Genomic DNA, 144179 nt, shown 5'->3' on the forward strand with positions numbered 1-144179 from the left:
ATGCATATATTAACGTGTTTGCTTCTGTGTGTGTGTTTGGGGGTGTGTGTGTGTGTATAGCTGTGAGTGTGTGACGGTTTGTATGTGAGTTTGTTCCGGGGGCTTTGTTCGGTTTTGATTGAATTGGATAGGCTTTTGATAGGCGCTTAACATAATTATGGGATTTTGTTGCACACGTTTCCTCGTTTTTCTCTCTCTGCTCGATTTTTTCCTGCTGTTCCTGCACAAATGCAATTATGTAGCTGTAATGTGCTTGATTCTGTATGAGCTGTGTATGGGTTTGGGGTTCGGGTTCGGGGTAGGGCTCGGGTTGGGGTGGAGCTGATTCCGCTATAATGATCTAGACATATGTCGTGGCGGGAACTGAAGCTCCCCTGCAGCGTTGCTTTTTGTGTGTGTTTTGTTTTTTACATTTTTTATGCAAATACATACTAGTATTAATACAGTTTTCTCATTAGTTTGTTTCCTTTGTTAATGCGCACATTGAATTCTTGTCATTATTTATATATTGATTTATATATATATATATATTTATATGTACATACACAACATTTAATCATTTAATTGTATTCCTTTAGCTTACACCGTAACTATGTATACATAATTAAATATAATTATGCTAGTATGTGTATATCATAGGGTATTACTGATTTTTTTTTCACTTTTCACTTCGTTTTCGTTTTCCATAATTGTTACCATAATTTTCCAACGTTTCCAACATATGTTCAGCTACAATTTATTTGATTTTTTTTTTCCATCGTACCGTCGTACATATTTTTTATTTTATACTTTTCATTTTTGTATGTAATCATATTTGTATGCATAGCTTGCTCTTGCACACAGTTTTCTTGTCTGCTCAAATAACATTTATGTATATATATATATATATATATATATATATAGTATATATATATATGGGTGTATATATATAGATTTGTATATATGTAAAGTGATGCATGCGCCGAAACACAGTTTGTCGTTGGCTCTCAAAAAACACCATTTCGCCAAGTTGAAAAAATAAATCAGTTTCCTTTTTGTCCGCAACATCTCGATGTGCTCTCTCTCATCACAACTTATAGAAATCAGACCCTACCATCCTATCCATCCAATTGAAAGTGTTCTAATTTTTTTCATTTATATTCTTCTATCATCTGAATCGTTTTCGTTTTCATTTTCATTTGGTTTTGGTTTCTTTGGTATGTAAAAAATAGTTTACAATTTGTATTCGTTTTGGGTTTTTTTCTTTTGTTGGTTTTTTGTTTTTTCATGACAAGCATGACAAGTTTTTTCATGCCTTTGTAAATACCATAAATAATTGTGTTTAGGTTTACATTTAGTGTATAGTTTTACAGTTACACTTACGATGATCCTTAACTAAACATTGACTATTTTGCTTTTGCTACACGTTTTCTTCTCTCGTATTTCTCTTTCTTTTTCTTTTTTTCTCTAAATATTTCGCTAGATTTGCCCTCTGACTGTCTCTGCCTTACAGTAGGTTTCTCTTAATACATTTACACGTTACACAAACACAGATACATTATGAATATCTCTTGTCTGAATACCTTATGAGTGTGTGTGTGTGTGTGTTTGTGTGTGTGTGCTGCTGTGTGGTAGCCTCTGTTCTATGGATATCATCGTTTAGGAGTATCTGTATATATTTATCTCTGCCTCTCAACCTCCTCTAAATGTCGTATGTATTCGGTGCAATTATACTACTCGATTTGTGGTGTGTGAGTGTGTGTGTGTGCTTAACTCAGTTACATATATCTTGATATTTTCCACTAGGTAATGCTGCTGGATAAACACTTATAATTTATGAATCAACTGATCGAAGCTAGTGGTGGCACATTCGACTTGCCCACCCCACCGCCTACATATACGACTACTTGCCTCAACCTTATGCTAGGCACATCAATCGGAATGATTTTCGGAACGAAATCAATATTGTGTGAGTAAAGTCATGGCAATAATCAGGAAACATTCAAGGTAGGACCAATATTCAAAAATTAATTTTCAGTCAACATAAGTCTGCTCTCAAAGATATCTCTGCGTTCTGCTCCTCCCTCTATAGACTATATGTGTTTTTCTTCAGCTTAAAGTACACTTAGATTGTAGGTATTCTGCCTTTTTTTTTGTTATTTGCATTTTGAAACGTAATTCATAGACAGCAAGCCTTTGGTAAATAATCATAACCACGTCTGTTATATATGTAGCACCCACTCTATTCTTACTCTGGTATATATGTACATACCTACATATGTACTTCTATGTGTTTCTTTCTATACCCTACTAAAATACATTTAGAGTTTGTTTTCTTTACTGGATGGGCCACTTTATCCACCCACCCACCCACCATTTTGCCGCGGATGGTTGGGTGGTAGCTCCATCAAAAATAGACACAAATAACACACATTCATAACTTTTTATTTTTTGGTTTTTGGTTTTCAGTTTTCGGTTTCTTTGATTAGATCAATTTTAATTATGACTATTGAACTTTCTGGCCGCCTGTCTTCTGTTCTTGCCTTTCTGAATGCTTAATCTATGCAGCCATCAACAATTTGGTTAGATTTTCTGTTTTTCGTTTTGGATTGCATTTGAATTATGTATTCTCATGGTTATATTTACGGCAATCTCTTTGGGACTAACATCAGCTATGAACAAAATTGCAATCTTTTCACACTTCTGGCAATCCATAGACTTGGGTCACTTGATTTATGCCCCCTCCTGCTGGTGGTTGTTGCTCGTTGTTCTGTACCTGCTGCTGCTGCTGTTGCTGCTGTTGTTGCACCCAGTGGGATGGATAATACAGTTGCGGGACATAGTGTGGCTGCTGCTGCTGGTGCTGCTGCTGCTGCTGGTGATGGTGGTTCTGTGGTGGTTGCAGTTGCAGTTGGTGGTGCTGCTGGTAATGTGGCTCCTTCACATATTCGCCGGACGTGGTCAACAGTGGCAGTTGCTGCTGCTGCTCTTGTGGCTGTTGCAACTGTTGCTGCTGTTGTTGCTGCTGTTGTTGCTGTTGCTGCTGCTGCTGCTGTTGTTGTTGCTGTTGTTGCTGTTGTGTGGGATACATGGCCACGCCTCATGGCAGCTACACGAGCAAACTAGGCGCCAGCCACTCGTCCTCCGCAAGCTGGAAGAGAGCCACAAGCACAATTCACAATCGTTAGCCATCATCTGGCCAGCAATGACCCACTCACCTGCGGACTGACCTGAAACTGTTGCATGGGATAGGCCACCACTCCGGTAGCCTGTGGCAGCCCATTGCCCACGCTCTGGGGGATCTGCGGTGCCGTGCCTGCAGCGGCACCCGCCAATTGCGGCTGTGCTGGGACACTCTGCCAGGTTCCCGGGAGCTGCACGCCCATTCTGGAAATAAAAATATTGGAAGAAAGGATTGGTTTACCCACTGCTTGGCACTCTCTATCTCTCCGCAGAATAGCAGTCAGTGCTCAGTGCTCACCCCATGTATCCGGCCTGCTGATAGCCGGCGAATTGACCGTAGGTGAAGCCCTGCATGCCCTGCAGGAACTGGCCCGGCTGCAGGGCGCTGGCCGGGGCCGCAGTGGGATATGTGGGTGCCGGTGGATACCAGTAGCCGGCCACCTGCTGCCCGTAGGCAGCCGCTGCAGCTGCTGCAGCCGCGGCGGAGCCAAATGGAAAGCCCTGGGCCAGGGCCTGGCCGGCAATGGCCGACATATGGTTGGGATCGCCGCTCTCCTTGCCCCACGCACACTTCACCGGCTGCTGGTTGATTTCCGTGTTGTTGACGGCCACAATGGCATGGGTGGCCGCCTCCTTGGTGGAAAAGCTGAAATCGGAATCAGAGTTGGAATTTGGAGTATATATTCACATAGTGGGGGTTATGGATAAGGATACGGATAAGGATAAGGTTGCAGTTAGCAGATTGGCCTGCTTTAATTTCCGTTTAACCCAGAAGCAGCAGAAAGTTGGTGTTTGGCAGAACAAAAGCAGCGTAAAAGTGGTACAAGCGTCTGTGGAATTGTTTTGTTGCTGGTTCCAGTGGTGGTTGCTGCTGCTGTTGCTGTTGCTGGATTGGTTATAATGATGCAGCAACTGCGACGGCAACTCTGATGCAGCTGCTGCTGTTGCTGCTGCTGCTGCTGCTGCCTGGGTCCACTTGTAGTCCCCGAGCTCATTATGTTACAAAATGCCAAACAATGCTTCTCCCCCTCTCTTTCACTCTCTCCCCCTAGCCATCTCTTTCGCCTACTTTCTCTGGTTTTTTGCATCACGTTTTGCAACACACAAATGAGTTTTGGAGCAGGGCACAAAAGGCGCCCATGGACATGGCCAGCCAGCAACTGCAATGCGTTCGCTCCCTTGACTGTTGCACCGCCCCCGTCCCTGCACTATCTTCTCTCCCCCTCTCTCTCCCTTGCTACCGCCAGCTCTCTTGTTGCGGTGGGTTGAACTCTGTTCGTCGTGGGCCAACGGCTGCCATTAAAACCCTATCAGCATTCGTGACGGCAGCTGCGATCTGCAGCCACCTCCCCGGCAGCAGTTTTTTTCTTTTTTTTGGCCCGCTCAATGCAGTTGCTATACCCTTTCAAAAGGTATTACCATGTGGACCAGAAGAATGCGTTTCAGAACTGCAAAGACGCCTGCCATTGGTAAAGACGAAACTACTAATCAAATGAAACTCATCAAATATATGTTTCATACGCAAATTGTCACCCAATTTGGTCCTTCAATGGAAACAAACAGAAGCTGACTCTCAGAATATGTTAGTCTGCGGACTGCAAAGGGTATGTCGGGGTTTTCTCTGGACCAAAGAAAGCTATCCGGCATTTTTTTCTCTTTTTTTTTGTGCCATCGTTGTCGCTGTTATTGCGGTTCATTGTTCTGTTTGCAACTTCAAATTTGCCTCGTCGTTGTTGCAGTTGTTGGGTGTAAAAGTGTTGTTGATTTATTAACGGCGGGTGGCTGGGATCGGGATTGGGTCTGCTGTTGGTGGTTGGGGTTTGGGTAAGGGCTGGGGCTGGGGCTGGGGCTGGGGCTGGGGCTGGGCTTGGGAGCTGCGCCACACATTGATATGGCGTGCACTCAGCGACGACGACAACGACAACGACAATGGGAATACGCGACGCTGACACCGCAGACCGCAATACACGCACACCGACAGAGGAGTCGGTTTAAGTTCGGATGGAGATGGATGGATGGAGGTAGCTGTAGAGGTAGAGGTAGAGAAATCAAAATGGTGGGTAACAATGAGTTAATGTAGTACACAATGGCCGCTGCTTCTTCGTTTTTATACCCTGGAAAAGGGAAGGATAGTTTCGAACAGAGATTTTGAACGTAGCAAACCTCAAAAACTTGAAAGTATTCTATTCTGCGCCAGCTCGAACAATATATGGGCATATATTTGGCAGAATGAATTCCGAAAAGCCTAAAGCTACTATAGAAACTATCTACTTTTAGTTGGTAATTGCTGTAAGGTGCTATGTACTCTGGGAAACGAGAAAGGGAGAGCGGGTGAATCGCTGAACGATTGCCTGATCATTAAGTCCTGCCCCTTAATGAGAATACTTACCGAACAAATGCATATCCTTTGTCCTTGAAGACGCGTATCTCCTGTATTGTGCCATAGGGCGAGAAAGTCTTCTGCAGTATATCCTCGTTGAGGAAGCCGGAGAGGGCGCCGTTGATGCCGCCACAGTAGACAGTGCAATTGGTGGGGCTGCTCTGGTTGTACACCTCGTCGAAGGTCAGCGGCTTGGCGTTCACTGCAAGAGGCACGAAAGCAAAGCGGATTGAGATGACAATGGGATGGGTTGGGATCGAGTGGGGTTCTTAAGGGGCTGCGATGATGAGCTGATGGACGGGTATACTCACTGTCTGCCTTGGTTGCCGGCGGCTTTCGTGTGGCCCAATTTGTGCGTATCGAGCGCGAGCCCAACCACTGCCCATTCATGGCAGTGATGGCGGTTTCCGCTTCCTGCAACGAGCCAAATTAAATGGAGAGCAATTAGCTAAAAGCACAACGCCATTTGCGGGGGTTTGTCTAGCCGCCTAAGCCGCTTACTTAAGTTTCTCTCTGCCAACTGTAGCAACCAGCAGCAGGAGGGAGTGCCGTGCCTCTGACGCTGACGCTGAGAGGCCAACCAAAAATGTATAAACAAACAGCTCAGAAAGTGTTAAGGAAAAGCAGCAGCCGGCATAGCAGCAGCAGCAGCAGCAACACAAAAAATGAATAAATAAAGAGAAGAGCGCAAAACAATTGCGACGATGGCGGAAAAGTTGCTCCTTGCGGGAAAGCAGGCGACATTGTTGCTGCTCGGTTGCCTTTTGATTTACTTGAAAGAAAGTACCAGCCACCGGGAGGAACGTTGATGGGAGTGCCTTTTCCTATACGTACCATTTACAAGGCCGTGCACAAATTATAATTTCAATTTCGCATAAAAGGTAATTCGTGCGTATCAAACGTGATTCATGCCAAAATGATTGCAACTGGCAGAAGGTCCTTGCATGCATGCACCGCCAGACCACTCTCTCTCTCTCTAGTCGAGTAAGCGGGGATGTCTGGAGAGTGCAGTATGGTGGGCGTTTCATAGCAATTTACTTGCGGCACACCATGAGACCTCAGACCTAGAACGCAACCCCCCGCCCCGCGCCCAAGTCTGAACCAGAACCGATGCTATAGCTATGCAATAATGGCATTTGCCGAGCTGCAGACGTTGCAGCTGCTCATTGCACGTTCTTTAAATGGCAACCGACTCGGCTACGGCATCGGCAACGGCAACGGAATCGGAGTCGGCGTCTGCGGTTGGCAGTAACTGTAACTAGGCACACACCGCCCAGCCACCCACCGCCCTGCCATCCAGCTACCTCGGGGTTTTCCGCCTTTTTTCTTTTCATTAATTTTCCTTCTGCTTTGTGCAGGGGTCTCTGGGTCTCTGGCTGTGCTACGTGCCACGCTTGAAATCAGCGTTGACGTGCAGCGGCTGAAAAAACGGTTATTCCCAAACCGGAAGTAGACTCTGGGAGAGGCAAACTTTTGAAGAGCTTACACAGGACTACGGATCTTGTTTGGCTAATGACTCTGTCTATGAGTGGAAAGTTTGAACATTGCCAATCCACCGTCGACTTAATGGATGCAGAAGAGGTTTTAAAAGTTCTATACATAACTGATATTTTATGGGGGTATTTTATAGACTCCCAAATAGGGATCTCCTATTTACACTGATCATATCTCTGCCGAGTCCGTTTGAATTGCTTCGTTTTGTATGTACTGGATTGCTGGATTACTGCTGCTTGGCTTGCACCTTTAATTTTTTAACCACTTGAGCAAAAGTCAACAATCGAGCGCCTGCCCCGTCAGCGATAAACCACGCAGCTGTCGCCCAACTTTGGCCATAATTTAATGTCTGAATGTGTGCGTGCGTGTGCGTGCGAGTGTGTGGCATGTGTGGGTACTCTCGAGTATGCCCGTTTGGGCCCAGGCAACGCGTTGCAACGTCGCTGTCGCTCAGTTTGCGTGCGTGCGCATTTTTATGCATTGCCAGTTGCATTTTTCATATTTGCATAAACTATAAATTTTACATTTTTTAAGCGATACGCATCGTTGATTGCAACACACACACTCTCACACACGCATATACACTTACAAACAGGGCCACAGCCCCCACTCAAGTGCCCCACCGCGGGGAGTCCCCCCCTGCGATTGCCTGTCGGGCACAAAATGCCATTTAAATACTATAACTTTAGCTTTAAGTAACCCGGTACTCATTTTATATTTGCTGCTGCTGAGACTGCTCGGTATTGTGGCTGTTGAATGGTTCGCAGCAGGACACATCATTCAGGACTTATTCAGGGACTGACGTCCAGTCAAGTGCAGCAGCTCCCCCGGATTCCTTGGCACAATTGCAATTGCAATTGCATGTGTCAATGAAAATTGTCTCAGCAAACGGTCAGCTTAGATGGGGCTCTGTTCCTGCTATCCCTTTCTCTCTTGCCCTTCGAGGGATGGACGGGTTTGTTGAGGGAACTTTTTTTCCCAGACAAAAACTTCTCTTCTTTTCTGCAATGGACATTTTTGGTCGAGCAGTTTTTGTTGCTTTGACAGTCTTTGAACCTGGCAAACTTTATCAATCATTTTGGTGGTAAATTGCTTCGAAAATAGACGGTTTAAAGGTAGTCTGCTGGAGCTTAAAGAACATTGAGCCACCGTAATGACTTGATTATATCACAATTGGGAGTTCAAGAACCTTTTGAGTCATTTGCCAATTCATCTTGCTCGAGTGGCAGTTTAAGGACCGCAATATGGCACCCACTACGACTTGGCAAACTATTTATGAAACACTCCCTCCACCCGAAAAACCCCACCAATTTGGGCCCAAAACTTGGCTCAGAGAATATGTAAGCTAATTGGAAATTTACTGGGGGAAAAGCATTGGGTCAAGCAGCGGCAGCCGCCAGACGACAATGGAAAGCAACCGTCTTGGGGTTTGACTACTACTTGTCCCTGTCCAATCGACAGTTGGTACGGCGAAAAGTTCTTTGTGTGTATGTGTGTGTGTGGCTTAACTGTTTGCAGTCGATTGTAGTTTGTGTGGGCGGAGGAGGGAAATTAATTAATGGTGAATGGCAAATTGGCAGCTAATAGCAGGAGCGGAGAACTTCAAGCATTTTCCGCTCTGTCGCTGTGACAACCAGCAAAACATCTGTAATAGCAGGAGCAGCACACGCCTAGTTCTACTCCTAGTTCCAGTTCCAGTTCCAGATCCAGTTGTTGCCAAATTAATTCCTCTTTGATTAAAAGTTCTCTGGCTGTGCTGTTCTGTTGGACAGTCAAAAGTTTTGTGTCGCGTCGCCTCCCGCGACACGCGACGAACAATTCATTTGAAAATTTTCTAAATGACAACTTCCGCTTTTGGGATAAGTTAATTAATTTTCATGGACATGGATGGCGGAAAAGTTTTGGCTTTCTGCAAAATTTAAGAACATTTTGCCGCACAGATTCAATTTGGCGGCCAAAAACTTCTGGTGCAATTCGGAGACTGGGCCCTTTGTAAATATTGATTACTTGATAAGGCGCAGAATCCTTTAATGCTTGATATAGTCCCTCCCATTCCCCATTCCTCGAAACGAGCCGTGGTCGAAGCGGAAATGAGTCGGTGGGTGGGTGTGGATGGGGGTGGGTCAGGGCCAAAGTTTTAAGCAACAAAACCAAAAAGGCGAAATACCTTCATTAAGCGAATGAAGAAAAGCAAAAGTAAGTTGAAGAATTTTTAAGTGGTTTAAAAGGGTTTTGTCATACTTTTCCATGTGGATCTCTTACTGGAATCGACCCAAGCCCAAGACCCGAAAATTTCGCTTGCCACAAAATGGGGGCAGAATGGTGTCCTGTGCTGTCCTGTGCTGCTTGTGGCTAACGTTTCGTGTGTATACAGCCGTAAGTCGAGAGCAAGACATTTTAAATGTTTATTAAAACAATAAGGAAATGGTTTTGTGCCTAAGCGAAAAAAGGCCAACCGGAATACGAAGAACTGTAGCCGAAAGAAGGTGCAAAAAAAGGGCAAACCCAAACACACACAGCCTCACCCACACCCACACCCACACCCACATACAAAAAGGGGATAATCCGACACATTTGGGGGGTGGGGAAAATAAGAATGTTCTTCCTTCTTTTCTTTTGAGGGGCCGTTTTGTTCCTTAAAAAGGTACACCAGACACCAAGTATTTAGTGTCCCTTTTCCCCCATTCGAGAGTAAAAGGTTTTTTCCTGGCCAACTCCTAAGCCGGTTTAGCTTTGTTCTTCGGTCAGATTCATTAACGTGGCTATTTAGATAAGCGTGAAAGTCGGTATCAGGAGGGTACGGCATCATCCCAGTCCCCCAGTTGAATATTAAAGAGAGATAGATTTCTTCCCGAGCGCAATTGTACGAGTTCTGATGATGATTTTTCGATATTTATAAAACAGCTCAAGTGGCAAATCGTTTGCACACTCGAAGAAATGTTGTCCCATTTGTCGCATTCCAAAGAGCAGGACATCCATCGATGGAGCCGATGATGATGTGGCCAAGCAGATACGGCAGCGAGAGTCCTTAGTCATCCAACTCCAGCTCCGACTCTGGTTTCTGGCTGCGATTGGGATTCTGTCTCTTTCGGGGAATCATGTCTGGGGCCCAGTCAACGGTAAAAACTGTTTTCATTTCGCTTAGGCCAAAACGATTTTCGATTTTTGACCATTCCTTGCCTGGTCACACATCAGAGCCACATCCAAAATATAGAGTACAGGACGGAGTGGCGGGCGGTTGTTGACCAACAAAAAATCAGTATTTCACGCTAGAACGCACTTTTGTCAAGAAATAATTCCATGGGATTTATTTATGTATGTCAGTTTTTGCCCTGCCCTTGTTTCCCATTCGGAATCACTCCATCCCCCCCCTTTGAATGGTTTTTTTTATAGCTGCTGCCTCTGGGGGCTGAGGGGTAGGGTTTTAGGGTTCAGGCTTATGCGTGTGTAGGCAGTTTGTCCCTATGGCCCTAGTCCTCAAATCACTAGTTTCTGAATTATTATGGAAAGCATAAAATGAATGTCCAGGCCATTTATATTTATAACCTTACCGAGTTCTGTACGCTTCACCAAATTTATAGCCGGAATGTTGAAAATAAATAAATTGAAAATCACGAACAGAATGGCCGACTCTTTAAAGGGCAGTTATAGGCAAAGATCTTTAAGGAAACTTTGTGTAACGATAAGAAAATAATTTCCTTTTGTGAAAATGGTATTTCGTCAAAAATATCGAAAAGCAACAATCGATTAAAAATGGAGAGTACTAGCACCGACCTGTAAAAGTACGAGTATCTTTCCGGAGCCATCCTTTCTTGTTAACTATTTATGATGCACTTTTTATCGACAAGGGGCGAACGGTGGCGGCTACCGACGACAGAAGGAGTGGCTACAATTTTTGAACTTTCTCGATTAGTTTCGATGCAAACCTCAAAAGAGGAAGAAAGAAGCGCACACACACAGACCAAATGGCAAACTCAAATATTTCAAATTAAGTTTCTCGACATGCGTTTTGCAAACACAAACACCCCCATCCACACCCACACCCGCACACAAACACACGCCTTTCCTAAGCCGATATGCCACGCCTCCTGGCCCCCCTCACCGCCCTGTCGCTTGCAGCTGATTTAATGCAAATTTTATTTATGCGAAAAGTTTTATTAAATTTTTGTGCAAAGTTGATATTTTCTGTGGTTTTGCGGAAATTGAAAAGTTATTTTTCGAATGGCTTACTGCACATACACAGAGAACGAGTGGGATATGGCATGTGTGTGTGTGTGTGTGTGTGTGTGCGTTTGTGTGCATTGGGATTGGTAGTAGAGCTGCAAGCGGAAAAGGAAGAAATACATAGTTCCTTTCATTTTGCACTTCCTCTCGCTGCCGGCGCGCTTATGGCATTTTTGCCAATCGCCAAGGCTTTCGCACAAAGCCAATTGCCAATGCCAAAAGCAGCTCAAGCCGTCACCGAAAAACCACAAAAAAATATTTAACGCAAACTGTTTGCAAACATGTTTTAAATAAACACTGCAGTGGGTGCCAAGAGTATCTGCTCTCAGCTCTCAGCTCTCCCCCCCCTATCCGTACGTACGTACGTTCCACCAACCGTTGACGACGCATACAAATTGCCATAATTTAATAACCATCAAGGCAAGCCTGAACTGAGCATTTGCATGAGGAGCGAAAGCAAGGGGCTGCCGGCGCGGCGTGTCATTAGCATCATAAATCACAGGAAAAAACAACGACAAGTGCGGACAAAAATTTACGCAAACATTAAACGCAATAAACATGTCGATGCCAGAGAAGAGACAGGAGGAGAAAGAGCAATGGTGCCAGCCAAGAAGCAATATCAGCAGGAGCAGGAACAAAAGCCACAGAAGACAGCAAAGGAAGGTGGGGAGCAGAATCTGGACTCAAAGAAGACGCAGCAACTGCAAAAGAAGGAACAGGAGCAACAACGGCAGGAACAGAAATGGTAGCAGGGAACGCTATCAGCGCCCCCTTCTTAAGCTCCTCCCAAAATGCTAATGTCCTGCCACACTCTCGACTCTCGATTCTCGACTGTCGGCGTCTGCTATTGTCACACATCCAACGAATATTAACATATTATTGCATGCCACATTCCATGTGCCCAACACACAGAAACAAGCCCAGGCTGTTCATGCATCTTGAGTGGTGGCGCCACCATGAATGCCGGCTTTCCTTGCGACACAAAACTGATTTGCCGGCATTATAGAGACAAAGGCAGGCTCAGGACCAGGACCAGGACCAAGAACAGGACCAGGACCAGGACCAGGGCCTGAGTTGCATTTAATCGCATTACTCTTCCGCTCTTCCGCTCTCTCTTCCCCTTTGCCCAGACATCACACTATTACTTATTTTTCGTTGTATAATGCACTTAAATTTATTTAAAAGTTGCCACAACGCAAGAAAAATAAAGAATGAAAACAGCAGGAACGACAACGAAAACGAATTGACAATGTGTGCAGCGAACAAGATATAATGTCGACTTGCCCCACAACCACCTTCAACCAGCAGCAGCAGCAGCAGCAAAAGCGGCAGTGGCAGCGGCACCAGTGGCATTGGCTCCGTACTGCTTACTGCAGACTGCATGCTGCATGCTGCATGCCTCATTCTTTTCATCATCTTCTTGTGCGGTTCATTGTTGCATTATTATCATTTGTTGTTATTGTTGCCGTTGCTGCCGCTGCTGTTGTCGCGGCACACACAATGCCGGTGGTTAACCCACACTCCTGCACTCTCCTGCCACTCGCCCGCACTTGCCTCGGATGTATCTTTTATGATTCTGGTGTTGTTGTTGTCTGTCTTTCTTCCCTGTCATGTGCATGTGCACTTAAATTAAAAAGCCTTCCGCACACATTGGCCTTAATATGCATCATGTTGCATCTTGCGGGTTTCCGAAAAAAGTCATTGAAATTGTCATGCAGCCACGGCGGAGTTTGATTAAAGATTGTCCAGTCTCTGGACAACACTTGATGGCAATCAATTAAATCAATCTCAAAAATACCACAGATAGGAAATCAAAAGATATATTTATATTTTCACAAGAAGTATATTTTTTGAAGGAATTTCGAATTTACAAATCGTTGAATTCTGTATTTCTAGAATATCCCGGTCTTCTACAGAATATTCAGAACATTCCGACTAGAATATTTTGAATGACAGTATCAGTAATTTGAGATTGACCAGGAGCTATTACCCCCACCTTAAAATCTTTATACATATGTCTTCCGTCTCTGCATGGAAAACATCTGAAGAAAATCATAATACCCTCTGCAAGTGTATAGCTATCTAGATGGAAACACATACATTAAGTATACGCACCATTGGACGGGGCCATAATTCCATCGAAAACAAGTCAGTTCCCAAACGGCTTTCACTTTGACTTTGGGCTTAAACATATATTTGAATGACAGCTGCCGGCGATGTGTGGGCATGGTAGTGGCACTGGCAGCCGCCAAGTGTCAGAGATTAAGTTGTATTTGCACACGACCTGTTCCGCAGGACCCCCACACCTCAATCCGCGCTCATCTGTGCCATCCCGTTTCAAGCATTGATCTGGAGCACAGTTTGCGGCATTAGCATGAAAATTTAATTAATAATTTTGAGCATTTGCCGCTTAATTGACTTGCCGGCACACCTTTGGCTTTTACGCCTTCTTGTCAGAGTAGTCTCAGGTCGCAGCCTTCTGCCTCTGCCTCTGCCACGGCCACTGACTGCAGTATTGATTTGGCTTAAGTATTTGGCTTTTCCCGCAAAGTATCTCTTCAATTTGGCCATGTATCTGTGTCTCAGGGTAGCTGTGTGTGGGTCTAAGCCTTAAGCTTGCGCATTTTTTCTGCTTGACTGACTGACACGCAATTCGCTTGGCACTGGCTCTGGAAGCTCTGTCTTTGATGCTGCCTCCCCCTTTCTCCCTGTCTGCGCTTTGTCGAATTTTCTACCTATTAAGCACATGAAATTCAATCACAAAACAAACACACACACACACATAGAGAAAGTCTTGCCAGAGGCCTGCTTTCCCCCCATTTGGACCCTTATCAGCTGCGGTTTAAACATATTGAATATGATGTGTAAATGTTTACAGGGTTCAAGGGTTGCTTCTGGCACCAGAGCCGTGGGATACGCTGCATCTGCGGCCATAAAAAAATCAGTTTCAGATGCGTGACTCCCCTAGAAAATGGCCGAAGGATCCATCCTTCGTTTAATATACGAGCGGGTCCATTGGGTAGAAAATAAAATCAAAATACTCGCCCGATGGCAGTGCAGGCTTAAATCTTTTACAAAGGTATGGGGAAAAAACAAAAGCCACAGGTGTCTTTTGATATGTTAAGTTGTGGGAGACCGGGGGCCAGAGGCTTGTCAACCTATGGCTGCTAGCCAAAGTTTCAGACTGTTTTAATTAAGATTTCATTTCATTGGAAAGACAGAAGCCAAAGCCAAAGCCGAAGCCGAAGCCGCAGCCCTAGTCCCAAGGATGTGAGCGGAGAGCAGCTGCTTTGTCTGGCTGATTACTTAGAAAATTAAACTTGTGCATGGGACTAATGCGAGTTTGATTGAAACATTTTCTAATTGCTGTTGAAATACGCTCGGTTTCGGGGATGCTTTTGATGTTGCAACATTTTGCGTTGGCTTACCGATTTCTTGACAAAGCTGACAAAGCCATATCCCTTTGATTTCAACGTCTGCGGATCACGCACCACTCTGCAGTCTCTGTGGGAAGATACAGAAAGTGAGAAATTCATTTTAATCTTGGGCAATTTGTTCATCTTAATGGTATGCCATGCAAAGAAAAATAATTAAAATTCAGCTTAGCATCGTTTATTAAAGCTATTTAAAATTATCTCCTAATGTTGATTGGACCGCCCAAGGATAATGGCCCAGAGAGAACCCCTTCAGCAAATTAAAAAAAAAAACCCAGAGTGGAGCGTTGGCCAAGTAAAAGTCAAGAGGCCAAGTCGATGTCGACATAGGAAATCCAATAGAATTACGTGTGAGGAAATATGAAGCGTGGAAGAAGGAAAAACCTACGTTCGAAAGGGATTTCCTACTCGTAATGGAAGTGCAGATAGTGGAGGCAGCGACAGCGGCAGCGGCAGCGCCTTCAAGGATGCCAGTGTGTATTTGGTGCGGTGCCGGGGCTGGGGCTGGGGCTGGTGGTTAAGGGGATTTACCCCTGCCACTACCCAACCACGTGTCGTGTCGTGGACGCTGCACACATTGCCTGCTAGCTGCTGGAGAATCGGGGCGTCAGCATTCGGCTTAAATATGTTTTCCCGTCCGGGCTAAGCCACGAAGAAATATTTTAGCCCTCTCCTCTGGCCCAGCTTTCCATGTATGCAACTGTGTGTGTGTGTGTGTGTTTGTTGGCCAACCGCAACAGCAACAACAAGCGAATGGAGAGTTGGTAGTGGCTAATGGGTAGGGAAACCAGGCCGAGTCGACGGGTTCGAGCCCAAGCTGGGCGGGAGCAGGCAACCCGCATGTCGACCACGGCATTTAAAAAAGGCCAACTTGATTGTAAATCACGATAAAAGTCAATTTTTAATATGAGTTTTAGTTTAGCCCGTGTCCCGAACTCCCCATCCTCGCCCCTTTGGCCGCTTTCATGTTAAGTGGTAGAAAAAAAAAACTGGAAACGTATTTTAATGGCCTTTGGCTCGTTCGGCTTTGGGTGGCGTCGCCTCAAGGTTGAAAAATTTATGGAGCCGCCACTATAGGGGGTTTGGTGGGGAGGGCTGACCAACTGCGAAATTGCATTGCGATTGCATTTGGTGGGGATTCGTGGGGACTGTGGGCCGAGTCCCTCAATCGATATGCCCATAAAATGTCGAGCAAAAAACATATTTAATTAAACTTTAATATTTATTAGCCACCAAAGGAATTGGGACTGCATTTGCTCGGGGCGGAAGGGCCGTATCAGATGGGGTTCGTCCTGATCTGGATTTGATAGGGATTGGGTGTGGGGCCGGGACTGGACATGTCTGGTCTGGACTGTCCTGGCCAGGTCTGGTCTGCCTCTGGTCTGGCTTGCACGCAAACAAACATACAAACACGGCATGCAAACACCAATACCAACACAAACACAGAGGCAAGCATACACAGATATTCCATACGAGTTGTACGAAAGATCCCTGTCAGCAGCGCCCGGCTGCCAATAGGATTGTGCTAACAAATTAAAGGCCATGCAACCATCTGTACCTCTGTGTGTGTGTCTTCCTTTGAGACTGGTGTAGCCAGTAGTCCCCCCGGATCCCCAGAGCATATCATATTTCACAATCGATAAACATCACAGTTCATATTTTCATAACGTTTTTGTTTGAATATTTTAACATGCAGACGGACAGGAGCAGGAGCTGGAGCACGAGAGGAAGTTGATTGGGGTGGGGGCGGAAGGGAAGGGAAGCACAATTTCCTGCTTGCATGTAAATACGAATTCGAGGATGTCTGCAAGTGCTCTCTCGCTCTCCCGCTCCTCTCGCTCTCTCTCCTGTCTATCCCCTGCATGTTGCAATAATATATTTGAACATTTAACAGAAAACAAATATAACCTTTGCCCCAAGCCACAGCCACTGCCGCAGTGGAGGCGGAGGCGGGAGCTTGAGTCAGAGCCTGCACTTTCCATCGATGGCTCTCAAACTGTGTGTTTCCACTCACATACGCACACACACACAGAGTTGTTATCATGCACGAGAAGCTTCCAAAAAAGCAGCAGCAGGAGGCGGTGAAGTGGCAGGGGGCGTGGCAGCTGTACCCAATGTTTGCCCAAAGAATTGAGCGACGATGTGGATGCGGCCAGAGCCCCGATGCATATGAGGCAGAGGCAAAAGAAAAGCGAAGCAAGAGAAGGGATTTTAAATATGGAATATCAAATGCTCTTACGGGATTAATGAAATAAAAGATAGCGTGAGGATCAAGCCAATAAAGATCCACCTCCCATCAGTGCCAATGAGTGTCCAAGCGACTCAAGACTCAGACTCCCTTCCTCGATCCTCAATCATTAACTCTTTTGAAACATTAAATTCTTAGTGAAAATACTAACATAATAAGAAGGATCTGCCCTTATGAATGGGTGTATGAATATACCCTTTTGGCCTCTCCTGCTCCTCTGTCCTCTGGCTCTTCCCCGCTCTCAGCTCAGGCCAATCAATATATTTCTTACAAACATTGGCAAAAGTTTTGCTTTTGGCTTAAGCTCTGTGCCTGATACTCGAAAATAAATTCAACTAGAGAGGAGAAGGAAAATATTTTGCTATCTTAAGTGCATAAAACTATAAACGTTAAACAAAATATTTCACACACACAGGAGGCACACACAAATGCGGTTATTTATACGTACGTACTCGTACGATATTTTTTGGCTTTATTCCCAAAGCCTTTGGCCCGGGACTCCGAGTAGCTTTTGGCCCGAAACTGATGATGGTTTCGATGCACGATGCACCAAGGAGTGGGTTTGCGGAGAGGAGACGAGACGAGTGGAATGTTTGCGGCGCGCGTTGAGCGCATTAGTTGTGGAGTCGCCACTAGTTCGGCTTCTGCAATTGGTTTATGCTAACAATGCACCCCCTCCACCACCACCTCCAGCACCATCTCCTCATCCACTGCATGCCCCTGCATTGGCCGGATGTATGGAAAATTCTTTTGTATTTGAATTAAAATTGCATAGATGATTTATAGCCGAATCGAAACTTGGGATATACTCGTAAACTTATGCATGAGATTTTTGTGAAATGCATTTGCGGCATGGCAGTGGGTATGGGAGTGCCAGGCAGCATTGATAAGTGTGGATAGATATGGGAAAAAGCAGAAAGCTGAAAGGATTTCGATTGAGTAAGCTTTTCCCCTATTGCTACTGAATGTATGCCCCGTTTCCTGTATTGCACGGGCAAATATAGACATTGGGAAAGCTAAACTATCATTTGAAATGCCAAAGAGCACATATTTATAGACGTGTAACCATGTCTTAACTAGCAATTTGCAATTTCCTGCGCACTTTAAGTGTCTCGCCTTATCTGCCCTCGAATCGCACTCTTGGGCCACATGTGCCCCCAACCAACCCCCCCCCCCCCCCCCCCCCCCCCCCCCCCCCCATGGACAGACGGACATACATATATAATTTACAGAATGGATCACTCCTTGCCTTGCCTGGCCAGGCCATGCCTTGCCGCATGCTAAACACATCAACAGCAATGGCAAACACAAATTACTCAGCAAAGCAAACAAATGTTAGGCGATAACATCGCGTACTACCAAAGGGAATTCCCTTGATATGTGAGTCAAAATCTATACCACTAAATCAATGAATTGCGGCGCTTGTCCTTCAATTTCCTTTGAGTAAGTGTGCCAATGCATTTGCTAGAGTCCGGAATCGGGTACCCGGAACCCGGAACCCGGAACAGAGCTCATCCAGCATTCATTCCATCATCATCCCATCATCATCATCGTCGTCATCATCCTTTGCCAGCCATTGACTGGCGTGTTTGAAATATTGAAATATTTCTGTTGGCCCTGTTTACACATTGGGTGGGGGCCATTGACTGCGCACAATTTTTTCCCATTTTTACAAACAAATTTTTTGGCCAGAATATTTATTCGATTTGTGTTTGTGGTGTGTCGTCTCCTCTTCGGGGCCTGGCATTTTATTGGCCTGCTCCAGCTCCTGCTGGAACGAAGATGATTTCCATTTCTAGTTCGCCGTTGAACGATTGCTGTCAGGGGGCTATAGAGAGGGGCGTGGCAGTGGCACTGTCGGTGGCGGTGGCAGCTACTTCGATCATCCCGTTCAAATACCAAATACAGTTGTAAATTCAAATGAAATGCAAGCGAGCGCATTGTTTGATTTGAGAGCCATGGAGGAAGGAAGAGGAGGAAGAGGAGGAGGAAGGACTTTGAAGGGAAATTCTGGCTTTCTGGTTAGCCAAATATTTAAAGTGGATTTCTTGAACATTTTATGAGCTTTTCACTGCGGTTGCGTTCTTTTATTTGATTTGATTTTCCGGCCAGTGGCATCTGGTTCGCCTTGGCCAAGAATTAAGTAATAAATTTTCGTTGGGGAAATATGCGGCTGGCGAATCGAAATGCCAGAAATGGGTTCAGGGAAGGAAGCAGCGGCAGAGGCAGAAGTAGAAGTAGAATGAATTGCTGTGAATTACAAATCCGTAAACGTCGCATCTTTGATGCTGCATGCACTCTACGAAATGGAGAAGGGAACTCTGAGGAGAAGAAGGAGGGCCAATGAAATGGGAAGGGAAGGCCAAAAGGAAAAGGAAAAGCCAAATCGGGGACTCATCACGTTCTCGTCCTTGCCCCTGTGCCTCGTGACGCCATCGCATCGTGACATTTATTTACACTAACATGCAAAACTCGCATTGAGACAATTTCATGCTCATCTGCATAAAATCAATTCCATTTTGGTAGACAATTTGAAGATTGGAATACAAATTTCGAATTATCAACATGGGACCCCCAAACAGAAGTGCTGCTCCATGGCAAAATGGCCAACGATCGCAATCAGCATTGAACCTCCTGCCACTCCAGAGAGGGCCATCTGTCTGCCTTTCTTGTGGCTGCTGCCGCTGCCGCTGCTTGACTTGTGCCGACGCGTCGTCTGTTCTGAGTCCATTTTTTTTCCGGCTTCACTCCTCCATCCACGCTCCTGTCCCCTGTCCAGGCAGCATTGCCACCATTCATGGATGCGACAGCGCTGGTCCACTTCCACCACCATGCATACGTAATGCGCCTGGGGATGCCGGCAGCGCAGCGCAGCGGGTCTACGACAGCCACACTAATTCCAGAGAAGCCATTACGCGTCGCCTGGCCTTTCTCCCTGTGTGTGAGTGAGCCTGGGCACACTGCAGCACACTGGGAAATTATGTGGTGTGTGATTTGCCCTGGAATCTTGTCCAAGAAGAGAGCGTTTTCCCCGCTTTGCGATTGAATTTTGCTCTTAGCCCAGGCAGAGGTGATATTTCAGGAGGGACAGAGAACAGAACCGAACAGAGAAGAAGAGAAACAAAAAGAAGGAACAGAAAATTTGCATGCAACTCGTTACGCCTCTGGCACTTGTGTGTTAAGCCCGCTCATCCTCCAGCCACCACACGGCTCTCCCCCTCGGCCCTTTTCCGGGAAAAAGAAGAAGCAGCAGGAGCACCACTCACACGTGGAAAAAACCATATCGATTTTGCAGTAAATAAAACATTCAAAGATTGAAGTTGCCGCTTTTGAGCTTAGCCGAATGGTGAGTGTGTTTCATGGTGGCCTCCTTTTTTTATGGAGTGAAGTGGAATGGAATGGAGTGGAGTGGAGTAGAGGGGCGTGTGCTGTCCCACCGCCAGCCACCAGTCGGTGGAGCGCTTCCTTTTATGACTTCCGTTTCTATAGCAGCTGCTGCTGCTGCTGCTGTGGTGCGGCTGCTAAAGGGGACGCCGCTCCTCTGCCAAATTGTAAATATTTTTGTCGGCCACGTAGCGGCGCAGGAGAAAATATTGCATTTCTCGCTTGGCATAATAAACGATGTGCCGACAAAAAAAAAAAATACCATCCAGAAAGGAAGAAAAATTGGACGTACCACCAAAAACCACGCAAAAATGCCAACAGCTGCACCGCACAAAGACCGCCGCATGGACACAATGGGCATCGTGCATCGAACAATGCAAGGATCTCCGTAATGGGTTAGGGGTAAACAATATGGAGGTCCCACAAAAAAGAACAAAATATGCATTGAAAATGGCTCTTAAAAAAGTGACAATTGGGAAATCGATCTCAGCGTGATTTGGTTTCCCGCAGCTAGCAAAAAATTACTAAACATCGTTCGAGACTATTAAACGGTTTACGTAAATGGCTGGCCATTGGAAATTCCCATTAAAAATGGTATAGGTACATACTATGTGTACCCAGAAAAATAAAAACAGAGAATTTTTAATATTTACCTTTAGATTTACAAATGGCTACTGGTAGAGCTCCGGGTACGGAAATTGTAAAAAGAATATATGAAAATATTGAAGTTCAATATATTTCATAATTAAATAAATATACTTCATATTTAAATTATATTTTTTCATTATAAAATTTAATATATTTCCAAAAAATGCAATCCTTTCAAATACATTTATGAATATTGGCTTTGGCTGATGTTCCTCACCTATCCATGAGCCTACCCTGCCATCAGCTGGGCTGCCCACATCCCACATTTATGTTTAAATCAAAGTGAATTTCAGGGAAATTCTTTAGGGAAAGTTCCTGGTTAATTCCTTTGGGTCTAGTTCTTAAAATGTTTTATTTAGCCACATGGACACGCCTGGTCATTCATTTCAACGTTAGTTCTTTTGCCCTTGGCCCAATCGAATGTTGTAAAATGTCTTGCCACAGATATTATACAATACTTTCCACATTTCGCCGCCTATATTTTGCGGGAGCTGCCTTCAACTGGCATATTTTTTGGCAATTCCTTTTACTCAATTGGTATTCGCTTTGTTTGGTTGGGATTCTCATCAGCTAAAATGCTTAAATGGTCAGCCCTGTCACATATGGCCAGAGCGACGCCAGAGCAACGGATAGACAAGCCATAACCGAAAAAAAGCTGGTAAAATCAAATTAAAATGGCGCCGTTGCCATACACGCAAATCCACCAACTTTTCTTTGTCCTCTGTGTGTGTGTGTGTGTAAATGTGTGTGCGTGAGAGTGTGTGTTGTCCAAAATGTTCAATAAATTATATAAGATATAGCATTACGCTCTTCCTTTCGGCATTGATTTGACATGAATTATTGCTTGCCGTGGACAAAAGCAATTCCTGAAATATTTCTCGCCCATTTCCCATTTGCCCATTGCCCATTGGCCATCTCTGCTGCTGCCGTAAACTTTAAGGCTTTGGAAATGTATAAATTCCATTAACTGATGCCAGCCGCAGGCTAAACGTTGAAGTGCATTTCCACCGACCGCCGGACTAAGCGAAGCGGGCGTTATTTATAACGCAACAGCCCCCATCCAACCCCCTCCTATCTGAGGCACTGCACCCCTCCTGCATCGCCATCTGAAGCGTCCAGCCCCATGTGACCACGCCCGGACACACGTCAATAAAACTGCTTCAAACTGTCCACATTGAAGTCGGTATACCCTGGCAGAGGGTATATATAATGTTCCAAGCGCAAATCTCCCGATGTCCTGGCAAATCAAAAAGAAGAGATGCAGATTGCAGTTTAATGTGTTTTGATATAGTGCACCATATCATACAGATGAGGGACTGCAAGGGTATGTAGGGGTTCGTTTCGTTTAATTTTTCTGCTGGTGTTGCTGCCATGGCTGCAGCTGGAGCTGGAGCTGGGAGCTGATGCCAGAGCGATAAGGCTACTTTAACGCTGTCCCCGATTCCTGCATTATGCCACACACACACGGTCGGCCCCTTTCGTGTTTGCCCCCAATAGTGGTTGATGGCCAGTGAATGGTGGGCATGTGGTGGGAGTGGGAACGGAGGGAATCGAGGGAATGGCGGTTTCAAACATGCAAATTGCTTGCGGTTCGCTTCGGTTTTCCTCCTCGCTTTTCCCCTCTCCATGCGCATTTTTTCGCTTTCATTGAGTGCTCCGCTTACAGTTAGCTCGACTCTGTACAAGTGTCCGTGTGTGAGTGTGTATATGTTTGCTTTATATATGCAACAACAAAAATCCATTTAGATTAATTAGTTTTAAAGAGAACCAAGCCGCACTTTTGGCCTCAGCTTAAAGCTGGTCTACACCGAGGCAGAGCCGTAAGGAACCATAGGAAGCAGGGAACCATAGTCGTTGTGCCACATAAAATGAAATCATAAAATGTTCGTCTTTGTAGCTTTATGTGGCTCGCTCGCCCCGTCTCTTTCTCTGCCTCTCAAATGGAGCATCGCCTTTCTGCCCGACTTCACCTGAGAGCTCTCTGCTGGGGCGAATCTCAGTGCCAGTTGCAGTCGGCAATGGCAATCGCCCCCCACAAAACGTCGCTTAATGATGCCAAAGATGAGCGACGACCCAACCCGCCGTGTCAATGGACTGGACGGGATCCACTTTCCACCTCCTCTCCTCTGGCGGACATCTACATAGAGCTAACTAAGCGTGCCGTGTTGGCATCTCCTTTGGTGTTAAACTTGTCGTACATGGACCACTCAAGCAAGCACAAAGCGCAGAAAAGAAAAAAATGGGAAAGTAGTGAACTAAAGTTTGCTCAAAAGTTTGTTTATTACACCGACAACGGACACTCACTCACACACACACAGGGAAATAGAGGCAAAAAATTCGAGTGGCTTTTGTCGGAAAAGATGGTGTAGGGTGTAGGGTGTAGGGTCTGCAGCTTTCACTCCGGCGCGGCGGCAACTTTATGTAGTCGGTCGTTGAAAATTCATCATCTTTTCAGCAGTTTATGCGCCAGTTTGCTGCCTACTGCTGGAAGGATATTCCTATCGTGTGGCATGGCTCTGGCTCTAGCTCTGGCTAAGTCTGTTCTGGCCTGGTCTGGCCGCCTTTTGTGTGCGAATCTAAAGTTTTTTGTTTTGCCATCGCCGTTTCCTGTTTTGCTCCATTAAAAACTTGTAACAACTTGGCTCGTTATCCATTTTTGGTATCAAACTCTCTCTCTCTCTCTGTCTGTCTCCCTTAAGTTTCGGCGCATAATTTCACATCGTTGGTTCATAGTTTTATTGATAGCCAAGCTCTGGTAGCAATTAAAAATGCGTTCAAAGAAGCCAAGACAAATGCCTCAAACATTTGCAGGAGATTCTTAGGTTCGATTGCTCTGAGGAAAATCCTGACCTATAGGAAAGTTTTCTCTCTTTAACTGTAAACTGTGACCGGTGCGAAAGATAAATTTACAGACAGAAAGAAGAGAAAACATTTTACAGCATCATTAAGGATAAGCATCGTAGCTGAGGCGATGAGGAATTTCTTTGCGGCCATTTCTGGGCTCTGTGCGATTCACTTCCTTGAGATAAGTTCCAGGGGACAATGGCTGACCAGCACTCTACTTAAATTTCTTGAATAATGTAAACTTAGATCTGGAATTCAGCACGAACCGGTTCATTAGACAGCGGCAGTCTCCCCCTGCAAACTGCCCAGCCAATTAAGAAATAATTTAGAGCGCCAACAAGTTAACAAGTGTGACCTTTCAATGCACTTGCCACCTCTGTGGCAGCAGCTAGCAGCTGCAGCCGTTGCATGTGAATGGCCCAAAGTTCGTAAATAAAACTTGAGATTCTAAGGCTGACCATCCAAGCGACTCCGAATCCGAATCCGAATCCCACCTCTGGCTCTGGCTCTGGCTCAGGCGCTGCCCCTGTGTCTGACTCCGGCCCCCTTCGGGCACAATGTGAATCCTTGCGAAATCCTTAGAAATGTTTTATTAGCCCTACGTACGCTTGAATAAGCTAGCTTAGCGGAAGCTATCGGATTTTATGCTTTTGACTTTTGCAACGCTGAGCGGTGTCTGGAGTGGAGTGGAATGGAATGGAGAGCTGACCTGGCCAGGGGATTGCCCTGAACTGCCATGGGGTCTGTCTGACTATTTGTCTGTCTGTCTGTCAGCCTGTCTGCCAGTCTTGGCCAAGTCCATCGCGGTTTAAGCTGTGTGCATTGCAGCAGCTTTTTCTGAATGCTTTTGTTTGCCTTTTTTTCTTTGCAATGGTATTGTTTTTGCAGAGTGGAATGGACCTTTGGGTGCTGATTATCTGCACGTGTCTGATGTTTTGGTTTTCTGTTGGCTGTTGCAGGTTTAACCCTCTCTTCCCAATAAGTTAGTGCCTTTAAGGACAGTATTCTTTAGCTCTAATACCTTTATTCGGCCTAAAAAAGTGGGAGACGGGGATCTCTTTTTGGTATTTCGTATTAAAGGAGGTTTCACTGCACCAGAGGGCCCGAACCATCGGCCCTTTGCAGACTGCAACATATGCTGTGGAATACACGCAACCTGGCAGGGCATCCTGCCACACAACGCGACGCAAAGAGCCTGTTAATCCTGCAGCAACAATGCCCATATGGCTTCTCAATGCAGCAGCTAGGCAACTCGGGGCTGTCTGCCCTGGCTTAGTGTTCCCATGCCTGCCGCTCTCACCGTCTGTCTGGTATGTATGTTGTCTAGTTTGTGTGTATTAGAAATATTGAAAATTTTTTATTGTACCAGGATATACTCGTATGGATCGCAGAGAATCGAAGGGAGCAGCAGGGAGCAGCAGGGACCTGCAAGGGAAATCCCATGGGTTGGATTGAGTAAAGAAAACAAAACGAAAAATCAAATTCCAAAGCGAAAGGCAACGGCAACAGCAAATCAAATTCCACAGCCCCTCGTATCTGTGCCTTGTCGGTGAAATATTCTATACCTTCTTTTTTTTCCAACAGATGTTCTTCGTTCGTAAACACATTTTTTAGAAATTGTCTCGCGCATTGATTTACATAATACTCGAATGAAGGAACGATGGAGCGATGAAAGAAGAAGTTCGTTTACGCGCCATTGAGATTGGAAGTGATTGCATTCCGTCATACGCTGTTTTTCCTACGATTTCATTAAATCTATTTCGAGAGCTTTGTGTATTGGTTCCGTTCCCCTGTGTTTTACATACGGCCGGGACGTCTCTGCGGAAGCTGCCATTGTCCTTGTCCGGGGACCAGGCTTTAATTATTGAATGGGAGTCCACCGCAGTAGCAGCAGCAGCAGACATTTGGCAAATCGGGATGTGGGATGTCTTCCCATGCTGCCTTCCATCCACAAATGTTGTTGGTTTTGTGGATGCCATAATGGAAAACAACATAAAGATACGATGTAGACAAAAATGTAACTTCCGGTTGCCATAATTGATGATGTGCTGTGCAGGACACGCACACAGATACGTGGGTGTACAGTGGGGCAGATACATCTATGAACCTTTCAAAACGCGTTTCGGGGTGTGTCTGGGAATCGTTAATGGAATTTCGGGGTAGCTTGAGGTTACTCTTCCATATAGGATTGTCCCACTGTCCAGCCACCCCTGACGATGGGGTGTCTGGGCAACAAAAACAGGAAGCAGCTACTCTATAGACATAAATATTCTGTAGCTAATAGCACACACAAAAGCATACACTTCCGCTTACCAGATGTAAACCTGGGGGGGAGGGGGGGGGGGGGGGGGGGGGGGGGGGGTGATATCTGGAAGGAGGTCTGCGATTCCTCCGTCGGAAGACATACAAACATAATCTCTATCATATTTATAAATTAAACGACATCGATACGCAGCCAGCCAGAGAGTGAGAGAGGGAGGGATGGGGGAGATGGGGTGAGATGGGACTTGCCAGAGCGAAATATAAAAATGAAATATTTATCATCCTAACGCTCTCAGCCTCCTCCCAGCCAATGCCCTCTCGATGGGAACGTGCGTTGGCATTTGCCGATTGCCGGCAATCGAATATGTTGACAAATATGTTGTTGGTTGAGAGCTGTGTCGTGCTACCAGACCCCATATCGATTCTGTGTGGGCTCTGCTCTCCCCTCAAATTTGTCATCATTTTGTCGCTCTATCAGTCTCGCATTTCGGGATTGTGTCACTTTTTGGCTGACTTTTACGGAAACGTGTGTACGGGTTTGGCTTAATTTCTTTTACGATTGCCTGCGATTTGTACAAAAACAATGCAACAAAAAAAGTTAAGGCCATCTAAAAGCCAACTCTCGATGGCCATTTAATTTCTGTAACTACAATCAGGCCGAACAAAGAATAAAATATTCCCCGCACAGAAAAAAAGGAGGAAAATCATTTAAAAAATTGAAAAGTTTAATGCACAACAAAACATTTTGCTGCAAAATGGCTGGAACTGAACTTTTTTATGGCAATCAATATTACAAAGCTCTCTGGATCGGGTAGGGCGGCGGGAGGGAGAGGGAGCGGAGTGATGTGAAGTGATGAAAAAAGGAACTTGTACCAATTTGGAGTTTTGTCATAAAAAATTGAAAATGTCAAAAACAACGTGGACGTCGGGGTCGCCCGTCCGCCAGTTTTGCTTCCAAAATACGAGCGTGTATGGGTGCGTATCCGCGTGTGTGTGTGGCACAAACATGGAGTGGTGTGTGCTTATGTGTATCTGTGTTGCTGTGCGGCTGTGTGGCCGGCATGTAGTTGACATCATTGATTGATTTAGCTGTCAATTGCATAATCACTCAAGCGTTATTGTTGGACCGCTCGCCCGGAGCCATGGCCGGAGCCCAGCCTCTCCGCCCTTGACTTCCCCCACCTGCCCACACAACTGCTGTTTGTCTGACTCTCGACAGGAGAGGAGGCAGGCTGGGTGGCTGCCACGTCCACGTGTGTGGCAAATAAACCAGCTGCCCAGTGTCAGGCAATTGTCAGCAAGCCGCTGCTATTCCTGCTCCTGTCTCTGGTTGTTGGTGCTGCACTCTTACAGAGGGTATTCCAGATTTTTAGCAGATGTCTGCCACGCAGAGATGAAAGCACTTTCCTACACTCTAGAGTATATATGTTATTCTGGATCAGCATCTATTCCCAAGACTTTTTCTCTCCGCCAGTGACCTGATGCAGACAGGTCAGACCCTCTAGCTAGCCCCTAGCTGTCAAAGGAAGGATCGGTTGAAAAGCAGAATTTGCGGTACAGCAGATAGTATCTACCGTATGAGCAGTAGCTCCGCCGAAAGGGTATCTATGGCAGCCGTTATCCTGTTTCTCTTTGCTCTTGTTGTAGTTTTTGTTGCTGTTGTTGTAATAGTTGTAGCTTCAAACCGCAACAGCGCCAGCTGTCGGTGAGATTGTTACACAGAAGCGTCTGAGTCCTGAGTCCTGAGAGCTGGCTCCGTCCGTGTGTTTGGGAGTGTGTGTGTCTGGTGGGGGGAACAATGCGTTCCGTGCTTGTGCATGCGCCTCGCATATTGGCAACAGCAATCGATGTGGCAACAAATTAACATGCCACAAATGGAAGTAATGGCCAAGTGTTAATTGTTGTGTGAGTGCCGCACATACACACACACACAGAAACAAGCAGATTTTAGTATGTACCACAAAGATGGCTTCCGTTTATTGCAATTTAATAATGATGTGATTCGAAATTGATTAATTTTTTGTCGGGGGGATAGCACATCCAAAATTGACCCACAAAACAGAAAATCAAGTCACAGGAAAATAATAAATTACCCCCAGTGAATGACCCGTTGTGAATGAATGTTGTTTGGCCAATGTCATTGTTATTCCTTTTGCTGGGAACCAACATAAGTCCGTGCAAATAGAAAAAGAAATGGAGGATCTGGGACCTTGGGTCTGGGTCTGGGCCTTGGTCAGAACCGTCCCGTCCACAGCCTGTCTAGGCTTGTAAAAAATGGATATGTCAACGTCCGGCATGTCAACAAGATAACAGTACAACGAAAGTGGACCATGCCCACTGCCGTTTGGCCCTCGTCAAAAAAAAAAAAAAAAAAAAACAGAAAAGAAAAAAATACGAAAACACCCAAAAAAGAAAAATGCTGAACAAAAGTTCAAATCAACAAAAGCCAAGCAACAATTGTGGGTGGGTTGCTGGCCTGGCTGATGTATTGCTTACCAAAAATCCAACTCAAAGTCAACCGAAAAGGCTGTTGAAAATATCTTCTTGGCTGCTGAATGGAGTCAAGATTAAGAAGCTTTTCGGAGGAAAAAGAGAGTTGAACCCATTTTGGATGAATGGTAGATGCCTGGGAGGATCTACCATTCTTTAGCTGCCACACAAGCCCGAGCACAAGCACAAGTGACGTGGCATGGCATGGCTCCATTGCCAAGTATCCATTTACGGTTTGGTTTATTTTGGTTTGGCTTGGTTCGCCTTGGCCATTGCATTTCGGCCAACTGCCTGCTTGCTGTTTGCTGCTTGCTGTTGGTCGTGTCATGCCGGATATCCGCTGGAGTTGCAAGTGCACCGCCAGGGCCATAAATCTTTAAGAAAAGAACAGCAAAAGACAAGTGGGACTGCAACAGCAGCTCCCGATCCAGTTGGTAGTGCTTTAATCATGTCACAGCACAGTGGCGGCCTGTCCCGAAACAACTTTTGCCCAAATTGCAGTGTCATAAAAGTAGTTTTCTCCTCTTCTTTTTTTTTGTTGTTGTTGTCCTGTTCATGGCCAAAAAATTTTATCGCCCGCTTTGACGGTTGATGGTCTCCTGTGAAGTCCCGGCGGAAGTGCCTAAGCAGCTCGCATTTCTCTGCTGCGCAATTTGGTGCTAAATTTTTCAAACATTTTGTTTCGTTTGGTTGTTTGTCTTTTTTTTTGCGTTTTCCAACATGCAAAATGATTTCGCGAAGAGAGAGGAGTGGCGAGGCCGATGTGAGCCAATGAGAGCTTGTTGCATTGAGAAACGCGTTGCAATTGCACGTCAGTGGCATGTTTGCACTTGACAATTCATTTCATTGTTTGTAGATTGCATTTGTCGCCCCCGTCCCCAGCCCCAGTCCCAGCCCCGGTCCCGGCCCTGGTCCCGGCGCCAGCCCTAGTTCCAGCCTTAGCCCCCCTTTTCGAATTGTTAACGCAGACGGGGGCGTGGCCTTGCAGCAGCAGCTCCGAAAATTGCATTCACAGCACGCGATGCGCGCATTTCACTTGTGGAACCCCATAGACCGACCGATCCTGCTTCTGCTTCTGCTTCTGGTCCTGGCCTATTCCCGACAAACACAAAATGCTCGAGTTTATTTCCCAGCTGCCTTTTACTTATTTTGCACTGTCGCCACTGTCGTAGTGGGAGCTGCCGCTACCTTTTTCATGTTTCTCCTCCCCAACCGCAGCCCAAACCTCCCGAAAACCGAAGGAAAATGCAATTTTCTTGGCATTTTTCGGCAGAGAACTTGAGAGTTTGTTGGGTTTGTGTTGGCTTGCAGTATGCACGTGGTCAACAGGTTATCCTGTCCGGGGTACTAGTGGTCCTTGGTCCTTGGCTGGCTGCCTGACTGCCGCCTGCAACGTTTATTTCCGCTTTTGTACCTTTTTGGCATTTTTGTTTTCCTTGGGCTTGGGATTGGGCTTGGGCTTGGGCTTCGGTCTTTCGTCCTTGGTGCCTTTGCCATTTTGTGCATTCTTTTTTTTTCCCTTTTTGGCTCTCTGTGTGGGTTTGTTGCCTGTGTTGCATTGTGGTTTTCTCATTTATTTTGTGCTGCACTGAACACCAAAACGGCCGCAACATATTGCTTCAGTAGTTGTTGTTGTTGCTGTTGTTGTTGTTGTTGTTGTAACAGGAAATGACTTCAATTTGCTGTTAACAAGTTTAAAATTTCGAAATTGCAACGGAAATACACAACATGATTTCCACCTGAGCAGGAGCATTGGCATTGGCGCACATAATTACTCAGCCGGAAAGGAGTTGAGTTTGAGGTGTGGCTGGGTCTTAATGCTCGCAGTTGTGACTTTATTCGCACAGATTGCTGTTGCAGGACACCTAAAACGAATCCTAATCCGAGGGCCTTATCTTCCCTTTTCATTCAGGTTGAATCAGCTTTCACACAGCTGCTGCCCTGCTCTTCTCGGCTCTGCTGAGGCGATGAAAGGACGTAGCAATCAGGTTCGTCTCAGTCTCAGTCTCAGGACTTAACATCTTGGCCAGCACCTGGGCACTCTTTCATCCGCCTTAGCGGACTCCGACTTTCCAGCTACTATCCTCTTACACGAAGCTCCAGAAGCTGTTACAAGATGCCAATGAACTTCTTTCCTACATTTGGCTGTGGGTTGAGGGTTGGCTTGGAAATAAATTCACGCCAGTTGGAAAAATCATGACTGCTTCATAAGTTGCACTCCAACACAAGGTTTATATACTATACCTACATATATATATGTATACTATATATATGTATGCATATTCATACTCTGGGTGTCTGGTTGTCCTCAGTTTGCGTAGGTGTAAGTGAGTGGTGTCCGTGATAAATCAACAGATTCATCACACCAGGACGACAGGCATCATCTGGTCCGGGCCCCCGGTCGAGACGACAGTGCTTGACTCGAGAATTATACAGTGAAACTTCTCTTCCATTATACACCATATGCTACTTCTACTCTTGAATATCTTGAGCATATTATAGATGGCTTTTTCTTTGTGTTTAGCTATTGAAAAATAATCAAACCAAAAAGGTATCTGTTCCGCATTATAACAGGCACTAGCTTAGCTAGAATATAAGGATTTCCTGGCATTATTTTCATCCCTTAATAATTACATGTCATATGCACTAAGTGGATTCCATGGTACAGATCCCAGACTGTTTATTCATTTTAAAAACTATATTAATTTCCCGGATTAATATGAAATTCCGGTTGTGCCTAGCGGTGTTCCGTATAACTCTTCGGCTTTGTACAGTTTTCCGAATAGGTTTTTCTCGGAAGGCAAACAATTAAATGGGGAATCAAATTAACATTTTTAATTTACCTTCATGGAAGTGCTGGTGTTGCTTTGGCTTCGGTTTCCCATTCTGGGAATTGGAGGTCTCCATCTCTTCTCGCATTATAAATTGCCAACGTTTTTATTTAATTTGTTGTGGCTTCGCGCTTCACTTTTTTCTATTTGCTTTAATTAATTTGAGCGCGACTCACGAGGCCGTTCTTCTGATGACAGCTAGACAACAGCACGGGCCACACACACACTCACACTCCTTGCCGTACATATCCCCCATCACAGGCCCGTCCACTCTTTTTCCACTCCCACATGCACATTTTTATTACCTATTTTAATCATAAAAAGCGCGTGGCCATGTGGCACAGACAAATTGGCATTATCATGACAAGGGAAGGGGGCCACACGCCCTATCCTGGCCATGTACTCACATAGACATACCCTTCCAGAAAAGGGAGGCTTAACGTGCAGCAAAGTTATTTTCATAATCATATCAGAGTCGATATGTTCTGTCTTTTTTGTGGATATCTGGCTTCAACTGTCGCTTGCGTCTTGATGTACATATATATAGGTGATATATATATTCCCAATACCATGGTTGGGCCCAGATTCTAGAAATTCTTGGCTTAATGTCGCCTTTAGGGTATATAAGGCTTCGACCTGGGAGGTTGTAATTACCTTCCTGTCATTTATATTTCAGTGCAGATGCGTAAGTTGATTATTAGCTGGTGTGTGAGAGTGGGTGAATTTCCAGGTAAGGGTGGATTGGGTTCAGAGTTGGGTGTGAGTGGGCGGGGCATGTTGTTGCTATAATTACGGCCGTACCCAGATCCTTAGAACCCAAAGAGCAGACTTTGCTCATGGTTCATGCCCAGTTAAATACAGACATTAGGCATGCATAGCTATTTAGCTGTACAAACACATCTCCGCAGTAGGCCCTACAGCCCCCTAGCTCCCATTAGGGGTACTCCTGCCCTCTGAGAGCCATTTGTAGCTGATGATTTCATTAGAGAGCTTGCGCTCGAGGATTTTGCTGTGGCTACGGCGGCATCGGCGGCAGCTAAATTATAATTCCGTTTCATGGCAAGCACCGGAATCGTAATGTCCTTCGTGCGGTGTGCAATAACAACAAAGAAATGAAATTAGCTCAAAGGACAAATTAAGCGTGTCTCTGTGTAAGGGTATCTGTGTGTGTGTGCATGTGTGTGTGTGTGTGTGTGCGTGCCAAGCGGATAATCTAACGCAATTAATCGACTCGTCACTGTTTCACCCCCCACCCCACCACGCGCCACACACCACACACCACACACATGTCACTCTCTCTCTCTGCTCCGCCATGACAGGCGTCTAATATGCAAATTAATGTAAAATTACAATGCATCGCATAGGAGGCAGGTACCACGGCTACGGCCCACCTTTGACCCCAACCCAACCTTTTGTCTAAGGAGGCAAAGGAGTGGTTTCTTTTCATACGATCTAATTAATTTTAATTGCGAAACGAACTGTGGCTTTGAGTGAAAAAGATTAATTTGAAATGCATTCAAAACGCAATTGTGTGCTTGGGGGCACGAGAGAGGGTGGGCCGTCGGCCCAATCAGACCGTACCCCCCCAATGTACCCCCAAAACCAAAATGCAAATCAAATAGACATTATGCAAATTGTGCCTGGCCCCAAAAATACACATTAAATTGATATCAATCTACGGGAAAATAATTTAAATATTAAAAATGTATGCCACGAGAGAATCTAAGAAGGCCGAAAAGACCAAAGGGAAACCCCCAGCTAAAGCCCAGACAAATTCAATCAATCAAACAAGGAACGGGCCGAAAGCAATGCCAATGCCGTTACGTTGCCGTAATGAAGTCCTGTCCAAATTTGCCTTTTTTTAAATTAGCACAAATGTTCTTTTTACGACGATGAGAGCGGACAGGACACGGACACAATGGCTTCTGGGTCCTGGCTCTATCTGTGGACCTGACTGTGGCCCCGACTGTATCTGTAGGTCCGACTTTATCTATGGCTCGCCCTCGTCCTCGCCTCTGTCCATGGCTCTGGCTCTGGCTCTGGCTCCTGCTCTGGCATTGTCTCTAATTTCTCATTAATTTGCAAGCGAAATCAGTGAGCACGGCGCTACCTACCTACCTACTGTCAGTGAAATGACAACGAGGAAAGCGTGCGGCGTACGGCGTTACAGCGGGGACAAAATGTAACGACAAAACGAAACGAGGCAACAGGGCGTATGAGCACTCAATGTAAACAGCGGCCGTGGATGGGGGCGAAACAGAGATATAGATAGATAAAGGGAGAGAGCGCGAGAGAGAAACACCAGGTGGAAGGCAGGTGGCATTCGACTGAATGCTCGTCAGGTGTTTGCGGTGGTTTTTCGAGTATTTTGCCAGAGACCAGACCAATGCCAACCAGAACGTCAGCCCCTGTCCTGCCAGCGCCACTGACAAAGTCAATAGGAGACGGCACGGCGTGGACGTGGCTTGAGGCTTGAGTCCCTAGTGGTTCTTCTCTCGCTCCTGCTCCTACAGCTGCTTCTGCTTCTGCTTCTGGCTCCACTTTCGACTTCATTGAAAGGCGTTTATTTGGCTTTAAAAACGTAAATCAAATTCATTTAATTCTCCCTCACTGTCTCTCTCCTCGGCGTACCTTTGTCCGGCAATTACATGCCACTCGACACCTGCCAGACTCGAGACTTCAGACAGCCCGAGCAGCACTCGACTGCGGCAGATCTCCCCATCTGCACCCACATCCGGCAGCTCATTTTATAGCTTGTATTTTAAATAAATGTTACCTACCACCTACTACCTGCCACCTCCATTCTATCATCTCTGCTCTGGCCAAGCGAATTTCCGCGCTTACGCTACTTTTGGCAAACAAAAGGCGCTTGACATTGCCCGCCATTCGCTTTTGTTGGATTAGCTTTGATTAGATTTCTCTTGTTTGCTGCTCCACTCTGCTCCACAGCCAAAGCCACACAACCCCCACAGGGGGAGGGAAGCGGGAATCCGCAGAGTGTCACTCAAGGGGAGCACGAGCCTCACCTGACCAGACCAGACCAGACCAGACCAGAGCAGAGCAGGCCAGCTGCACCGTTGACTTTATTGGTCCCTGATTATATTATTTTGTGCGTCCTCTTTGCGCGCCTCCCTGTTAATTTTGTTCGACACCAACTTTGGAAGGGACAGGGACTGGGGCTTGGCTTTCGTTCGTTCCAGAGGTCGTTGAGTACTTTAAAATTACATTTCCGTGTGGAAATTGCACCTGTGACTGAGACTGAGGAGTGGGGACCGAGCAGCAGTCGGCCCATCATAAAATGGGGGCCACTCAATCTGTGTGACTCATTTTGTCAAATTATTTTGTGGGATTTATGCGTTGGCAGCCATTTTTTATTCGCTTACTTTAATGGCAGTTAATTTATTGCCAATAAATTTGTAGCCAAAAAGTTTAGACCAAGGCCGAACCGGAGTGGAGTGGAGTGGAGCGGAGCCTGGGTAGCGGGGAGTGGAGCGAAGAAGCAAATTTTTATTTGCCCAAGTGATAAACTTTCAACATATGTGCGGGTCTCGGGTCGGGTCGGCTCCAAGTTGTTTCTGAGCCGCTTTTTGGCAGCAGATCAACTTGGAGGGGACCCCCAGATGCCAGAGCCCAGACCCCAAGAAGAGGCCCGAAAAACTGCAGTTAAATTCAATTTGTGCCGCGCTGCCTGCAAATGACAGGCAGCCAAAGTGCCATTTTAAACGGCAGCCAAAAATTGTCGCCCCAAATCCGCCACTTTTCCAGCCCCCATCCACATTCACATCCACATCCACAGGGCCCAGAGATTCACATCCACAGTCCAGGGCTCGACGCCGCTCGACGCCGCCCGACGACTCGTTGTCGTTGTCGTTGTCGTCTTCATTGCAGCATAATTTCTGGCGCGGCTTTGTTGGCGCGATAAAAAAGTTTCCTGTCCCTTATCCCTGGTTGTCCCTTTTATTTCCGTTGATTTAATTTTAAAAGGCGCCGCCTTGCCCTGCCCTCCACGGCCGGAGATGAGAGAAGCGAAGCACTTTTATTTATATACATTTAGCCACTGCGGGGCGCCGTTTTGCAAATTGTTTGGCTTGCCAACAGAGCGCCGTTTAGTTGGCCCCAAAACGCAGGGCAAGACATTGTCTGTGAGGCTGTGCGGCCCAGTCATTCAGTCCAAAAGTTAGCCAGAGTCGGGCGCAGTCATTCAGTCCTTCATTCAAAGAGCAGGGCAGTCATTCAGTCTTCCAGTCTCTAAGAGTTAGGCAGTCATTTAGCTCAAGAGTCCGGCATTAAGTCATTCAGTTAGTCCCTCAGGCAAGCAGTGAGACCAGCAAGCTCTGTTTCAGTTCTACGGAGTTCCAGCGTCCAAGAGTCAATCAATCAAAATTTGTTTGTCGTTCAGTCGTATATTCTCACAGACCAACAGTCTTTCAGTACAAGTGTTTGGCAGTCATTGAGTCCCAGAGTCTGGAAATCATTCAGTCGAAGAGTCAGTCACTTGGTCATGGAGTCATTGAGCTTTTAGCACCACCGCCAACAGCTCCTCCAGTCAGGAATGGCACTTGTGTTTCGCCTTTTGTCAATTTTAATGAATTAATGCGTATTTTATGTGAAAAGTTGCCTCAGAGCAGCCGTGGCCCAAGTGTCGGCGGCACCAAAAAAGTTGCCGCAGCAGAAAAGTAAATTAAATAAATTTATGCCCAGGGCTGCCCTGCCTCTGTCCCGGCCACTGTCTATTATCTAAACATTAAACCTGTGCGTGGCTTATTGATACAAAGTCTGTACAAATTGAAAATGAAAATCGTTTAGCAATTTAATGATTGTGCAAACTTTCCTGCACTCAACCCCCATTAAAATTATATTATAAAGTTTACAGAACCATGAACCATTTTCCATTTTCCATTTGCTTTAATTTGCATTCGGCTTGGGAGTTTTGTTGCTGCTTTAAAGACGACAGTTGGCCCCGATCTGGCAATGATTTCGATACGCAACTTTCGCCTTGGACAACTTTTGACACTTTGCCACAAATATAAATCGTCGCAGGCGGAACAAAAAAAAATGTCGAGGCTTTTGCGGTTGCAACCCAAAGCCTGGCAACACTCATTTTTCACACTACGCACAAGAAGAGAAGGAAAGGCGATGGAGGATTAGGAGGAGGCAGGGATGCCCCCCACCCTCCATACTGCAGCGTGGAGCCGAAGAGAGAGATGCTTTACTGATTGTGCCGCGTTTTGGGGCAAAAGTTTTTCGCATTAACTTCCGCTGCACGCCGCGTCGCATTTGAATGCGATTTTGATTTGTCATTCGCCGCCTTGCAACAAAGGCCGACGCCTACTTGGAGCTTCTCTCTCAACTTTTTCCACCATTTCCGTTGCAGCAGTGAGTCGGGCGCCCACTTGTCGCCGATCATTGGTTTCCGTTGCCGCTGCTGCTGCCGCTGCTGCACTTGCTCCAAGTCCAAGTCGAAGTCAAAGTCGAACTGGAGACGTGCACAAGCGCATTTTGAAGTTTATGAAAAGGCCGCGGCAGAAGGGTAAAGAGGACCAGTAGCAGTACCAGTAGCAGTACCAGGACCCAGGACCCAGGACCAGAAGCTGAGCCAACTTTCTGAATAGATTAAGTTGAAAGTTTTGCTCATTTTCGGCATCGCCCAAATCGAGGGACAAAATTATATGCCCCCCATCCCGATCCGCCAGAAAAATCAACGTAATGATGTCGCCGACAGGAGGGCAGACAGCAAACCAAAATCAAAAACTTTCCCAAGTGTCATTAAAAGTAACTCCCGAAAAAATGAAAGGCTATGGTGCTATAGGGTTTATTTTCACTTCCTGCAGTCCCGAACTAGTATCAACTATTATCTTCTTGATTTGCTTTCTCGCAAAAGGACTTTTCTGTTCTTGCACCTAAGAGCCTTACAAGTTTGAGTAAAATTTGGAAAAATGTGTACCCATTCCTGCGCAGATATTGCGTCAAAGTTTTTTACAAAGGCCTAGTTAATCCTTTTGTTACACACAATGTAGAGATGCCAATTACCGACCGAGTCGAGGGCCATGGGTCATGACTCACATAAATCCATTTGATAAGGATGGCAACAATATCATGAGTAACCGCACCAATCATCATCTCGAATATTGGCCGAACGTGTCCATGTATATCGATAGGGATAGGGGTAGGGAATAGGAATATGGCTCGTGGCCTTTCCAATCAAATTGCCCATTGTCCGGCGCTGCTTTTGTTTTATCTTTCGCTTTATTTATTTATGAATAAGGATATTCAGAGTGCCCCAGCATATTGCATGTAATTAATCAGAGGCATTGGTACGAGTGCGAGTCTATTGGTTTGGTTTTGCGGCAACTGCATCAAACAAACGGACGCAATTTGTGCCGGAGTACCGCAGCCGGATAATTGAATTTCCGCTTTGTACGAGTGCCATCAACGAGGAGGAGGCACTTCATGTCTCGGTCTTTCTTGCTGGTGTTGCTGCAATCGATGGGTTTCTCCGAATTTAACTAATTGGGCAGCACAAGGAGGCACGCCTATAGCATGGAGAATGGTGTCGGGGCCCCTTGACTTGGATTTTATGTTGATCCTTTGACCGGCCAAATAATTAATTAGCTGCATTAAAATAAGCACACAGCCAGAACCAGAGCCAGGGCTGGAGCTGGAGCTGGATCTGGAACTGGGTCTGTAGCTATAGGCTTTTGCCTCTGTGTGTTTGGGCGATGTGTTTTATGGCCATTATAAGAATGCCGTCTTCAGAGGAGGAGTTGGATATGGAATGCCACATCATTATATTGTCTAATCGGATTGTGGTGCCGGCGCTAGCCCATTAAATGGAACAGAACTACCATGTGGTATATTATACTCGAGCATTAATGCTCAAAGGGTAACGCAATAAGAGGCAGAGTGGCGAATCATGCGATGCGATCCGATCCGCTGATGGGAAATCAGACAAGTGTGCTCCTGGGGCCACGAGGTGGCGCATGATTTAGTAGGAGGGCCCGGCCCTGTAGGGGCGGGGTGTTGATTGATTTGGAAACTCAAAGGGACCTAATTATTTTGAGGGGATTATGATTTCTATGGCCGAGTCGGGAGAATATCAAAGGTATACAATTAATTGAAGGATTACATTTCCTTTTGTTCCGTGCCCCCCCACTCATGCTCGACTTTTCTAATGAGTTTTCCTCGATATGAAACAAAGAAAAACCACAGAAACTTTCAGCATATACACATACCTGCATAAATATAAACATATCTATATAAATCATAAGATAAAACCAAACCACTTACATTTCATGGCAAAGTTTTTGTTGTTTGTTTGAAAGTTAAGTCGGTTAATTAGAAAGAGACAGTGCCCAAGGCGTAGGGTGAAATTGTTGTATAAATTTCTGCTCCTTATGCAGGACTAAATGAAAATTCACCCACGAGAGCTGTTAACCTGATGATGAAAAGTAGGTAAGAGGAAGAAAGCACCGACGACGCCGACATATTTGCGATTATTTCCCACGCGGGCACTCAAAAAATAAGAAGCAATAAATTAAAAGGCAAAAGACGACGACGACGTAGACAACATCGACGGCAGTGTCCTCTTCGTGGCAGAATGGCAATCTTTGAAGCTCCGTTTCCCTCTAAGCCCCAAGGCAAAACACCGAGCAGAGCAGCGTAGAGCAGAACAGAACAGGACATAACCGAAGCGAAGCGAAGCGGGGGCCACTTCAGGTGTAAATGAAAAATGTAATTATTTCGTAGATTTGCGCTCTGGCCATAAAATAAACATGCGGAAGGAACAGAACATTCCACTATTTACCCATGGAGAGCCGCGGGGGGACAAAACGCGCCCCAAAATCCAGAGAGGAACTTCAAAAGGGCAAGCCCTCGAAAAATGTTGAATGTACATTTGGTCCCCTGCACTCGAATAAATAGTTTCTGGCGAAATGAGTTCAACGTTTTGAGCCAGCTGAAAGTCTCCAAGAAATGAGAGCAAACAACATGGGTGGAGGGGAGGGAGGAAGGCAGAGGCAGAGTCAGGATGAAGGAAAGCCGAGGTAAAAGACGGAATCCGAATCACAGGCGAAGGCAAAGGCAGGAAAGGGAAAATGGTCCCCTAGCTCTGCCGTGTGGCAGAGGCAGTCGCCAGTCTGATGCTCATTAATTAAGAAAGTGGCAAATGAAAAGCCTGCGAAACAAGCTACCAATTCCAGCGAGGGGTGGATGTCTTTTTGGCTACTGACCTGAGCTCCGGGCCTACATTTGGATGGATGTCCAGATATATTTATGTACATACATATATACTCGTACAAATCCGTTTTATTTGCTTTCACTTGTTCTGCTCTAATATTTTTTTGGGGCATTCGTTGGGCGTTTGTTTGCCCCGACATCGTGCCTCGTCCCACAGCTCGTCGACAGCTGCTTGTGGCTTGCCACAGCTCCCCATTGCATTTGGCTGTTGCTGGAGCTGGGCTGTCCCGCCTGCTGCCCACACCCTGTTTCAGCTCAAACAAAAAAGTCGAAAATTAAATTATTAATTTATTGCCCGTTGCTCAGGGCTCCCGGACCACCGCTACCCCCCGCCGCGGCAGGGCTTCAATGGTCCATTCACTCATGCTTTTGGGAAAGAGAAAAGAAATAATTTTGCTGCTGGGTTCGCGGTTTCCTTCGACTCGCTAATTATTCATAAATTAAGGCGTAGATAGGCGCTGGAATGGGAACCAGAGGCATAGACAGAGTCCGAATCAGAGGCAGGACTTTATTTACCATTTGTTTGTTTATTTAACAATTTGCTGTTTGGGGCCGCACAAGTGTGCCAAAATGTTCTTTGATTGAAGTTAATGTGCCAGTCGAAATATAATGTAGCTGAAAATAGTTGCGTACTAGGGATAGGACAGACATGTGCCTGTCAAACCAGGTCATCCTTAAAGGTCTCTTGACCCTGTAGAAGACCAAAACGTACCTCAAAGAAGATGCCTGCCTGGTCAAGCCGCAGCTTGAACTCCAATCAACTCCAAAGATACTACATCCTTTGTAATCGGTTTTTCTTTTCTTGTCAAACAAAAACTGGAGAGTTACTATATTTTCTATATTCTGTGTGAAAATTTGTTATCATTCGATTTGTATTATGCCGCCGCCAACGAATGAGGGGCCCAATGAAACAAGACGCCGGTACAACTGGGTTTTGATAGTTCGTGTAGCAGCACTGATTTTGTCGGTTGTGACTTCGGTGATATTCGTCATTTACATTTACCACAGATACAAATGAAGGCGAAACAGAAGGAGTATGTAAGGAGTAAGTACTGAACTCAGCTGAACAAATATATGATATTCATTACTTAACTTTAACCCAGGGCCGCGCCAAGGAAACAAGCATCCAACATGTTTTGGATGGAAATAAAATAACATTTAGTTGTAACAAAATAATAAAAAATAATGTGCCGTTTGTTGCCATTTTGTTGTACTTAACTTAAGATCAAATGATAACTTAAAGATTATTTAAAACATTACTCTTCTTGCATTCATTGTGAAATATTTTTTCGCCGACCCCAATTTGTGCACCCGTGGCACCCCCTTGGCACGGCTCTGCTTAAACCCTTATCAAAAATTGTCCTTTGATTTTAATTACAATTTTCTACTTACGATATTTCTCCGAATGGGGTGAATGCGTCTTTCAATTGTTGTGTCTCAATTTCGGCGCTCAAGTCGCCCACAAAAATGTGAAACTGCTCTGTAAAGACAAAAAAGAAAGACAAATGTTGGGCCAATTAAAACGTGTCCAGCTCAAACCAAGTTCCTCCAGAGTCGTGCCCCAGAGCCGATGATGGCTCAGACAGACGGATACTTGAGATCCCCACGTGTGTGGTGTTCTGCCTCCAGCCTGAAGAGGGAACTGTCTGAAATCGCAACGTACAATTTCCTTCCGTCCCAGCCCCAGCCCCAGCCTCAGCTTTTATTCGGTTTCCGCTCGGTTCGGTTCGGTCAGCGGCATTTGACTCGTCGGCGTGGTCGGTGTCTGTTGCTGATTTGGGGCTTGACATTATCAAATGCCGCCTGTCACAAGGGCTCCCAGCCCAGTGTCTGCCGTCCCCTCCCCTCCGCTCCACTCACCGCTCCTCTGTAGACTGGCCTGTCTGCTTGGCTGTGCTTGTCACTCTCGTTGCCACTTTGGTTGCTGCCGCATGGCCCTGGGTCTATGGGTCTATGACTATTTTCGGAACACCCATTCCCATTGCCGTGCCCTGGCCAGGAATTGGTGCTCTGCTGCTCCGGCTCAGATTGCAATGTGCCAACAGCTGAGAGCAGGTGGACACGAGTGGCATCTATGGCCCGGCACAAGAGCCGGCAACGTGTCATGTTTGTATGCACGCGCTGAGACCAACTATCTATTGCCCACTCATTGCCAGGATATGTGTCTCTGGTGAAGGTCCTATTCCAGGCCCAGGCCCTGTAGCTGGTTTCGGGATTGTGGATGGACTCTGCGGCTGTCCTAGTCCGGGAGTGGTGCTGCTCTTCGGCTCGCGTCCGTGCCAAAATGACATAGTTTCGCATTACAAGGAAATTGCACTTGAATGTGCCAGCCAGTCGGTGGTGATGGTGGTAGGCGTGGCAGCCACCCACTTCCACTCTCCCGGCCCCTCGACCTGCCCCTGTCCCTCATCATGTGTGCAGTGGAAACAGAGTTGACAAATATGCCAAAAAAGAAAACCCCCAGCGACATGAATTACAATTCTGAACAGGGGGGAGGGGGGAGGTAGGTTTTACCAGCTCCTGCTCATGGCCACGTTTCAGCTGCGCGTCGTCCCGTAGCTGTTCGTCCTGTTCGTCCTCTGTCCGTTCGTCTGTCTGTCCTTTTGGAGCGACAGGAAGTTGTGCTAAGCGTCATTTCCGTTGTTTTGAGTGATTGCAATTGAGATACGGTTTTTGTGGTTTTCTTTTTCGGGGGAAAACCCTGGAATCTAGTGCCATGGGGGAGATCGCAGGGACGGAAGGACTGCTCTGTGTCCGGCCCGGAGCACGTGTTCTGCTCGTTCGTCGTCGCTTTTCACTTAAGCGGTTTAAATTGCGGAAGATTTTGATGTGGCCTAATGTGCTGTAAAATGTGACCTTAAGCGAAAGGATTATGTGGCATGTCCCGGAAAAATATTTGACCTTACGCATGTCGCATGCCGCATGCTGCATGCCGCGTGGAATGTTGCCATTTTGGTGTTGACACTCGAATGCCTTTATCGCGGCGGTAATAAATTGTATGGCAAATCCCCCAAATCAATCGTTGGCCAATTTATTTTATGCAATCTCTGAATCTGACAAATTCTCCCTAAAAAAGCCCCAAACCCAGAATCGCTTTTTCCCCCTCTCCCTCCCCCCCCCCCCCCCCACACACACACACAACAATTTATTGCCCTAACTAACAAAACTGCAGCTGCAATCGGATATGCATTTACAGAGGCACCCCACCAAAAAGGAAGCAGATCCCCACTGCACCCACAACCCATCCGCCCCTCCACCCATCAGATCCAGCAATAGCCCCATTAAATCTGTCCGTTACAAATTGTTGTTGTTTGGTCAGTGGCAAAACAATTTGAACAGAGTATTTTATTTGCCGGCGGCAGATATATTTTTTGGTGTATTTTATTTTATTTTTGCCAGCGCTTGGCCAGGATATGAGATGAACCGGACCCAATGGTCCGGGCCAATTAAGTTCCAGTCCATAAAATTTGCATCAAAAGGCGACCATTGACCTTTGGGCGTGTCTATAATTAAGAGCCCGCCCCCCACCCATCGAGGAGACGAGGCCCTGCAGCTCAGAGCTCGAGTACCAGGGCCAGGGCATTACGCATCGGGGCTCCACAATTAAAGAGTCGATCCATTAAAAAATTCGGGCCAACAGCAGGCGGCCAAAAGCTAATGGCCAAAGGAATATTCGCAGCCAAACACCAGGGCTTGAAAATGAGCGAACATCAAAAACAGGACGAGCAGGGTGGCAGGAGGGCAGGGAAGGGGGGCAGTTACAGGAACAGCAGGAACCGGGAAATGTAATTCGACATAAAAATATCGTAAATCTTAAATTAGAAATTTCGCACATTAAAAACTTGGAAATTGCATTTGGCTGTTGGATTCAAGTTGGCTTGGCCCCCGTTCTCATTCATGAAATCTGGAGGCAAAAGGCGAAAAATCCCAGAGAAAACACCCAAAAAAAAACAAAAAACAAGCTAGACCCTCGTTTTTGTTGGAAGTTGAATGAAGGATCCCTCTGGCCCTGGTTTTGGGTCGGGCCTGCATAAAGTCCATTGGCGCACATTTTTAATGAGTTGGACATAAAAAAGTTTTAGCTTTTCAAAAGCTGGTGCCGAAATGAAGCCAATGAAACCTTCGCAGGGAAAGAGAGATATAGCCAGGCCGAAGGAGAGAGTCAGAATGGTAGATGTAGCCAGAGAGGGCGAGAGATAGAATCTTGGTCTGTTTGCCATTGTCTCTGTGGGGATTTGAGTGTTGTCCTGCTTGTCGTCTGCTGTTTTATTGCATAATCGTGAGTCAATCAGCGACCTCCGGGAGCCTTCGTATCCTCCCTCCCCTATCCTCCAGCACAACCTCATTGTGGAACGCGTTCGTTCGACCTTCGTCAAATGCACGTCAGCTAATAAATACGTGCTGCATTTCGCCCTGACCCTCCCCAGAGAGAGACACGCCGAGGACAGGGAGTGCCGAGTGACGCTCTGGTGTTGCCCCATGCAATTAAATTTCACTTCAGTATTTCCAGTTTCGCTTTAATTTGCCAAATTTAATTGAATTTCGAGAACATCAAATTGCGCATACGCCCCATGCAGTCAAGAGCACAGAAAAATTTGTCCCGAACATCCCATTGAATTGCGATAAAAATTTGTGTGCACTAATTTCGTTGGAAATTATAGATTTGTATGGTAATTCGCATCAATTTGACGGCACTCCTAATGCACTCGATCATCAAACAAATGCAAATCCTGGCTGGCCATTGAAAAACGTTGCTGTTCAAATTCCAAAAAGGTTGTAAAATATTTCGGAATGATGTCGCATTAACTGCAGTGTGCCAATCGAAATAGTCTGATGCTCCCATTAGAGACCATAAATTAGCGATTAGAGAGCGATAAAGCATCGATAAATATCTGGTTTCAATAGTAGTGTGTGACGAATGCGGAACCATAAATGCTCGTAGTTTGAGCTTGAGTTAGAAGAGCCCATCCACTGCCCTGTCGCCATTCAAGCACTTGAGCTATTTTTTGTTTGGTTCCTGGCTTTTTATTTTGTTTTTGGTTCTTTTGGGTTTTTGGCGCTTGTCCAATGCGCGAACTGAAACCGGAGTGACTACAAATGTGGTTGAAATGTACGCGAAAAGCGGCAGACCGCAAAAGTAGCTGAACAAACACAAATGTGCCGGGCCAAATCGACAGAAAAAGCTGGTAACAAAGCGCATAGGTATAATCTACGGGCTTTAAGGATACCCATTGCTCCCCGAGAGTGTGCATATAATCGGGAATGATTTCACCATTCCAGAAGGTGCCTCGATTATTGAGGGTGATTAAGAATACCTCCTTTCAGGAGGTATGTTGGAAGCATCTACCGCCTATAAAAATCATCAGGATGGAGCGCAAGCATTGGGATAGGGTGTTTGTGGAGCAGAGGTAAACACTAATACATGGGCGTCCGACAAATGTGACGGACATGGACATGTGTACGCCACTGTTATGCGCTTGTCCCCACTCTATGTCTCCCGCTTTATACATATACATATATAACTATGTGTGTGGGTGGCAGAAAATGCAAAATGCAAATACAAATACAAACACAGATGCTAACTAACCACAGCAACATGGCTGCACATCTATGTGTGTGTGTGTGTGTGTGTGTATGGGTCACTCATCGTTTAGACTGCTATGGAAACATATGAAAATGGAGATTTCAATTGGATGGTCCATTTTGATGTATTTTGTACGGAAATTATGTTACAACGCCTTTCACCCAACAACCCAGCAATTACGATGCTCCTCTACCCTCCCACCACCACCACCACTATCACCATCAGTAGCGCTTGCCCCATGGCAAGCGATAAAAAAAGATGAAGGATAATAGCATCGGATTGCCCAGAATTTTTCACATGCAACACTTGACTGGGAAAATGCATTGCCTCTTGAATTAAATCAACAGCAACTCGAGCTGAAAATTCCTTGTACAAAGCACCTCGTGTTCAGCTGTTCAAGTGGTCCAGGCCACATTATTGCCATTGGCAACGCATCCGCTTGGCCAGGACCAGGACCAGGACCAGCAACAGCCACAGCTACCGTTAGCCACTCATTGTTGTCGAAATATAATTCATGGCATAGTCCGATGGGTGGCATCCTGGCGTATCCTTAACCCTTTGCAGGGAAATTGAATACAGTTGAGTTCAGCGAACGAGTAGTAGTATTTGCTATTCGAAATTAAGGATGTGGTTTGGCTAGGGAGAAAATTTTGGGCACAGTAAATTGAAGAGTATAAAGATCGTTTATAAGGAAAGCGTCTATAACCCATGCACATTCCATTTGGATTTTAACAATTTGAGTCTTTTAGAAACTATAATTTTCTAGGTAAATTAAGTAGGTAATTTTTTAGGTAAAAAGAAATGTTTTCTATTCAAACGATTCCCAAACATCGTAGTCAACATTGTGGGTCTCATAGTTTTTGGGGTCTGTCGAGTTCCGCTTTGTAGTTTTGATTGTCAAATGGATTTTCGGAGCCGCCCCGCCGCCAGCCCGCTAAAAGCGAAGCGGAAAAGTGCCACAAAGTTAAAAGCGTTGCCGGTACAGAAGCAGGTGTAGGTGCAGGAAAGAGCAGAGCAGAGCTGGTGTAGATCCTGAAAGCGAATGGATTAAAACACGTGAAGCACGCGACCTCAAAGCGCATTATTTGTTGTAAAAAAGTATTACACACAGACACACACACACACACACAGAGTTAGAGTGAGAGTGAGAGGGGACTGAAACCAAATGGCATACACAGAGAGAAAAAAGGGGGAGCTGGAGGGAAAACCTAATAAGCTTTTGTGCAATTGCAAGCCATTGTGCTGCCGCTTTGCCCCGGCCAATCCAACCCACAGAAAGCTAATTCAAACACCTGCCACAAAAGGTATACGTATATATGGGAAAAAATCCAGCGTCGAGAATATGCAAACGTCGAATGCGGCGCGGCGCTGGCGCTCGACACAATGCAACAGAGAAAAGTGAGAAAAAAAGCGAAAGGATTTTCCCCAGCCGCAAATGCATCCAGCGCGTAACATTTAGCCTGTGGCAGGGCTGATGGGAAGGGCTCTAGAATGTGGCTGGGGCTGGGGTGGTGGTGCATTAACACATGCGCCAATAAGTATGCAATGCGCTGTGACATTTTTAACGCGCCCAACAAAGGCACCAACAGAAAACAACAACACCCTGGCTATAGTATCTACCGCTCTCCGCCATCTCCCTATATATATCTCTCTCTCTCTCTGTTTCTCTCTGGGTCTCTGAGTGACTGCCTGCATCATCCTGGGTGGATTGCCGCAGCTCTGACACCGTCTGTTGCACAGGAAATCACGATTACAGTGAGTCAAAAGCACACACCACCATCACGAGCACCACCGGGAAGGAGCAGAGACAGAGGCAGAGGCAGAAGCATCAGTTGCAGGGAGTGTTCGCGTAGACATGTCGTTGTTTGTTGGGTGACAAAATTAGATTTAAATACGAGTTTTCCGCGCCTGTGAAACGCTTCCAGCAAAATGTCACCGCATGTCCTGCTGGGGTATGCTCCATGCTCCAGCACCTGCTCGGAATGCTCCTGCTCCTGCTGCTGCCCCTGCTGTGGATGAGGGCCTGCTCCTGATGAGGACGATGAAAATGAGCTGTCGCCTTCTTGTCAGCATTGTATTAGTTGGCATATGTACCAGTACATGACTGACTGAAGCGTTCAAGCAAGTGTTTTTCTGTAATACATATTATATTTGCTGTCAATCTAAGCAAAAGCTTTGTAGCAGAATGCTGCTTAGGTCCCAAATAAAAATCAAATTTCCAACCATATTTGCGTTTATTTGAAAAGTTGTTCAATAAAATTCCAGTAGAAAAATGGAGAAAATTGGATTAAGTTATATAGAAATCTTATAATAATTCCCATAGAAATTTCCAATAATCCCATTAGCATTCTCATATTGTTTTCTTCTTGAAAACCTTTTTGATTCGTGGAAAATTATCGATCCGATTACTCTCATTAAAAAACATTTCGTCTCTGTTGCACTATTATGTTACTTTTGTTCTTGCTATTCCTATTTTGAGAGCTTCGCTTTCCATTTCCGCCCATTGTCTGTCAATCGACAGGGTTCGCTTTCCTTCCCCTTCCTTTTCCTTTGGCAGTACGCTTTCCTCAGTTACACAGCTCCACTGTTCCACAGTTCCAGTGTCTTTGTCATTATGAAACGTAAAACGAAAACGATTTACAGTAATGCCAACACTTTGCCACCAAGGCAGTGTGTTGCCTGCCATGCCACGCCACTGTGTGTGTGTGTCCTTGCACCTCCTCCGCGCTGTCGCTCCCTACATTGTTGTTAAATGAAGAAAGTATTTTTCAAATGCGAATTTCCGTTATGCTCCTCGCTCCCTGAACATGAAGACATTTTTGACTATTGTCTGTGGAGGAGTGGAGCTGGAGCTGCCAGCCGAAGACGAAGCCGAAAACGGCAACAAAGTCGGGGGCGAAACTATTGCCAATGACAACGAAAACGACAACGACAACGACGACGACGAAAACGACGAGGATGGGACGGCGGATGGGGGATGAGCACGACGCTGATGATGGCAAGCGTTTCCGCTTTCCATACCCTATTAGAGGGTATTATGATAGTAAGCAGGCAATCAGACATACATCGAATCTGCCATCTCCACCGCCCTCTCTCTCTCTCTCTCTCTCTCCTCTGTCCATCCGTTTCCACCCTCAGTTTTAAAGGCTAGGAATAGAATGATCACCAGGAAAAACGAAGACTTTTATCTATGATTTTCGAAAGAACGATTGATCTGAAAGGGTATCTTAAGCCTCGGCTCACAACTCTAGCCTTTTCTTTCTCTTTGTCGCTTTGTTGTTGCTCTTGTCATTGTTGCTGTGTGCGCGAGACACAAAACATTGAATGACATTATCCTTTATTGCTTATCCCACGCTTTGCTCTCTGTGCGCTCTATTCTCCGTGTCCTGGTCTTGGTCCTGGAGCGGGACTTCGTCAGCAGCTGCGCCTTCTGCCCAACACATTGGCACGCAAATGGTGGAGTGAAAGCGGTCTCAGGGTCTCGGGTCTAGGAGAAAAGTCAAAAGGGCAGACGCGGCGTATGCGTAATATTAACTAGGACCAACGGGACGCGACAAGCAAGCGGTTGAAAAGATCGAGGGCAATGCCAGCCCGGCCGCATTGTGTCCACCAGGACAAACTTTTTCATTTCCCCGCGGAAAAATTTTCAAAAATTTCATTTCCCAACGACTGAAGGCAAAACTTTGTGCCAAAGACATAGAAACTAGTTAGAAGTGCGGATATGGGAGAGGGAGAAGGAGGAGGCGGAGGAGGAGGAGCAGGAGGAGGGGCCAACAAAGCTGAAAAAGTCATGTCGTTCGTTTCCTAGACGCTCTCCAGCTCCCTCGCACTCTTTTTTTCCCCGCTTACACAATCGCCCGCTCTATCTTTCTATCTCTCTTCTTCTCTCTATGTGCCTCTCTCTTTCTCTTAACACACACATACACAGAAACGCATTTTACGAAATAAAGTATTCAAATAAAATATGCTAAAATCTTTGAAGTACTTCAAATAGCAAAAAGTAGAAAAAAGCAACCCAAAAGAAAACGCCACTGAGAAACAGTCGAAAAGTTTTGGCCTTATACAATGAGATAGAGAGAGAGAGGGAAGAGGAAATAGAAACGGTGAAAGCAAAACTCCGCATAAAAGGCATCGAAAGAAAAAAAGAAATGGCAGCCGAAATGGCAATAGCAAAAGCAACGGCGACGGCCCAAAAAAGTAAATATCGTTTATGTTGTCATAACGCGCAATGCCCTGCAACCACCGTCCACCACCCACCGCCCACCCGCTCTTATCATTTGAATTTCCTTCGCCGACGTGTTTGTCGAGCTGGAGCCGATAAAGATGCGATAAAGTGAGAACAAGTTTTCCGGGACGAGACGGGCGGGGATGGGCGGGGACGTGGGACGAGTCGCCGGCAAAAGTTTTGACCGAATTTTGACTTTTACGTCGCCCGACTTGACGGACATTATTCGGCAAGCAAAATTGCCAATTTGTGTAAATTATTGCCTCAACTTGTCCTTGTCCCTTGTCCAAAGTCCCAATGTCCCAGTGTCCACCATGTCCAGTGAAAGGACCAGTCAAACTTTGTCAGCTGCCTGCTTTCCGGTGGCTTTGAGAGAGGGAGAGCAGAGCAGACAGTCGGCGTCTGGCTTTGTGCCTTGGTCAAATGAATATGATGTAATATAAATTAATTTGATTATTCCCATCGTTTCATGACATTTCATTTCTCTTGCTTTTTACTTTCCGTCCGCATGTGAGTGGGTGTGGGCGTATTGCCCCGCCCCCTTTTAGCATACTTAATTAAGCAGAAACATTTCGCAGAAGTCGGCAGAAGCGCAGAACAAAAGTTGAGGCTGCTCGTACAACGCATCGCAAATTGTATTAAAAATTCATACGAGTACGAGTATTCCCCTCGAAAATTTGTTCTTCTAACCGGAGAGCAGGAGGCCTGCACACATGTAACATTCACAGCTGTTAGATTTAATTTGACTGCAAATAATATATAAGGCGCCCTGGTCCTGGTCGTGGTCCTGGTCGTGGTCCTGGTCTCTGGTATTTGTCTTGTACGGGTATGGTATGCCATTGTTTGCTTTTGGCTGCCGGGACAACTCTCGGGCGCAACTCAAACACTCGACACTTTCGTGTTGGCCCAGAAAATTGTTAACGAAAATTGTGTAATGCCCGGCAGGCTACAGGCGGCAGAATTTATGCATTTTAAATGATATGTGAAAATTTGAGTGCAGCTACAGCCACATATTAGGCGACCAGACACAGTCACAGATTCACTGTACATATGTATGTGTTTTTCATGCGAGTATTTGTGGAGGATGTTTGCATTTGCAACCAACTTTTAGGCGCAAATTGTCGCCAGATTATATTGTCGTGTATAATGCTGCGGCAAGTCTGCAGGAAATTGTCCACATGCCAGACGATTTTCCCAACCATTTCCCATACCCCCGAACGCTCCTCTCTGACAGATCCTGATAGTTGGTTTTAATATTACTGTGTTGTTTTTTTTTTCCCCGCTTTCAATTATGATTGTTCTGATTATTTTAATGTTTTGCGCAGACATTTGGTGTGGAAATGAGTTTGTTTTCTATTGTTTTGGGTGATGCTGTTTGTTAGCTGCTTTTGTTTGAATATTATTTATGGTTTTTGCCCAGTTTAAAGGCCCGACATTCATTGATTACACTTCATTGTCGTTCATTTGGTGGCGGGAATCTATGCACATGCACAGAGCGGAGTGGGAACAAAAAAAAGCGGATTAAAATATCAAAAAATATTGATTGCGAGGATTTTGATAATCTTTTCTATGAGCTAAAAAACAGTTTCACATAAATATGTGGCGAATGCCACTCCTCTCTGTCCCTAATCTAACCTTCTGGATGGTTGCAGTGGCAGCATATGGACAAAAAATACGTCGATGCATGATTGGATAAAGTATTTATGTAGATGTTTGTATTGCCATGTTTCCCTCTGATTGTTGACGGCTTAAACGTGGCCAATTTCATACTGTACAACGCTGTGGTTCAGGTAGCATTCCATTTTCCTTGTTTGCCTTCTTCCAAATAAATTCTTCTATTGTCCCGTGATTGTGGAAACTTCATAAAATTGTCATTTTGCCGCAGTGGAGAAGTCCTGGTCACGTTTATTGCTCAGTCGTGGCAATAACGTTCAATTGGCCAGAACCTCAAAAAGTTCCAAGCCCAGCGAATGAAGCAATATCAAAGCTGAAGAGACAGCAAGCGGCAGGGGCATGCAGTGCCTCAATGTGCCCCACAGAATGAGTGCCAGTGAAGGTCTTTCTGGGCAATTAGAACGACAAGATTGTGCGATAGACCCATAGCAACCACAAAGGCTATTGCCAATCGTTTTTACGCATGAAACCGGCTATATTTTGCATATTGCTGGAAGTTCCTAACCCTTAACCTATGGCTACTTTGATTCCCATTGATACTTTGCTCCCTATCCCATTTCCCTTTCCTTTATTGATACTTCTTCTCTGCCACACTCGTATACGGTCTGGCCACGCCCTCGTTTGAGCCAACTTAAGGAGAGCCAAGGCAAGCCAAGCCGCATTTATTGATGTCTCAATTTCCTTTGCCAAATCACCTATTACAAATCGACAGCCAGCTTGAGTGGTGCCATTGCTGGTTCTGGTTCTAGTGGTGCTGTAGCTGTAGCTGGAGCTGTAGCTCTTGGAATAGCTTTGTTGGTTTTTACAACTGATGATGCTGCTGCCACTCTGCTGCTGCAATTCGTACAAATTTGGCTGGCAAATAAAGCGCCTGGAAAAGCTGCAAAGTAAAAATTACCCTTCTGGCTGGTAATGGCTGGCAATTTGTTTGGCTCTCTGGCTGTTCTGTTGCCATTTTGCCATTGCATTGCACAAACTGCAGATACGTGTGTGTTGTCCCACTCTCCACCCTTCCTCTCCAATTTGAATGGGTTGTTTGGGGTGGATTGATAAGAGTGGGTGGACGTGGATATGGCCGTGGACATGGGCGGGGCGAATAGAGGTGTGCCTTTTATGCCTCATTGCCTCATTGCCCCATCATACTCAACCCCGATACCCGCGCACAATGTTGCCAGCGCAGCTCTCACTGATGGCAGTTTGATCATTCCATTACAAGTTGGCCTGGCCACATTGCAGCTTCAAGCAATTTGCCACAAATTTCAATCAAACGTGCTCGCTAAAAAGTTGCCATAAGTTGCACCACCCACAACCCTCGTCTGCCCTGCCCTGCCCTGCCCCAACACACATACACAGGTAGGTTGTGCCTCCCCACTTGCGGGCTAACAAACTTTTACATTAAGACATTAGCGGAAAAGTTTTTTTTTTTTTTGTTCCTTTTTGCCCCGCTGTTTGCTATTTTCCTCCCATTCGGCAGCGGCAGCGGCAACGGCAACGGCAGTGCAGCTGAAGCTGCAGCTGCAACAACTTGGCATCAACTAATTTCTTATTTGTTTGGCTCTTGCGGTGCGGCAGCAGGATTGCACATGGCCAGGACGGGGACTGACCAGGACTGGTCCCCGGACTGGTCCAGCAAATGGAGTGCTCCATTTTCATTTGCTTTCGCCTCGCATTTTCGTTTCGTTTTACGCTTTTCACTGCTCTGGGCAGGATGTGGCACATGAAAAAGTTTTCGTATTTCCATTGGCTTTGATTCGGTTTCGCAAATGGCTTGGCATTGTTAAAGAGTCGAGAGTTAAGAGCTGATTGGATGATCTTTGATGGAAAGGAAGGAGAGGAGGAATATAATGGCGAATAATGCTAATGAGGGGAGCTTTCACGACGAATTCAATTAAAGTTTCTCCTCCTCTATGGACCTATGGATGGGGTGGATTATACTCTACTGCTCTGTGGATATATCTAATAGATGCACAGATACAATTACCTCTCAGCTGCTAGACAAATCCTATCGCAGATCAACCACAGTCTCCTCTATTCCATCATTTCAAGTTTATCCACGAGATAATCCATTTCATACACAGATATAATTTCCTCTCCATTTCCCGACACCCGACACTGGCGTGACACCACCACCGTTACCATCACCACGCGTTAAAAATACAAAACACGTTAATGACAGCCACCGGCAGCACCTGTGCCGCACCACCCCGTTTTCTGAGGGTCGGGGTCGGAGCCGGGTCGGGGCGACTGAATGGTGGTGTCCATGTTACGGCTCGCTGCCTCTTGGTGGTACCCCTGCAACGCACTTGGCTGCGCTACGCAATTTCCGTTTCCGGTTACGCAGGGCCAAAAGCAGACAACTGCAGGATAACATTCCTGGCCCTGGCCCTGGCTCTGAGCCTGTCCCTGGCTCCATCATTGTCCCCCATCCCCCCTTGCAGCCATTTGGCGCACAAACAAACCGTTAACACTTTGCTGCTCTCTGCTCTCTGCTCTGGCTCTGGCTCTGGCTCTATCTCTCTCTGTTCCTGGCTCCAGCTGCTTCTCCTGGCCTGATTCTACTCCTGCCAGTGCTAATGCTTCTGCTACTCTGTATTATGCTGGCACTACGCCTCTGCATCCACCTGCCACGGCTCCTCCTCCATGTCCATTGCAACTTTGTGGCGCTTGTTTCGGGTTTCCCTTGTTGCTGCTGCGGCTCCTCCTGCTGCTCCTGTCGTAGACGCGACTTCAGGTAGTAAATTTCCATTAAATGTGCATTTTTGTACAAGTTTTTGAATTAAACTTTTTTAGCTCGGCCATAGCTCAGCGGCTAAGAAGCCAACATAGCGGTTGGCTCTCTGGTGGTGGCTCTGATATCCTGCCGAGCTTTTAGCTTTATTTCCCAACGCGTGGCCCAGCCTTGAAATGTGGCAATCTTGTCCAACCGTTCGAGCGGAAAGTTTACGCAAAACTGAAGCAACTTCATTTCTGAGTGCGTCATTATTTTTCCAGATGCATCCTACACAGAGGATTTGGATTTGGATCTATTTATGGAATTCTCATGAAGTAATGATCCGTAACTGCAACATTTTCCTAAGAAATAAGAGCCGATAGAAATAGAGCTTCTTCTGGGAATCCGTATTCACTTCTTCGAAATGCAAATCCTTTTTTGCTAATAAATTAGTCGCATCCTCCTGGGTCGGGGGAAATTTGTTAAGCTTTCGTTTTCTGTTGCGGGCAGGAAAATGTTATAATTTCCATGCCACACCCCCGGCCCAACCTCCTGCCACTTGCCACACCATATGCTGCATCTGTCGTTGCCGCCAAGTCATAAAAATCCACCCGAAGGGGTCAGCCAAGTGGGTGCCCACCCACTTGACCGGACGACACTCAGGGACTGGCGGGGACTGGCTGCTTCCCAGTGCTATTATTTTTAGAATATGACCAAAACATGCAGAAGATTTTCCTCTCGCTAGCAGTTTTTCCTAGACAATGCAGCCATAGTTTTGACACTGAAAAATGTGAAAATTATGCAGCAAACATTAAAGAAACTATGTAAATTGGCTGCTTCTGCATGGGGGGATGGGATATTCTTCACTCACCCATATCATACCCTCCCTGCATCAGATCTCATCGCTATCTTCTACACCCACTCCCACACCCGTACCCATGCCCATGCCCATGCCACTGCCACCCATCAAATTTGATTCTCTGGCTAAGTTTTACTCACGCCTAATGGTTTTAATTAAGCGGCAGCCAGCCCTGCCCGAGTCGGGGTCTGAGTCAGAGCCAGAGCCAGAGCCAGAGCCTGAGTCGTGCCTTGCATGTCATGCATGAAATTCATTAGGTTCCGCCCGACGTCTGCTTAGTGTCTCCACTGTTCGCTGTGGCTCTGAGTCTGAGTCTGAGCCTGAGTCGCGCTTTTCCAGCTTCCTTTGATATACTTATACTTACAATTTTCTTAAGCAAAAACTTTGCTGGCAACTAAAACCAAACTTGACATAGTTTTCGGCAAAAATTGCAGCTAAAAACTTACTTAATTTCTACGAACTGCACTTACTCTGCGCCAACTGTCGCCAAAGGGGGTTGGAGCTACTGCTACTGCCACTGCTACTGGCGGTGGTGCTGTGGCACACACACACACACATGCCACTCTTATTTGCATAGTTAGTCAAGTTTTCTTTGGGGCTGGGGCTGGGGCTGGTGCTGGTGGGAATATGGGGATTGAGTAGGCAAGACAGTTGGAAGGAGCCTCTCTCTTCCCGCATGTGAAGAGTCCACTCAGTTTGACACTATTTCAACAGGCAAATAAATACTTTGGCCTGAAGAAGACCCGGCCCCCGACATTGGGGCGGAGGCGATTGCGGAGGCAGCGGCAGTGGCAGCCCCGAGTTTTATTTATCTTTGACACTTGCTAATTTTTCGTCGAGTTGTTGATGAAAATATTTTCCCTGGCAAGTGTCAACTTCCTAAGTTGTTTAGCAACCAAATATAGAGAATTTGGCGTTGACTGACAGTCAGGCCCGCTTAAGCACGACTGATTCTAGTGCGAAATGTGTCTGTCACACAGTCACTTCACTCACTTGTGTAGCACAAATTAGCAAGTCTAAAAACTCACTTCAAGGACTTCAAATGCTACTGATTCCCTCTGACTTCGCTCCAATGCAGGCAGTGCTGCTGGTAGGCGCCTTTCAACATAATTCTGAGCCAAAACGTTCAATGCCCTTACGGATGAAATGATGCTGAAATCTGTGCAACGGTCTAATGATTGTTCATGTCAACAATTTGCAAAACTAAATGAACACATTTCGAAATCATAAATTATGCAAACTCCGACGACTGTGGCAGCAATAACTACAACAAGGACAAGAGGACAAGAGGCAGCATCAGTCCAGGAGCCAGGAGCCATCAGCCATGAGCCAGGAGCCAGGGACTGCAAATATTTCCTCCACATGTGAGAAGGAGGGCACGGAGGCATGTGGCATGTGGCAGGTGGCGTGGCAGGCAGCAACTTGTTAGCCAAACTGCCAACGCAACTAGCAGACTCTTCTGGCCGTAAAATAGTATTAGGAGAGCTGGAGAGGAGAGAACAGCGTGTTGAGGCCAACATGGCATACTGACAACATGTGTTTTGAGGTGAAGCTTATAAATAAATTATTGATAAGCATCTGGCATAGAGGAAACGTCAAAAGTTGTATGCTAAAATAAGCACAGAACGGCAAACAAATGAAGGGAAGAGGGGCGGCCCAGGACCCAGACCCATATGTGGGGCAGAGGCCTTCAACTTGTTGTTCTACTCTGACTAGCTCTTGCATTTTTAAATTCATTCAAACTACTACAATACAACAAAAATACATAGTAGAATAGGTAAAAGAAGCAGAGGCGAAATTTAAATTGCACACAAACAGGAAAAACCAAGAGCAAGTGGAACATAAACGAGAGCAAAGTTTTTCGCAAGTTTGTTGCGCATTTTTAATTAATTTTCTTGCCTGCCCCAGAACAACGCTTACCACCACCACTTTGCCCCATACACAGCACAGGCTACAGGCTGCAGGCTGGAGGCTGGAGGCTGGAGGCTGCCGGCTGCCTATGGCATAGAATTCCTCCTGCTTTTAGCCATATTTATGTGTACGTAACGCCGTACGCTGCGGTGCATTGACATGTCAATAAGAAATGAAAGTGTATGCCGCCCGCTCGCCTGCCATCATCGACGGCGCTGCCTTGCAATTAAAATTTTAAGACAAATTAAAAACCAGAAAGAAAGTCGCTGGCTTCGAGAAACGAATCTTTAAATACCCTTCGAGGCTAACTGTGCAACTAGGCTCCTCTGGGGTACTATATACCCGATTTGTACTTCGAAATCACAGTACCCTCTGGAAGGATATTCATCCAGAAGCATGCTGCAACAGTTGCAAATGAGTAAGGAGTGTAGCATCGTACGGCAGAGCAGTGACAGAGGGAGGGACAGAGGCAGGGGCAGCGGCAGGGCGCAGATCGGAGCTAGTGAAAAGATTTGCACTTGGCTGCTGATTGCAATCCCGGGCCAGCACTTCGTGTCCTCAATTTGACATTTATGCGAGCGCAGGCAAGCGTGCAATAATCGAAGCAGCGACGAGATGCCTTTCTCTTGGCAATTGTACATGGCTTTCTCCCAGTATATGTGAGTGTTCGTGTGAGTCCCCGCCCCCGCCCCTCTTAGCATCGAGACAAATTGGTTGTCCTCCTGCTGCCTTGCAAACTTTTAATTAATTTATTTTCCTCAACTTTCTCGCTGTGTCTCTGCGTCGCCCTCTGGCTGTGCGCCTCAATAAATGTTTCTGCTCTGACCATAAATGATTTATTTGTTATTTATGCGTGCCATCATGTCGGACCAGTGGAACCCCAGAGCTCGGGGAACACTCCGCACCAGAGCCAAACAACTTTATTTAATGTCAAAGTAAACACGTTGTCACTGCTGCAATGCAACGCAATGGAATGCTGTTTGCTCCACAGCTCTGCGGCGTCTCTGCACCACTCTGTCACCTGGCAATTCCGCTTAATTTCTCTACACCACCCACCACACCGCGCCACCACAGATCCATCCTGCAATCTGCATCCAGCGTTTTTAATTGCACAGTGCTGCCGTCGAGGCGGGGCGATGCGGGGCAGGGTCTCGCGCATTTAAACGATTTTCGGTTAATTATACGCAGTTACATAATGACATTTGCGCAGGGCCACAGCGTGCCCACGCGCGCCAGTTGGCGGCGTTCATCAGGCCGCTAACCGAGCTTCCGTGTCCGTCTCCGTGTCCGTCTCTGCCTCCGTCTGCGTCTCCGACTCTGAATCATGCCACGCTATGCTTTCGTCACGCATTGTTATACCCTACCAAACGCAAAAGAGGTTTGAGTTTGGTCTCTATCGAGTAGATCCCACCTCTCCTTGCTCCTTCTATTGGGCCGTTACTTACTTCTTTGGTTTCTACACAACGTACGAGTAGATCCTTATAGATATCATTAACAAGTAGAATTTAGTCTGGAGCAGAGTATCTCAAGTCTCGGCCTCAGGATCCTTTGCTTTATTTCTTTATTGTTTGCTCGGCCCATGCCTCCTGTATCTGACTCTCTGGTTTGCATTCCTCGTGGTTTCATTACTCTGCCACACAGTTGCCGTTGACAGTTAGCCCCCACGCATTCACACACACGTACACCAATGAATACCCACACACTCAAATACAGAGTTCATAAATAGTTGCCTACTCTTTGGCGCATCGCTGTGCGGCCCTGTGTCGAGAGCCTACAAAGACAATCGCTGGGAATGAAATGCATATGTCAGATTGAACCGAATGCCACAGTCTGCCATGAAGTAAATTAATGCATTTAAATGGGAAAATCTAGAGAAATGCATTGGCATGGAACGGATTGTTGTCTGTCTGTCGAAGGTGATGGGAGAGAGCAGGGCAGTCCTTCCCCAAATATTTATAATTTTTTCAGTTTGCAAATTGTATAATTATTACATGGCCGCGGTTTGGCCGCGTTAAAAAAATATAATGGATCCATTCCTTTGTTGGCCGAACACGACCGCAGAAACCATAAAACTAACAATAATTCAAGTTAAATACAATTTAAATGCGACTGTAAAAAATACAAAATAATGCCTATAGCTAACAATACTGTATGTATATCGGGCGGCGATTCTTATTATCTTTTTTGGTATCATGTAAGCGAAAATCGAAGGCTGCTATACTGCTATAAAAAAATTGTTACGATGTATTTTAAATTAAAAATCCAAAATAAACAAAAGCAAAACCAATAACTTTTTCCAATTTTGTTCACTATATGAAAAGTTGGTAATATTGTGTACATGGCGGGAAATCTGCGTGTCTGTCGGTGTATTCATAGTCGCATGAGGTACGGGGGCATATAGCGGATGGGCCAGCATCGAACACTCGGCAGTATTTATGTATTTAAATTCAATTAATAATTAAGGTGTAAATGCATTTGCATGCTGGTTAATTAAATTTGTGCGGCTTTATTAAAGGAAATTACGGATTTTAATGCGGCCACCGCCGCAGAGAAACAACAACCACCACGTGGGTGGGACAGAGGTGGGACAGAGGTGGGACAGAAGTGGGATAATGTAAATTCCGAACGGATAGTTATCCCCCGGACCGCGGAGCTCTGAGCCGGGCAGCTGTTTGCCAGCGGGCTTAAAGCCAGTTCGAGTAAACACTTAAAGCGCCGAGTGGATGGATGGATGGGAGGCTACGAGTACATCTATAAATATTTCATGCGTTGCATTGCAGTCATTATGGCATTCATTAAATATAGAGTGCATGACATCCATGCAGCATGCAGCAGGCCGCACATTCTCACAGATAAAGCAACACAGAGATGCACTCACACTGATACACTCCGCACAGATCCACCCACACAGAGAGACACAAAGATACACCCACACACACATCAACGGATAGGCCACCAATAGAAGAGAGAACGCTTCGCATCCATAAATCTCTCGCCAGCCCCCCCAGCATCCTTTCACTGATGATGGGGGGAAAATGGGGGTGGGGCAGGGGTCTGGTGTGGTGTGGTGTAGTGCGATGCGCCCGCCATGGTCATGCCACCACTTTTGTCCGTAGTTATTCATATAAATACAGAGCGTGGGGCAGAGACAATGGGACAAACATCATGGTGTTAGTGTATTTCTGATTTGTGGTCTGACAGTTTAACCAAAAACTGCATGCATGTAAATTTATTTGTGCTCATTTTTGTCGCCTCCCTTTTTGCCTCCCCTGACTGCGTGGTTGCACTGTTGCTGCCACGCTTACATATGTCAAAATATTCAATTTATGCAACGGAAGAAACAAAATGAGCCCAGCACGACGTCAAGGCCCAGAGAACGAGAGATACATACAGAGAGGAAAGAGCCACTATGGGATAGGAAAGACCAATGAATACAAAATGTTGTCCTCTTAAAACCAAACACTACTGGAATATCCATTTACCGCGTTTTCTAGTTCTAGATCTTGGAGCTAGATTCAATAAAAGTTGGAAGAGGGCCAATTAGAATTGTTCATCAAATTGTTGATTGTGATTCGAAGATCAAAAAATATTGCTATAAGACGATCTCTGGAAATAAGTCTCATATCAGTGGAGGAGAATTCCCCAACAAATGGTCTCATATATACCTTCTAAATAGCTCTCACATAATTCAACAATAAGGGCATTTGCTATACTCCCACTAAGGTCCTAACTTTCCACTCTCTATGTCCCTGTGCCCATTCCGATCCTATTTACTTTGCATTTGCCAGCTGTGCGACCACTGACAATGGGTTTGCGGGGCGGGGGCTGCTGCTCTGACATTTGCAACATTTATGGCTCTTTTTGATGCCACCTGGATGGGATAATCCTGCCACTCCGGAAGTCAACACACACTGTACGCAGAAATGGATTGCAATGTCGCAATTTTGTATGGAATTTTGTATTGATCATCGCGTTGTCTCTCGAAGATCCATCAGATGTTTCATTGGAATTAAATTGACCCTCGGGTTCTGTCCCAGTTCCAGTTCCAATTCCAGTATCAGTTTCTGTTTGTTGTTGGTCTTTCACTTTTATAGGCGCCGCACATTTATAGTGGCCATATCGTTTTATGGATTTTTTCCTTGTGCATTATTAAAAAGGCCAGCCAGCAGAGTCAGAGCAGAGAAAAACAACCAGCAGAAGCGGCAAGCGGCAACAAAAACAAGTTAAAAACCTAACGTGCTGCTTTATTTGCAACTTATCCACTCCGGCTCCAACTCCGTCTCCGGCTCGGAGTCGGAGCAGGGGCCGGGGCTATGTGGATGTACTCGTACTCGTAGTTATTATTTGAAATTTCATAATACTTTTACAACTTTATGCAACTGTTTCTGCTGCCTGCTGGCGATGCCTTAACGCGGAATTCATGCTTTATTTTTTGCGGTCCTTCCCTCTGGCAGGAGTTTATCCAACACTCTCCCTTCGAGATGTACTATGTATATTGTATATCCTACCCTTTCCCTATCCAACCTCCTTCCAGTAGTTTACTTTTGCAATTTTCAACGCTCCAACTGCATGCCATTTATTTTAGCCTTCTTTCTTTCCTTCTCTTCGCTTCTCTTCGCTTCTCTTCTCTTTTCACTCGTCTCCCTTCCCTCTCGTCCTGCTGTTTATTTAGCCCTGCTTCCTTCCACCTTTGTTTCAGCCCTTTTCTGTTCTTTTTTGGCTCCATTTTTATGTAAAACATATTTTTCTTAAATAATTTATTTTTGGTTTTTGTTTTCCCGCCGCGCGTCTCCGCGTCCTTTTCCCACTTTTCTGCTGCTTGAGCAAACTAAAATGAAGCTTTTATTGAGTTCAGGTGCGCTGTCCTGTCCTATCCTGCCCCCTACTACCCGGCACACTGCCACCATCTCCATACCCTTGGCTTTCCCTTTGGGGCAACTTTTGATTTTGCCTCTTGCGCCGCTTCTTGCTGCATGCTTCTTTTTCAATTTGTGGCCACATTAACGTTAGAAAGGAAGAAAAAAATATGAATGCACACGAAAAGTGTAAAGAAATGGTTTGGTCGGGTCGGGTGGGGTCTGTACGGCGTGCTCGGGAACTGCATTTGCGGCGGGTTTGGTATGAGTTTTGTGGGTGTGGGGGGAAGGGATTGTTTGAGGCAGGTTCAGGTGGGTTAGGGGTGGCTTAGAGTGGCCCGGAGCTTTCGCGTGCACGGAAACGTTTAGCCGCCGCATATTGCCTGGGGGTCTGCTGTGGTTCTTTTTCTGGCTGGATCCTCCTGGTCTTAAAAGCGTCTGTTTTTATTTTAAGAAAATATTGGCACTATTTTTTCAGCCACTACCCACTACCCACTCCCTGCGCAGAGGTTCTTGAGATTTAGTTTACATTTACCTCACGAGTATATGCTACTTAAGCTGGAAGTCGGCTTCAGCATTGTACCTGCCGCCCCCAGAGTGGGCAGAGTGGTGGGGTCCTGCCACCGAATGGGGATGTCGGCTAATGGCCTCGGCAATGGATTGAGAACTTACCTGCAAGAATAAGCACAAGAGAAATGAAAATTAATTAGAGTTCGCCTTTAGGATTCTATTATTTATTCCTGCATTCCACCAGCAGATCTAGTGGACTAGTCAGCGTATTTATCCACACACTATATAGTTTCACTTATCTCACATACTCAGTCTTTTGCAGAACAACAACAGCGGGAGAGAAGGCGAAAACTTAATTTATTATTTCGTACTTATGCAAACACATCAATTTGTCGCAAGTAAACACTTCAAGCTCTTTTCGTTATCTTTGGCCAAACACTGACAGCCTAAAGGCTGGGGGCTGGACCTGGCTCCTGGGCCAGCAGAAATTCATTAGAAATCCAACAGCAAATAGACAAAAAATACAGTGAAAAAATATAGATATGTTTCGGCTGGCCAAATGTTTGTTTAGGACGGTCGTCGGGACGGGCCTGAAATAACTTTCTGACCGGACTGCAGACCCAAGTCGTTTGGATGTGGGCCACCTGACCGGGACAGGCGGCACTTTTCATAATTTTTCAATAAATTCCAGGACCATTAAGGCACATAGTTTCTTCTATCGATCTAAAAAGGCTTCGTTTTCAATAATGTTCGCATTACATTTGGCCGGCGATGGCAACCCTAGCTAGCTGGATGCCGCTGCCACTGCCACTGCCGCTGCCGCTGCCACTGCCGCTGCCCTGCTGGTTGCTTGATTGCTCCTGTCCCGCAGCCACTTTGCCACTTTTCTACTTGGCTGCTGTTTAACCGCAATTGAAATTACGCGCTGGCTTCCGTGACGATGACGACGAAGACGACGAGGCCGGGCTTTGCCGGGCCGGGCCGGGCTCCAAATTTATGCAAATTGCGTCACGTGCCCCAATGATTTCTTTGCCTTTGAGAAAGGCAGGGGAAATGAGGAGAGGACAGGATCTGAGCTACCTTTTGGCACTCCTTTCGTGTCGTTTTTGCCAAGTGAATCATTATTTAATTTAATGTAAAATAATTAGCCTGAGCCCTGGCTCTTCTCTGCTGTGGTCCTCCTTTCTGACATTGATGAATACTGTGAGATCTCCCTCTCCCGCACTCATCCCCACCCCCATATAGAAGACACATTTTTTTGCAGTTCCTTTTTTTCATCCTCTGCAGAATCCCATTTGCGGTCAGTCGATGATATATTACAGCCACACTTGCGATTACAATTGAAGTCCCTCTCAACGGCTGCCACATGCACACGAACACACACACACAAAAATACTTGTCTTATTCTTGCGGAAAGAAACTTTTTCCGCTGTTAACATAATTTCCGCAGTTGATTGATTCACTCGGATCGAGAAGGGCCCGGAATATCCATCCGGGACGAGCACTTAAGGCCTGCTCCTCATCCACATCCTCATCCCCGTCCTTATCCACATCCTCATCCTCATCCTCAACGATGGCGCTTAGACAAATTGTACTTTAATGTAATTTTATTGCAAAACTTTTCGATTTGCATATTAAAAGACGAGAAGCGTACACAATAAAAATTTTATAAGCGGTCGGCAAGGACTTTGACACGTGCCAGGATGAGGATATTTGTAATATGAAATATAAGGATATATGATTCCCAATCGTTGGGTTAGTGAGGCGCACTATCACTGCTTCTAAAGAAATCAATTTGATCAAGTGATTCAACGAAATAAACTAATTGATTGTTCATTTTCTCTGGCTTTTCTCAGCTGGACAACAATTAAGTCCCACAAAAGCAGGTAATTACCGCCTAAGAATGTCACTTAATGTAATAGAAAAACACATTTGTATAAATATCCCGCCTAAGTAACGATTTTATACTATTTACCAGCCGGGGGAAAAGGTCAGGCCACTCAAAAAATTGATGCAAAGAAGACAACCTTTGGGTCAACGAGGCGATTGCTTAACAAAGCTCAACTTTTTGGCATTAGCTCAAATTGGCAAAAAAAAAAGAGAAAAAAGAAAAGGCAGGAAAGCCAGAGAGATCCTTGTGTGGTAGTCGAAGGGAAAGGGTCCTCATTTTTTATTCATAAACATTCATATTTTCCCCATATTCGAGCAACAGCTGCGCCCGTTTGCCTTTGCCTTTGCCTGTGTCCTGTTCTGTTCTGTCTGTGTGTGTGTGTGTCTCTGTGTGTCCCGTGCTCCCTGCTGTTGTGTTATTCCTCTTGCTGATTTCGTATCCTCAATTTGTGTTGATTGATAAGCAATAAGTTTTTGGGGGTACCAAGAGCATCGAAGATTGGTCCAGGATGGCAGGCACTTCAATTATATTGTGGATGACAGCCGTAGCCATAGCCGTAGCCCCAACTTTGCTAATTAAATGCATATATGCATGCCATGTGTCTGTAGAACTATTTTACTGGGGCCCACTTTTCTTGGTCTCCCACCCACAGCCCCCTTAATCGGTGTTAATTGTGTGTATGCATGGATATGTACATACATGGGGAAGGGGATGGAAGCCCCTGCTTCTGTGGCATTCATTGGGCATTGTTGCAGCGACAACTTCAATTTACACGCCTCGTTGGCCGCTCGCTTTGTTTCGAAGCAGAGTCCTTGCTAGGTTTGAGGCTCTGCTGCTTTCCTCTTGTTGTGCTCCAGTAGCTCTATATAATTAGTGCCCCCATATGTACATATATAAATATATTTGTGCGTTGCACGAACAACAATTATCCCTCCCCCCCCCCCCCCCACACACACACACATGCACATTCTGGAAACCTTCGCCAATAGACATTTTCATAAATTGTTAACAATTATTGCCGTGTGGCAACAAAGCGAAAGTCCGCTTGTGTCTAGCCAGGGTAAGGAGGTTCCACGTCCTCTGTTCAGCTGTTCAGGAATGTTCCGAAGCCCACTGCTGTTCCTGCTACCACCTCCACCTAAGGCTCCTTCAGCTCTTGTTCCAGGCTCCGCCTCCACTGTCTGCCTAATATAATTTCAATATTTGCCAGGACCAACATGGCGCACACATACTATACATACGTTATGCTCGCACACTCACACAAGTATGCCGCAGTTGCTGTTGCACTCATGTCTAATTAAATTACATTTACAATTCATACGTCTGCGCTCTGTAATGACCGTGTTCTGCCAGAGGTAGGGGTAGAGGTAGAGGTAGAGGTAGAGCGGTACGAGTAGGTACAACAGATGACAATATTTCTGCGGCTGCTATTGTTTAATTGTTGGCTTCCCTTTTGCGACTGTCAGACTCTAGCTCGTAATTAGAGGAGACGTTGAGGCTCCAAAAGTTCCTTTAAATTAGCATAATTATTGAGGGTTTCCCCCACAGATAGAACATCAATATAATTGAAGACCTATTTCTTATGTACTTAAAGTCTCACATTGTCAACGTTTGTGTTTTTCTGCTCATCAATCTAATCTTCTCACATGTCCTTAATGTGTGGTAAAGTCAATTTATAAGTGGAGACCAGCTCCAGTTGGCCACTTGGCCAATATCACTTGAATTGCCACAAAAGCGAAATGCAACAGTACAAGCTTGTGCACCACTCCCACTTCTGACCACTCTTCTCTTGCCCCCTTCTGTCCTGCTGGCTCTGTGGCAAGCAAATAGAAGTGAGAAATTGCTAGTGAAATTATTACAACAAAAACTAATGGTCAAACATTAGTAAGAACACGCTTTGCATTTGCCAGGGCCACAACAGAGACATCCCCCGTCCCGAGCCGGACCCGGCCCAGACGCTGGCAGCGCATAATTGCATTTGCGTTAAAACGCAAGCAAACAATTCACTTAAAGTGCAAATAAGTGAGGAAATCCAGCAGCTCTGTATCTCTCCGACTTCTCCCCAACTGATGCCATCACACTCTCTCCTTTTCCTTCTCCTTCTCTTACTCTTTCTCTGGCCCAACTGCCTTCTGTCTCAGTCTCCGTCTCCATCTATCTATCGTTACTTATACGTATGGTTGTGTGTTTGTTGGTGGGAAGAGGCAAAACCAAAATGGCCAAGCTGACAAACGTAGACAACGGAAGTCAATCAGACGGACACGACAGACTTTGATACGCAAGCGCAGCGGAAGTTCAATTGCAATGAGCCGGCGACAACGACATCCCCGACCAGGACCTGGAGACAGACAGAACAAATGTCCTGGTGACAGGCGGTTAGTGACAGGCCAACAACAGCTGGCGATTAGATGAAGGAGACCCAACCCCTGGAGGTAGGGTAGGGTTAGGGTAAGGAGAGTCACCACGACAAACGCTGTTTAACTTAATTCAATAATCATTGGCAATTGCAATTTGCGGTCGGGCGACGTCCGGGCGACATTTGTGCAAATACAGAAATTATAATAATGACGGACTGTCGGTCAGGACTTCAGCTTGAGCTTGGAACTGAGCCAAAGGGCAAATCCGTGGTGCGGTGTGGTGCGGTCTGGTCTGGCCGACATGTGCAACGGACCGAGTAGACGTCCGAGGCGGAAAGGGGATGCAAACAGCATTAAGTGGCTGCAAAGTCAGGCAAATCGATCCAGTGACGCATTTTGCAGTATACCCAAAATACCCAAGAGGCAAGAACCAAGTGTTCCAGTTTTTGTGGTTCATTCGGGTATTAGCCGGCACCGGCTACGATGGTGTGTCCATGTTCATGTTGCTGCCGAAGACCTGACACTGACATTTGATGGAAGACGACATCATCGATGGGTACGTGACATTTGGACCAAAACAAATTTCCCTCATTGCCGGATAATGTTCTGTGCTTAAATTAAATAACCATTTGAGCAATTCCAATTTATTGGTAGCTGGTGCGGCACCAGGCGAAAGCCAGAGAATTGGGCTTGTGTTTGTGTTCGATGCTCTAATTGAACCGAAATGGCCACACAGAGCATGAGGCATGGCCCCTGACGCAGGAGGCAGGTGGCAGACGGCAGGCGGCAGGCGGGGTGTCGGTGCATTAGAGATGCACAACCACAATATTGAATTGAAATTTCATTAGGATATTAGTGTGCATGCAGATACGCATGGACACACGGGTATACACGCAGTATATGTATGTATAAAAAAGGGTTGTATTAGAGGAATACCTACTCTGTTTTTAGTTTCAGACTCGGTAAAATGCCGAAGTATAATGGTTAATATTCTAACAAAGCAATGTTCCTAGGTCGTATTGCTTTCAAGTCTATGTTTGTAACACACAGAAAGAACCTTCCTATGAAGTTCCTATGGAAATGGATTCTTTGAATGGTATCTAATAAGTAGTCGAAATGTCGACTGTAGCATTCTTTATTGTTCTTGTTGGATCTGACTGTAGTCTGTGGCTGTTTCTTGCCGCTGTCGCCTCATGAGTATATAATTAAAATAATAGCAGCAAAAGCCTAGTTTTATTATTAATTATGCAAGAACCCACACACACATACAAACAGACAGACAGGCTCTCACGCCCATTCATTAATAAAACATGGCTCCGCCCACGACACTGCCCCCGCCCCCGCCATTAGGAGGAGGATATGAGGTAACCACAGCGCATGGCCCACCAAACGTATTCAATATGGAACCTCTGTGTATGGATTTTTTTCACTTTGTTGTTCCTGCTGTTGTTGCTGCTTTTATATTTGTGTTTTTGGCTTTTGATGCCAATTAATTTCATAATATTTAAGACACATGTTACGCATTGTCTTGTTGCTGTTGCTATAATTTGTAGCTAATTTATGCCTGACTTGTTTATTAGTTAAGCTCATAAGATCCTGTGGGGATGGGGACGCACTCAATACTATAGGTGTTGCGTAGGACGCTCTTTGGGAGGAATCATATTTGGATTCTCTTTCTCCTCAATTCTTTTTCAGCCAGCAAAACAACCTCCTAGCGGCGACTGCTAATAAAAATTCAGAAAAATATGTTTTTTGCAATTCCAAATGGGCGCGGAACTAATGCCAGCATCTTTCGTGGCCCCATCAAAGACCCACCAATCCAACACTCAACTTGAGGAGCTCCATGGCAGCATATTTTTATTTACTCTATTTCTGGGTCGCGCTTGGGAAAACTTTAACAATAAATTTATGAGCGATTTTTAATGCTTTAAAAATGAAAATGAAAATCTCTGCGGAGGGGCGGAGGAAAAAACAAAAATCCCCAAGAAATGAGGGGGAGAATAAAATCCGGGGTCCATCGGCCGGAGCGCAATAAAACTGCGTCATTTTGGGCGGCATAAAAAATCGTTTCTGGTCCCTCGTCCCTGGTCCCTGGTCCCTGACATTGAAGCATCAGCAACTGGGACGATCATGGTGGATGGAGGCGGCGTAGGCCTCAGAGAGTGAGAGCCGGAGACAGGGCGCAAAAAATCATGTCATGTCATTGTCGGCATCGTAAAAATGTTATCAGCCATAATAACGAGCCACGATTTTGGGCTCCAGCCCCAGCCTCAGCCACAGCCCTAGTACAATGTTGTTTGGGTCCTGCCATGGGGTGTACGAGTCCCAGTTATGGGGTGTACGGGCCTGTGTCGCCGGCGCTAATGGTGCGCAGCTAATGACTCAAGAGAGAGAGAGAGGGAGAGCGCGCGAGGGAGATGTCCGTTCGCTCTGGATGATATACTGCTGGCTGGAAGCAAGAGCAGAGAGGCTTTAAATTTCAATACCATTTCAGTACTCGATACAGTCCGGCCGGTCCGTGGGTCTTCCTATTAAACTGCCGCATTCGCAGTTCACAGCATTCTGCCAACTTACGCTTAATGGTAATAAAAAGTAAATCAAATCAGTGTCCTTAATCCCTGAATTGATGTGGGGCTTCCTCGATTGCGACACAGACTCCGACTCCGACTTCGCCTGCTACGGCAACTGCGACTGCGACTTTTTTCTTTGTATTTTTGTTCCCTCCACTTTGGCTCGTATTTATGCGAAGGCATTTCTTTTGCCGTCTGTGCCTTACTTACAATTCAATTTCTGAACAGTCCTCGACTGCGGCCACATCGCTGGCTGTGTGGGAAGCCCTTTGTTTGACCTTAAAGTCCGGGATACTAGTGCAGATGCATTGGTTTTAAGCTTTGCCGCTTTTGCGTACAACAGTACGCATACGTAATGGCTGCGTGTTTACAGCGATTTAATGGCTCGTTGATGGTCGCAGATTCGAAGTTCTGTCTGTTCCACATCCATAATTAATTTTCCTGTGTTTGTGTCATAACTTTTCCAACAACTTTGCTTTCATTTGATGGGAAGTTTATTATTATCAACTAAGGCCTTGGGAGCTGGGGGCTGTGGGCTGCGGGCAGGGGGCAGGGAGCCTGTCGCTAATCGATGATGGCGTAATTGTGGCAATCGGCTTGCGGGCCAATGCTGCGTATGCGCAATATTCGCAGAGCTGCCAAAAATGAACAGCCAGAGCGTTTTTCATTCATTAATCAAATGTTAAGGAAGAGCGGTGCCACTCCAGTGTTTAAACAAAAAGGGGAGATTTTGGTAAGATTTTTTTCTCGTGCAAGGATTCAGTTGAGAGCGTGGTGCATGAGTGTGTTTGTACAAGCTGAAAATGCATTCAAAATACACAAAAATCCCCAAACGAGAAGCTAAGTGAAAAAGCAGTGCCACCACAGCGCGAAGGGGTGAGAAAAAGACAGCGATAGTCAGCGAGAAAGAGAGAGGAACTTGAGGAGGCGCCTCGGCATTGTGTTTCATGCTATTTGCATTTTCTCTTGCTTTCATCCTTTTTGTTTTTTCGCTTTTTCGCTTTTTCTCTTCTTTTTTTTGGCAACGCAAATAGCAGCAAGTACATAAAAAACAAGTTGAGAGAGGGCAGTGCTCACACACACCAGAACACAGACACCCATGGTGAGCCTGAGAGAGAGACAGAGAGGGGTATAAATAATAAGTCTGTGCGAGTGTGTGTGCAAGAACGGGGCGTGCCGCCCCTCCGAAACAGGGAACCCAAAAAACGGAGGAGCGAAAGAAAGGCCTGCTCTCGGAGCAGAAACTTTAAGTACCCTTGGAGATCGTTCGTTTCACATAACTGATTCTTTATGTTATACAGATCAGATTTGTATATAATTTTGATATGAATTTGGTTCTAAGACGATTGTTCCTGAATATGATAATATATACGATACAAGGACATCGCGATCTAGCCTATAAGTAAAGAAGCTATTTGACATGGTGATACGTTCTCATATATATGAGGTATTTTGAAAACTGTGTAACAAGTTTGAATAAAAAACCCACAGACCAGCAGAAATATATTGTATATGCTGTCTCTTCATAGGAAATAAACGGCCTCATATTTTCTCTCATATCACAGTGCAGACCCTCTGCTAGGGTATCCAAAAAGTCAAGAGAAATGCTGCAAAAAATGCATTTTATATGCAGATGCATGGCGTAAATTGTAGTTACGTACTAAATAAGTAAAATAGCGCTGAGTATTTTTCACTTAAAATGCAGTAGGGCAAAAAAGCAGAGGGGCCAGCCAGCCCCGGACAGGACAGAACAAAGCAGAAGGCGGGGGGCAGGAGGCAGGAGGTAGGAGTGTGGCCAGGCGGGACAAACCTCTTAATTGGATGCATGCAGGCAAAATAACATGCGAGGCGTGCGCAAATTGTTGGCAGTTGGTCGGGGGTACTGGGTACTGGGTACTGGTTTGTGGGTTCTGGGATGGGACTCGGGTCGAATCAAAGTGGAGGCTAAGTTAACTAGCCGTCGGCTAATTAAAACCTGAAAAGTTGGCCACACTTGAATATCCAACTTGGGTGTACTTCTTCTCTCTGGCAGTGCGGCTGTGTGTGTGTGTCTGAATGGCATTTGCATTGGGAATTGGACTAAGACAAGAGCTGGGGCTTTGTGAAAGTTGCTAAAGTCGAATTGGCTCAGAGACAGAGCCGAGCCGAGGCATCTCTCTCTCTCTTCCCTCTCTTTCTCATCACTTATTTCCCTTGTAAATTAACAGATGCTCAATGGGAATGGAGATGGAAATGGAAATGTCGCTTGTGCTCTCATTTTCCGCACACACACACACCCGAAACGGCTTTATTTGCATAAGCATTTTGTGTCTCTAACGCTGTACACATGTTGGTAATAAAGCTGGCAACAACAACAACAACAACAGCCAGTAACCACAACAGCGTCAAAATTAAACACAATCAGAGCAGAAACTCATTTAAGGCGCTAAGCATTCGCAACAATTTCGCCAACAACCAGAGTGGAGGACAAAGTCTCCAGCCACATAAATTACAATATCCTCTGGGCGAAAAGAAACCCGAACTGAAATTGCCGAAACGCCTCTAATGAAAGGATTAGCCCCAGCATGGGGATGGGATGGATGTACTTAATTTGGTTGGGAGTCTCTCTCCCTCAGTCTCCGCCCTCCACTGATTGCCATCAAAATATGAAAATTTATTCCAGCTGGAAGCCTGCTTTTTTTATGATTCCAGGTACTTCTCGCTGGACACAAGCCCGGGACCCAGGATCTAAGGGAAATCCTTTTTTGGGGCTGGAAATCTTTGACTTGAAGGAAACTTGGCTCGGATGTGCCTTCGCTTTGAGTTTTTTCTTCTGTTGGTTTTTTTAATTTCATGATGAAGGACACGCCTTGGACTCTCTCTCAGTCTCTCTCTGCCTCTGTCTTCGTTCATTTTGTCAAGTTAATGGAGAATAATAAAGCACAAAAGTAAATAAGTAAACAGAGCGGAGACGGCAAAACTACAACAATAAAAGACGAGGCCAGAAAAGCTGAGACGGCAAACGGCCGGAAAATAAAAGCCGGACGACCAAACACCCAGCCATCAGCCCTTCCATTCCCACCCAGCGCCAAGGAAAATCAGCAGGAGTGGAGCCAAATCGCGAACCCCAGGACCAAGAGCAAGCACAGCAAGGCATCTTTTTGTTTTATGCAAAATGCAGTAAAAATATATTTAAATTTATTTCATTTTGGCTCAAATGAACTGCGCAGGACATGGCCAAAATGCAGCTAAGCGGGGCATGAGGAATTGGGGACCCATGGGGAGGACTGCCATGACGCCAGCCAGGCGACAAGGACGTGGTGCTTACTCCTCTCTCCCTCCCTCTCTCTCTCTAGTTCCCACTCTATCCCTCCCTTGTCTCTGGGTTGTAATAAACTTGATTGCGCATCTCTTATGCTTTTATTTTTTCTTGTTTTTTAAATAAAATTTTTATGAAATTTTTTGGCAATTGAACTCAAGTTTTAATGGAACGCCATAAATTAGTAGGTTGTCCTTTTCGTCGTCCAGTCGGGGTGGCAGCCACTTGAGCCCCGTTGCGAAATTGGATACAAGGGCTTAATAAAGCACTCGAGAGGCTGGCTGTCCCCTCGAGTCAATCGGTCAGGACTCTGCAGGGACTGACCATGCCTCTAGTCCGGCTCCCGGCTCCTGGCCCTGGCTCCAGTTCTCATCCATTTCAAGTGCCGCTTGGCAACGCGACATCCATTCATTTGGCTTGCAATTGAATTTCTGTTGTCGAGACACACACGCGAGAGGAAAGTTTCCAATATGAATCCTCCTTTCGGCGCGGCTGTCGTCCAACTTTCGGCCAGTGGAATTCACAGGACCTGCTCTCAGTCATGGCAACCATTCAATGGACCACGAACGGTTTTGAATGTATTTCGCTCTCAAAACTTTTCAAATTCATGCACTGCAATCCGTTCAGGGCAATGGATGTATACAAATCAAAGCGCCAACTAAAAACTATAACAAAAAAATCATTCCAAAGGAAAAAAATTCAAATTCTAATTAGTTTAACTGCGCGTTTTTTTTCAATTTTTGTTTTTCTTTTTGTTTTGTTGTTTTGCATTTGGATTGAGCACTGGCGCTGCGTATGCCCTGATGTTTCATTAGTTCAACTGCAAAGCGAAAGGAAAGTTTGCGGTTTGTTGTCCCTTTTCCCTCTTTCCATCCGAAAAAACCCACTCTCCCTCTCTATCTCTCAGAGTTGTGCAATATATTTCAGCTGTTGGATCTGCTGCTGGGGCAGTTGTAAAGTTTGTCTTGCAGTTTGTCCGGGAATGGATTGTGATGGGTGCCAAAAAGGGGAAGCAGCAGCAGCAGCAGCAGGGGCTGGCTGGTCATTGCGTAAACGCGTTGATGTGTAATTGAGAACCGGGCACTGGGCGGGAGATTTATGAGAGAGTTTTATATGGAAACTTGCTTTGATATCTCCATGGAATCATATCAAAGCGAGTCCAGAGAAAATTCAACAGTTTTAAGTGCCTTAAACGCAAGTTATTACTTTCATTTTCTTTTGTCGTAGTAATGGTAATTACGAGGACTGCACAAGCTAATTTCTACGAAAATAGATACCTATAAAATGCCAACACTATATATCCTCGACTGTGGAATGTAAAGAGAGCAAGTCTGCATTTAAAGATCTAATTCGAAACATCCACGTTACCAAACACTTTAATGGGGGATATTCCCAACGTATTTTCAAAGGACATCTCTCCCTGTCCTGTTGGTGGAGCACGCAATCGCCTCCTCCAGAGAGTGGCAGTGGCAGTGGAGAGGAGAACGGAGCAGAGAAGTGGTTCCACTCCACTCCAGCTTGCCATGTTCCCCATGTTCCATGTGGCAGACGTGACTGAAAAGTTGCTGCTATCATTTTTAGTCGCAATAGTTTTTGCTGCTGGCAATTAATTTATGTGACAAACTGTTTAAAAAGTTAAAGCCGCTGCTGCCCAAGCAGCCGGAACTGCATTCAACTAAATCTGGGTGCTCGGTCCTGGCCGGGCCACTTAGCCCGTCGAGGATGCTCCAGCCGAATAGTTGAAAGTCAAATAAAAACGGCGATGAAATAATCATATTACGGCTCAAACATATTTACAGGGGTCAGGGCGGAAGGGCCATGAAAACAGTTTTGCAGGAGAGAGCAGTGGGAAAAGTTTTTGGGCAGCTTTAGAAATGCGAAGCAATCAACAATGATGAAATTTATTATAACTTGAGTTCACTGCAAACTTTGCACAATCAAGGGACAGACAGCAAGAACAACAGGAAGAGCCCAGATATAGCCGTCTGATAATGGAAGACAAAGAAATGGCGCGGCCCGTGAAAGCCGGCTCCTAAGAAGAAAGGAAAAGGGAATACGGCGGGGCTAAATTACGGAATCCTTCTTGCATTATCCTCCAGCTAGATTAAAATGAACTATTGCACGACAACAACACCACAAAGCAGCAACACCAACAGCAACAACCACAACAGCCAACAGACGAACAGAGCAACAGACCAACAGAGCAACACCATCAACATCCACAACGAACAATGGCAATGGCAATGGCAATGGCAATAATAATACAAGCAAACGATAAGCAACACGAACGTGAATGAAGAGCACAGATGGGCAGAGAGACAAGTGCTAAAGAATGAATGAAAAAAGAAGTGAACCCTCTGAGGGCTTTGAGGGGCCGAAGCGCAAAATACCCTCCATTATTTCCGTGATATCTGCCGGCAAATTTTAATACAATTTTAGCGTGGACTCGTCAGAGAAAACTGAGTTCTCTACTGCGGTGTATACCCTCACCCTCAAGGGTATGCAAGAGGCTAAAGAAATCTGTGAAATACGCCAGAAGGAACAACAGCAGCAGCAATAATAATGGCAGGGATAATAATAAGAATTAAGCAAGAAAACACATCACAGACATGGCTAGGACAAGCAGCCCTATTGCCGGGGATTGAGTTTTTGGGACTCGGACTCGGACACGGATTCGGATTTGGTTTCGGCCCCCGGACAAGGGTCTGGGTGTGGACCTGGGCCTGGGTTCTGTGAACAGCAGAACACAACACACGGCTTCCGTTTCCGCAGCCATTTTCGTGGGGATTTATTAGTTTTTGCTCGTTAGAACTGCGCACAGCTGCCGGAGGAGCCCAGTGGAGAAGTGTTTAAGCACGGCCAGCAGTACGAGTAGCTCTGTACAGGGCAGGGAAGACGACGACTTCATGAACCAACAAAAATTAACACCCAGTGCAAAAAGCAGAAAACGAACGACTGAAACACACATAAGCTGCTTGTTTATAGTTACAGCTTATGCTGCCACGCAAGCTCTGCTCCTGCTCCTACTCTTGCTCCTGCTCCATTCCCAGGTCCTTTGCCAGTCCAGACCAGTCCGCTCTCCTCATCCTGGCCGTGACCAAGCCATTTCGCCTATGAGCCATTTTCTTTTGGCTAAAACTGCAGTCGAGGCAACGAGGCAGCTTCTGTTGCTGATGTGCATCAAAGTGAGAATGATTGATTCAATTTTAAAGTTGTTGCTTTCTGCCTGTGTATGTGTCGGAAGGGCTGTGTACTCTTAGATTTCCAGGGGTATACTGAATTAGACAGAAAGAAGAATTGCAGATCCCTTTAGCCGAGTTGGTATTCGATAGTGAATAGTTCCCAAGGTCTAGTGGATATCATAAGGTCGGAGTATCGACCTTAGAACTTTCATTTGGTTTATATCTAAGAGAGGCTATGGTAGGGTGGTGGCTGGGTGGGTGGGTTGCTGGCTGCTCAGTTGATCAGCTCAGCTTCAGCAAATAATCTGACTGCCGTCCATTTGCTAAGGAAGGAAGAGTTTTGGCGAGGGTAACTCTGGATAGATGGCTCGGAGCAGAGCCACTGCTTGGTGTCATGATGGAGCTCGGTCAGAGCCCAGCAGTCGTTTGGCTGACTTTTCTCCTCCTGTTACCTCAGCTACTAATACCAGAAATAATTACAAAAGTGAATTTATGTTGCTGCGGCGATAACAAATGCTTTTTAGCACCCTCCCCGAGACCCAAAGCAAACACACTAAAGTCGAAGATTTATATTTTTTTTCCAAAAGGGGTTGTGCAGGAGGGTCTTGGTGCTGGGGCTGCGACTGGAAGTGGGACTGGGTTGGGGCTTGGAAGATGCGCGTAACTTTTCCCAATGACGCACAGGAATTTTGCAGCCAGAGCAGAGAGCAGATGTATGAATTGCCATAGATGGCGGGGGATTGGGTTGTCAGAGTGAGCTATGGCCTGCAAAGTGCAGCACAGAAGAGCACAGCACAGCAGTCACAGCTTCGCTCCCGTCCCAGTCCTCTGGGTGTGCGGCATCCATCTAAGCATGTGGCATTCAACATACAACATACAACATACACACTCGTTTCGTACTGGCACTGAAGACTGAACTTTCTTTATCAAGTTTTGGCAACATCACAGATTAAAATTTGGCTTTCTGACACTGCCATAGAGACAGACGAGTGCTCGGGAATTAGTAGTTCTCCAGATAGTAGTGGGCGTGGGTGGGTGGGGGCGTGGCGTGGCACTGCTCCGAATTAAGCCGAGTGACTTTCAAATGAGTAGATCCCGCACTGGAGTTCATTAGGAAAAGGCAAAAGTTGCTTGATTGACGCCCGTCATTGAGTGAAGCCAAAGTCGAAGTTGCAGTTGCATGCTTTTCGGTTGACGTTGCATTTACCACAGATGTGCGCCTGATTCTGACAGCTTCTTTTCGGCTGAAGAAATGTGTAGGAACGGAGTGAAGGAAACTTCTACAGACGCTACACCTTTCACCTCTCCCTTGCAACAGTCCTTGGCTTGTGTCCCGACTCATCCATCCAATGAAATATATTTTACCATTTACATAACCCGTGTTCTTCAACTTGGCCTAGCCCCAAAAGCAATCATTTAAGTGGCGCTTAAAAATTATCTAACAAAATTATTTCAGGCGAAAAACCCCAAAAGAGCCGCACAGAAAAAGTGGGCAACAATCGATGCAGAAATGCTTGGATAATTGGCGCTTATTGATACTTGAGCGCCACATAATCGTCTTAATTACTTTGCAAACTAACTTTAATTGCCCAAACGGTAGATGCGATAAAAGGGCCAATTACAGTGCCTAGCCTGGCCTGGCCTGGCCAAGATTCCCGGGGCTGATTGCATGTCTGCCTGCCATTCGAAGAGCAAGAACAGAGCAACTTCGGCCCACAAAGTAAGAAAGAAAGGAGAAAGCTAACAAGAGAAGAAAAAAAGGCAAAGATGCCACCGTTCATTATCCGCTTGACGACCTCTGCTCTTCCTCCAGCAACCAGCCAACACTCAAGCTTGGCATCTCAATAAATAATATAATCATAATCCAATCATATCGCTACATCCGCGACTGCCAGCGACCAGTCATCAGCTATAGATGCAGCCTGCATCAGGAGCTCTGGATGTGGCTGGGGCTGGGGCTCTCGAGCTGTCCGGATCAAGCTACTTTGTTCTTGCGCTTCCGCTGTGATGCTTCCGTCGCCTGTCCGGCTGGGGCCGCGGGAAGGGCTTCCAGGACATTTAAGACCCAACGGAGAGACAGACAGACAGACAGACAGACGGGCAGGCAGCTAATATGCGTCCCGACGGCGCAGCGGAAATTGCAACACAAGCCAAACGAGGGCTTCCAAATGGACGGGCGATGGGGCGCATGGTGCGGATGGGGCTCAGAACACAGATGAGGGCGGCGGCTAAGCAGCTTAAAGTCGCATCATCGATGCCAGCGCTTCAAGCTGAAGATTTATTGTCCTGGTTCTGGTTCTGGTCCGGTATGGTTTGGTTTCGTTCGGTTTCCCCAGCCTTCACCACGTGTTTTTGTTTCTTTTTATTTTTGGATCGGGTTAAGTATTCTCTCCCTCTCACAGACATGTTGCTTTTAATTTGCTGCCGGTCGATTGAGTGGCAGCCCGATGCTGCTGTTGCAAGGTCTGTCTCAGCCTTGCAACACGAGCCTCGGCTTTGATTGAACTCTCGGGCTGGCCGCAATTGTTTACGCCAATCAGCAGGTTGTGCAACATTAATTTGGGTCATTTGCAGTCGTCTTGCACTGAGTCTCTGCGGTCTCTGAGTCTGCCCACAGTTTGTGGCGCCCCTCAATGAGTTTGGATTGGTGCAATTACAGATTGCGATCGGTTTTAGGCCGCTCTGCATAGGCATTGCCTATTTACTCGTATTTATGCCAAACGGAAATTTCAGATTTACTGCAAAACTCTTGCCAAATGGCAGCCTTGGTTTCGACTTCATCCATTATCATCAGCATCAGTCAAGCAGTACGGCCCCATCCCCATCCCCGTCCCCGTCCCGGACGCGGATCAGCTCAGCTGCCTTTAACGTCATTTGGAAGGCGCCGCTGATTTGTCAACTCTCGGAAACCCCAGACCATCCAATCCCATTCCCCACTCCACCCAGGCCACATTCTTAATAATCGTACCTAGCTCTCAACGATTTCCTTCCCACGATTCTCTCCGTTTTTTTTCTCGGAAGGCAAGGTGAAAATTGCAAATTACAGCCGAGCAAATAAAGCAGGCAACATGGACCTGGGATCTAGGAAGAAGTTGTGGAAATTACCAAAGAAATAGGGCGGCTCGGCGGCTCCTTAAACCAAATTGAATTCAGTGCTTTGATGGCAGACGACATGGCCTCCATCGCTACCGCCATCGCCATCGCCATCTCCCCTTGGCTCTACATCTGTCCGCTTGTCGTTCGTTTCCTGAACAGGGGCGGGCATTCCTCAGCAGCGGCATCTCAAAGAAATTGTCATGACAAATTGAAACAATTTCTTTGGCTTTTGTGGCTTTCGAGGCATAGAGGGAAAACCCGAAAACATTTTATGCAATAAATTAAAAAATTTGCGTACAAACCTCGGGGCGGGCTTCAACATTTGTTTGCCGTTTAATGGAGCGTACAGGACCCGGACCCGAAGGCAAAGTCGAAGGAGCCAATACACAACGCAACACAAAATTTCAAATTGAGTGATTTTTGATGGGCGAAGGTCCATGGGGTGATGTGCTTAATTGCATTTGTTTCCATTGCCATTGGGTTTGACTAATGTATGTTCTTGACATTCCCCGAATTGGACGCAAATAAATTTAAATCTCAAGCATATACCAATTCGGGAATTCCATTCCGGGAATATTCCCCCTCTGCTCAAGAGTTTCTTTTGAGAGAAAATATCTTATTTCCACTTCAGGGAAATTGTCCACGCAAATGTCTCAACTTCGGCCCTGTCCTGTCCCTGTTCTGTCCGCCTGCTCTTTCTCTGTCTGTCTCGTCTCTGTGTCACTTTCGCTTTTTCCGGACAATGCCCAGAGTTTCAGGAATGTTGCCCCGTAGACAGGGCCAAGACATTGGCAAAAGGGCAAGAAAACTAAGCATAATATCGTACAAATGTGAGGGCGAGGCGAAACAAAAGAAACCGAATGGCAAAGAGAAGACCAAACCAGTGGCAGGCAAACCGAAAGCCGGCAATGGTCATGGCAAAACATTTAATGTAAACGTTTTGTCGACAAATGTCAAATGGCCACTCCTCAAGGACAGTCGTCTGGGGCGGAGGGTGTAACCGGTGTGCGGTGCGGTCCGGTGAGTGGACAAATGGGCTGGCTGCTCGGTCTGGGAACACCTGAAATTAATTCGATTTAATGCCCGACTCGGCTCGACTCGATTCGAGACGGTCACGCCAGATTAAGCAACCAAATCAATGATAATTTGCCCTGGCAATGAGAACATAAGAACAAAGGCTTCTTCGCCATCTACATCTAAATGCCGCCCACCATTATCTGGGGCTAACAAGTTCATTTTATTACGGAAATGAAAATGGCATAATTAAATGTTAGCGCCGTCGTATCGAGGTGGGCCCTTGTTCTGGCCGCGGGTGCATCCAAAATATATCAGCATTGACACGAATGCGTATCCGTAACAGAGCTTGGATGATGATGCTTTTGAAACTCACCGCCGGTTGGCCCCCTGGCGGCCTTCAAAACGACTTCCAATCATAATTTTCTGTGGGGGAACTCCTCGAAAGGGTATGGCATGGTCGAGACGCATGGCTTACCTGCAAGCGAAAAAAAAGAAGTGAGAAGGAGAAAAGATGAGCATTAAATGTTGTTTAAAAAATAATAACAAAAAGTGCGGGTGGCAAAGGTTTATTAGCCGACATTCATAGGGCATTAAAACTGACGGCGGGATATCAATTTTTGTGTTCACTTTGCCTCAGACACGAGACCCATTAACACACACATTGAAACATACACATAAAGGGATCCCTGGCTAAATAGGAAATATGAAGCCAGAAAATTAAAAAAGGCAGATACGCCTCTTGGTTCTTTGCCTTCAGCCCCTTTTCTTGGTTGGGTCTGGGCTGCCATTAAAGTGTAAATCCTGCGACGGCATCGAAAATGAAGAGATTCCCAGCGGCTGCCTCAGACGTCTTGCAACATTATGATCACCAACACAGATACACACAAACATGTGCATTACGTACACATCTATGTCTGGGGGTGGATGGGTGTGTGTGCTGAAATAATTTTTATGATTATTTCTTCCTTCCGTTTGCCCATTCCCCAGCTCTCAGTCTCAGCCACGACTTTTAGCTTGGCTCAGTTCGGCTTCAGCTCCGCTCAGCTGCTAAAAGTCTGCGCACGGTTCTTTCTCGTACTCTTCTCTCTTCTCAATTTTTCTCGTGCACCATTTAAGTGTGCCAGAGCCAGAGCAATAGCCAGAGCCAGAGCCAGAGCCAGGGCCAGTCCCTGCGACTCTGTCCAGATACTCGTAAGCACAGTGGAAATAAACATTACGAGAGTGTTCGTCAGGGTCTTACAGTAGGAGGTTTTTCGCGCTAGATTATGCACTGATCGCCCAGGCATTAGGCCAAGATGGGAAAGAGACAAAAAGACAGACAGAGTGTGTGCATCAGGTAAGGTAAAGCTAGGGAAAGTTGACTTTAAAAATGCTTCTTAGTAGGTTTTAAAGGTGCACTTCTAAGTGTTATCCATCCAGCAGTCTTCTGAAAAACCACAACTCGTACCTTTCTATTGTTAATTTTATAGATATTTCACTATCTTTTTCCACCTATTCATCTGACTTTGCTTCACGGTGCGAAATGTGCTCTGCTGCGAGAGCCTGCCGCTGCTCCTGGCTTCCCCACTGACTATGATATGGAATTTCTTGGATTAAATGTTATGTTGGCATTATATTTCTTTCTCTTTACGCCCACCAATGTCTGCCCCGGCTCCGACTCCGGCTCCGGCTCCGGCCTCGTCCTGTCCCTCCCCCTCGGGTGTGTTTATGGGTGTGTGTTTGGGTGTGTGTGTGTTGGGCAACGCATGCTGGGTCTTAATGTCTTCATCCTCGGAGAGGTCTGGCTGGTGGCATTGTTGCTGTTTTGTCGCCGCTGCTGCCTCGGCTGGCGTCGCTGCTGCACTAATAGCTGCGGCATGGTCTTGGTCTGGCCTGGGAGCCAAAGTAGACTTGGCTTTTTGGAGCGGCTAAAATAGAGCAGAGCCGAGTTAAGTAAATAATGCCAACACATGTAATACATCAAGGCGCCCATGGGCGGATACGTGTACGTGTACGTGTAGATGTGTGTGCAAGCGTTTATTTATGATGCCATGTGGCAGAGTGGAGGGAACGGAATGGGAATGCTTAAAGAAAAATTCCGGCATTCAATTTGTATGGCCTTTTGTGGTATCGTATATTCATTTCATTTGGTTTAATTTGATTATAGCTGCAACCAAAAAAGAAAAAAAAACGAAAAAATAAAAGAAAACAGCACACACAGCAGCAAGTGTATATAGAAGAAAATATAATAATATTAAAGCGTTTTTTGCGACATAGAACTAAGCACTTGTAAATCCCCATAGAGGATGTGCCATCAAGTTAGTCTCAAATACAAACACACACACACTCGCACACAGAGACACACAGAGACATACAGAGGCGGCGAAGGAGCCACACTGGGGCACATATGTCGTACTCCTGCGAGGAGACCTCCCCGGACGCTTCCTCTCTCGTTGCACTTATCCACATGCAAACATGAGTGAGCTTGCACCCAGCACAGAGCCTGGAACTGGTACTGGCTATGGATCCACATCCGCATCCACATACGTGTGTGTTTGTGTGTGTGTGTGTGTGTGTGTGTGTGTGTGTGTGTGTGAGGGGGGCCAACTCATAGGAACTTATGCATAAGTGACATTAAGAAAAAGCTCTTCAAATGCAAGAGAAACACTTTGGCAGGACGCTGCCGCCAAGCCACAGCGCCGACAAGGAAAATAGGAAAAACCAAGCAAAAGTTTTCTCAGCTGAAAGCATAGCAAAAAAAAAGAGAGAGAGAAGAGACAAATAGAAAGCCAGCTCGGAGTACTGACGCTTCAGATGCCCTTTCCAGTGACACCTTTTTGATGCAGTGATCCGATTGGGACCCACTTTTCTGAGTCATGAGAACATAAATAAAAGTGGGTATGGTACTGGCTCTAAGGCAGATCGTCGGCTTCTACAGTGATCAGACATCTGGTCATTGCTTCGGCATCGCCTCGACTATGGAAGGGTATTTGAAAGAAGAAAAAGAAAAGGAAAGCAGCAGCCAAATGAACGCAAACTTTCGGCGGCATTAGGGATATGGCAGCGTCTCCGTTCCCATGCCAGGCGAAGGATATGCAATCATCATGCGGATTTCCATAAGCAGCCAGCCAGAGAGCCTGGGATCCAGGGAGCTAGGGAGCTAGGACGATGCGAAGGCAAATAGAAAACCAACAGAGCACATGGGCACCGCACCCACATGTTCGTAGAGATAGAAAGGAGACAGAGGAGCTTCTGCTGCTACTGCTACTCCTTCTTGTAAGCCCCTGCGCGCAACTGGCTTAGCTCAATATCCTTTTTGGTGCAACTTTAAACTATTTTCAATGGCATTTCCGACTGCATCTCCGCTTCGTTTTGACTCTCTGCCGTTGCTTCCCCGTCCGAAGCCAAATGTTTGTACAGACAGTGCCTCCTCCTTTGTCCATCTTCCATCTACCTCCCCTTTCCTGGCATTTGGGTGCATGAAAAAATTGATAAGTTGCCTGAGATGCTCTGCGTGCGTGCTCATTGACATATCTAACTCCGGTTGGCCCCCCGAGGTTTGTGCGCTGAAAAGTGCAATGAAAATTTTTAAAGTTTTCTTTTCTTTTGTGAGGATAAAGGAGGGGACAAAGAGGGGACAAAGAGCCACCGCAGATCCGTACTCGCAAAGTTTGCAAATTGTTTTCTGCGGCTTCTCTTCAACTCTTTGGCAGCTCTGAATGCGAAGTGGTCATGGCTTCTGATATGTATAATTAGAGAAACTTTTTCCCCAGCCATGACAAAGCGCTTTCGTACGAGTCGCAACTTTGGCCTGCAACACAAATCACCACCACCCCACCCCACCATCGTTAATGTTTCACTTCTGATTCTTTGACCTGCACCACCAATTGATCCACAGCGGGTGCTATGGCTATGGCTTTTGCTTTCGGCAAATCAAAGCTCCTAACATTTGCCATATGCGGTGGGCCGCTGTCCTCTCCTACCACCAAACCCTGTGTAAACATACACACTGGCTCACAAAAAGCGCTTGCCACAACCAACAAAAAACATTCAGCTGCCTGCTCGACTGTCTCCGCCTCTGCCTCTGCCTCTGCCTACCCGTACTGTCAGCTGCTAACGAATGCCAGTATGCAAAAATAACAGCGGGACACGCATCGAAACTAAAGATGGCCGGCTAAAAGGGCACGAGCACGCGCGATGAACATGCACAAATAACGCAAAAACAGATCAACAGATCCAGCACTGGACTACCTATACTTTCCACAATCTCTCTGGCAATATTCTTTATTCTATATTTCCTGTCTGTTTTCGGGAACAGTTTCGTTCCCATTGTGTTCCTTTCGTGCCTGAGAATTTTCACGAAAAACTCACACCAATTGCAATGCATGTCCTTCTCAAATGGTAGCCCGTCAGTGTCGAAAACACTGCCGTTGTGCTTTTTCGTATCGTACTGCCAATTGGCAGCAGTTAGCGGTACACAAATAGATCCCCGCTCACACACACAGATACAAACGTACAGCGAAAGCTGCACAATACAGACGCACTTGTCGCCGTTTATTGATTCAATCATTGGAAATGTGTTAAGGTTTTTAAAGCAGGACAGGGCGCCACGAATTGCTTCAGGTTTTTTTTTTGTGCAGGACATACCCCAGATGGGGTACAGCTTACCACTCCCCCCCCTCCCCTTACCACTCGACCCTTGGCCCCACCCCTTTTGAGTTGCCTTTTTGGCCGTATTTGCTTTCTGTTTGCATTTTTCCGTTTGTGTCGAGTCTCTCGCTCTCGGAGGCAAATCCGCTGCTCCACTCCCGACCCCCCTCTACCGAGTACGGCAGTTTCGACTGTTTGCTTTGCGTTGCTTCAACGCTATTTTTGTCCAGTTCTCTGTTTCTGGTTTTGTTTTGTTAAGCACTTTTGTACATTTTGCACAGTTTGTTGCTGGCCATCATACACCCCATCCAAAAAAGCAGCTCCTCCCCATCGTTGATTTTACCCTTTCTCTCTTTTAGTTTTGCTTCTTTTTTTTGGGCCGTAAATTTATGCTAACAGCTCTCCATTGAAAATGCATAAATTTATGTGTTTACACTATGTGCAGGCATTTGCTTTGCGGGTGCGGAAATGCTGTGGGGACTGGAGAGAGGTGGGACTGGAAGGGTGTATTTTTCGTCCTGCCACATGTGTTTACTTAGCACTTTTTATGGTCGAAAGCCGAGCCATGGCCAGCGTGTACCATGTTTTATTTACCTAAAGTTTGTTTTATTTATCCAAAATTTGGTTTTTATTTTCAGCTTAACATTTTTTGGGCAAAAGAACTATGCGAAATTTTATAATTTTATTTCAACGAGTACTCGTACGAGTGCTAACCAGCATTTGGGGAAACGAGACCAAAGTCGAACGGCGGCACTCGCACGCACAGCTCATAAAATTTAGCTCAGGACTAAACACTCTTCCTTTTTTATATGGGGCAGCAGCACTCTATATGGCATGCACTGCGATCATCGACGAAGGCAGAGTGGGGAAAGGACTCTGCTCAAAAATTCCATCAACGCCCCAAATGACTTTATGCAAAAGTTTTGGAAAAGGCATAAAAACGAGCCAAACCAACAAAAAACCGACTAAGAGTAAGAGTAAGAGTAAGAGGAGAATGCCAAACGAGCAAAACAATGCGAATGGCAGGCAGTATAGGGTTAAGGGAGACGCGCACACGTAGAGCAGGAGCAGGAGCCGGGGCTGGAGCCTTAGCCCTGCTGTGGCCAATGCATTAAAACGTGCCAAAGTCAGCCCCGGGGCTGGGGCTGGGGCGGGGACTGTGGCTGGGATTGGGGGAACGGGAACCCGCCAAAGATTGGGGATGAGTGCAGGACAGGACCAGGACAGGGCCTAGTCTGGGGCGGGGCACATAAATGCGAAATAAAAACCATTTGAATGGCAGGCGACACTCAAAATCGATACGAACTGAAAGAGAAAGAGTGGAAGATATAGACTATATATCTGAGTGGGGGATTTGGGTGGCCTGGGACAGTGGGCAGCGCGGGGCCGGCAGCAGTACGAAAATGTAAATGGGCCTCGGCCCTCTAGAGCTCAAGTGCTGCTGTGCCTGGTACTATGTGGGACTGCAGCTGTAAAATAGATGGGCATTTAAGATGAGGCTCTCTCTACGAGGGCTCTCTACCGCCAGTCCCTCCAAACAGGTCATATCCCTGTCGTTGGGTAATGGAGGAGGCCCGTCCAAGTCGAGTGGTCGCCTATTTTTCAGAGTTAATAAAAAATGCATGAAATTTAAATTGCACCAAAGTGTTGACCAGTGCTGCTGGAGTGCCAGTGCCCCGGTAGTGGGTGCATGTGCCCCCTCCGAGCCCAATCGGATTTAGGTATGAGCCATTTGTTATATGTACACCATGCAACAAGCGGACGATCTGTAGACACTTTTATTGCACGACCAAAGCCAAACAAGGGACAAAAACCAGATCTAAAAAAAACGCGACAAAAGCGATGAAAACAACAACGAGGCCGCTGTCAATTGTCGGTATTTTCCGAAAAAAAATCGACTCAATGCCGGAGACTGTGCTACATAAAAAAACCTGGCACCGAAAACTGTGAGCCTCATTTTCTATGCCGTTGCCTCTGTCGCTGCTTATGGCTCTGCCAAATGTCAAATGTCGAATTGAGCAATGAAATGTAAACTTTTCATTTGCTGCCACCAACAGGAAACTACAGCAAAAAAACCCCCACACAAAAAATGTAAAAAAAGCCGAGTAAAAAATAGTCCAAGGTATGAAAGGGAGGTCAAAAAATGTTAAAAATCAAATGAAATAAAATCAAAGTAAATGGAACAAGGGGGGACATACCATCCAGAAAAAGATGAGTTTTCCACTATCGATCCCTGATTTTTTGCAATGTTTTATTTGGAAAATATTTTCTATTTAATTTCTATAGGAATTTGTGCAAATTTCACCAGTTTTAAAACTGCGGTTCCGTCTTGCTCGGTGGCTATTACCCAGTTGCATATCCCCAGTTTCTATTTAACACAGCTTAAATTTATCGACTCACTTTAAGAAGACGCTGTCCCATCCCCTGACCAATCGCTATGCAAATGGGCCACACAGATACGTCTACACACTGAAGCAGGACTAAAGCTACTCAATTGTAATGGCCGCTGGCATAAAATAAAGCTCACAACGAGCTCCAAGACCAGGACGAGCGACCAGCAACCGGCGACAGAGGGAAGGACCACGCCCACAAGGGCAACCAACACCTTTTTTATGCGTTTTCATTTGCAAAAGCGTAGGAAATATCTTGCCCACGGGGCGTATTAAAATCAATTCATTTAATTTTGATCAAAGCGAAATAAATCTTTGCGCTTTTTGCTTAATTTCCTTCGCTCTTCGTTTCTGTTGCCGTTGCCGTTGCCATCGCCATTGCCGTTGCCAGTGAAGGGGAAAAGCGTTTGGGGGCAAAATGAGGGAAAATCCACAACAACGTCAGTGAGTAATTTGGCCTCAGTCCCAGATGGGTGGCTGGGTGGTTCTGTATCCCTGAAGGATTTACTCGTGCTACTGTATATATGTATGTATGTGTATATCGGTGTAGCTGTAAAACGCAGAGTAAGACAAAAAGCACAAATACCAGTGAGAAATACCGTAAGCGAAATGAGAAATCATTAGTAAGTAAAAAGCTTGCCAGTGTGTGAGTAAGTACAAACACACGCACACTTTATCAGGAAAAGAGCGAGAAAGACACACACACACAGAAAGAGAGAGAGAGCGTTAAGATAAAGACACATAAAATGAAAGCGGCGTGTAAAAGTTTTTCCTGCTCGGCTTCTCCTTATCAATGCCAGCGACGGCAACTGAATTAATTTTTCAATTCGCCAAACGAATTCATTGACTTTTTGTGTTCCACCCGTATAGCACCCACCCATCCCCATCCCCCACCCCCCAGTACCCAACCATGCAGCCATACAGACACCCATCCCACCTTCCAGCCCGTCAGCCAGCCAGCAAGCCACCAACCAGTTCGATTCCTTACACAGACTCCACGTTCTTGCTGGGGTATTGAAATCCTTTAAACAGATTTCATTTCGAACGCTTTGCGGTCGATAAATGCATTTCACTTTAGTGGTTTTTTACGCACACATATACACACATGCCCACATGAACGTACACCAACAAAAAAATTTCTGAAATTTGAGTTGTTTAAATATATTTGAATCAATCTCTATTCCATCCCCTCAGTATCTCAGTATATTTCTCAGCTTATCAAAACATTCGGACTTCAAAATGCTCCCAATTAAGCAAATCTTTTATTAATATGCGATATTTCGTATTTTTTCTCCGAGTGTATACCATCTATGATTGTGTGCATGCATGTTTGTATGTATCGCAATCGGCATTGCATACTTTTCGGCTGATGCCGTAGCGTTGCTCTGCTCCTTCGTTGGCCTGAAGCTTGGAAGTGGGGAGTCGACTCTTTCCAATGATTTGCTGGCAAATTACTTTGAGGTGTTGCCTGGCTGTCTCTCGCCTCCGTTTTGCCACTCAGACGGTGACTCCTCCCCTACTGCATCCCACCAACACCAACACCCACACCCATACTCACCAAACACCAATCCTCCCAGCACCTCCCGCAGTGCAGTACAAAAATTGCCAAATTCATTTCCAAAACAAACATTAAGTATGCATGTGACTGTTAGTGGGTGGGTGTGTTTATATGTGTCTGTGTGCTTGTGTGTGTGTAAGCTGCAAGTGTTGCCAACCAATTTAAAAGTTTTCCTGTCGCCGTCGCCTGAGCGAAAGTAAAGCGCGCTTCTCGTACTCCTAGCTGCTGCTTGCTGGTAGTTCTTCTTCCAATTGACGGCAAAGAAAAACAGCCAAGTGCAGAGAGCGGCAGCCAGTGCCCCGGCAAGAGCAGATAATAGTGCTACGTCCTACAGTGGGAATTGGCTGCAAAGGATTTGACGCACATTTCACCAAAACTCAGCGGAAATACCGAATTGGGTGATAGTACTTTCTTAACAGAAAATGTAACCTGTTTAAAATAGTTAAACAGTAGATCCAAAAATTAAGTACACAGAAGCATTGCCAGATATAATTAGGATGGAAATAGCTCGGGTGAGATGAAGAGGATAAGCTTTATATAGAAGAACTATTTGGAAATCGATGGAGACTTGGAGTTTGAATTTTAAGAAACCTAGAGATCTAATGGTGAGAGAAGCAGCCATATTCTTGCAAATTTTCAGCAAGAATCCAATCTTCTTTTAGGAACTACCTCTCTCTAGAAAGGAACTGGCACTGTAGTTGGCAATTATTGTTGTAGCTGTGGATGTTGTTGGGCTGCTGTGGATGGGTCTCTTTCCACAGCCCACTACTGTGGCACTTGTTGGCGTGGCTGCTGCAGGTTCTGCCGGTACTGTTGCTGTCGCTGCTGCTGCTGCTGTTGCAGTTGCGACACTTCACAAAACTCGCAGTCGCTGTTTGTTTTTGCAGCGGCATGTAGGTGTAACCTGCCACTGCCTCTCTCTCTGTCTATCTCTCTCTCTCCGTGTAGAAGTGCTGCTCGAAAGTTCATGCACCGTGTGCCTCTGCCACTACTGTTAGTGCTACTGGTACTGGTAGTGGTAGTGGTACTGGTCTTGGTCCTGGCACTGAATACGTACATATACAAATTTATATGCATGTGTCTGTTTGCCGGCAGCTTTCCACCGTCTGCATACCGTCGCTTTTTCCCCATTTGAATTGGAAATTCAGCGGCGTGCTTAATTTTCAATTTGCAATCATTTGGCCTGGTAATCAATGTTTGCTTTTCTGTGTGGGACCGTCGACTTTTTCCAACTCTGCTAATTAGTAACAAAGTGGTCTCATCTCCAAGTCAATTGTCCTCGTATCATTTCCATTTCCCTACCCAACCAAAACCAAAGAAACTAACGGGGGTTTTTCTGGCCATCATTTGCTCTAGTCTCCTCTGTTCTCCTCTAAGCCGTCTCGCATTAAGCCAACTTACACAATGCTCAGACTGCCAGACTGGCAGACACTTCACTTTCACCCCGACTAGGTGTTGGGGTTGTCGGTTTTCTTATTTATGCCTCGCCTTGTGTTGTCTAGTAATTTTCTCACACTTTTCACGCTCATCAACGCCTGGGCCTGGTGCTGGGCCTGGTCTTGGTCTTGGTCTCGGCTCCCGCTATAGTTCCGGCCGCATCCCAATCTGCAACCCATTCCGACCACTTCCTGGGGCTAAGGCAAACTTCTCAGACTCAAGTGTGGAAATTTTCACTTTTTTGCCATAATTAAATTCGTTTTCGAGTTGCGCTCTTGCCTTGCTTTTGAGAACAGAACGACAGAACAGATAGACAGACACACAGCCACACAGCCACACAAATAAGCACACACACATACACACACACAAAATATACCAACACAACACTCGTTTCCACTATTTTTAGTAGTCATTTTCCATTTTTCATTACAGTCGAAAGTCAGAAGGCGGAGGAGGAGGCTCATCTCGTTGGCAACGTTTCATTTTCATGCAGCTTCCTGTGCCGTTGCTTCCGGTTTTATGCCTGCCAGTGTCTATTTCTGTATAGTTTCTGCCATTAGCAACCGTAGTCACGATGTGGCAGGCGCAGGCTGTAGGAGATCCTGGAGCTGTGGCAGGCCTAGCTAACATTCGGAGAAAAGCCTCTGCACTGGTATTGGTCCTTTCCCTGCTTCGGCTCGCTTTTTGTTTCCAAGTTTCGGCTTAAGTTGTTTTTAAGTTGTAAATCTCTTCGACTATGCAATTTCCTTACTTTGTCCCAGTCCCAGTCCCAGTCCCAGTGCCAGTCCCAGTGGCAGTAGCAGTGGCAGTCCCCATACCAAGCTCTTTTGAGGCTGTATCAAATTTTTCATTTGTGGCTAAAAATATGAAAATTGTAACTGATATTTATGCTTGTAATGCCTCCGCTTGACATTTGGGGCTTCCCAGGACCCTGCCTGCTGTTGGAGGACGGAGGGAGCCTGTCCACAATAATTCATCTTGGAAATGCGTGTTCGAATTTTGTTATTTTCGGATTACGTGTACGAATTTGGTCATTCGCTTGGCATTTGCCAGAGCAGAGCTTGAGGTTTCCTGCTGCCGCATCGAAAATGTTCCCCCTTTCAAAAATATCCGAAAGTAATACTATTTCTCTGAAAATTCAGTTTTATTGGAATTCTAAAAATTTCCTATGCCTCTCAGGAGGGAGACAATTAATTTAATGTGTTGCCTAGATGATTTCGCCCTATGACGCATACAAATTTCTATAAATATGATAGACTTTTCCTACACAGATACATTGCCTTCAGGTGTCTTCTGTCTAGAAATGTAATTGCTTGGCTATTGTCGGCACATGGGCTGGAATACTTAAGCTCTTGTTTACATAGATATAGGTACTCTGTGTGGAATACTTTTAATTGTTTTCTAGTCAAAGGTAGACTTTTGTTTAGACGTGGCAGAGAATGTCTTTTCATTGAAAAATGTTGTGTGTGGCCAGAATTATTTGTCAGTGACTCTTCATTTTTGAAATTTACCAAGGGACTGGCCAAAAATCATAATTAAAGGCTGGTCTTTCTCTTATATTTTAGTAGAAATTTGGGACATAAATAAAAAAAAAAATAGTTGCAATAGCAGATGACAAAATGTACTTGATATATATTTTATTATACTAGTCAATAATAAAGCGGAGGAAATCAATTCTATATGATTTAAAAATCTTGACAATTTTTATATATTGAATCGATAAAGTTATAAATTTCATTTAAAAGTATAAATGTTCCAAGTTTATTTATGAATTATTTATTTATTATTTTAGTATGTATCGATCAATAAAACACTTAAATGAAACTGTGTGTCATTTGAAAAGTGGTTTCAAATTTCCCAGGACCAAATCGATTCATTGGCACCATCGACTAGGCCATTTGAGACACGTTCTCGGGTTGAAATGGAAACGACATTTCCTAATTTATGCAACACCATTACCGGAGGCGACTAATGCCACGCCAGCCAGAGGACACTCCCCACCCAAAAAAAAAAAAAAAACTATTGACAGTCCAGATCCTATCCGCACTCACCTGGCTTGGAGTTGCTGCCAACCATCTGCTGATGCTGCTGCTGTTGCTGCAGTGCCGACTGTTGTTGCGACATTTGCTGCTGCTGCTGTTGGGAATGTTGCTGCTGGCCATTGTGCTGCAGATGAGCAGCTGTCACCGTTTGCTGCTGCTGTTGCTGCTGGGCGGCTGCGGCAGCAGCTGCTGCTGGATGGATGGCCAGGAGCTTCGTTTCCGGCGGCTTGTGGGGGCCCATTGTGATCTGCGGTGCACCCATAGCTATAGTCGGTGCTGGCATCATCAGAGTGGACATGGTCAGCATAATTTGCGAGTGAATTTTGGTCGCTTTCTACGGGTGTTCTATATCCAGGCGGCCTTAGGGCTTTTGCGCGCTGTTTCTCGACTCCTCAATTGATTCGCTGACCTCTCCCTGCAGTTGCCTGAACTGTGTGCCAAAGGTCGTGGGTTCGCCTTTGTCGCCACCGTCTCACATATGCAATGACTGTGGCACTGGCTCTTGCTTTGGCTAGTTCTATGGGTTGCTTTCTCTTGGCTCGCTCCCGGCTTTCTTAAATATATATATACTTATGTACTTCTATGTATATATATCGTTTTATATATATATAAGTGCGAGTGTTGCTCCTGTAAACTTATGAAATATGCTCGCTGCTGGGTGCTGGCTGCTGGTTGCTAGTTGCCGACTCTCTATGTATTTTCACTTTTCGAGCTTTTCCTTGTGGCCTTTGCCTTATGCTGATGGCTCTGCTCTGGCTGCTCTGCTCCTTCTGGTTGCGTTACGGCTCGTCCTGGTTCTGGCCGTGTTCGTCTCGCATGTGCTGCTCTGCTCTGACTTATTACGAGTATTTTTATAATTTTCGTTCGCCTTTCTTTTATGTTTCGCTTATGTGTTTGTTCAACCGGAAATACACGAACTCAAGCGCACTTGGCTTGTAATTTCTTTTGGCCCGTTCCGTTCCGTTTCGTTATGTTGGATATCGTTTCATGGATTTCTTCAGCTGCCTTCTGCCTGCCAGTAATCGCAAATTATTTCTCCCACTCTATATCCAACGATTATATCCCTAGTTGCTGTTGTGTCTACTGACACAGAACCCCTAGCGGAAATTATAAATATTCCTGTCATTTGAACATCTCGTACGAGACGGTCTGAATGTCTGCTATTCGAATGTCATGCAACGAGTGGAGTAGAAAATAATAATAATATAAAAAAAAAAATCTATTGCGAATGGAATTGGGTTTCTAAAGTTTCCCAGAAGAGGAATTGCTGGCAATTATTTAGCCGGCAGCTTCCACAAATGAGTTTCGTCGCGCGCAAATTTGCAGCGAACTTTAGAAGTCACCGACTGAAGGAAAATCATCTGAAAACATTTGTCAAAGTTTAATGAAAGTCGCCCAAAAAGTTTGTGGCTGACAGTGGAAGCCCTCAGTGGGAAACTGGGCTTAAAGACATCACAGACTATGGATCAGAATAATAATAGAAGTAAGGCAGGCGTGATCTCATGATATGATCTCAATAGATCATTTGTAGAGCACTTTCCCCCACAAATAATTTGCCATTATGGTTAATGCTTTTAAGAGCAGTTCGCAGTTCGCAGTTTCAGATTTTCTGTTTCTTTTGGAGTAACGCACCGGAACCAAAAAGAGACGAGATCAACGCACACACACACCACTCGTATCTCTTCTCTTCAGATATACGTCGTCTATACGGTAACGGAGGTGGAACCCAAAGAACAGGAAGAACACAAAGCGTTCGGTATACGTTCGTACTAGACCGCTGGGCGACGCTTTTCTTACTGAACGCCAGCAGCACACGCATTGGCCAAAAATTCAGAGGCGCTGCTGCCACAGCCACAGCCACTGCCACTGCAACGGCAACGGCAACGACAGCACAGCGGCAGCAAGAGCAAACAGCGACGACGGTGGCGGTGGCAACGGCAACGGCAACGGCTGAAGACCAGAGCCAGGCGATTTTCCTTCTGCCGACGACGATAATGACGACGGCGGCAACGACAGCGACGTCGGCGACGTCGGCGACGACAACGACAGGATGCGTTTCCCTACATTTCTCTCCGAGGACGAGAACGAGTCGCCATCGCCGCCATTGCCATCGTTTACAGTACCATTTGCGACCGAATACCGTTATTCTCGTCGCTCCGTGACGCGTTCGTTCATGAAATATTCACGAATTGCTCGCTCCCATTCTCGCCAGTGTCTACGTGCTGCTCCTTCTGCTGCTGCTGTCTCATGCGGCTCTCTGTCCCTCCTCGTCGGCATCATCACATCGCCGGCGCTGCGCTCCGGGCGCCATTCACAACGCCGTCGTGTCCTGTGGTCGTGTGCCTCGTCCTTTTTCGGCTCGGTTTCGATGTCAGATTCGAAACAAGGCGCAGAATCCGAGCTGGTTCAAGCAGAGGAATTGCGGAAATTCCCAGCCAAATTTGAATTCAAACAGAAGACCATGACTTCATTGAGCTTCTTAGGTCACATAAATGTAATAAGAATATAATGAAAATATTGTAAATTTAAACCAGAATATTATTCTTAAATATTTGTAAAATATATTCCCTATCAACTCTTGGAAATTCCCCTATTATGTTAATTTCTCTTTGCCGCTACATGTCTTTCGAGCAGTTTCGAAGAATGGTCTTTATGCTGTCTAGCCGCAGAATTCCCAGTATTTTTATGGGCTTTTGCCTTAAACTGTTATACTCAGGACTGTTATTAGCAGAATATCTGAAAAGCCTTTACGCTGAAATTATTTCACTGGCACGTTCCCTTCAGTTCTTGGGTCTAATTAACTCTTCAAATTCTCAGTCAATCAGATTTGAACACGAATCCAACCACAGAAAAATTTGACTTGCATAATGCCAACTTAATTGAGAAGATGGTATTCGTACAGTTTGAGAATCCCACGCATAGGTGGCGAATGTTAGACGCGAGACAGTCAAATGTCAGGAAATGTGAGAAGGGTTTCCATTCTGTTGGCACTAGCTCTCGCGCTGGGTTAGAGTGAGGTTTGGTATGTAGCTTTTAATAGTATTTCTTGTATCCTTTAACCACATCGACATATGTACATCGGAACTATTCTTCCCCCTTCAGCCATTTCCAAGCCATAATTATATCCAGGGATAACAAACGGCAAGATGCAGTGTCAGTTGCAGTCACCTGGTATTCCCCTTCATTCGCGTTGTTTCTTGTATCCTTGTATCCTTGTATCCTTGTTCTTGTTGCTATTGTTTTTGTTATTAACATACTTTGGCGTTGACAGCGGTGACAGGGCGTTGAGGTAATGTTTCACGGAACGGGGAGTAAATGGGGAAAAGCCAGCAGAAAAATAGAAGTAAAAATACATAATTGCATGTAATTTAGCATGCGACATTATCATTGTTCTGCTCGTATTTTTCAAAAGTGCAAAGGAGAATAATCCAGTCGGTACCTCGACTGTGATATACCCGCTATTTAGGATTGGTTTATATAAGCGATGAAACTTTGATACTTTTTTAGGCCACACCTTTACAAGTATTTATGATTTTAAACATTGCATAATGTCCTATTTTTTTTTCTATTACAAAAATCTACTCGAATACAATAGGAATGCCCTAAGGGACTACTACTACTAGGTATAATTAGCTTCACACAATATACACACACTGGCACACAATATGTAAGTCCCTGTCCTGCCTTGTGAGAGTGAGAGGTCGAGTCGTCGGAGTGTGTGAAAGGGGCAACGGCAGCGAATTCGTGGATAGCGGACAACGGGCTTTGAGTGTCTTTTGTACCCTTTTTACTATTCCTTACACATATTGTATGTATGGGTGGTTGTGTGTGTATGTGTGTGTTGCATGTGTTTAAATGCAGTACCAACAATTGCAACAACAAGAAAGGGAACAAGAACCGTAGCAACCAAAGTGACGTTAACAATAAGAAGCAATGTCTCCCTTCAGAGCGATGCAAAAGGCGAGCCGAGAGCTCCATTCTTTGGACTCTTTCTCTCTGTTACTCTGTCTCTGATGGACAAGGGCTGATTCTTTTTGTTGTATGTGTGTTTGTGTGTGTGTGTGTATGCGTGAGTGTAACTGTGTTTGTCCTAACAATTGCCCTTTGAATTTTTTAAATCACTTTAAATGAAAACAACAACAGGATTCCCTTTTCCATCGCGTTGACTTTTGCCTTTTGTTCTTCGAGCTGCGCTTGTTAGGTAAATCAGCACCACTTTTGTATCTGTGTGTCTGTCCGTGTGCTTGCGAGTGTATGTATGATTGTATGAGTGCTTGGCAGAAACAACAACCTCATCAGGGGGAAAGTTATAACGTGCTTAAGCGTCTTTAGCTGAAATGAGGCTAAAAATATTTGCTTATAATGGAGTGCACGACTGTGTGAGTGTGACCTGTGACCATGCACATAAGTATGCTGTCTGTGTGTATGAGAATCTGTGTGAGGGACGACAGAACAATGGCGCATTGGGTACTATTGTTGTTGCTGTAATCCCAGCACTTGTCTGCCCCCTCAAACATATAAGCAGAAAATTAAGGCATTGTTAAAGCCAATTAAGGTATTTAGTGAAGGGCCGCACCCGTCGCCGAGGAGTGTGGACACAACAGAGCGTATACTTGATATTCCGTGGAGGATGACAGCACCAGACTTGAGGTTGGAATGAGCTTGACGGTGGTGCAAGCAGGAAATTAGGGTAGCAGTTGGAGAACGAAGAGATTAAATCAGAACTTAAGTTTCAAGCAGCTGAATTCAGCTCCTCTGGAGCTCCATTGTAGATACAGGTTATAGTTAAGAGTGATTATTTTTCATTGATCCCTGTCTTACTCATTCACATTAATAGTTCAAGAATGACCACACATAATTGATGTCTTCCCAAAACCTTTATATCCTATTATTGTTGTAGCTTACCCTGTAAGCTCTGTTAATTTACCTTAATTTCAGGCAAAATCTAATCAGCCTCGAGCCCCAATCAAACCCAGGAAAGAGCAAACCACAGCAAACATACCACTTCTCGACAGAAACAGAGAGTCAGACGGGTCATGGAAAGTCCCTTTCAAGATTTTAACTGCCGAAAACAAAGGACAACTAAAAAGGGAATGAATTTTGGGGGAAAACGATGGTGGAAAGCTATGCGGGAAGTTAGGGAAATGTTTGCATAGAGAGGTGAAGAATGTAATGGTGATGCTGCAGAGATGGACAATCCACGGGTGAAGCTGTGAGCAAGCACCTTTTCGGACAACACCCAATGGCTGACAGTTTTGAGCGCCTCCTGGGACGATTTGTAGGGGACGTTGATGGCTGCCCTGCAGAAGGGCAGAAACTGCCACTAAATAATTTCATGTTCGCAAGCTGAAGACGACCCCGGACTTTTGTCCGAAAAAAAACCCACTAAAAAGCTAAATAAGTAAATTATATATGCATGTCCGTTCAGACCGACCTGCTCGGCCGGCTTTTAGGCGCCACCTAATGGGGGTCACACTTGGAGACTTACATTTTTAAATAGGTGTGTCAGATAATGAAAATAAGTACCAGGCTGGGGACTGCAGCCTCTGGTTACAGCTTACAGCATCAGTAAAGTTACAGCAGTGCCGGCACATACCCATCCACATCCACAACCATCCACATGGTCGCGCGGGGGGATTGTTGTACATTTTTTTGGGCTGCGGTGTGTCACAGTTTTTGTTTTCCTTGCTCTCAGCGTGGCCGTTGGCCGGGCTGTTTGGGCTGCAGTGTGCCCCCGTGGCCATTCCCTCACTCTCTTTCGCTTTCCCTGATGTGGACATGGCTTGTAGGCTGCTGCTGATGCCAGTGCCAGTGCCAGTGCCAGTGCCGTAGCCATTTGCCTTTTAACTTGGCTAACGATAATTTGTTTGGGCAACTGCCAGCGCTGTTTTGCCACCGCCGCCGCTGCGTAATGAATTTTTATGCTCCTTTAATGTACTTTACGCAGATATGAAATTATGTGACCAAAGCGACCGAATCCACGCGCCCCACTCCCACTGCCACTCCGATACACTCAGCATCGCTTTGAGACCCGTTTGCCTGTTTGCCCTGTTAATTATTAATATTTTTTAATTAAAATGTGCACTAGCCACAAAAACACACAAAAACACAAACATGCCTCTTAGGCAAACACACAAATGGGTGCTAAAACTGTTCGCAAAAAGGTTGTCGCCACCCAGAGAGAGAGTTCTGGAAAATCATACAAAAATCACACGCACGCACAAAAATAAGGAATAAGCAAACACTGAATCAGTCGGAACGGAAAACTTTATTTCGGAAAAAAGCTGAAAATGTGGCATTTAAAATGGGGAATAACCAGACACAGAAAGAGAGAGAAAGAGAGCGAGAGAGAGAGTAAGATGGAGAGCTCGTCAGACAGTCAGATAAATCTGCACTGGAGATGGCCAAGGAAATGCCCGTATGAATTATCGCATTCGAATAAAGCCAGCAAGGCCTCTCTTTTGTGTGAGTGTGAGTGTGTGCCCCCTTCCGTATACTCGGATCTGTAGCTCTTTTGTGCGAGTGTAACCAACTTAATGTAGCGCGAAATAACTCGAATAATTCAAATGTGCGACTGTAACGCTGGTTGCCAACGCGTATGCATGACCAAATTATGACTGCCAATAATCAAGACAGAAGGCGTGAACATTTGCAGCAAGAGTTATGCAGATCCAAGTCGATTTTATTCGACGAATGAGTTAGGGCGTACATTAAAATTGAAGGAAAGAGATTAAAGATTTATGCACAGTTTTCGGCAAGAAGAAGGGCATCTTTTAGTTTTTTTAAATGTCTATCCGATGCTCGTAGAAATCAGGAAATCAATGCTATTGACCCTGTTTCAATTATAGATTTTATCCACCGATTGTTTGATTAGATAGTTCCCAATTACCGAGTATTTATGGTTCATTCTCGATTTCAGTTGTTGGCTGGGAATACCGCTTATACGGCTATTACAGCTGGCCTTGGCCATTCGATGGCCACGCGCCTCCAGCCGGAAGTGGCGCGTCCCATCGATTTGTCTCTGTCTTGGTTCCAGTCAAAGCTGTAGCTTTTGGCACAATTTACTGTTTAAGTAATATTTTGTTACTTCGGTGCGGCGGACATTAGTAGCGTAGCTGCAGCCGTGGCACAGAGAACGGAGCACAGAGCACAAGGGGAAAGGGGGAAAGGGGGATCGAGACTGCGAGAGAGTTACACTTACTGCACATAACTGTGTAATTTATATTGGCCATTTCGCTTTGACTCTCCTCTCGCATGGCACCCAAAGTGCTTTTGCGACAAAGTAAATTGTAAAATGTCACCCATAAAGCGTAAATTGTAACAAAAAGCACTCGAGGCCACGCAGTGATTTAAATTTTGTCGTCTGTAGGCTCCAGCTGTAAAGTTATGTGTATCTGTAGCTCTGCTCCATCATGTTCCGGTTCCAGTGCCAGTTTCATTTCCATCTCCTGTGCCGGGGTTCCGATTCCCCCCCAAGGCAAAACGCAGCTGGCAAGGGAATCTCCGGCTTTGGTCTGGGCCCTGGTCTAGATGGTGCTCTGGTCTGGTTTTGGGGACTTCTTTGGTCTGGGGCCAGCACGCCACTTGGCAGCATTGGCGACAAGTTTTTGTACCCCGGCTGGCAAGCCGAACTTGCTGGCTTTTCCACGCACAGGCACAGGCACACGCACACTCACACCAAGACCCACAGCACAGTCAATGTCCGTCCGTCCGTCTACAATTTACACAATTCATAATTCATGCAAAAATATTGTTCATACCAAATATATAGAACGAAGCGATGCCCTGGCGATGGCGATGGCGACGTCGGCGCATATAAATTTCTGCATTTGGTAGCCGGCGGCAGCCGCAGCCGCAGCTGCAGTTCTGAACTTTAATTATATCAATGTAAGTGTAAGTAAAACTGTAACTGTGTCTGTGTCTATGCATGTGCATGTGTGTGTGTGTGTGAGTGTTTGCGTATGTTTTAATTGAGTTTTGGTATGCAAAACACTGGGCCAAAAGTGACAAATTGATTATCAATTCTCATGCCTTATGCAGTCACAGCGCGAGCGTGCCCTTTAAATATGATTACAATTTCAGAGCTTTCAAAGCTTAAAACTTGTAACTATTAGAAATGCATTTGATGACTTCCAGGACTTAGGATCTTCGAAGCTATACTGTGGAAATTCTTCGGCAGATGCCTTGGAGGCAACTGGGAAAAAACCGTTGAATCTTGCAACCTTTAGACTGCTGCACGAATTCTTAAGGTACTGCGCACTCTGCTAGGAATTTGTGGGCCCTTTTCCTATACTATACATTGCGTTTAGCTGCCACGGATTCTGCAGCTTCCATTTACTTGGATTTTAAAATTTAAGACCTTAAAGCTGCTTCCTGGAATCCAAGGAGGAGGCAGTCCTGCCTGCCTGATGGCAAATTAAAAACGGAAACAATTTATTTCACGCACTATTGAACTTTAGAATGAACCATTTTTCTTTGCCGCAATTTGAGCAAATATTAATTTTTTCCGCTCTCTCCAGCTGCCGGGTAGACTCTCGTCGCCGTCTCCGGGTACACCGCTCCCTGCTGCCTCCCCTCCCCGCCCACCATGCCTCTACCCTGCCGTATTCATGAACCTGTCCGCAATGTCTGGGAATTCCATTTTCTCTTACAACTGTGCGACTGTGTCGGCAGAGTTTTCTCTTTGGTTCGTGCCTTCTTCATACCCCCTTTTTTTTGCTTTTCATTTTTCGTTTTGTTCCACACGACGTGGACGACGACAATCAATTTTTCTTCATCACAAAATTGCATTCTTCAAACAGAATGAGCGTGAGAGAAAGCGCACAGAGGACGAGAGAACAAGGACCAGAAAGAGAACCGAGTCGAAGAACACAAAAATTCGCACTTTATTCATTTCCGTCCGACCAGTGGCCCCGGGCACATAAAATGTTGTCTGTCTGTCATTTGGCTGGCCACGGACCCGGTCCCAGACCCAGACCCGGACACGGCATCCCGACATCGAGTCGCACACTCCGGCAGTCGTGACCAGCGCTTGGGTGAAGCGCTTCCCATCTCCTGAGCAACTGCACTCCTCTCATCATTCCGCATGCTGTATTTTGAATTCATTAATCAACTTTCAAATCTTACCACAACAAACAAAACGAGAAGCTCGCTCCAAGGATAACCGTGGACAGGGGTCGGGAGTCGGGAGGCGGGAGTTGGGGAGCATCCTCAATGGAACATCGACATCGTCCCCACTGTCCGGGTGGCACTTTGCACTAATTTGCGGCTGCTGCGCGCTGACAGTCGGAACAAGCAGCGCGAACCTTCCACAGCCACTGGCCACCTTGTTTGTATCATTTACGGGCTGTGAATCGATTCACCTCGCGAACGGCGGTTGCGTGTGGGTCTCCCATCTTCCATCTCCCATCACTCACTTACTCATTCACTCACTCAATGGACGGTGCAGGCCCAGTTATCGGGCGTCAGTTTTCATTTGCGTCAATTTTTTGGCGACTGGTTAAAATGTGAGGCCGAGAAGTGGAGAACTGTACTTCCTGCCCAGAGTTAATGCCCGGGTTCCGCTTTGGCTGCTTGAGCGTATTCCGATTCCGATTCCGAATCGGATCCCACTCCCACACTAACACTCACTCGTCCACAGGCGGCAGTCATTAACAACCGGAGATGAGTTTGGTTTAATGCGGTTGCCGTTTACAAATGGAATTTTTTAGTGGCCAAGCAGCAAGCAGTCAAAATGCCAGCCAGCCAGAGCAAAGATCTGAAGCAGCAGCTTGCAGGATTTGGGCAACGGAAGTCACTCGAAAGTGGGCTGCTGCTGCCTGCCCACGGGGCGCAGTGGAGTGAGTGAGGAGTCTTCTTGGCAGATGAAATTGTGCATTTCTCCAAATTTAATACTTTTCCTTTGGGGCGTCAAGCAAAAAAGTTTCACCCAGTCATCAGCAGCACACAAAAACATCGCATAGTTACTCTTAGATTATTCCATTTGCCTGTTTGAGTACTCGTGTGTGGTGAAGGTGCAGCTGCGCTTGCATCGAAGGGTGTGGGCAGTGGGCAGTGGGCAGTGGGCAGAGGGGAGTGGGAGGGACAAACATGGAAATCTCTAATGCTTCTCGGTCATTTTTCCATGCTCACTCACACTTAATCCATCTCCATCAAAACGAATGAAATCTCCGAATCATATTATGTGCCAGACCCCAGAACCAGGACCAAGCTGCTTATGATTGTTTGTGTGTGGGTGCGTGTGTGTGTGTGTGTGTGTGTGGGAGTAGGACGAGAGCCGCTCTGTTGATTTTATCAGAAGGCTTACTTGCTTTGCCAGTATTTTCAGCTTAGTGCACCGTACTTAGCCCTCCGGAATCAGAGCTGTTATAGAAAATGTAAGTAGGCAAAATGCAGCATAAATTTGAAGCTCCGTTTCGAGAATTCTGCAAATTAATAAGCAGACAGGAATGGGCCTACGATTTGGCATAGACAATTCTAGCCTTCTACTCTCGATTGGTCATTGTATTCTGTCTGTTCAGGATACCTCTTTTCTATCATCTGCAAAAAGTATCTGAATGAACGTTGAACCTTTTAGCAACTTCCGATTGATTAAAACGTAGCCAGACATTTGTAAAACACAAACACAGTCGTACATGTGTCAAGTGAAAAGCCGAAAAACTAATTAAAAATCTTGCGAATCGTCTTTTATGAATTCTGAATAGCTCGAGGAAGATCTCGGGCTGGAGTGCTGTGCTGCCACTCTGGAACTCTGGACTTGACTTACCCGCTGGGCAAACTTTTCATTAGCCACATTTGGGTGGAAAAGTTTCGGGGCGAATCTTTTACACTTGCATGCCAAGCATCGTCGCCTACTTATGCGAAATTTTGTCGACAACTATTTATGCAGTGAAAACTTTATGCGTATATACGAGTATATACTGCACTGCACATCCTGCCTCAGTTGCCTGCCCCGCCCAGTCATTCGCGTCCAAGTCCGAGTCGGAGTCCAAGAACGAGAACGAGTGCTCAACTATTTATGTTCGAGCTGCAAAGCGTAGCCGAAACCAATGAAATTTTCTGAAATACTTAGGACAACGCGCAAAGTGCACTCCTTGTCCTGTGCACTCATGAGTGGTGTGGGCGGCCTATGGCTGGTGGGCTGGTGGGCTGGTTGGCTGGTGGGTGTGGCTGGGTTACACACTTTGACTTTTCCTAGTTGGCTTTTACCTGAAGCTGCCAGTGATTTTAGCTAGCCAGCTGCTACCTGGAAGTGGCGCGGAGCAGTCAGGCAGGCAGCATATTTTTCTCAGCTCCACCCGAGACGGAGACGGAGGCAGAGGCGGTGGCGGAGGCGAAGCCACTTGGCCTTTCCTTATGATTTGGCGTGGATGAAAGGTGGGTCAGGTGGTTGAGTGGGGGGTTGGGGGTGGGCTGGGGTGGCCTGGAATAGGAATCCCGTGTATGCGCATATATTAGAAGCGTTAAGCTCCCGTCCCGTGTAGGTGTAACTAAATGCCCCACAGCGAAGGGAAGCGAAAGTTTCTGAGTTTGCGAGTTTATGGGCTAAGTCGATGGTCAATTTGTTTGAGATTTGAGAATCGGGTGCTGCCCCCGGGACATGGCCTAATTAAAATTGCATTAAAGCCGCCGGATACAGCAGGAGTACTCTTAAAGGATACGCGTGTGGCCTTCGCCTCAGCTCTGCTCTGCTCTGGTCTCAGATCTGCTCTCTCCGGTCTAACCAAGCGAGACGGGGACCGTGCTCCATACAAATTGCAGTCAACATGGCGCGTAAGTCAACCGGAACTGGCAAAAGCAAAATAAAATACACATGGGCTTCAGCAGGAGGCAGCATTAGGCCAGGCCCAGGCCAGTGACAAATAAACAGTGACAGAAGGCAAACAAACGATAGGACAAACGGGGGAGCAGGAGAACCCAAGCCCAGCAGATGGAGATGGTGATGGTGATGAAGATGAAGATGAAGGAGGGGACGAGGACGATGACGAAGACGAGGACAATTCGTCGTCATCAGGAGCCTCATTTTGGACTTAATATAATACGCAGCGAGGCGTCAAGAGACGCTGCCTGCCTGGTGCCTGGTGACTGGTTGTAGCTGGAAAGGCGTACAGAAATCATTGCAGACATATGAAATATTAAATATGTATGGCGACAAAAACAGTGACACACACACACGTACACCCTACGAACTGTGTAGTCGACATTCCGACTAAAAGATACTTGGTATTCGGACACTTTTCAAGCAAACTTCGTTCAATGAGAAGAAAATACATAACTGTTATGCATATATCACTTCCATACAATCGGATGTGGAATGCAATAGTATCGGAGTTCGTAATACCCCCTGCCACAAAGGGTATACAAAGAGAGCAGCCTCGTAGGGCTGCACACACATAAACAATCATTTGGCCCCAAATGTCTGGGACGGGACTGTTGTGTAGTGAAGCAGAGCGCTAGGAAATGGCAGGCTGATGATCCCATTTCCGAGAGGTAAGTGATGCCAGTCAGCACATCCATAGAGCAGCCGTAGAGCGCCCATCGAGTGGAGTGGCGGTGGCGTCCAAGCAGGAGTAAAATGTGCGGAACACTCCCCAACAAAAAAAAAAAAAAAAAAACAACGACAACGACAACGATGAGGTGGAGGTGGAGGAGAAAGAGGAGGACACAAACAACCTTCAATGAGACAAAATCGACTTGTGCATTCGCTGATGCTGCTGCTGCTCTCTCACTGGGCGCTGCATGGACCAAAAGAAAGCAGAGCTCTAGGGCAAAATAAGGTTACACAAGCGGGCTAACACAGCTATGTATGTGTGTGTGTGTGGGTGTGTGCGTGTAGCAGAGTCCTTTTCATTATAATTTAAGCATGGCAACATGACAACGTGGTTAACTTTTGCTTTTTTTCCCTTCCCTCCCCCCCATCTCTGTACTTTGTTGCTGTGACTGTGATCTGTGACAGGAGGAAGGAGGAGGGAGGAGGGAGGAGGGGGGATGGGGACTTGTTCGCCTTTTGGGTGAAATGAAATTGCCTCAAAATGTTTGCCACTTTTATTTTCCTTCTCTACTTTTTGTGGCCTTTGACGGTGTGTTCGTGTGTGTGTATTTTTTTGTGTGTGGGCGTATTCAGCAAAGGTTGAAGTATTTAATGAGCTAAAATTTGGAACGCGTGTCCTTGTGCCACAGGAGCCGAGGCATGACGAGGCTAAGGATGGGTTGCAAAGAAATCTGTTACAGAAATTGTGACAGACTAATGAGGAATACTTACACAGAGCACTGTAGCTACTCGCATACCCCTGCGGTCCGATGAATTCAATTAAATTGCTTAATCACGCAGTGGCAAATGGCGTTGCACCACTGTAAACATGTTAATTAAAATATGGCCGAAAGAGGAACAGACAGAGAGAGAGAGAGAGAAAGAGAGAGGAAGACAAATTTGCATACAATCAAATTTAAGAACCGACACTCGCAGCCACCGCAAGAAAATCCGCTTTTCCGCTTTCATTCGGGAGCCAGTCAAACATTTCTCAATGGCTGACATATGCTCGCCATTTGTATGCGTACAACAAACACACAGACACAGCATGCATACGCATGTATGTGTGTGTGTCTCATTATTATTTATTTTTATGCTTTACAATATTTATGCTTTTTGTCAGCGGGCAGCATACGAAAAAGCCTCCTCCTCCCTCTCCCCGTCGATGGACAACGCATTTAATTAATGAAGAAACCGCTGGACAAACGAAAGGCCCGAAAGGGGGACGGGACTGAAGCTGAAGCTGGAGCTGAGGATTTTAATAAAGCTGAGCAAATAGGCAGAATGAGGGATGCCGTAGAAAGGGGCGTATTCGTTGGGTGGGGGGCTGGTGCTGCGGGCTCGGGCATGGCCATGAGGACAATGAAACGCATTAAGCCTTTGACATGCGCCAATCGTAAATCTTGACCAACATACATATCTGAGCCATGTTTGCGCAATGTCCAGTGGGAGAGGCCTGGGATCGGGACCTGCCTGGCCCGGGGGCTCACACATATAGCCCAAAAAAATGGTCGTCGGCGTCGCTTTGTCCGCTCACACGCTGATATCCCAACCATTGGAGCAACGGAGCATCGGGCCAGCGGACCGGCGGACCAACTGACCAGCAGCATTGACAAGGCCGCCTATGCAAATATTTAGTAAATGAATCAGCGCTTTGCGACTGTTATCATTTATGTCCCAGCCGCCCCGAAAACCCACCCACACACACACGCAAACACATACACACACACACTCCAACCAACCGACCACACTCTCACAAAGAGAATGTCCCGGCCGGGATTTCCCCAGAGAAAGAGTGAGAAGAAACTGTGACAGGCGACAGCGAATTTGTCAATTTGTAGCAATGACTGTAAACAGACTGGGTTCGGAGGTTCGGGGTCGGGTCCGTGTCTGTGTCCGTGTCCGTACTGTGGCTCCGGCTTTGGCTCCGGCTCCTACTCTGGCTTGCTCTCTTCGACCCTGGGTCGCTGGGCCTGCACATGCGGGCCCCTCTTGCGAAATTTATGGCCCAGCTCGTGACGCACTTGTCCGGCAATCGCAGTGAAGCCATTGCCATAGCCATAGCCATAGCCATAGCCCTAGACTGTAGTTGGAGCTGGAGCTGGAGCTGTAACTGCCAACGGCTATGCATACAAAACGCTGCGGCAATTATCTCAAATGCAAATGCTTTGCTTTATCCCATGGGGAGAATATACTCAGAGAGAGGGCGGAAGAGAGTCGGCGGGAAAGCGTTTTGGCCATGGCTAAGCGTGTAATGAATTGTCTTTTTGGCCATTCGATAAATTTGCAACTCTATGAAGTTGCCCATCTGCAGTTTTCAGTTTCAGTTTCAGCTTTAGCTTCAGTCTGGCAGCAGTTTCAGCTCCAGATACGGATACAGATTCGGGGCGCAATCGGAATCGCAGTCCTCTGGCCCCTGCAGGGCGCCGTAAAGTATGCAACGTTTTATGGCACCAGAGGGGTATAGGGCGTGGATCGGGGGGCGTAATTAAAAATCATAAGAAATGGAATACAAACAGAAATAAACATGCCATAGCCGGAGAGCATAAAAGCAGCTGCCCCGTCCCCGTTCCCGTACCCTTCGCACTGCAGCTGCAGCAGCAGCAGCAGCGGCAGAAGCTCTCCAACTGTAGTTGTATCTGTATCTGCTCCCCAAGTCCCCATGTTTGTATCTGTGTGTACCCGTATCTGTGGAAGGGAGACGTGTGTGTGTGTGAGCGCCATAAAAATATGCCAAAAGGAAAGCGAGGCAAAAGCGAAAAAGGAAATAAAAATAAAAGCGCTGAAATAAAATAAATTGCACTCAAAAATCCTTTTTCCGTGCCTGCAACTCATTACAAATTTTATTACAGATACTTGCCCGGCACTCACCCACTGGGAGGGGGCTGGGGCGGGGAGATAGGCTAAAGGCTGGGCACACACACGACATACAGCTACACAGAGATAAAGATAGATATAGAGCTGCACATAAGCACAGAACTGACATTTAATACAACACTTGATGTCGCTCATTAAGAAGAATTCAGCGCACGAGCGCCGCTTCTGGCCAGCTCAGGCGTCCAAAAAAAAAGGGAACAGAAGAAAAACAAGAAAGAAAGTGCAGAGCATAAACCGAAGCTTTGAATACACTGCCAGACCCAACAGTCCTATGGCATCCCGTGATAAGAAGTTGGCAATAAATGTGTGCCATTAGATAATCACCTACACGTGTGTTGATGCAGATGAAGACTATTTTTATATGTATACTGACTTCTAAAACTCTTTCTCTACAGACAGCATACCCTCTGAAAGGGTATCAAGAACACCTCCACCTTGTGGGTAGGGAAAGGAACTTGTTGCCGAATAAACAGCTGCCATTACACACACACACACACACACACACACACCACACACGCAGGCACTAGTACATCTCTCACAAGCACTCCCACACCCACACTCTCAGTGCACACACGTACATGCTCATGCACTCACACTTTTACGGACATAATGAGCATATAGGGCCAAAGACAAGAAAAGACAAGACAAGACAACGCAATGCCAGTGCCAGTGCCTGGCAGGCTACAAGCCAAAGCATGTGTGATTGCGCCCCTGCAGCATGCTGCTGCTTCTGCTGCTGCTGTTGGTGCCCCTTGTGCCACACAGAAGCTGGGATTCTTGGTGGCGTGGCGGAGATTCTGGTGCCTATGGCATTGTGGCGTTGTCACCTGCCGCCGGCATCGCCAGTCAGTCACTCAGGCAGGCAGGAAGGCAGACTGGCAGACTGGCAGGCAGGCAGGCAGGCAGGCAGGCAGGCAGTGTGTCTGCCAGCCATAGTGAGCAATGGATGCCAACATGACGACAAGTTGTCTACATTTCGTCTTCTTGTCTGCAGCTGCATGTAGTTAGACTGTAGCTGTACTCAGACATATGTAAGAGACTGTAGTCGTCATCCTGCGGGTGTCATTTGATACACTTTTCCCACTTACTTAACGTATTACATGGAGATTCCTACGTCAGGGTCTGCACTGGTCTTACAACTTATCTCTTGCTTATCCATTAAATTTCTTGGCTCCTCTAACTCCTCTTAGAGCAATACCCATAAATGGCAGAAACTATTCGCATTTTATTTGCACAGAGAGAGAAAAAGAGAGGAGAGAGCGACGACCACAGAGTGATTATGCACATTCTGGTACGAGTATCCCGTTTAGGAATGCCTTTGGCCCTGTCATGTGTCCAACTTATCATTCTTATTGTGCTGCGCACTACAAAAGTTTTTATTCATATTTTATATATGCCTTTTATGTGGCAATCAAAGCCTATACAAACAGGCTAAAGTCAAGTGATACAACAGAGGAGTAGGGCGAGTAGGGAGCGTTGGGGGGTGGTTGGGGGGGGGACGAAAAACCCAAGTATGTCAAATTAACAATGTCATCAAAGCGATTTAACATGTTGGCGCGCCATGTCCTGCCCACCCGGCCCACTCCACCTCATCACCAACCCATCGTACGAGTATACCATCCGCCTGCCTGTGTCCTGCCGTCCTTTTTCCGCATGCGATTACATGGCAAATCTTTTCAAAGCTTTTAACAAACACGCTCAACCGCACACAAAATGGCGAACGCAAACACATAAGCAGGCGGTCCGGCGAAGGGTAGAGGGCAGCAGAGGTCCCCCCGCACAAAAGACAAGCCAAAAACTTTGAATTAAAATGCGTTTATTTGAGCTCTTTACACGCTTTGCTCTTCGGTCGGGCCCAAAAGCCGAGAAACTGGCAATTGAATCGGGCGACACATACATATACCACAAGTATGTGTATATACATATATCCGAGTGATTGTCGGGGAGGGTGACGGAAAAAATCTTAACCCAAATACTTGGTAGGGAACTATTCAAAACATTTACTTAATATTCACATCTCAGGCCGGCGCCTGGCGACGCAAATGAAAGCATTTTGTAATCCTTTGTTATCTTGATCCCTATTCGGTCATACGCACACACACACACAGGGTGGAGAGCTCCTTCTACCGTAGTGATGTTTAATATTAAATCATATTAAAATATTCAAAAGGCTCCTCTCCTCTCCGCCATCCAGTGCAGAGCTCTGAACACTTCCGAGCATTTATAAACATTAGCACGCCAACATGGACGCGACACCAAAAACACGTTGGCAAACACGGTCTCCAGTCTCTAGACTCTAGCTTCAGCTCCACTCAAGCCACATCCCATTCCACACCACACCATTCCGACGCGCTCAAGAGGCTCTGCCTCTGCGCCTAAATGTATGCAGTGCCAGCCAGTTTCAGTCAGTCCCAAAAAGTACACATCCAGGCCAAGGAGGAGGGCGAACGAGGGGCTCGGCTCTGTTCCAGTTCTACAAAATTGTTTGCAAGAATTTTAGAATAATTTTTTGTGCTTCCTTCAAAGTGAGTTGGCGATTATGTGAGAGCGGATATGTGTGTATCTTCGCCACGAACTCTTTGCGGGCATAAACTGCATGAGTTGTGCTTAGAGAGTGTTTAGAGCCAGCTTAAAAATTTATCAACGGCATGACAAGTGTGGCCGCAAGGCGTCTCCTCTCCGAACAGAGTTGTGGCGCCACTGGGGCCAAAATATTTACTGCATCCCGCATCCGCATCCCAAGTTTCGCAACCCGCATCCGCATCGTTATTCAAGAATTTTTATGTTTATTGATTTCTAATGTCCCCAGTGGCAACTTTTTGGCGAAAGTCATTCCAAGACAAATAGTTTCGTTTGTCAAAGCATATTTGAGGCTAGGATAGGGATTCAGACCCAGACCAGCAGGTGGGTTTACTTTTTGGAACAGGAGCTGGAACAGCTGGAATTTTTTGGGCGGAGGCTTGTCAAGCTATTTCAGTCGATGTCTTGGAAAGATGGCAAGGTGTCATGGTACCGATGAGCGGGGCTTAAGGGGCTTGCCTGTGGAAAGGATGAGGGATATGATATGGTTGATATGGTTTAAGCTAACAAAAGTTGAGTAGACTCAATGTATATTGTTTCTCTTTGATTTTTCGACATCAAAAGTACGTAAAAATGCTGCCTTTTCAGTGCCGAAACTGCAACAATTAGGTGAACATTACTTGTGTGTTGCAGAGCTTCAAATTTATGGCAAGGCTGCTGAAAGAATGGCCATCCATGAACATGGCTCGAGGCAATCCAGAGCACACTTAACACATTCCGACTGAGGAGAACAAGCAGCATAAATTTACGGCCTGCAACTGCAGAAAAAGTTGCTGTTGCTTTCAAAGACACGCAGTGGTAGTGGCAGTTGGCAGTTGGCAGTAGTGCAGCATCAGGTGCGGCAGCCAAGACAGCGAGACACGAGGCAGTAAACGGCAGCAAAGAAAAGGAGAATGCCCCGTCAGACAGGCAGACAGAAAGAAAGCACAGCGCAAGATGCATTTAATTAAACTTAAACATTTTCATTGTCAAGCGAAAAATAATTAGTTGTGTGTGGCACAGAGAGGGAAACAGGCAGCGGAACATTTGGCGTATACGTAACGTGCACCGGAAGTAATATGGATCGCACACGCCGACTTCCACACACAGAAAAAAACGGACACACAGACAGGCCCGTGCTGGTGCTGAGCCCATATGTGTGTGTGCTGCTTGGGAAGTACAAGTTTCAAAATTAAAATGAATGCACGCCAGTCGAGGCGAGAGGAGCTAAAAAGGATACAAGACTTTTGCACCAGCAGACATTTACAAGCGCCAGCGAAGACATATACACACAGATCCACAGCAGAGAAGAGAAGAGAAGAGAGAAGTGAAGAAGCGACAGCCAGGACGCCAATACATGTGCACAGCGGATGGCAGTTATAAACGACAAAGTCACATGCATGAGCTTGTCAAAAAACCTAGTTAGTCCTCCTCCTGGCAGCGACAGGAACAGCGGCAGGCAGAGCCAAGGCAGCCAAAGAAAACTGCCAAGCGAAACTACGAGTAGAATGCCGAAAAAAGTATCCAAGATTGTTGCTGTAGTGCGCTGCTGTCGAAATAATGTGCAGCATTAACTAACTGCGCCTGGAAGCGACACCACGATACCCAAGATACCCAAGCCAGGACGAGAGCGGGACACCAAGGACAGCCAGCCTAGACCAGACCAGACCAGCTTGGCTTAAGCGCAGCGCAAGTTTTACCAAGGATCGAGGCCAGGAGCAGCAACATTATACATTTAGTTAAGGTATTAGCAACAGCTACATCAATACCAGAGAGAGAGAGAGGTACACCAGCAAACCCAACGAAGATGTTAAAAGCACTCTCGGGTTAATTCGTTGGCAATCTCAAAAGGGGTTAACACTAATCCTCAAGGCCACAGAATCGGGTTTACATTAGGGCTACAGTTTCTCTGAATGCTGATACTGAGATTGATTTATATATAAAGGCAATTATATAGTCAGTCGCTACACAGAACAGTCTACTCTATTGCCTGCACCTTCAATTTTGTATGAGTGAGTATTCTAAGAATTCATCACTTTGCCACGACGCAAAGTAATGTTCATTTTATCCTTAACATCCAGAGTAATACTTGGAATCCTAGACCGATTCGCTCCCAAACCTGTAGCCTAGTGTAGTGGAGCCTGCAAGCCGCTCAAGTTTTTGCCGAGTACGCTTGCATGGATTAATTAAATTAGGGCCATGTCAAGCAGCCATGCCATCGTGGACCCCTCTGCCGCACCGTGTAGCTCTAATACAACCAAAAACACGACCCCATCGACACGTTGCGCAGATTTTCTTGACGCGCTTTTGCCCTGGCAGCACACAACGATAGACTGCAATCGATAGATTTAACACATTATTCGCACACCGCTTTGCCTGGGTTGGCTCTGGTTTGGCTCTGGTTTGGCTCTGGGTGTATCTGGGCTACATGGCAGCTGGGAGCTCACTGCGTGGCCAGCTAATAAATTAAGGCTAATTATGTTTTCAATTAGGCAACAAAGGCCAATTTAATATTTTACACTGCCGCTTGTTTCGTCGTGCCGTTGGCCCCCTGATTGATGTGCGACGCAATTTTTCGCGCGATTTGGAAATTGCAAAAACACAATACCCCACAATACCCGTGCTCTGCAAAGGGATACCGATACCCGATGCTGCAAGGGGAAGGACCTCGGGCTTAACGTGGTAAGGGATGCGTCGCCGCTTCTAATGGGAAATGCCTGTAAAGTTTCCTATTTCCCTACTCCACCTCTACCCCATCCATTTTTTTTTTTTTTTTTTTTTTATTTACGCTGTGTTGTGTATCGGTCGTCGGCCGCCTTGCTTTTGGTAGGCAAATTTAATGGAAATTCTCGACATAGCGCCTGGGCATCAAATCAATATGCCATGAGAAAGGCGGCTCTCATGCCGCTGACGCTGCGGCAACAGCAACAACAGGAACAACAGTATCAGGCTGATGTGTTGACGGTGTGACCCTTGTGTGCGTGTGTGAAAATGACGCGATATTGCGTATACGCAATGTTGTATATGCTTTACAAATTACCAATGGTCTAGGTCGTTGCAACCGCAGAAATGGGCTGCACATGCAATTCAGACAATGCAATCATAGAAAGCCTTGCTTTGCCTCAAGTTTCTAGAAATACTAAAATAAGCCACTCTACAACTACAAAGCGGTGATACACAAACCCAAGTTTTCTATAATTTTTCATAATTGTCCATGGCTTACAGGGTATTACGAATTCCCACACCTTGAATCCTTGTGGGCCTAAAAATGTCAAATGGCAAAAAGAGAGAGAGACTAAGGAAAAAAAAAACATTGTTAAAAAATGCCTTGCTCGCTGCATGTGCGCCTAAATCGTTGATTTACGATTCACGCCACACTGAGGAGCTGCTGAATCAGTACAGTGGCAACAACAACAACAACAACACTTTGTGAACGAGTATGTGTGTGCCTCTGTATGTGGCAGTGGCACGAATGACAGACGCGCAGGCAGCCGTGCAAACCACTTTGGCGGCAATGCGTTGGCCTGTCCCCACCACCGCACTCGCTCTCTTGCGCTGCAACGCATAATAAAAAATTTTAAAATTTATTACATGTCTCCAGCCAATATTTCACTTTGACATGCAATGTCGCGAAATGAAGCTGTCCAGTTGTGGCGGCTGTTACTGGTACTCCTCCTACTTCTCCTCCTCGGGGCTTCTCTCCCTCTCCTGCCTGAAGTAAATTTGCTTGCACTACCACTCGGAAATGAAGTGAGGAACATTTTTGCGTCCGCAGATGCTTCGACTGCCAATTAAAATTACCGAAGCCGCAGCCGTGCGGCTCAATGGTAAGTGTGTCCCATGCCCTGTAGAGACAATCAATATTTCCGATCTCTTCTTTTAATTAATTTCCATGCATCTGACATGGAAAATTTTGCAACCTTTTGGCTGTGGCACATCGATGAAAGCCGTGTATTAGCCCGTCTGAGGCAGCATTCTTCGTCTTCGAGTGTGTCGCGATGGGTTGACGTTGCCTCCAATTTGATGCGTGCGCAAATGAAAAGGAAATGTTATCGTTTAATTTTATTTCCGCCATTGGCAGCGTTGTATAATAACTGCAAGCAACAGAAGGAGAACAGCGGAGAGCAGAACAGAACAGAACGGAACAGAATGAGGACAATGCTCCGATTCGCTGTCAAGGTAGAGGCATGTAGAGTTCCAGCTCCGTCGTGGAACGCACATAAGTAGGTCCTGAACGGCGCAAAAATGGCATCGCGTCCAAACATAATTAAAGACAAACAACTGCACGCAGCCTCGACGATGTGCCTCGTCATGTTGCCGTATCCGGAGCCTTCGCCGTTGCAGGGGCAACGATAAACGCACGAAAGCAAATAAAGGCAATGGACGGATCGAAGCACATACATAACTCACACACACATACATACTCGTGCACAGGGATAAGTATTCCCTCGTAGATGAGATTTTCATGCCACACACGCACCGAACTCTTGACGCTGCACTGCCAGCGACAGTATCCTTGGCAGCCAGCCACATGGGGCATAGGGGCAGGCACCAGCACCAACACCAACACCGTCCGGCTCTCGCCTGAAAATATGGTTAAATAAAAGCCGAAAAACGAAAAACGAGAAAACGGTAACCAAAAGTGTTGCGGCGTATTTTTATGTAATTAATTTTCCTGAGGCCAGAGCCAGAGGAGCGGTGGAATGTGGTTCAATTAAGAGTTGCAGCTACAGATATGGGCACAAATTGAGTGCGATGTTTAAAAGTACAGAAAGATCCTCAAGAAAGTATTTTACAGAAAAATCGAATGGTTTTCACCTTATCGAACCAATTTTCTTTGTTGATTTCCTTCATCTCGTGCATCTGGTGATTGAGATTCACGCAATTGCGACATGCTCACACGCACATTTTCATTATCTTGTTGGATTGGTTCGTCTGGTTGGTTTTTACTGGTCTACTATTTCGCATTTTTCATGCTGATTTAATCAAATAATAAATTAATAAAATACGGCAAAACACACCTGGCGGAATTTACACCTAGCTTTCTGCTGGCAGCGACCTCGACATCACTCCCCCATTTCGCCCAGCAATTGATGACACTGCGAATGTGTGACGATGCTGCGGCGGCACAACTTGCCAACTCGTGCTGCTTGCAACCTCCTTGTTTCTCATTGGACCAGCGGGGGCAAAAATTTTGTACATCATTTTACTTTCATTATGGCTTAACCTTGCAGTTTGATACCCGCCTGCATCTGCCCCGTGTACTCGCCCTGCTCCTTCTGATGCTCCCTGCTTCGCTGCCACTCCCTGATGGGCTTGTGTGCAGCAAAAGGGAAAACATTGCGTGGGCCTGGACTGTGGGGCAGCATGTAGTGTGGACTTCCGCTCGCTCGGGCAGCAAAACGAGCAGAAGTTGCTGTTCAATTTTCCATTTTCCATTTTTAGCTGCCAGTCGTTACCGTTGCCTTTGCCAGAGTGAGAGAGAGAGAGCGAGCAGAAAAAGTGCTGAGGAGAGCGCCCAGCTACATGTAAGATAATGGCAAACATCGAGGAGAATGAGCTACCGTGTGAGGGAGCTATGTATGTGTATGAATGTATGTCCGTTGAAAGCCATGCAAAAACTGTAAGCAAACAGAATGCGGCTAAACACAAACACCTTTGAGGCGATGCACACACGCATGCAATGGCAAACCGAGGCAAGGCGAGGGAGAAAGACGAAAGAGAGAGATAGACCTATTGCATTGGGGGGTACACTCATACTCATGCCTGTGTATCGGTGTGTGTTTATAGAAGTCAGGTACAGGTATAGGTACACATTACAACCGCGCACACACACAGAAAAAAACACTTTGCGCGCCCCCAATACATAGCCCGAACTTGTGAATCCCCCATCGGCCACGCCAAGCCTCCGCCGCCCCAGAGAGCCGAACGCAAAACGCTCAAAGAGGAAACAAGTGAGAAAACTAAAGTCGGTATTCAGACTTCAAGATACCCGCTATCCAATATATCATCCGGCAATAAGAAGAAATGACAAATTCTAATTGCTTTCGTGGATAACTGATTGCCTATTCTGAATCTTGGCCATGTAGTCTGTACCCATATGCCACAAATTTTAGCCTTAACTTGTGGCGACATAGCCACAATACTTTGGTGGACCTTAATGTTTTAAATTTGCGAACAGATCTATAGAACTTACATTATCTAAAGCGTCTGAAACTATTCCAAAAATATCAATAAAACATATACACCCCTGTTCTCTACGACTACCGTGTAGAAATATCCATGAGACTTGTCCTCCTTATCCCTTGCCCGCTTCTTTCTGTACCCTCCCTCCACATTTCCCTCTTGTGGAACTGTGCCAGCAAAACATAATTAATATGCAATTTTTTTTTGTGTTTTTTCCCCTGCTTTTACATTTCTTTTGCAAACATTTTGCTCTTGCTCTGTTTCATAGTTTGAATTTCCAAAGGTTCCGGCGCCACCCCCACAGCCGTATCCCTCTCTGCTTTCTCTTTGTCGGCCATCTTGCTGATGCATTTGTATGTGTGTGTGTGTGTGTGTGTGTGTGTGATTGAATGGGTGGGGAAGCATTTCTGTTTGTGTTTATATTTATGCTACAATGCATTCAGCATAACTCAAACATGCTTAAAAAAGCTCGAGAGTTTGGTTTGATTTTCAATCAATTCCTGGCCCAGTAAGAGAAAGGAATGCTGAAGGAGGGGCTAGTGGCGCAAAAAAGAGATGAAGAGGTCAGGCCGACAGAGAAAGTGTGCGAGGGAAGCGAAACGGAAAATCCATAATGGGATATGCAATATGGTATGCAGTGCACACTATCCTTAATGACTTATCAACGTTGATGATGGCTAATAATTCATTAAAATAGCAAAACTGAACATTTCTCAAAGCAAATTTGTTTATTGACATTAGCAGAAAGGAAATAAAATAAGAAAATCTGCATGATCTCATACGAGTAGGTCAAAGGAATATTCACCTCTTAAAAGTACACCGAATGTCATAAATTGCGCTGGAAATCGTATATTAAATCAATGAGCGTCTTAAATCATTGAACACTGAATTTATGATGGCTTTTCCTGCTATGCTTTCCCCCTCGCCGCCTTCCATTGTTCGAGATAAACAAAAAAAATCACTGCATTCGCCAAGGCGCTGAACGCAAATTAAAGGCAAACATAAAGCGCTTTGTATGGGCGATGCTGCCGCTGCTGCTGCTGCTGCTGCTGCTGCTCTTCTGCCCCCGATGGAGGTTGCATGTGGACGCAGGCTGCATAAGCGCTGCAAACATACGCGTACAACAAAGTCAACAACGGGCCATGCTGCAGATGCAGATGCAGCGCCAGTCGCAACATGGCAGCAGCAGCAGCAGCAGCAGTAGCAGCAACAGCAACAAGAAGAACAAACATTGGCGCGGTTGGACGTGTGGTCCCGAGTGGATCCCAATACCAACAGCGGCCCACGACGGAGGGAAGAACAGGATGTGCAAATAAAGTTGCGAACACCAACGTCAGCAATGTCAGCGTCAACAGTGGCAGCAACAGAAACAGCAGCAGCAGCGGCAGCGGCAGGGGCAGCGGCAGCAGCAATACTGACCTTTGCACTTTGGTGCACAGCGATTGGCTATGCCACACAGATATACACTGCAGCAGCATCTACAGATGTGCAGCAGAACCATCAGTTGAGGAACAACTATAACAATAACTTATAATTTTTATTGATAAAGCCATAAATAAAGCAGGAAATCGATAAAGGAGAAGGCGACGGCGACGGCGACACTGACAGAAGTTCGAAATGCAACCCATATGCGTATGTCGTACATAATCAAAAGATTAGAAGCTGCAGCTACTGCTACTGCTGCTGTCTGGGAAGGGCTGCCACTAACACTGCTACCGGGGCTGCCAACTTGCTGGCCATAAAATGTGCCACAAGAACAAAATGAACAAGCAGCAGCGCTGCTCCACTTGGACAGGCATCAAGAAAAATGCAAAAGGAAGCTGATGCTCCCTTTGAGCTGCTTGGCGTGTGCGTCAGAGTCTGCGTCTGCCACAAACTGATGCAGCAATAAAATTTGAAACAATAAAAGATGCAACCAGCCAAAAGGAGCAGAGCAGAGTTGGAGCCAGAGAGTAGGAGACGGCCAAAAGTTACCAAAGCAGCAAGTGGAAATTGCTGAATGAAGACGCAAATGGGGGCAGGCGTGAGAGGCAGAGCCGAAGATGAGGCAAGCTGAGAATGTGACAGCAGCAGGGTGTCCCAACGCAATGGCATCCCCCTAAGCAAGACATAACACACACACATACACACACACGCATACTAGCATACTTATAGACACGGAGTAGCGACACCAATACACGAACACGCGCAAGGAGCAGCCACTTTTCCGGTTTCCATGGAAGGCGCTGCCAAATGTTGCATTTATTTTGTGAGTTTCCGCTTGCCTGACTGCATCCCTGGCTGCCCTCGCTGCCCCGGCAGCCCTGGCTGGACTCCTCGGTTGCCTGCCACTGCCACCAGACGGAACAAAGAAAAAGCATTGCTTACATGGCTGTAAATGCCCAGCCACATGGTGCCCACTCTGACCAACACTTGCACTTGCCCCCGAGTTAGTTATGGTGCAAGTGTGGCACACAAAACTCTTCCAATAGTTGCGGATGCAGTTGCAGCTGCATTTTAGAAGTTCATAACTGAAGGATGGGCCAGTGAGAAATATGAATGCATTCACTTGAAATGCGTAATACGGAATCGAATGTGGAGTAAAGCTTTTGATTGAAGAAGAGCAATAAACGTCGCTCTTCGAAAAGTCAGCTCTGAGATCCCCAACCAGTTGACTGTTTTTGAAGTTTTCGCTTGACACAGTCACAGCCAACAGTAAATGGCCAAGAAGGGACAGACAGCGACAGACAGCAAAAGCAGCCAGAAAGAAGCAGAACTAGAGCAATTGTTTGGCCACGTGTCCGCCTAGCTAAGTAAATAGCTGCCCCCGAAAGTCGGGTTAAATTTTGGCGCAGTTCAACCAAGTTGTGGCGCAGCAGCATATTGTGCCAAAGTTATGCTGATGGCCTTCTCCCCACAACACACCCACTCAGCCATGGGATGCCAGGCCACTTTCCCCAATCCGGGCACAAGGACTCTTTCCACAAGTTCATCAAATGCTGCGCCTTGACCCTGAGGATGACTGCGACACTTGACGACTCCTTTCCACTTCCTCCCCCAATCCCAATCGCAATCGCAATCCACAGTCCACACTTGGTCCGTAATCGCTTTCTGCACTTAATTTGCGCCGCCTTAACTCCCTGCTGGGGAAGAGACAATTACAGTAAGTGTCCGAAATGCGTTGGGGCACACACAGGACACGAAGAGGGGGTGCCCATCTATTATACCACCTACCCACCCACAGCCCACGCTGTCCCTGGGTGCCCCTCTTAAGTAGCAGCACATTCTGCCCAAATTCCAGGCCGCTGGCTTAACCCTTCGCAGTGGTCGAAGCCCACACTTCAGACGCCTCAACCACATGTGTTTTGCTTTGCCAAAGGAACTTTCTCCATGCTCCCTCCACGAGAACAAGTATTTGGAGCGGCTGTTCTTTTTCGCTCCCCCCCCAACGGAGAGAGCGCCTCGTAGCTCTCACTAACTTAACTGGCAGCATCTGGACCAAATGACTTTGTTAAGAGTTTTCGTTGCGCAATTTTCTTGATTTTTTCCCCTGCCCAACCAAAAGGACAATGGCTGGCAAGATGACGAATAAAAGTGTCACTTTCTATGGCAATTTCATAATTGCATAAGTGTGCAAATGGTCAAGTGTCTTTGCAATAGTTTTCGTGTGTATGTGTTTGTCTGTGTGTAGACGACGTGTGTCGCCCAGCATAAATTTTTATTTAGTAGCGCATTTGCTAGACTTTTCCCGAAAGTTACTGACAAAGTGAAGTTTTAGCTGCAGCCAGAAGCAGCAGCAGGACCAACAGGCGCACTCACATGTAGACCGGACAGGACTCTCACTAACACATTTTGTGGTCAATGCCATACATTTTCTTCCCTGCCATCCCATCCCATCCCATCCCATTCGCCCACAGACTAAGCCCGAGGAGCCACACGACTGTATCCTTAAGTTTTTCCCCCACTGTGCCCCATCTTTCAAGGCAGGCAGGCGGCAAAGTGTTGGAAAGTTTGCATGTGAGCGAAGGTGGGTTTTCTTCTTCTTCTGTTCTATGGTGTCTCTAAAGTTGTCTACAATTATTATGCCTTTTCCTGCGACGGTTTTTCAATTAACCCCCCAGTCGGTTGGAGACACCAACTCGTACGAGGTTATCTCTGGCAATTAAGCAAATGGCAAGACCTGCTTCAGGCCATGCTCTTGGCCATGCGCATGATATTCGATGTCAAACAGTTTGTCGCTGTGCATTAATTGCCAATGGCAGGTGGGAGACGACTCACCCACCGCCGACACCGCAATCAAAGATGGAAACGCGATCGGTGATGCGGTTCGTCGGCGATGGATGACATTAATTGATCCCTTTGGCCAACACTTATGAAATATTTCTGCTTCAGACGGCAGAAGGCAAGCGCCAAAAATCCATTTGAAAATGCAAACAGTTTTCCAAAATGTCCACGACACGAAATACCAAGTCAAATTGCAATTAACACTGCTTCTCCTCTCTCGATGGGTGTGTGTCCTTTTTTTCCTCTGACCAAACTTCAAAAGTGTCCACTCATCGTCAAAGGACTTTGAGGACCTCGCGCTCTGGCGCCTGTTAACGCTGAAAGCGATAAGGCAATTAGAAAATACATCGCTGATGCTGCCCACGCAGGTGCACCAAAAAACGGGCAACAAAACATTCAGGTCCCATCGCATCGCATCGCATCGCGTCGCATCGCATAGCCATCCTTTACATCAGACGTCGCTGCCTGCCTGCTGGCTGGCTGGTGTCAATTATTTGGAATTTTTTGCCAATATGCCGCAGCTTGGCATGACGGCCAGGAGGCGACCGCCTAATGGGCCACTTCCAACAGCTAGAGATGGCCTGCAACAGGGGGCCACCCGAAACCGACCCAGCCCCCAGCACCCAGCACCCAGCGCTCTTCTCTGCTCTGGTCATGGCCATGTTGGCCATTAAACTTTGCTCCTTCCTGCTGCCACTGCCGCTGCCGCTTTCTTCTTTCAAATGTTTATTTTATTTTTTCATGCCGTTTGCCGTTTGTCTTTCCCGGAAAAGTTGGTGTTTTGTTTAGAGATGAATATGCAAATATTTTGCTGAAAGAAGAACCAACAAAAAACGCCTCACAGCAGTGCGGGAACTGCTGGAGAGGGTGAGGGGGGAGGTGTAGGAGGCACAGCCATTTTGTGGCCAGGATGTGATGCCGCAGGACGCGCATCATTTCCGCTTAAAATGCAGCACAATTTGCCGTAAAAAGGTTTTTCCACGATACTCCCGCAGTCCCAGCCCTGCTCCAGTCCCGATTCGACCGAATTGCTGAGGAGAAAAAAAACTAAGCTGGACCCGCTCTCGGATACGTCTCTCAAACATAATGACAACTACTACGTATAGTGGGTGGAGTTTAGCCAGGAGCAGGGGAGTGGGAGGGGAGATCTGCACTTCCTGCATTGGCCATTTAATATGCAGCGCATCATTAAACTGAAAATCAATAGGATTGCAAAATATTTCAATTTGGATCGGCTACGTCTTCGAAAACGGAGTCCCAGTTGCAGTCCTACACGACCTGCGACTCGTGTGCTTTTATGACCTCCAGAATTGAAGTGCTGACCAAGCGCTTTGGCTGCTCCTCCGCTGTGGCACCTTCTGCTCAACTTTTCGGCCAATCCAGGCCCGGGGCAACTGCTCCTGCTCCTGCTCCTGTTGTTGCTGCTATACTCTTACTCGTAGCTGTTGGCGGCGAATTAAATGGGCGCTTTGAATTTTTTACGATGCGCACTAAAAATCCAATTTAATGAACATTTAAGAGACACACTCAGCGGACGCGACGCGCCAAGACGAGACGTCCTGTAGCGTCGGCAGCAGCACGTAAGCAGGCATTACGATAACGTATACGTAACGTGAGCGGCAGCTACAGAATGCTCCTCTCCTTCCAATCAGGCAACCAGGCAACCAGCCACCCAGCAAAAAGGGCTGCTGCCACAACCATATCCTTTTTAATGTAATTGCTTTTTTAAGAAGTGCGGCGGCTGCCGTTGCTCTTGCTACTGCTTCTGCTTCTGACGATGATGCTGCCATCTAAGACACACCCACACCCACACCCACACCCCCACAAGGCCGCTTAAATCAGACACACACACACATGCATTCGAGGCAAAGAAAACAACTAATGGAATTTCAGCAGAAGAATCGACTAAAGGGTACCCAAGCTGCCAAGACCCACGATCGGATGAATCTAATCATTTCAATATCTGCTAGTTTGCAGAGAGAATATCTGATCAAATATTAAAAGAATATTTACATGTATGGGAGAGATGTCTAGAATACCCATTCCTCTATTTCGAGAGGTACGAAATACCATCACAGAAAAGTTTTGATAATGATTATGAAAATGGAAATGAATGGAAGCCACTGCTCCACTTATGACCCTCCTGCAGCAATTGCAGGCATTTAGCCGCTATTCCCTATACGTTTCCTTGGGGGCATGGAGCTTCCATCAACGCATGTGAGAGATGCTGGCCTTGACGTCACGTCCAATAATTATGGGAAGCCCTGGCGCTTCAAATTATCAGTGAATGCCATTGGCAATTAGGAGGCAAAGCTGCCTGAAACTGGCTTCCTTTTGTCGTACTGTTCGGTTCCGACACTTGACATTTAAAAAGTTGTGCACTTTGAGTGCGGTCAAATTATGTGGGTAACCGAACCAAATTGAACCGCAAATTGTATTTGCCCAGCAAGGTGGTGCTGCAGGGTGGTGTTGGGCATGTAGTTCGTAAAGTCAAAGGTCGGAAATAGGCCAGTCAATTAGCAGTTGCCGTTGCCGCTGAAATTTCCATTACTTGCCTACTACTCGTATCTGGTGTAACTAGAAGCCACCTTCTGAAATAAGATAGAATAAAACGGAAATTGCAACTTTGTCACAGAAAACTCTGCAGCACTGCACTGCACAGCACAGCTGCAGTCCTGAATGTATCTGCATGCAAATATGCAAAGCCTTCGGGCGGGGAGGGGGAGGAGAAAGCTGCTAAGCAAATGGCATCTGTGTGTACCTTTCACGGGTTGTCAATGTGCTTACCTCTGAAACGAAACGAAATTAAGGCTTAAGTCGGAGCCCGCCCTGACCCAGTCAGGACCCCAGTCGCCTGGGGGCATGTTCTGCTGTAAATATCACAGCAGATAACAAACCATAATACATAGTAGAGGTTCTCAATTCCTGACTCATCAACGCACAGGATTTAGTTGTTTTTTAATATAATTTACAATTCCACTCCACTTAACCATTATCCATTATCTGACGCTCGTGCCGCTTTATAATTTACACAAAAGCCTCACACCCAACAGCACACCCAAGCACACACATATATGTTATACACAAATCGATGGCCCCCTTTCTCTGCCAGTAACAATGGCGAAATTAGCATGAGTTACTTTGTATATCCTTTGCGCAAATTTTGACACGTGCAGCCGACAATCCCAGGGTTGCCATTGATACAACACCCCGCAGGACTCGCTTTGCGGACCCCCCACCATTTCATTCCATTACCAACTCGGTTCGTCAGGAATATCCACACACATACACACTCAAACACGTGACGACCGATGCCAAGACGAAGACATGAAGACATGAAAGGACACCTTTGGGAGCGCCGAGGCTGTAGATACCCTTCCAAAGCTGTTGTTTCTGCATAATATAGTAGATAGAGGATATGGATGCAGTTTGGGATGCATCCTTGATTTGCCAGCAGCAAGAATGGAGATAGATTCAAAGCTTAAGGTCTATTTATCATAGATAAAGATAAACATAGGTATATAGAGAGATATAGAACAAAGATCATAGATATACAGGTCTATCATCTACTGTGCATTCTCTATAGACTCGGAATTTCTCTCTCTGCGTTGTAAATATCTTTGGAAAACCGTGATACCCTCTCAAATAACAAGCATGACGCGCGCAGGCCACCACATATCCTTGCGGTTCTCTCTCTCTCTCCTTCTTTTTCGCACACTCACACAGTGTCTTTGTACTTTCCTTTGCGGCCCTGTGTGTGTGTGTGCTTGTGTAATTTAAAACTTCGTAATGTACACTTTTGCCGGAGGCATTCTACTCACAATACACATGTAAACAGCACCTTCACACGCACACAGTCCCAATCGCGGTGAGGCAGGAACGGGCCCCATTTGGTGGCAGGAGGATGTGGGTAGGCCCTGCGCTGGCCCCGCCCCGCCCCACTGTCCCTGTCTCTGTATACAAAGTGTCAGCTAACGGTTAAGCTTTGCTTACCGAAAAATGAGAGACAGCTCAGACACAGAACCAGCTCGGGCCAAAAGTAAACTGTACAGATTTCACCTCTTTATCATCGAGCACTTGGCAGGGCCTGCACTGTGCGAAAGCCACACTTTTTCCTTTCCGCCATAGCCCCTCTTGAGATCTACAAGCGGTCTACCTTTTGGCGCAGTGTATTGAACCCTTCGCTGAAAGCTTCTTCAGCACTTGCATGCTGGAAAAGTGTCGATTTCATTGACTGCGCCTCCCTGACGCTTAGTCAAACACTGGTAGCGACATCGACACCGGAGCCCAAACGGCTATACGACCCCTAGGCCCCTGGACATATATTCCTGCCACCCTTCTGGAAAAAATCCTCCCTCCACCACCGCAGGCTCAGCTCGTCCTGAAAGCTAAGTGACGGCAAATATTCAAATATGTTTTTGATGTGATTTGTTGCCTTTCCCACTCAATTTGGAGCGACACTTTTGGGCCGCTCTCTGCTCTGTAGTTGGTGTCCTGTCCTCCTCCAGGAACTGCCGTGTCGCATTCGTCTTTATTGTTGCCTCTGTCGTCAGCGGCAACACTCCAAGAGCCACCGCACCGCCATTAGCGGCTGCAGCAACCACAACACAACAGGCATGGAGAGCAGAGCACTTTGAAATCGAAGACATTTTGTTAGCCCCACGGCCACGAGTGAGCTGAGTGTTGCTTTTCACTTTTCACTTTTCGCCTTTCTCCACCTAACCGTAAATTGCCAACAGGATATGCCGCGGTTCGCCCTCGTTGTATTATTATATGTACTCCATTTTTATTTGTCTATCGATGCCCGCTCTTGCTCCTGCTCCTGGCAGACAACACAACGGACTCGGGTTCTATTCCTGGGGCATTGTCAGAGGGAAGCTCTGTCATTGCCTGTGTCGTTTTTTGTGGTTCTTTTCCCGGTTCGGTTTGTGTTTTTCTTCTGGTGTTTCAAAGTGTTTGTTTTTTACAACTTTTTCGTAGAACAACCGCTCTCTTGCTGGTTTTTAATTTGCACGCCACAATTGCCATGGCCACCCTGAAATGCAGCGGCCGCAATTAATTACGGCGCTGATATCATGCCACACTGCCGCAGTACCACTGGCACTGCCACTGGCAATGGCAAGAGGCAAGAGGCAAGAGGCAGGGCAGGGGCCGCTGCTGCGATAAAACTTTGGCGAATGTAATTTTAACAAAACCGCATCGCCGCCTGCTCAAGACAAGACAGTCAACGCGAAGCCCTCGCAAAACCCCAAAACCCCAAAAACCCCAGGCCGACCCCAATGTAACATCTTGGCTAAATCAGCGCTAGTTAGTTTTAATTATAGCAATCGGGAACATGCAATTTCCGGCCAAATGCAATTCGATTCATGTCGATCCAAATGGGGGAAAGCGGCCACGGCAGCCGCTTGCAAACGGATTGAATGGATGTTTGAATGGATGGATGCCTTCTGTGATGAATGGTTGTGTTCGCCAGCGGAAAGGGACAGTCTCTAAGATCCCAAAATGACAAAGCTTTTGTGTTCGTGCATGCGGTCGAGTTGGGAAAATGCATACCATACTCAAATGAACGGCGTTAAGTATGGATTATAGATATGGACGGAAACAAAGGGAATCGGGGAAGTCCTTTGTGCCTTTAATATTATATAGTAGTATAACATGGGGGGGGGAGCACTGATTTTAAGCTGCTGTCCAACCTAAAATGCTCAGTTGGCAGCCCTAAGTCGATCCGGTCAGCTGCGAGAGGAAAGTGGAGCTGCCATCAATTTCAATTCGCGTGGTACGCAAGCGGTTGGCAGCTCTCGGTCCCCGATTTGACAGACCGGGCTGAAATCCTTTGGCACGTCAATATGCCAGCAATGCGATTTGTGGGTTCGAGTGAGAGTGTGTGGTCAACACCCAAGCCCAGAGTGGGCTTAAAGCACGGCCAGCTAATACACCTTTACAATACTTTATGACCCGACTCTACGCAGGCCAGCTTAGGACCCTGAGCTCTGGGTCTGGACGGGATACTGGGAATTGGAGCTACTTCTAATGGCTGGGGGTAGAGCAGAGCTTAATGTGCTTGCAGCTCCAGTTGCCGTTTGCTGTTCGGCGTTTGCAGTTTATGTATTTATTAGTGCCGTTTCACAATGCTGCCACTAAATCTATCTACGTGCCTCTAAGCGACTACCAGCAGGAGCAGCTCAGAGAGAGAGAGAGCGAGAGAGAGAGAGATCATTTCCCCAGTTAGAGCCAGGGGGAGGAAGGACAACAGGCAATCCGTAATAATCGTAATAATGAAAGGACTTTTAGCTTTTAACTTATTATTAGCTTTATTTTACAGTTGTCAGCCAGAGCAACGCCCCAGGTATTTACAAGGACTTGTGTATGTCCCATTTGGCCCCGGCTTTGCCCTCTTTCCACTCGGACAGGGGCAGGGATCTAATATTGAAATACCTCTTGCCGTACCTGATGAAGGAAGGTGTGTGTTTGTTGTGTCTGTGCGGTTGTTTGGGGTTCTGTGGACTGTGGACTGTTGTGGTTGTGGGTGCGCGTCGCGCCCACTTTTTACTGCATTTAATTCTCCAGTGAAGTATTTAATTTTATGACACGAGATCCTTGTGTGTGCGTAGCCTTAGCCGGGAACGGGGCAGGCAAAAGCAGCAGCAAGAGCAACAGCAGGAGAGAGCGTGCGTCCCTTGGAGTACAACAAATATGAAATGACTGTCATTCCTTGCATTTAGGGGCACTTTGGGGAGTACTTTGCAGCATGTAACACCCAATACTTACACACAACCAAACACACACACACACACGCACACATACATCTGGTACACACCTTTGCAATGAGTTTGCTGTTGTTATTCTTGGTGGCATCATTAGCGTTAACGTTATGTAGCGTTATGTTCTGTTCATCTCATCTCAGTTCAGTAGGGTTCAGCCTCTGCTTTTTTGTTCAGTTATGTTTGGCTCAAACTTAACCCCATCCAGAAAGCGAGGGAAGCGCATAGAGCCACATAGAGAAGGAGGAAAGAGACAGATAGAAGATGCCTTGTGCTGGGAATGCGAGTACGAGTACCCCTCTTCCCACTCATAACGGGGTTATCGCATAATTATGCAGCATATTAATGTGTTCTTGCTGCCACCAAAGACCCAACCCCTTTATTATCATTCATATGCAAAAGTTTCATAACAATGTGGCAGCCTCTTCAAGCCCCAGACCCCCACCCATTTCCCATCTCCATCTACGTTTTCCAACTCCTTCATTTCACTTTGCCTTCGTTGCTTCGCTCATTAGCTGCTCACACGGTACTCTGCCCTCTGCCGGTGGTTCTGCTTCTGCTTCTGGTTCTGGTTCGGGGTCTGTGGTGATGGGGAATGGGGGGGAGGACTGACTTCTTCCATTTCCTTACCATAATTTGTTTCAAGCTCGTAAATTTATTTCAATAATTGCCGGCTGCTTGTGAGCTTCATGGAGGTGCAAATAATGTTACTTACAGCAAGCATTACCAGACACTCGCTCTCGCTTTCCCTTTTTCCATTTTCCATTTTCCTCACTCATTTTCCACGCTGGGCGCCGGCGAACAAAATGTGTGAAAATATTAAAATAATAGTTGTAATTTATAACCAAATTGCCAAGAACATTAAAATGTTCCCCCGCCCCACTGCTCCACTTCGTCCGCATCGCGGGGATGCTTATGCCATTAAAAATATTTGCTAATTAAGTTTTCGCACACTCTGATCTGGGGCGATGGAAGATCCTAATGTGAGCTGATGTATATATCACTCCCACCGAATAGTTCAGATATAATGGTGTGGAATTAAATTCTTATTCTCCATCAAGAAGAGGCAAGTTGGCTTCCCTGGCAAGAAAAAAAGTGCCACTGGTACACTCTTCTAATTTGCACTTAATTAAAACTTGAAACGGAAAGAGCGAACAAAAAAAACGGCAACGCGCCGGGAGACGAAGGAGATCCACTCAAACGAAAGCAGAAACGGGGCGCAAATAGAATTTCATTGCACTTGGCCGCCATCCAATATTGGGGGGACCGGGACGCCATTTGATGCCGCGCCTCGCTCCGGTGCGGTCCTGGTCCTGATTCTGGTCCTGGTGGTGGTACCGCCCGTCCGCCTTCCGTCATAAATATTTATGCGAAAGCTCTGCCAAATGCAATGACAGCAGGACGTACTCGGACAGTAGTCCTGTGCCGGGTAGCGAGCGAGGCCGTCAGGAGCCGGAAACGTAAATGAAACTAAAATCAATTTGGTGGCTGCGCTGATAGCAATCATTTGGATTGAGATTAAAGAAGCATCCTTCGGATTGCCGGCCAAAAACAATGAAATTTCATAAGCCAACGAAACCGGCCAGAGGGCCGAGATGATCCGAGCCGAATTTTGGTGGCGTGAAAATGAAAACCTGCAAAAAGAGAACAACAAAAGTTTTCACTTCCTCTCCCCGCATATGATTCGGCGGCGGTGGGTAGGGGACTTTTTTGGCCACCGTCGAGAGAGATAATGCATAAAATTATGTAAATATTCTGAAATTATCATTTAATTTCTAAAATTGTTTATGTTTATGCTCGGTAATAAGCAACCTACGAAAGCAGCACAGTAGCAGAGCCGCCGCCGGCACCACTCTATGCCGCAGACCCACCCTGTACGACGCACTTTTGGGGCACTTCAACTTAATTAAAAATTACTTTACAGACGCCAAATACTTTTAATTATTTTGGGTTCAGCGGTCGAATGGAAAACGAGAACGAGCCGGCCATTGAGAGGGGAAATCTACCCCCAGTACCAGAACCATTGTTGGTTTTTGCATAAAGAACCCGACGCTGAAGCGATGATGCCCCATGCAGCCCAATTAAAAGCGTTTTGGGAGAACATTTCCAAATAAAAGTAATGCGAGTGCTGCATTACCAGCAAGCCCTTCTTTTTTTTCGGCCATGTCGGAATTTATGCAAACCGCGACTGACGACGACCCATTCTCCCATCCATCCCCCGGATTGCCATTGATGGCCTGGCTTCATTGATTTTCCATTAGATTTTACTCATTCGTTTTTATGATTTGCCTGCGAGTCGAAACGAATCGAATGGAACCCAAATACTCAACTGGAATCGCGTTCGGTAATGGTTGATTGTGCGATAGGGCCCATGCTCTTTGCACTCTTTGTACAGCCCCATCCCCATTCCATCCACAAGTATCGTTTCCCGCTGGTTTTTGTGAGTGTATATTTCGGCGGCAGGACACACAGGGAGAGGACCACGTGATTCGCATTATTCGCCATTTTTGGGTTTTTACGCGAAACTCATAAAGTGTGTGCGAGGCAGAGGCCCAGGAGGAAGAGGTTAACAATACGATATTGTTTTTATTTTAACCACAGAATCAGTAGAGCGAGATCTGAATGGGAAAGGGTGTGGTGGGGTTCTACTCGTATTTGGATTGTTTGATTCTTTCAATGCACTTGAGAAGTACGAACGAGTATAGAAAGTTTCCATTGTTTGTTTGCACAATTCTTATACGAAATGAAGAAAATGTCACAATATTTTCCACAAACGGTTCAACGAGTCCTTCCCATTCAGTTGATGGTCCATTTATTGATGAGTTTCTCCGCTAAACGCCAGATTTATCTGCAATCCACAATCCACTCTTTCTCTCTCTCTCTCTCTATGGGCTCTTCTGTATGTATTCTAGTAAAAGGTTGAGGGTTTTGTTCCACGTTTGTTTCGAGTACTTGACCGTTTTCTTTGATTGCAACAGAATTGCTTGCAATTTCCGTTGCTGCTCTTAGATTAAATACAATTGATAAGTCTATAAGGTGGAGGCCATGGCTGTAGAGCATCTTTCCGACTTGGCAGCTGTCTAACAACAAGTGCTGGCCGGCTTTAACCCCTCAGTGACTGCTTTTTGCTGCTGTCTGCTGTCCGGTGTCCATTGTCCCAAATGGAAAACACTTCACACCTAGCTGCCAAAAGAGTGGAAAAGCCACATAGAGAGAGAGACACAGAGAAAGACAGGCTGAAAGCCCGGCACTCAACTTGCTGGCCAAAAATGTTGTGCGCTTTTAATTAAAAGTAATGTCATACAATTCCATTACATTCGGCCCGAAATGTGTGCGCCACACATTTACATATCAAACTGGCAGGGTTACCAAGGAGCCCAGAAGCCCCCAGCCCCCAGCCCCCATAAGGATGTCCACAGTACCTCATTCCTTGCACTGGCTCTGCTTCTGTCTCTGCTTCTGCTTCTGTCGCTGTCCCAAGCCCAATCCCTGGTCCTGACTATAGCTCCAACCTTACACTTGGACAAATTAAGATCCATTTCAAGTGAGTACTGACAAATTGTACATTTTTCAAAACAATTAATTCGAAAATTATCTTTTAGGGCACACTATTTTTAACTTTATCAAGCAAACTATTAATTATTTTTCTCTGTGTATCTCTGGCTACGTCTCCTTCTCTACCATTTCTGCTTCTTTCGCTGCCTTGTCATTTGTATGGGTATTTGTTTTATTTTCCTGCCGGCAGCGCACTTCGAATGTGGCCCACTGGCAAAGTGACAACAAAAGTAAATTAATGTGCGTACATATGTCCCCTTTCCCTGCTGCCATTCGACCCTCTCCTCAGTCCTGACGGGGAGGGAAAGTGTGTGGTTTTTGTCGTTGCCTTTACAGGTAATTTATTGCATTCAAACATAATGGAAAATATTTTTGTGCTACCCTTCCATTAGACCAAACGAGACCAGTCTACGAGAACTCTGTTGGATAGACGACGATAGACGATGACGATGACGAGGACGATGAGGAGGACAAGACATTAGCATTAGGTTTATTTCCACACATCAACTGTCGTCGGGGCTGATGGGCTGATGGGCTGATCACCTGACCTGGCCCCAGCTGGGGGACCATATTGGGTATATTAGTTGGCCCAAATATAGACAAATGGCATGGCCCATACGTTTTCATTTCGTTTGAGTTTGATGCGTTTCGTTGTTAGCAGAGCCCTGAACAGAGCCCAGAACGAGTTTGCGCTGTGTCCTGACCTGGACTCAGGCTTGTGCTTCTGCTTGTGATTGTGCTCGTCCTCGTCCTCGTATCGATATCTTACTTAAAAACGAATTGACATTAATTGAAGGCATGCCAATGGCAAACAAAACTAAATAAATAACAACGACTGGCCTGGCCAAGGAATGTGCGGCATGTGGCATGCTTCTGCATGTCCTTGCTGTTGCCTGTGCCTGTGCCTGCCTGGGTTCCCAGCTTCTGCTCCATCTCGGGCCCAATCTCCTGTCCCAGCTCCTCCTCGTGCTCCTGCTCCTGTTCGAGGGTTCGATATTGTGGTGGCGGCCGACCAAGTTTTCAACATGGCAAATTCAATTGTCGTTTGATGCGGCGACAGGCCAGGCCGCAGCAAGCCAAAGCCAAAGTCAGCATCAGCCACATCAAGAAGGACCAGGGAAGCAGGGACCGAGTGCGAGTGGGAGTGGGAGTGGAGGGCAGCATATTTGCGCAATGCTTTGGCATTCACCTGATGAATTTATCACAGCTGGGAATGAGAGGACTCAACTTGACTCCACTCCGCCCAGCGACAGAGATGGCCAGAAGCTAGAGAAGCGCCACATCCACATCCACATCCAAGCAGACCGACCACTCGCCACAACAGTTGTCGTTGTCTGCTAAATTGGTTTTCTTTTTGTCAATTGGGGATTTCGATTGTTGCAAAAGGCCAAAGCGACGACATTGGCATCGCAGCCGAAGAAAAAATGCCAACATAAGTATTAAGTAAAATAAAATAAGAAGAAAAACTGCTGGCAGGCATCGGCATCGGCATCGCACTCTTACTCGTACTCGTAATGGTAACAAGCAGAGCCGGAACAGAGGCCCGCTGAGACAAACTGCCGGCAAGAAGTTAAGCGCACAAACATCAATGGGGTCAGCTAATGCCACTGCCACTGCCACTGCTGCTGCTGCTGCTGCTTCCAGGACCAACCCAAGTCCCAGGCTAAGGGCCAGAGCCTCGGCCTCCCGTCTCTCAATTGAGTATTGATAAAGTCGGAAGGCAAGGAAAATTTTAGCTCGTTTTCTCGCGACGACGGTCGCCCAAGACTCCTCTTTCCAAACAAGACCCCAAGGCAATGAGCAAACAATGACATAATGACAAGTGGCGGAGAGTTTAAGTGATAAATAATTAATTGATTTTTGTTGCAACAAAAGCAAAGATATCGCCAAAGGCAGCAACTCAAGAGAGAGAAACTGCTGAATGGGACTGTGTGTCCGTTCTGGCCAAGGAAAAGAAGTTCAAACCCAGCAACGAGATAAGTTAAAAGGTAGATTAAGATAAATGGCGACTCGTTCTACGGCTGTCGCAGCTGGCCCACAATCCGCACTGTCCTGCCACACTGCCACGCCCAGACAGACCCCCAATCGACTCTTGTTGCTATTTTTTTTTTAAACACGAATTTGCTGGCATTCCTCTTGTTTGTTCCTTCGCTTGTTTCGCATAATAAAACAACACTCGGGCGGGAATCAGCCCCAGTCCCTACCCAGCCTCTCTGGGGGGCGTTTGGCCAGTTGTGTCCTTTTTATTGGTCCATCAGCGGCCCTGTGTCTGTGCCCGGAAGTTGTGCTGTCTATTTCCGCCAAGCGTTTGATTTTGGAACTGTTATTTTTATGAGTCCTTTCTGGATACTGCTCGAGCTCCAGCTTCAGCTTCAGCTATTGCTTTTTAGGATTTGACCAATTTTTATACGTGTGTGTGTGATCTGCTGCTTTGCTTTGGAGAGTGTCCGTGATCGGATGGTGATTGGGGGACTGGGGTCTGTCAACCCCTTGACTCGTAACCATTTCCTTTGTTATATTTATATACCCATTCACGTCGATATATTGATTGAGGTATTATCAGCACATCTGAATACGTACTCAAGTGTTCAGCGGCCAAGAGGCTTTCAGCTATAACCAATGACCACGCTGCGTATGCATAATGCCCGGAGCATAATGCCACTAAAAAGTACGCTGATTCTTATCACAATGTCACCGAGGGGCTAAACAAAAAACTGCTCGGAGTCGGGTAATCGAATAAAATATACAAAAAGCAACCACAAATAGGCAACGTCAGCGATGGCAGCGGCAGCGGTGGCGGCAGCAATGGCGGCTTTTCATTAATTTTCGGCACGCAGGGCAGGGACCCTGTTCCTGAGCTCCTGAGAGAGAGAGAGAGGCGTGAGTTCATGTAGGAGCTCTCGCAAGCCAATGGTCTCATGTAAGCCAGGCAAACCTACACGTGTTAGGCTCCGAGTATGGGTCTGTGTGTGTGTGGATGTGTGTTTGTGTGGGTGTGGGTTTGGGTATATGTTTGCCAAAGTCGGCTGAAGTGTGCTCCCAAGTGAATAATTTGTTATCAGCGCATAATCAACGAGACAGCCACAACACACATTCACACACATATAGTCCTCGTTCAGTGGGGGCCACTGGGTCACCGTCACCGTCACCCGTAGCACTGGGTACTGGATACCGGGGGAAAGGTGAGGTCCTGACCATTTTACTTAACGCTGCCACACATTTGGGCAACTACAAACACACAAATATTACTGTGTGTGTGTGTAAAAAGGTTGCCGCCATCAAAATAATTACGATACAAGGCACCGCACCACCGACATGCAGGCTACCGCACTGTGAGTGCGTTTGTGTGTAGCAATGCGTGTGCACAACAACAAAAAGTCATTTAGTTAAAAACCTGACTTTTTATTTGCGCCGCGGGCTGCCTTGCCACATGCCTCATGCCCCATGTCCCATGCCCCGTGCTATAGCGTAGCACCATGCCCCGTGCCCCGTGGAGCCAGCCAGGCGTTGAACACTTCATCAACTCATCAGAGCGCGCCCTTTTTGCATGTCCTTAACCGTTTAACGGCGCCAGGGTAGCCCCCCGGCCCCCCACCAGCCACCATTTGTTGCTGTGGTGGCCTCTCATACATATTTTGTTTGTTTGTCTTGGCCTGACTCCTGGCTCCTCCTGCACGCCTACTCAAACAACACACATACACACACACACACACACACCACTCATCAAACATAAAATACACAAAATTACTCTTATGAAAATTAATAAGTTAACTTTTTTCTACGCTCGAGTTTTCCCGAGTAATCGTACATTTTTTTACGACTTTCATGTGGAAAATGCTCGGGCACGGGTACTCTTCACATGTACTCGCATGTGTCTCTCACCTATGCTTATACATACATATATCCCCTGTATATCCCCTGAACTATATTTATATTTATTATGATTTTTTTCCGGCCCTGGACTCGTTGCCTGTTTTGCTTCATTTGAACGCATTTGCCTCGTGGAATGAAAGTAATTGAAATTAAAAGTAAAGAAACGTGTTGCTCGCACAGGTCCGTATCCCTGTCCCTCACTGTCCCTCCCTGTCCTTCGCCCTGTATGGAAATACCTTGGGGTGTGTGTCTGTGCACTTTGCGGGCTGCTCCAAATTAATCCCTAAAGTAATTAGAAAAAAAAATTTCCAAATGAGTTCGAGTAGCTTCGCTACCAGCACGAACGAAACAGGGTCGGATAAGGTCGGATAGGGTTGGGATCGAGACAGAAAGGTTCGTGCCGACTGCATATTTTCCACGCGTTTTCCAAACTTAACTGCCAAGGCAACACTGGAGATAATGGCAAGGCGAGGTGTCGGGGAGTGGCTCTGGAAAATTGTAATTCTTTAAATATGTGTCAGCCATCGTGCCGTCTGAAATATCAAAGAAAATGAAGCTTCGTTGAAATTTTCAATTAAAAACAATTTAATACATTCCCTTTGTTTGTTCAAAGAACTCGAACGAAAACGAGTATAGCATTAATTGTAGAGTGAGCGATTAGTTTTTTTTTTTTTTAAATGTTATGCTCCCACCAGTTTTTTTTATTATTTAAAACGTTTATATGGAGCTTTCCTTTTGTTTTTATTAAAAGTGTTCTACTTGTTCTACTTTTTTGTATGCTTAAACTTGTTCTACTTTTCCTACTTAAAACTTCAGTTCGTTGAGCATTGAGGTTACCAATTGATGAAGGATTGTTATACTATTTGCAAATATTTCGAATGTGTTATGGCACATAGTAGCAACCCTGGAGAAGTCAAAGGGCTAATAGTGTGCAACCCTGGGCGCGATTCAACGTTTGTGTGGCCGCATGTTTCCGGTTTGTTTCATGTCCGCGGCCAATCTAAAGTTCAACTTTCAGCGAAAGTTGCAGTACAGCCTCTGCTTTGGCCAGCCTCTCGGCGTGTCATCGCTTCTGGCATGCGCGGAACTTTATTTTGCCCCAAAAACATAAAACAGCAAGGGATATACAAGAACCGGGGAGGCAGTGTAAAAAAGTTGAGACTGCCAGCGGAAGCGGAAACGTTTTGGCAGCGTGTGAAACGATGAGGGCCGAAAACTAAAAATGTCGCGCTCAAAAAGTTATATCTTTCCTTTGGTAACTCTGGCCCAGAGTCTGCGTGTTGGAGGGAAAGCCGAGCTCATTATAATTCAATTTCCTTCTCCATGGACTGCAGCTGGACATGGTGTGTGCGTCTCTGGCACACGACCCGCACACGACGCAGATATGGCCACGCGCTGTGACAAATAACCAAAGATTTTCATGGCATTTGGCAGTGTTTATCTGCTGCATTAGCACACGCCTACATCGAGGCCCATCCCCATCCCATCCCCCAGTCGCAGGCCTAGTCCCAGTCCGTCCCTCATGCAAAGCCGCCTTGCACAAAGACCCGTACAATGCCCGAGAGCCCGAGATGTCGTTCCCGTTCCCGTTCCCCCATCCCCCTGCTGATATCCATTCCTGGGGTCCAACCGTGGCGGATTCCGCTCCCACGGTCGTAGATGGCTCCCATATTTGCGTATTGACGGGGCTCTTGGTTACTGCGTTGCCACACAGAGGGGTCCATGCAGAGAGTGGGGCGGATTGGTGGGCTGTCCATTGGGCGTCCAGTGGGGCGACTGGCTTCCGCACAACATTTATCATATTTGGGCGCGGAGCTTGCGAACGTTACGCGCCAGTTCAAAGTCCAACACTAAGTTCCAGGTATTTGCAACTTTTCGACAAAGGATTTTTGGCTGCAATCGTGGCCATAAATTATCCTCTGGCCACCCCACAGCCTGGTTGTTCCTGGCGGCGCGCTGCTGCTGTAGTTACGGTGTCTACTTAGCGCATAATTAGCTGCATGAAGTTTGACAGAGGGGCAGCGACAACGATGACGGCGACGGCGACGGCGACGAGGTACCCAAATTAGTGTTCAAGCGAAAAATGTTGCAATGATGAATGTGGAAATAATGTTCTCCAGCCAAGGCCTTAGCATTTTCAGAGGTCCATCCAAGCCCATAATAGGGCGCAAAAGAGGGCCCACCGAAAGCTTCACGGAAAGCGCCTTTAAATGATGGAAAGCCCTCTTGGAAAATGCATACACACACACAGAACGAAATAAAGAAAGAATAAATAAATCAAAAATCGCTGAGTAAATAAATAAAAGATCATTTAAGTAAATATAAATCAGAGTGGGGGGAGGAAATCGGAGAAGAAAACGAAATGGAAAAGGAAAAGGAAAATGTCATCAGTGCGGTGCGGGGCCTTTTGTCGCTGTCATTCCGTATAGATGTACGTTTGGCTGTGTCTGTGCTTGTGCGTATCGGTGTGGAGTGTGAGTGTATCGCTTGGTTTGTTTGCACTTGAAGGCATTAAAAAGTTTCTCCCCTGAATAAACGTGAATGAAGTCGTGTGAAATCAATTGTAAACAGGGTATCAATACCCATATCAACACCAAGCACACACACACACACGAGCATGTGTGTGAGCAATGCGTGTGCCAATGCAAACACCCACAGACACGTAAACAGTATATGTGATAAAGAGGCGATAATCATAATCAGCTTGCCATATAGATGGATGTGGCTGCGGCTATGGCTATGGGAACTTGCGCCGGCACCTGAAACAGCCCTGCCGTCCGGCAAGCCGTGGAATGCAATTGCCGAGCGAATCCAGAACAATAAATGAAACGCATGCAGCTATATTTTAAAAGACAAAGGCCAGGGCCACACACAGCCTCCCAGGGACAGGGACGGGAGCGGGGACAGTGTTCGGCGAAAAGAAACAGTGCGACACACTAATATTGTAATCATAAATTCTCATAAACAATTTCGCTCGCCTGCAGTCCGGCGTTGGTTCTGTTACTGGTACGGTTTCTGGTTTTGTAGCTGGACGGAGGACCAGGACCGGGGCCAGGGCCCGGAGACCACGACATTTATAATAATTAATTGTGCGCAAATATATGCCCGCAAATGGTCAGTGGAGGCAGAGGCCAAAGTCAGTTCCAGTTCCGTCTAATGAAAGGCGCCCGGGCGACGAGGCAGCGACCCGGCAGAGCCAACAGCAGCAGCACTGCAAACTCTGAGTTATTTGTGTCGCCCCACACGCTTACTGACACACTCACACACACACACACACACACTGTCTTCCTGTCTCTCACACAGACTCGCAGTCTCACATTGCAATGAAATTTACAGCCCTCGTTTGGGGTCGGCGGCCCGGACGACCCCGAACCCCGTGAGCGGTCAGCAAAGGTGCGCGCATAAAGTCGAAGCGGATGGTGAGAGGCTGAATAAAAAACGTCGCATACTTTTGTGCGTAGGGGAGGGGGGATGGACCTCGCAGGAAGCGGAAGTGGGGTCTATCTAGCAGCAGCCATCTTCTGTCGGGCAGCCGCGCAAAGCAAAAGCCAACAAATTGCAACATTTATTCTGCAAGATGAATGGTCGCTTGACAATTTATATGTGTGGCCATAATTTTGGCCTGCCCTGGGTCCTCCGTGGGTCCCGGAACCACCCGTTTTTGGGGAGAGTTGGGATCTCGATCTCCTTACGGCCTGCCTTTCATAATAGCCAAAAATTAAAAACAGTAGCCACCACAAGACATACCGTCGGCTAGGGAAATGGGGAATGTGTGAAATAAATTGCTAAATAAAATAAACGAGCAAACACACGGCGACAAATGAGCCAACCCATGGAGGGGCAGGAAGAGCAGAAAATAAACGAAATTAAAAGCGATAAAAGTAAACGGAAGTGAATTTAATGGACGACAGGATCTAACGAACAGGGCAGAAGATACAGACCATGTGAAGGTACGAGCAACATTTCCCAACTTTTGATCACTCTTCGTCTCAGTGGAACAACCCCACCTCTCCAATATTAAGTGGCTGAGGGCAATGTCATGCTTCCTGTTCGCTTAAATGCAATTGAAACCAATTAAAAATGAACCGGGAAAAAAATGCTTTGATTGTTTTCTTGAAGTTAAATACCATAATAGCTGTATGGCAGCATATTCCACTACTTCTAAGCAATATATTTTGCACGTTTAGAAAAAAAGAAAACAAACAATAAAAGCTCTATAGTGAAAATAAAAGACCCTATATACATAGTATCTCCTGTACTATCGATCACCATTGTTTCCCCAGTGGGTTTTCCCCCACTCTCTGGTTAAGGCGCGTGGCAAAGTCGCACTTCCTCTTCGCTTTTCCTTTTCGGACTCTTTGCTTTTATTTATGCCTTCTCTGCTCCATTTTATTATGCGTTACTTTGGCCACTGTTTTTCCACCTCCGGCACTGCGCTGGCGGCCATTTGGACAGTACATTTTGAATTGTCACTGAGCACGTTAGAGAGAGACTGCCCCAGCAGGAGCTTTGGTCTGGCGTTGGGTCTGGGGCTTAAGGTTCGGCTGGGGTTCATTATTATCGCCGTGTTATGCACATTCCTCGACAATTAACACGCGAGGCACTTGAGCAAACAGCGACGATGATGGCGATGGCGACGGAGACGGAGACGGCGACGACGACCAAGTGGCTGCATAAGCGATAAAACGTTCGATACACAATGTCCTGCTCCTGCTGCTGCTGCTGCCGGTCAAGTCCTGCTACTTACAGCCAAGTGGTGGTGGGGTGGTGCGTGTGTTTCGTGGTGGGTGGGTGCCTGTCGGCCCCAATTTGATTTATTTGGTTTTTTTTTTCTTTTGTGTTGTGTTGTGTTGTGTTTCTTTTTGTTGGCTAAGCCAACGCTGTAAACCTGAACACCTGTTGTTGTTCTTAGCCCGCGTCCTGTCCTGTCGTCCTGTGGTCCTGTCGACTTTATTCGGCCTGGAATTTAATTGCCCTTTGTTGTCGCTTTCCTCAGCGTCGTTGTCGTTTGTACGGCTCATTTATTCACATTTTGTTAACATAAACAATGCGTAAAAGTTCGATGGCATTGCGTCCCGTCTGGGCGTGTGGATTGTATTGGTCCTGGGAGTGGTCCTGGTGGCGCCTACCATTGCTGGTTGGGGCTTTGGATGGAGAGCTGTTCAGGATAATTTTGATTGCCTGTGCTTTTTGCCGTGCTAGCCTGCGTGCGTGTTGGGCTGTTAATAAGCTGCTCAACTATGGTCGCTATCGCCCGGGGCTGATGGCTGCCCACTGGCCGTTGGCTGTTGGCCACTGGCCACTAGCCGCGGGTCAGCGGGACAGCGGCTCTCGACTCGGACTCGGAAATTGGCCATTGTGGTGCCTAATGCGTGTGCCTAAATGTGTAGATAATTTATGCGTGGCATGTAAATATTGACATGCCCCAAGCAGCCCGCCCCCGAGTTCAGCGAAAGTCAATTAAAATTAATTTTCATTGAATGCCAAACGAGCGACGCGACGCGGATGTGTATGGCTTTAAAGGTGCCATCGAGCGGGAATCGAATCGAATCGAGATTCGAGAACTGAAAACGAACATTATAATGCCCAGTGAGCCGTGATTCCGGCTGTCCTGTCCCCCTTCTTAGTCTACTCGAAGACAAAGGCGAAAATGTGCCAAAGGAAAATTCACAAAAATTTTGATTCCAGTTTGTGCGGTGTGAAAACAACTAGAAAATTGCGCAATTTCCTGCGCCTGCAGATAGGCAACGCAAATTTATTCACAATACTTTTTGGCACATTCATTACAAGTGCTCGCCGCCAGAGCCCTCCGCCAGGGTCTCGTCTCTGCATGTAGCTTGTGTTGTACCATCTCTGAATCTCTGTCTCGAGATCCTCTGGGAAATGGCAACTAAATTAGTTGCCAGTTGGTTATTACTGCAGACTCGGAGTCGGAATCGGAATCGGAATGGTCAACACTGAAAGGAAACCTAACATGGCAACAGCTTCGGCTTTGGCCCTGGCCAATTTAAAGTTATTTGTAAATGCAACTAATTCTCCGAACACAAAGGGGAGTTCTCGTCAGGCCTTAATTATCAGCTTTTCTCGTGTTCCCAGACCCCTTTCACAAGCTCTCCTGCAGAATAATGTTTTTAATTAACATGCAACTGGATAACGGAGACATAGCTTTGAGTTTCGTTTGAAAGGAGAGTGGAGTGGAGCAGCTTTTGTTTCTGCGCACTTTTGTTCAGTTCAGATCTGACAAATATCGATGGAAACTCCAGTTCGTTTTTGCTCTCCGGTGGCTGTTGTTGTCTAAATAAAAGTATTATGTCATCTAATGAGCTGCTTGTCAGTCATGTCTGATGCTGTAATTGAAACGAGTGAAAAGTCTACAGCAAGTCAGCAGCCTTTCAATGGATGGAAAATGAATCAAATTCCGATCCGAGCTTCAATTACGAAAAAGAGCCATAGTTTTGATAGATATAGAATGTGGAAGATGCGTCCGATTTTCGTTCAGCTTAGGAACACTTTGCATAGATACATAGGTAGAGCGCAAGCGTCGGCATCGGTATCGGTAACCACAACAAGCGGACCAAAAACAGAGGACAGGGCTAGGGCGGGTCGTGGGCTGGCTGTCCTCGTTTCCATTCTACTTCTCCTCCGCGTCCTCGTTGTCCTCCACACTGTCGTCGTCAATAAGTCAAAAGTTGGAATTTCATTATGCCCGCCTAAAAGTAGGCAACGCATTTTGGCAGACAAACAACCGCAAGCGAAGCGACGAAGGGTAACTGAAACTAAAACCCGAATGCCGCGCCATTGGCTACAGCCGCATCCCAGTCCCCAACCCCTCGAAACGGCTCCACTCTTTTTGGGGGACAACATGCGCTGCAAATTTGTCATTGTGCCAAACGTCTAGCGAATGTGAGCTGGTAACCGACGACATCGACGAGGACGAAACCCGGCTACTGGAACGAGGCAGCAAATAAAAATTGAACAGCGCTCGAGCTGGGATCGGGCCTGGGACTGGGACTGGGACTGCGGCTGCGACTGGGGCTCAGAGCGCAAGTAGAAAATTAAATTCTTGTTTCGCACGTCATTGAAATTCGACATTGTCAGTGGGTCTATGCATATTCGGGACTGAAGCTACATGGGGATACTCGTAAGACCGGGTGGATAAGACATCGACAGCTGGGTAAATGGCAATGCGTTTAATTTCATTTGCGGAGCTCGCTCGCTGCTTGGAAACCGCAGCAGCAGCCGCAGCCGCAGCCACCAAATCGACTTTAGTTGATTTGAGTCGACTACTGGAGGGGAAACTTTTCACGTTCGGCGAGTATTTGCAGTTGTTATTGAGACACCCACAAGGCCGGGCCCGGGAAGGAATCAAAGCAAATGCAATCAGGCATGAGCCGTGCCCGAGACGACTCTCCACAACAACTGAGTATCTTTCTGTGGCTGGGTTTTGAGTTGTATGTGTGTGTTGTATGTTTGTGTATAATGATGTACAGTTGCCACCTAATGCTAGCTAAGTTGGCGTTAAAGGTTTAAGTGAGCCCTGACACGCCAACCTTGAGGACACCGCCCGTGGCGCTCAAAGTACCTTACACTCGGCTCCGTAAATCGAACAATGATTGTCACAGTCGGCACTCGGCACTCGGCAGAGACACCAACAACAAAGCAATTATCTGGGAGGGTTGCAGATTTCCAGGGTCTAAGAATAATACTGGGAGTGGGAGTGGGAGTGGGCTTGACTCTGGTCACTGGCAATGAAGTCGTAAAGTCGTAAAAATTATTTTGTGACAAATCGTCCGCGTACGTGAGCCTCATTTAAATGCGTGTCTCCCCAAAATGTTATTAACAATTCAACGGGGCTGTCTCTACAGAAATGCGTTCTGTCGGGGTGGAGTTTCGTACAGGGCGAGGGTTGGGTTGAGGGGCCAAGCCCAATTCGAAACCGCTGAAAAGTGCGCATCAACTATTTCAACTATTTTGCCACGCACATGTCCCCGTCCCCGTCCCCGTCCCCCAGCCGAGCCCCAGCCCCATCTCCAGTCCTGGCTCATTGGGAATGCTAACAACAACGTGACATGGCTGAAGAAAAGGCCAAGTAGGGGCTGGGGCTGGGACTGGGGCTGGGTCGGAGTCGGGGAGGGGTCGGGGCTGTATGGGATGAACTGGATTGGGTTCAGTCACTCAGCGAGTGATGTAATATGCGACTATGACGGGGACTTGCTTAGCACTCGCTAAGCTGTCGCCTGCATGTGCCGCTCTGCATGTGATATGAGAGTCGAGAGCTCAGCCCCATCCCGCCGCCATTTGATGTCCTGTATGTGTGGGGCAACGTTTTAAAATAGCAAAAGCGCCACAAAGGCGGCCCCTGCCGCACAGAACAGCCACACTGTAGTACCATAAGCGGCAAATTGCGTGCCATGGAAAATTGTGCGTGAAATGTAAAATACACCCAGAGAGTACCCCAGGCCCTGTCCAGTTCTGGTCGCATTGCATTGCGTGTTCGTGTTCGTGTCCCCTCCATGTCTTTGCGCCTAAGTCATAACAGTTTGGGGCGCGTCCATGTATCAGTGCACTTCGGTGCGGCATTGCAGGCCCGCCGTCCTTTTAAGTAAATTAAGCATAAAAACGCAAAGTGGTCGCCATTATGTCGCAGTGCGTCGACAACGGTGTCGCTTTCGCTCCCATTCCCCGCCGCTGCCCCATTCACCCCCTTGCTAAGCCTCAGCGGTATCAGTGTCGCTGCTGTCCGACCCGGTACGAAAACTAGTACTAGGGTGACAATGAGCTCGGGAACGAAAACTTGACTCCGTTGACATTTCAACGTTTTTCGCTTTAGCAACTTTCTAATTTATTTATCGTCCACTCCAATACGCATACACATGCGTTCCTCAATGGGCTCCTTCGGCCCGACTTCAGCTAGTTGTTTCACTTGTAGTTGTAGTTGTAGTTGTAGTTGGAGTGCGTGTAAATGTCCTCTGGGCTTTTATTGTTATTGCCATTATTATGTAGCTCTTGTTGTTGGCTTTTAAAGGATATCGAGCTATGGCTGGGGGCTGGGATTTATGCAAAGTACGCACCCCACATAAGGATCCGCGCTTAGACACACTCCGCTGATTTAATACATTCGCAAGTAGAACTACGTTTTATGACAGCAAATCGGTTTCCTGCCCCAGAACCGAATTTTTCCAGATGCCTGAAAATACACATATATTTAAGAGGGATTCCTGTGACAGGGGGAAGCCATAAACTATTTTAACAAGTAATTTGCATACCAATAGACAAGCAATAAAACCCGCATCGCATTGCCTTTGAATATTGGATTATACTAATATTCGCCAGCAGCATATTCTTACTTGTCGAATTATCCCTGCCTCTGCTCTGGCTATTAATAGTGATGATTTCATAAACTATCTGAATCTAATGGATGGCTCTCACTGCTGGGAAGTCTCTACCAATTGATTACTCTTTTCACCCAATAAACTGTTTGCTTATCTGCTTTTGGGGCTTGGTCCGGGGCGCTGTCGTGAAATTATACATAAACTTTTTCCACTTGTTCGGCAATTGTCTCAATGATCATTTAATTTTTTCAACACGAATCGTTTCCCGTATCGTGGCAAAGGACTATTAGGCCTACATTGTATTCTATCCTCTGCCCAACGCAACCCTCCTCGTTGACAAAACAATGCGTAACGACTGTCAGTTTTTGGGGGATATGGAGCAGAGGGCAAAGTTGACGACGCATTGATTAGCGCGTGCCATTTGCCTATCATAAATGTCATAAATTGATTGTCGTAAAGAAATGTCAACGGAAAGTTTATTTGTTTTATGTTTTTTGCCGGGGAGCAGGCAGGGAAAATCAACAAAACGTTTTACAGTCACTAAAACTGACGGAGAAAACGCGCTGCCGACTCTGCTGAGACTTTTCCGGGGCTATTTGCGTAATGAGCAATGAGTAGCCATAAAAGGGTTTCCACTTTTACGGCTATGCCAGGATAGATGCGAATCGATGGGAACCTGATCGTATACGCAATTTAATGGCCGCAAATATGGCAGGAAAAAGAATGATTGACGCTCGGGCAAAGGTGGCTTTCAACCTTTCAAATTGTCACGCTAATTGCCGAACATGTGGGTGGGACATCAGGACATCGGG

At 46.3% G+C, this 144179-nt stretch overlaps 1 protein-coding gene across 1 annotated transcript; it reads right to left on the minus strand.

Moving 5' to 3' along the window:
• Positions 1 to 3009: 3009 nt before the first annotated feature.
• On the minus strand, positions 3010 to 93223 carry LOC6588397 (nucleolysin TIA-1). Its single transcript, XM_026984245.1, has 9 exons — positions 93065 to 93223; positions 91442 to 92444; positions 41029 to 41116; positions 14689 to 14764; positions 5854 to 5956; positions 5552 to 5744; positions 3461 to 3808; positions 3198 to 3366; positions 3010 to 3130 (listed from the first exon to the last, which is right to left on the minus strand). The coding sequence occupies exons 2-9, from the start codon at positions 91737 to 91739 to the stop codon at positions 3089 to 3091; spliced, it is 1317 nt and encodes a 438-aa protein (XP_026840046.1). The 5' UTR covers positions 91740 to 92444; positions 93065 to 93223; the 3' UTR covers positions 3010 to 3088.
• Positions 93224 to 144179: the final 50956 nt, after the last annotated feature.

The sequence above is a fragment of the Drosophila persimilis genome, unplaced genomic scaffold, assembly GCF_003286085.1.
Source record: "Drosophila persimilis strain 14011-0111.01,24,50 unplaced genomic scaffold, DperRS2 tig00000000-arrow-pilon, whole genome shotgun sequence".
In the NCBI taxonomy this organism is placed as follows: domain Eukaryota; kingdom Metazoa; phylum Arthropoda; class Insecta; order Diptera; family Drosophilidae; genus Drosophila; species Drosophila persimilis.

Excerpts from the sequence above, each read along its gene's own strand:
- LOC6588397 (XM_026984245.1), bottom strand. The coding sequence starts at position 91,739 with ATGCTGACCATGTCCACTCTGATGATGCCAGCACCGACTATAGCTATG. Across the intron at positions 14,765-41,028 it reads ACCCCATTCGGAGAAATATC|AGACTGCAGAGTGGTGCGTG; the intron begins GTAAGTAGAAAA and ends ATCTTCCCACAG. Across the intron at positions 3,367-3,460 it reads CAGCAGGCCGGATACATGGG|AATGGGCGTGCAGCTCCCGG; the intron begins GTGAGCACTGAG and ends TTTTATTTCCAG.